At 34.7% G+C, this 144179-nt stretch overlaps 1 protein-coding gene across 1 annotated transcript; it reads right to left on the bottom strand.

The window, feature by feature from the left end:
* Positions 1–33389: 33389 nt before the first annotated feature.
* Positions 33390–143615, bottom strand: LOC149067647 (rho GTPase-activating protein 44-like). The gene is made up of 17 exons (XM_089252478.1): positions 143410–143615; positions 131826–131973; positions 129543–129619; positions 118274–118385; positions 102026–102102; positions 87122–87254; positions 81188–81338; positions 78874–79001; positions 77048–77095; positions 76886–76952; positions 76722–76803; positions 61145–61225; positions 51141–51266; positions 43914–43990; positions 42808–42895; positions 36953–38001; positions 33390–33509 (listed from the first exon to the last, which is right to left on the bottom strand). Exons 1-16 carry the CDS (start codon positions 143460–143462, stop codon positions 36954–36956), a joined length of 2496 nt encoding a protein of 831 aa, XP_089108604.1. The 5' UTR covers positions 143463–143615; the 3' UTR covers positions 33390–33509; position 36953.
* Positions 143616–144179: the final 564 nt, after the last annotated feature.

Raw genomic sequence — 144179 nt, 5'->3', positions numbered from 1 at the left:
AATTAAGATTATGTAGTAATGCCACAACCAGATGGCTTAATATAATGGAACATTAAGATTCAAATTGTTCTATGTATCATGTTATCTGGTAGCTATGGTATTGCGATTTTTGTAGAAATGTGAATGCATCATGATATTTCTATTCATTATTGTGCGCGCAATCGATAACAATAGCTTTTCATTCAAGTACGTCGGGATCTAATTACATTTTTTATAAAGGATTTCAATTAAACATTTCGAAATTTTGTTCCAGTGTAAACATGTTCTGATTAGGAACAATACTTATTAACAATGTGCTTTCCAATCACTTTGTATTTGGCATGTAAATGAATTCGATAACGGTACTTATGATGCCGTGAGATGTTTTAGATATAAAAGTATTTTTTAAATAATGATTAGGAGGTGAAACTTTTTGTTTCATGAAGTGATGGGAAATAAATTAAAATAGTTGATTAAGAATTTTATTTGAAATTATATTAAGCATATTCTTGATCCCCTTTTGATTAAATATTTCAAAAACTAAAATTCTCGCAAAGATTCGCGCAGTTCTTGTAATTTCATACTTAAGAGGCCTACTGATTCGTTATTTTTTTAAGTCAATTTTATAAACTTATTTATAAATTTTCTTTATGAAGCTCGATATCGAGTTGACAAAAAAAAAATCACATCATTATCGCGCTATCTGGCTCATATTTATGTGTGTCTCTGAACATCATGTAAATTGATGTTTTTTTTGAATGAACTGACTTTTCATTCGAAGAAGACATGTGTGAGCAACATATCTTTTATCTTAGGGATCCGTGATGGGGTGTAAAAAATTATGCCAATTGTTTGGGCCCCTGATGTTAGTTTGCTAAGGCTGTTTAAGTGTTGACATGTGTTTATATATACAGGGTGTTGCCTTGAAATGGCGAAAAACTCATAGGGGTGATATTAGACCTCAAGAGCTTCAACCTTTTTCTAGTCGCGAGCACTCCCTGTATCCATCATCAAAAGAAGAGAGCCCTTTTCGGCGAGTTCGACATACAAATGCATGAAATATGGATGATTTCAATCCTATAGAACGCTATTCGTACAAGGAATTTAATTGAAACGTTGATCAAGTGCTCGCGAGCATGAAATCTGACACGAGCGTCGAGCACTCTGGGTGCTTCAGGGAGTACCGTGGTGCTCGCGAGCAACGATTTGAAGATGCCTGATCAAGAGGAACAAAAATTGTCATAGAACATAGTATCCCAAACCAGGTTTATCGGTGAAAATCTCTCGCAAAAATACTTATGAAGGGTGTGACGTCGAGTGGGACAAAAACGCCAATAATAAGTGAAAAACTTTTATTTGACAGCATGATTACAACACAACCTGTAGTGCACAAAATAAAGTACAATAATAAGTACAAAAAAGGTAAAATTAAATAAGTACAAAAACCATTTACTTGACTGCCTAATTACAGGGCAGCCTGTGCAGCATAGTTCAATGTTAGAAAGTGCACGAAGAGAACTTAAAACGTATTACAGGAGTTGTTCGAAGTTATTGTTGTACTTTATTTTGTATACCACAGACACTGTGTTGTAATAATGCTGTCAAATAAAATTAATGTTTTTCTACCTATTTTTTAATGGCCTTTTTGTCCGACTCGACATCGCACCCTTCATAAGTATTTTTGCGATTTTCACAGATTTAATGTGGTTTGCGATACTATGTTCTATGACAATTTTTGTTCCTTTTGATGCCTAATATCACCCCTCTGAGTTTGTCACCACTTCAAGGCAACACTCTGTATAATACTAGATACATAAAAAAAATGGCAACAGAGGAGTGCAATTCAAAAACTGTTTTGCACTCTGCATCAAAAACATTTTCTAATACATTTTGTATGTTACAAAGAAAGAAAAAAAAAACAAGATGCAGCATATAAATGACAACTATTATGTAAATTCAACTATCATGTGATTTAAAAATTAAATGACCAACAGAAAAACATTAAAACAAATTTTCTATACCATCAAGTGAGAATATGTATTGCTTGATACACTTTGTAAAGGATGTTAAATTAGTATTGTGAGTGATTCGTGGTGGTAATGTATTGTAGAATTCTGGGATAATTTTAATGTTTCTTCAAAAGTTTCATATAATATTAACAGATGCTATAAAAATATATTTTATTAATTTCACGCACCTATTCGGTAGATGTAAACACAGACGTAGGAATACATTAAGAAATTAAGGCTGCCGCTTGAAGCAATTTAATATGCTGAACATAAATTTGTCAAAACCTGTAATTTCTCACTTGTATCTTGTTTTTATTTAAAAAAATCGGTTATTTTATGTTAGTCACTGATGTCGATACTACTTTTGATCGCACTGTTGCTTGTTTTTCCTAGAAACTCCTCCCACATGGTACTTGTGAGAAGAGCTTCTAAGAATACGAAAAACTACTGTCCATTACGGAATTTTTGGAGACTTTGGTCTTATCTTCTAAAACTTCCATCAAACTCAATATAAAATTGAAATCACCAGTTTTCGATGAATCGACTAGGGGAAAAATTTGATGAAAATATATTTATTCAAATATTTTCAAATATGATCACTTTTCCAAAATGTTAAGTATAGGATCATAATTTGTAAGACGTAAAATTTGGATCGAAATTCACCGAGATGTTACAATTTTTCTCATCTGACGGTATTTGGAGGAGAAACTGAGATGCTGGCTTCTAGTCCGCAAGTTATCAAACCCATCTGCTCACCAATAAGGTGTTAAGCGAGATAACTCGCTCCGATGGATATATATATATATACACACACACACACAAAACAATATTGTATATGTATTGTATTGTCTTATTGTGAAATAAAATATACAATATACAATATTTTGTATATTTTATTTCACAATAAAATTCTCATTTCTTTTTCTTTTTGTATCCTGTGTATATAATATGGCAAGTGTAAGATAACAGATGAGATGGCATGGGGGGGGGGGGCCCTCAATTGCTTTTAAAACATACCTCCATCCTAATATGTGTACATTCATCTTAACTAAACCCCGTAACCCCCAACTCCCAACCCCATCTCGTCTGTAATCACCACAAAATTTGTAAATCGCGACAGTACCCAATTTTTTTTTTGTTTTTTTTTTTTCTTTTACACAAAATGAAGTGTTCCAGACTCTGCCACAAAGCTGGGCTGGAAGAGATCTCGGCAACGGGATAAGTCCAGTGGCAAAGTTCTGGCGTTCATTCATTCGGTATTTGGAGGACCAGTACATGAAAAAGGGAAAGAAAAAAAATGAAATGAAAAATTACTGAAAAAAAATTAATTTTTCTGAATAAACAGGATAAATTATGAAAATTATTTAAATGATTATTTCTTTACTGTCTGCAATTATAAGATAGATATTTACGAAGAAGGATTTTCCGTATACTGAAAAGAAACGCACACATTGCTCATGAATTATTCTAAATTAAATGCAACGAAATCTGTATCAAGAAGTAAAACTATTCAGATTCAACATTTTCAACGATTTATGCGAATTTTCAACACGTCATATCCCATGTATAATACCATGCTTTATTATTCTGTGCTTTCATTTATATAAATGAATAATAATAAAAATATTCACACACAATATTCTTTTAATCATAAACTCCATCTCGTATTATGGCTGAAAAGACGAAATTTACCCTTTTTTTAATTTTTTGTATGGAATGCAAGTCCAGCATGTTCCCCGTTTAGCTCCTCGAAGGTCAAATCGATTTGGAAAATTTTTCCTTGAAAAGTGCCAAAAATCACGAGTTTTGACTATCGATATCTCGATGAATCTTGATCCAAATTTTACGGAGTAAATTTCTTTGAGTTTCATAGAGAAAAAGAATCAAAATTTACGAATTGACACTTTTTAGATTGGGGGCCGTATACAAATTTTACTTTTGTATTTCATCCAAAAATGATTTTTTTTGGGAGTTCAACTGATAAATTCCGTTCTCTTTGCTGATAATTTTTCAAATTTTTGATGAATTTTAAAATGAACTATATAGAATTTATATTCCTTTCGGTCAATTATGCTGAAACAGCCTTTATATTTTTTGAAAGTAGCTGAACCAGAGAGACAAAGTAAGTGAGTTTGAACACACGCGAAGAAAACATATTTCGTTGCTCACAGGAAGAAATAACCCCGAAGTTGCTATTTTTAAGTATTTCCCCCCACTTTAGGATACAAACGAATAACTTTATGTGTGTCTCATCGTTTACTTCTCTCTACGTCATGCGACGCTCAACGCAAAAGGGCGTGGTACATCTAAAATACAAATCACACACGTTACTTATTTTTCATTCAGGGCCGTAACTAGGCTGGGGCAACCGAACTGAATGGAGCCCCAGAAAAATATACACTTATTTTGCATAATAATAAGCCTTTCAAAAGCCCCCCCCCGCAGGAAAAAATCTGCCCCGGGGCCCCTAGAAGCCACGCTACACCCCTTGTTTTCATTAATGTTTTTTTTAATAAAAACTCCAGTAGGCTAAATGTACAGTAAAATCTCTCTTTCGCGGACACTGGTAGGATAAAAAAATTCGTCCTTATAAGAGAAGTAGAGCCAAATTTATGGTTTTGCCGCCCTTCTCCCATTCTGGTCTAATTTTTTTGACTGCTCTTTCTCGAATTCGCCACCCTGCGCTATAACCCGTTTGGCTTCTTTCCACTTCTGCAAGTACACCTGTGTCTCTAAGTTACTCTCTTTTGGTCACTCCTATGCTCACATACTCTTTAAGTCACTCTTTTGGTCACTTCCATGCCCACATACTCTCTAAGTCACTCTTTTAGTCATTCAATATGCTTGCACACTGTTTTGGTCTCACACGTGCTTGCACACTGTTTTGGTCACACACGTGCTTGCACGCTGTTGTGGTGAATTACATACTTGCACACGCTCTAGGTTACTCTTTTGGTCACTCCCATGCTCTCATACTCTCTACATCATTCTTTTAGTCATTCAGTGTGCTTGCACACTGTTTTGATTACACTGTTTGATTGACACTGTCTTTTTATCACTCAATCACAAGGTTCCTTGCTTTATAGGTCACTCTTTTGTACCATTTACATGCTTACGCGTGATCTAGGTCATAGTCTCCCAAACTTTTTGTTCCATCGCCCCCTTCTTCAAAATTTTTTTTCTCTCATCGCACCCCAACTCAAATAAACCCATAGGATCCTATGTTAAATCAGTTGGTTCTATCGCTCCCTTGGTCCATTCCATCGCCCACTTTGGGAAACACTGATCTAGGTCATTCTTTTCGTCATTCACATGCTTTCACACGCTCTAGGGCAGCGGTTCTCAACCGGTGCTCCGCGGAGCGCTTGGGGCTCCTTGTGCACTCTACAGGGGCTCCGCGGCCACTCGAGGAAAATAAAAAGAAACAGCAAAAATAAAAATAATAAACAATATTTTTAAATACTAAAAATAAATCAGTAACTTTGATGAATAATTAAAAAATTGGCCTACGGGGCTCCGCCATAGAAGTTTTTACTTAAAGGGGCTCCACGAGTCAAAAAAGGTTGAGAACCGCTGCTCTAGGGCAATGTTTCCTCAACCGCCTGGCCGCGGCCCGGTACCGGACCCTGGCAGGAGTCAAACCGGGCCGTCAGTGATTCATCATTTCATATATATCCCCGTTCGTTTTCCATTACTCGTGTTTATTACCGGGCCTTCCACTCAGAAAAAGAATCCTACCGGGCCGCGGTCTTCCAAATGTTGAGAACCACTGCTCTAGGGAGTCACTCTTTTGTCCACTTACGTACTTGCAACTTCTCTAGGTCACCCTTTTGGTCAATCACTGACCTAATACCTTAAATGTCTCGGCAGCAGGACCGTTAAGAGCATCAAGGGCACTTGGATAAAGTGATATTTTCGAAGCTTTACCTGGATAGAAGTGCTTGTCCCTAACCAATTTACACGCTTTACTCTCGAAAATTTTAACCGGATCTCATTTCTACGAGACCCCTCTACTCTTGAGAGCCCGGGTGGCGTAATTACAATCCCTCCCTACTTTCTTGGTAGCACACGAAGCATTAGGCACGCTGATGATTGGTTACTGCGAGCAAAAAAGCTAGCAAGAAGTCATGAGAGGCGGAGTTTTGGGCGAAACTGAATTTCAAAGTTCTGAAAAATGAAAGGATTTTTCATTGAATCAGTAAATGTGTCATAGCTGGGCGCTCGCTTCGCGAACCGTTATTATTGTCTTTTCGATGCACGTGAACCGCATTTGATTAAATCAGAAACAAAAATGGGAACATTTTTTTAGTAAATCAGTAAATGACACCCTTTTTTTTTTTTTTTTTTTTTGGCTTGTACCGCTGTGGTGGTCGAGTGGTCATAGTGACGGACTCGCATCGCGAGGATCCGGGTTCAAACCCCACACCGTCGCCGCAGTGGTGGTCGGCTGAAGTTGGTTCTCAACTTCGAGGTGCAGAGGCGATCCGATCTCCCCATTGAAAAGTCTCGCCACAGAGAGCACAACAGCCCTACAACGAAACAATTATTCAATCATTACACTTCACTCATAGTTAGAAAAACTGGTGGCAGGCTACACATAAGAAGCATTACACAGAGACAAACTTCACGTCAGGTTTCACTACGCGTACATTCCAACATGTACCAATTCGTTCCGCAGGGGAATAAGGACGAGGTACATGTATGGTTTAGTAGTAAATGACAGGAAGGATGGGGGAAAAGTTTGGATGAGTTTCAGACCGAATCGCACGCACAACCTTCGATACATGAGTCTCGTACTATAACCATTACTCCAACGGTGGATGTCGGATTCGAGCACAATTAAATGTATCTATTGTTAAACGTCGCCAGCAAAAATTTCACCATGAGTTACGTAATGGCTCATCACTCATTTCGACCAATCACGATGCGGTAAATTTCTATAATGTTGTAGCTAGAAATGTTGGGATTATTAATAATAACCGCCCGGGTAGGCCCATGCTTTAAAAGAGCGCACTGCTCGGCAGACGCGAATTTATTTAGGTTCATACAAATTTTTACGACCTTCTCCCATTCTACTAGTTTTCTCGGCCACTCATTTCACAAATTTGCCGTTCCTCCGAACTTACCGCCCTAAACCTCTCCTCCCCCAGTAAATACGCCACTGAAGAGGAGTCACCGTTAATCAGGGGTTTGAAAAGCATACGTTTATTATACACAGGGAAATATTATTTGACCGTAAAAGAGGAAGATGATCGCATCTGAGGGGGGTGTCCGTTAGGAGGGCTTTTACTGCATGTATACTTATACTGGGTGTTTCACGAAAGTGTGTCCGAAAGGAATGAAAATTCTACGGTTGATTCTAAAATCGGAGTAAAATATGAAAAATCATCGGTAAAAATAGGGAAATTCAGCTCTGTTAGTGGAATTCCCGTAAAATAATGATTCGAGGAATATAAAAATTTTGATTTGTTTTAGATCATTGTGATTTAAAAGGAAAAAAAATAAAGTGATTTTAAATCTTGATTTTAATCACGATTTGAATCAGCGTACTTTGGTCAGTATCATGTTTAATACATTGCGATGTACAAAAGTAATCTATGAATGCGTATACACTGGGTGGAAACTTTATTATGATCACCTCGTCAATATGTCGTTGAGACACCTTGTGGCTCTAATACAGGACTCTACTAGATGTTGATAGGTCGTTTGTGAAATCTGAGGCCATGCTTGATGAATAGCACTTTTTAATAGTGTGAGATTTGATGGTTGTGGATCTAAATGTCTGCTAGCTCTTCCAACCTCATCCCGGAAATGCTCAATGAGATTGAGATCTGGGGATTGTGGGGGTGACCTTAGCAAAGCACGGGCGGAGATACGGGGAGGGGGCAGCGTCAAAGGTTAAGCCGACCGATCTAATGTATTTGCGTACATATGAATTGGCATCATCATCATGCCCCCCAGACTTCGCCTATGTAGCAAAGTAAACTATTATTCATGTTTCTTAAACAATCCTGTAAAATACCAGCACTACAGCGGGACGCATTTTATCTTGTTGAAAGTAGCTATCGAGATAAACCATCAATATAGCAAGATATACAGTACTTGGTCAGCAACGATGTTTAGATATGATGTCGTATTCAGACGTTCACGAACGCGAATGAAAGGGCCCAAAGCATGCCAGGAAAACATTCTCCAAACCATCACATTGGTCTCCATCAGCTTGAAGTGTTGTAACAATGCACTTGGCATCAGTGCTTCAATGCTATTTCCACCAAATTCTCACTCATCCATATGCATGGTGTAATTGAGAGAACGTGATTCATTCAAACACATAACTTGTTTCCAATTACCCACTGTCCAATCCTTGCGCTCCTGAGCGAATTCGAGATGTTTTTCTTGTTAGTTGCAGACAGCAACAGTGTTCTAACTGGCCTTGGGCTTCCATATCCCGTACGATGCATTGCACGGCAAACAGTGCGTTCAGAGATACTTTGAGGCGATCCTTGATTAAGCTTTGCTGCAATTTTCTGCACTGTTTACTGTTCTGTTGCCTTTCACAAGTCTGGAGACTCTCCGTTACTCCCAAGCATTTACCAGTCGGTGACGACCACAAGTTGCACGTTGAGACCCAGTTTTTTGAGAGACACAGTCCCCGTCTTTAAACTCTTCAACTACAGCTTCTCTCAAACATTTTACAAATGCGGCGGTTTCGCTGACACTTACTCCATGGCTCCGAGCTCCTACAATCACCCAACGTTCGAAGTCCGTCAAATCACGTTTCCCCCCCCCCATATCACAAACAATTCACCTATACGAGCATTCCTATGGTCCATGGACCACCTCTGATCCACGACGATAGAATAGGTTAGTCAAAATATGCAATTTACGACTAGTTGGCAAAAATGGGTGAAGGGTGTGAAAATAAAGGGCTGCTGCAAATCGCGATAAACGCAAATTTCTTATTTATGGTTATTAATTCAAATGACTAAATGGCCCTATTTCATTGAGGAAAATAAGAGGAACTGACATCTCAAAACGGTAAAATACAGAACGTCATCACTTGTCATCAAAAACATTGCGTTAAATCGACAAAATCCCCTATTATAGTTGAAATCGCTGAAAAATTGAGAAAAAAACGTTGAACTTGACAAATATGTGTAAGATGAATATTTTTACTTACAGCTATAATTATCATAATAAGTTATGAAAACACCGTTTATTCACGATTTTAGTAAACATTACAAATTCAACGGGAAAAATGTATAAAACAATTCGGAACAACTACAAATACAGGAATCTCCCGTAGTACGAGACACGAGTGGTCCGTCGAATTGTTTCAGACATTTTGCTCGTCCTTGGGTTCAGAAAGTTTGAGAAACGCTGACCTATACTATTGTCTCAGGAACTACGCTTTCCTTTTTTGTATTACCCCTCAAACGGCAACAGTGCAACGCCGTAGCTCATTTCCTTTGCTTAACCCCTTGAACAGCACTGCTCAGGCATGCAATTTCATGGCGAGCTGGACTCGTTTCAGTTATAAAGGAGTTAAAACTGTCAGATGGTCATAACAAAGTGGCCCCTCAGTGTATAAAAAAGCATGTGCTTCTTACTTGATGTTTTATTCCTTCCTTTCATTCGCTATTCAAACTAAACTTGAAACTAGGCGAAATGTTCTGAATATAGTTTCAATTTTTCTGTTTGTTATTTCAAAATAATGTTAATTAGTGAGCCCTAGTAATCAAAAATAAAATATGGGCGAAATATTAGAGACAAAAATTGCATGAGAACAGTTTTTGTTCTTCGATCAAGAAAACTTCAAGCCCGCGTGTTTGATTTGAGGAGCTTATATAGCGGTGCCAAAGAAGTTGGACAAGAGAGACACTTCGTGCAAGTGCACGCAACAATAAAAATCCCATCAATTCAAAAGTACGAACAGACTTTGTAAATAAAAAGAAGGGGGAATCCCCTCAGCAAGTCAACAATCTCTTCTCTGGAGAAGCGGTGATGTGATAGAAACGATGTTGAAAGCGTCAAATGAATTTTCTCTTTTGCTAACACGTAAAAAAGAACAGTATTTCAACGGAGAGGAGGTTATTAAAAAAGTCTCTCTATATTTGCCGATGGTTGGTGATATAGAACTGTCTCGAAATATCATGATGCGTGGCATAGATGACTTAGCCAAGGATGTTGGTACCCAAATAATTTCTGGACTGAGTCGTGTAAATATTTTTCTTTTGCTCTGGATGACAGCGGCTATATTACTGACATCCTCAACTGAGTGCTAGTCTTTTTGCGGAGTTATTTAGTTGGAAAGCCGGTCATTTGGTTCCAAACTGAAAATCTGGTCTTTTTCTTCTTTTTTTTAAGAATTTTCCTGTGTAGCTGTAGTCTAGTTTTGTTTTTCCAACAGCGTGGATCCTTTTCAAACACCGTAAACACGAGTTTTATTGTATCTCACTTTTAGAAAACAGTTTGTGGTACAGTTTCACCTTGCGCCACAAAAACCAAAATCCACTCACTTTTTGTTTAATCTTAGGCCGGGATTATACACAATAAAAGTTTGATAAAAAAATCTTTTAAAATACTTGGAAAAAACTACCAGTAGGCGCTGGGTATTATGCATAATCTCCGGTAAAAGTTACAAGTTTTCTAGTATTTATCAAATTTACCAACAACGCTTGGATATTATGCATATTCATCAGTAAAAAAAAAATTTATCAAACTTACCAAGACGATTGGTAAGTATACATAATAACAAGGTAATTATTTATAACAACCGATATATCACATTCAATAATAATCCCTTCTTCGCCGCTGTTCTTATTACATCACCGTTGGAGGTCGTTCTTTTGAGCAATTATTGTAAATTATTCATTAAAATTGCTTTTTAAAGTATACGTTATTCCAGGGCCGTCTTGAGAGCATCGTGGGCCCCCGGGCCAACTAATTTTTCTGAGGCTCTACCTAGAAATTTCTCGAAAATTTTAACCAGTTATCATTTTTGTGAGGGCCCCTCTTCTGTTGAGGCCTCCGGGCCGTGCCCGGGTGGGCCCATGCCTTAAGACGGCACTGCGTTATTCTTGTATTTTCTCCTCGTATCCTCGGTTTTATTATGTTGCGCCCTGTAGCACGTTTGCATTTAATTTTAGACCATGCATTCTTTGATGAAAATTGTTTTTGTGTGTACTACCACCTCTTACAGTTTTTCCCCATCTTTTCTTAATCGCCCTGTAATCATTGATATGCAGGGCCGAATCAACCATTAAGCAAAATAAGCACGTGCTTAGGACACCACAAAAAATGATCAACTAGTACATATTTTTGAATGTACAATTTTTACCCATCATCAACCACCTGGTAGAACATCCTAAAAGTTTAAGAGCATCTGACTCTGTGCAGTAGAAAATTTGTATAAAAAGGTTGACCAGGACCGCAACTAAGGGAAAGCAGGTGAGGTGCTGCTTATTGCGGCCCTGAAGGTGACACAAAAACAGAGAAACTAATAATATTGCAAATAAGAACTCGTGCTGATGCCCAGTTTTTGGATTGAGATTTCGTTTTCCATATACTAGTAAGTCTACAGCCATCTCAACAGCATAGGCGCCAGGGCTTATGCGGAGTTTTCTGAGGCCCCCTCTATCTAGCTAAAAATATCTGCCTACCAATTTGCACATTCGTGCTCTCCCCAAAATTTTAACGAGATAAAATTGTCATGAGGTCTTCCCGGTACTTGAGAGAGTCTATGATGTTTCTAATGATTTTTCTCTCTAAAGCCCCCACCCCCCCCCCCCCGCTTCTCCCATAAAAGTACTTGCCTACCGATTTGAATACTTACTCTCGGAAATTTTAAACAGATATACTTGTCATGAGGGTTCTGGATCATGCGTTATGGGGTTAAGAGGTGTTAAGGTTAAGTGGGACGGGGGGGGGGGGCACCAAAATTATTTGAGTGCTTCATATGTCTTAATCTGGCACTGTTGATATTAAATGGTGGGTGTTCAAAAAGTCCCCCAAGCTTGATAGAAAAATAATTCTCAAATTGGATTCTCAATTGGCACTTACGAATCAAATTGCATCCCTGTGGGACGTTGACCCCATGTTGAGAATCACTGGTGCAAACATGTAAAACACTTCACACTATACTGGGTAGATACATATACTATCTACCGCCAATAAATTACACACATAATTTTAATTCCTTATCAAAACCAATATGGGAAAATGTTTTCAGTTTTCTGATTTGACCCATAAATTAAGGAGTCAACGCTTTAAAAATTGATTACGACACTTTCAAACCCTGCCAAGTTCACCGAACGCACACCAAACGTACAACTTGATGCTTTTAAAGCTGAAAACAGTGCTATAACCCTCAAAGAAATCGAAAAATTTAAAAGACGTGTGAACAGTTTTTTTCCCCTGCTTTCAAATTTTTACGCGATCGTTATGAACAAAAATAAAAATGTTTTTGTTTTGATCAAGTTTCTCAACGTCTGTTGTTCATTTGATTTATCTCGTGCAAAAATGAATAAAGTACATCGCTAACAATTCTGAAATATATTTTTTCCAGTTCAAAAGTTAACGAAGATTCACGTGTTGCATCACGGCTTTTGATGGCAATTCTGCAACACAATCAACTTGATGAGCTTGTTGAATGAAGTCGATCACAATTACAAATTGTCATGATGAAGTCTAACAAACACAGTTTAAAATTTTGCGGCATCTCTAATTTATGTTATTAAGGTATCTGATTACGTTTGATAGCACTTTTCTTTAAAATAGTGCTGGAGTGAACTTTAATAGCATTTTTTGATAGAAAATGTCTCGAAATGGTGAAAACAATAACAAATTTTGGTCTACCTATGTCATTTTCTATGAAAAAGTCATTTTTATGTCAAATTTTAGGCAAAATTCACGTAATATTCGAAACACGATTGCAAATATTTTGTTAATAAAATGTTTTGTTATTTTCACAGTATACATTTAGCTAGTGATGCTGCAGATTATGAATAAAAATTTAAAGGATTGCACGATATGCTCATAAGTCACCTAAATACGTTAATTACGTGTGGATTTTTTGAAATTTCTTTTTTTCTTTTCTTTTTTTTTTTTTTCTCAAACCGAGCACAACTCAGGTCTATTGCCATAGGCAATTTACTACCTAGTGAGTTGTGCCGGAAGTGTAAGTGCGTGTACCTAACAGTCTGAGTGCGTATCTAGTGTTGTGTATGATTTTTCAGTGCTGTCATCTATATCTCAGAAGTGAGATATAGATGACCCCTCAAAATCATGGCCCCTCATCCTGAAGCGGGCCCCCAACCAGACTTTCACGGGCCACTTTGATAAATTCATAGCGTGAAAAACAAAAAAAATTATGAAAATTAGGGCTGGAGCCTTGTCAGCCCACCCCTTGTGGGGGCCATGAGTAAAATATCATATTGAAACTTCGTAATGATACAATGAATCGATTTTTAGAAATCATGTCACAAACTCAAGTAAAATGTCAAAAATACTGTATAATTTTTCGTAAAACACGTTTCAAGTTTTTATGCACGGATTACTTGTATGTACAAACGCAACACTAGTGGACGTAATTTCGGTTCTGAGCGTCATATAAACAAAACAAGGCCTGTTTTGAAATCGCAACGAATAGGGCTTTCACAAAAAATAAAAAAATAAAAATCGATATTTTCGACCAAAATGACGTTATAAACGTAGTCAGATATCTTATAAAAATGTGTGTAAAACAACATTCAAAACCATTTTTAGAAGAACAAGAAGAGATTTTTTTTTTTTTTTTTTTTCGAAAACTGACATCTGGGGGCGGTGGAACGATTTTTCGGGAAAAAGCATTGAAATATAAAAGCATCTCAAAAGGGTGGCAAAATTAGTAGTGCCTAGGGCGGCGAGAGCCTGAAGTCCGTCTCTGCAAAGAAGGCCCCGGGAAATTGCCCCTTATAAATACATCCCCCAAATCAAAAAATGAGCCATGCGCAATTCATAAAGGCTACTATACTTCACCAAACCTGTCCATATGCAATGGTTGGAAATGAAGGAGATGTCGCCTCAAGATCGTTAGGGAAAATGTGTTACCTATATCCTCCCTCGGGTTTGAACCCGAGACAGCTACCTTCAAGGTGATGGGCGAGCATCTTACCACTACGCCCCTCGGGCTAAAGCAAGGAAGCTGGAATGAATTTCGAAGTCGTCAAAATATTTCTTGTAAAAGGAAAATTCAAGAAAGTACGGGTTCATAAAATACAAAATTTCAGCGTGATAAAAATTAAATTGTAGTCACAAGGAAATGAAGAAACTTTGTTGCAACATGTATATAATTCGATATGAAAATGTGACTGGATGAATAATCAACAGAAAAAGTCCGAAACCACTAATTATTTTGAATATGTCAATTCATAAAATAATTAGTTTGATTTAAATTTTCTGATTGAATCATTGTTATTGTTTTACTGTTTCCCCCAGTCAGGGCCGGAACTAGATAGGATGGGGGGGGGGCAACTGCCCCGGGCGGCGAAATTTAGGAGGCGGCAGTTTTAGGTGGGAACAAAGAACACCGTGTTACAAAATTATCCAATTTCAGATTTGTGGGGGCGACAAAAGTCCTAGTTACGGCTCTGCCACCAGTCATCTTCGGTAAAAGATACCTTTTTTACTTTCTTCATTGAAGCTTTTTACGCGTCACAGTTTTGATGGCATTTTAAAATTACTCAAAAAAAATATTGGTCTGTTTTATTGATGACATGTGGGTTAATTGAAACAACAGGGTGAAAAAAAACGATCGCGCAGTAAACACTTTGCACTGTATGCAACTTCCCTCAAAAAATTTGACTTGACAGTGAAGGAGAGAAAATTTCCACATTTTGGCAAAAAATTTTGATTTTGGAAAAACAGTTTTTCAAATCAAGGGCGTAGCCAGAAATTTCGTTCGGGGGGGACCAAAGTGATAGAACAATAGATTTGGCCATCTTTTCCCTTTTTTCGGTCATTTTCTCACACATTTCGGGGGGGGGGGGATTTTGATTCTAATTGTGTATTCTCATTTTTGCTGTTGGACTTCCAAAGCTTGTTTATCGCAAAAATGTCGGGGGAACTGATGGTAATTTTATGCCTATTAGGCTTACCATCATTAGAAACATTTTTGCAGTTTGGAGCAATGTGGGGAGTTCCCCCTCGAGAACGACCTCCTCATTGATCCATATTTTTCCTTTTTCAATAACTTCTCATCTTTCGCCTTTTCATAATATACAATCAATGAATGGAATATTGTGATCAAATAAGATTAAACTTAGAGAAGAGAGAAAGAGAGATGATGATGAATTAAGATTTAAACTCCCCTCTGGAGTTTCAGGGTTGGCAGATCCTGAAACGCACAGTTCTACCACTCCGTGTAACGTAACTTGGACTGTCCAGTTCTGACAATAGACTTTGGCTCAAATGAGCTTTATGTAGTAAGAACCTGGGTTGAATCGTTAAAAGAGTCACTTTGCAAAAACGCAGGTTTGAGCCGGTCCAATGACACCCATTTCTGCTTCGTTGAAATCTGCAGCAAGAACACCTTCGGGCGCCGTTTAAGCACCTGGTAGGGGCCATCGTATGTAGGTTGTAAGCTTTTATGCACACCATAATTCCGGACGAACACATGGGTACACCACCTGCTTGGCATGTCATTTAGATGGCTGTGGGCGGATTTCACTGAACGCATTGCGTAGATGACCAAGAAGTGCTGGCTGACTAATGTCATGAGAAGCGGCAAAGAATTCGCTGGGCAGTCTTATCGTCTGGCCATACAGAAGCTCTGCCGAAGTATGATTCCATTCTTCTCTCACGACAGTCCTGAGACCTAAGAGTACTAAACGCAAAGCATCAACCCATGATTCATTTTCATAACACATCAATGAAGTCTCTTCAATGTTCTACTAAATCTTTCAATAAAGCTATTAGCTTTAGGGTTATATGCGGCTGTACGGCAGATTTCAATACCTAATATTAACAATTTCGCGAATGTGAATGATATAAATTGAGTTCCTTGATCACAAGAAATACAAATAGGAGCACCAAACCTAGCTACCCAGTGATAGAGGAAAGCCCTGGAAACAGTTTTGACTGTGGCATCCATCTTTGGTACTGCTTCGACCCATCTTGTGTATCTATCAAGTAATGTCAAACAATATCGAAAATTTGATGAGAGTTAACACCTGTTGCCACATATCTAAGACTTTATTGTTGATTTGGTGGTTTCCAAACAGTGATTTTTCATATTTTTCCAGTCGATTCCCAGGGGTTCCAGTCTCAAGAGACAGGGGAATGGATATTGAAGAATATTTCTAGGATTGTTTCGAGTTGGACAATCAAGTGAAAATCTGAATCCGGAGGTAGATAGAAAATAAGGCCAGTGGGAGACAGTTTGGCGCCATTCGGCTTCAACGATTTCAGTAAGGGCAGTGGAATTATTGAAGATTAGTACAACTCTCCCCCCCACCCCGAGAGTTCTTTTCGGTAAGCATTAAAATTAGATGGTAAAATTTCGGAATTAAAAATCGTTTTGTCTAACCATGATTATGTAACTGCACGAAAGTGGGGATTGTACTTAAGCAAGATTGATTCGAAAAAATCAATTTTATTTTTTAAACTTCAAGTGTTAATGGTTCCCAACTTGAAGACTATTTTTCAATCTGGAGGTTGAGTGGGCGATGTGAGTGCTCTGGGGAGGGGGTGGCCTAAAGGGATGGTCATTGATGTTTGACAGGAGTGGGAAGGAGAAGGGTTAGTACTAGGGATGCGCGAGATCGGAATAATATCGTTGATAAAGGGATCCCAAACGTATTTAGTTATTTATAAGAGCAAAATTATGAAAAAGTTTTACTTTCTGGCCACTATCACTGAATGTTTGAGAAGCGCTCCAGATTTATACAAATACAACGCCACAACAGGCAAAATGCCCAACGAGGTGGCTGAGAAAAAGATGTCTATAAAAATATGGATGTCATACATACAAATTACAATATTTCTCCACGTAGCTTGCGTGGTTCGGATGAGAAGTCCTCTGAGAGGTATATGTTACTGTTGTTTGATTTGAAGGCATTTTTAGGATATCAATTTTAATTTTGAATTTGATAATGGTGTCTGCATCCGTGGATCTTTATAGGGCCTATTCTATGACAGCAGTCTATACCACTCCTAGACACAAACATTTTACCCAGTGAGATCCGTAGTATTCATTCAACATCTTCAAGCATGTGTCGGAAAATCAGGTTGTCACAACGGGAACGGTCCTCTAAATCGATAACTTTGTTGGTAAGGGAAGCTTGGAGTTCAGATAGATTTGAAGAGAGGTCATACACAGGGCCGTCTTAAGAGCACCATGGGATTTTTTTGAGGCCCTACTAGGAAAATTTACATGTATGCTCCACGAAAATTTTAACTATATCTCATTTTTGTGAGGTCCCTCTTTATTTGAGGCCTGTATGGGCAAATGCGTTAAGACGGCACTGAGGTCATAAACTTCATTTTGGAGTTCCAGTATGGGAAAAACTTGCTCCTCAACTGCACTAAGACACTAGGCTAATCCATTTAACTGAAGACTAAATGAATGTTGTTTTTGGGTGAGGAGGGTGAGTTTGTTTAAAATAAGCTACTTGGGTATCTTAAATATGCGAAGAATGGATGAATTTGATGGTGGAGTGGTTTCAGACAGAAGAGATCTGGTTTTAAGAGCATGTTAGGGAGTGGTTGACTGACTGTTTACAAACTTTTTGACTTGGATCTAAAAGATAAGAGAGGAGAAATTGCGTTTTGGGCCATATTACATTAATAATATTAAAATCTTACACAAAAGACACCACTGAAGAAACCACTGAATTGAAAAGACACCTTATTCTCAAAATTTCAGATTTTTAATGTAAAAAAATATGTATCACAACAATTGCACTTCACATATATGAACTGAAATTTAATATATAATATCAGAAACTAACAAGTGTACACACAGACAAAAATTTGTAAAATAATTTTATCATCAATTTCAACATTCATGATATCATGATGGCGATCGTTGCCACCCAAAAATAAAAATATCTCAATCTGTGAATCATAGTTAATATTACTGAATAGAGATCACAATGCATAACAACTACAAAAAGTTATAATTTGATGTAACAGCTTTATATATTCATGTGCACACTTAAGCATAATATAGCCTATATTTGCTTAGACAATATATTTTGTCCCTATGGATTAAAACTTTGCATACAGTCATTTACGTTGAAGTTCATCTCGCCATAAAAAAAGCATATTGCCATCTGTCAAATAAAAAATAATAGCAATATCTTATATTGTTTTTTAGGAACACAGAAGTAGTAGCGTGAAATATAAAATCATATTTTTAATCAACTAGATTTCCACTCATTGATACATAATATATTCACAAAATTTTCTTTATTAAAGTAGTAGTTTAATTTATAAATTGTATTAAACAGTACTGTGTGCAAATGTTATGTTATGGATGAAAATAGAATATATAGAAGTGGCCCATATCACAAAACCCTTACTCTGGAGTAAAACCATAAAGTATATCATGAAAAGATAGTTTCTTGTCCAAGTTTTACAGTTTGAGTTTGTCCTCAAATTTTCCATCATTAGAAGATATTTTCTGAGAGCACCAAACATTTTCTGGATACCAACCACTAGAGTTGATGGAAATGTTGAAGACAATCTTTAAATAAATTACCCTTTAACGCAAGAAACTCACTTTTAAGTTATGATGGCCACAAAAACCTGATTAGTTAGATGAAACATTGTTTGCAACATAATTCTACTTAGATTACAACAAAGCATTAGAATATAATTAATTTTTACATCACTTTAATATCATTGATTGAGATAAAATGAATTAAGATTTACCAGAATATATTCTCACACATCTCACAGAAAAAATAACTTTCCTGTTAGCTTTCAACTTCGCAACTTGGAAAAATTAGTAAAAATAGCAGCATTGTGCTTCTACTTTAACTTTTTTTCTGTACAACGTTTTCGTCTATTTGAAACTTAAACTATTCATCTGCTACAGTCTGAATTTATCATGACAGAAAACAAAATTGATCACTTTAGTTACACAAAGGTGTTAAGTATTAAAACTATAAAAAGACAAAAACAACTGTAAAAACAAAAATTTTGAAATAATAACTATCATTCCATTTGTATTTTATAAGTTCAAGGACATACAAATCTTGTTAAAAATCTGCATGTTTAATATATTTTTTGCTGGCATTGTACAATAATATTCTAATACACTTGCAATTGTTTATAAAAGCTCATCACACAGGGGCGGCTCGTAATGAAGGCACGAGGGCACACATCCCCCCTCCCCCAAGAAAAATTTCTAGGCATGAGTTTGATGCCCTAAGTTATCTGAATGTTAAATTGATTTCTCAAAACTGATATATCTCCCATAGGTTTCATTCCTGTTTGATTGAGAAAATATTCTGAAGCAAAATGTGGTTTCCATTTGCAGGAGAATTATTCAGAACTTGTAGCAAGAGATTCAATTAAACAACAAGTTTAGTTCATACTTTCGGTGCTTGAGGAGTAGCGCTTTTGTGCTCAGAGCTCTATAAGTAAGGATGTGGTAGTAAAGAGAGAAAGAAAAGTTTCAAGCAGTTTGTTATGCCTTCCCCAGCACATTAGTTCTGTTCCCGCACCCCATCAATGGTAACTAGTGATAAATTTCCCATATCCATGGAAAAAATTGGCTAAAATTGATATACTTGGGAATTTTCTTGACATTTGTGGAAATACTGATTTCAGCAAACGAAAAACAAAAATATATATTTTTTTTTTTAATTATACATGCAGTTCAATATTTTACTAGGATATGGGACTACATAGTTTCACTAATAAATGGCAGCACATTTTTCAAAATGTATGTGAAAAAGGTTACTCAAAAGGGAAATTTTTCTTCACTTAATATCCATGAAGTGATAAAAAAGTAACAGAAAAAGTAAAAATTCAATAATTCGAAAAACATGAATGATTTAATTTGCACAAAAAGACAGGATTTTATTACATAACAAAATTTTGTTTTCAGAAAGTTACGTTTATTGCCAACAGATGATGATAAAATTAAATATTTTCTTGGCGTCATCTGTTGATAATAACTATTTTGTCATTGAAAAAAATTCATACTTTTTTGTGGGAAAACGTTGCACGCATATAATGAATGCTATAACAAATATGTCGGTTTTAGACTAATATTTTCCTGTGTTTTTCTTTTTCAGTTAAGCTAGTGATGGGCTAAAATTACCACCCGCAGGACAGATGTAGCCACATAAAGGTTCTATCTGGCCTGAAACAGATTTCAAAATAATAGTACAGAAATTTTCAATTTGTTTTCGAAAAATTCATTCAAGGAGTTGTTTCATTTTTTTTCATATAGAAAATATAGTTGTGAGAATTCAAATAGAAACTGATTTAAAATCTTTTCCATACGCAAAAAAAAAAAAATCTAACATATTATGCAATTTTTTTATTAGAATTTTTTTTATTTTACAGAAATTATCAAATTAGTTAGAATAAAGAATCACAAAAATCCTATTTGTGAAAATTCACTACTGGTACCTTGGAATGAAATTTTATTTTGAAGCTTCCCAGAACATTCGACCACGAGCCGCCACTGCCATTACAAATAAAATAAACATGAAATTTCAAAATGAGAGAATTCTCTATTGTTTCTATGATATGGTGTTATGGCTGAGAGTTAACAAGCATATAAATGTTAAGCCAGAGTCATACAACTGAAAGTTCACAAATATAGTTTGAATTAATAAAGCTTTGATAAAAAAAAATTAACATAAATGCTTTCTTTACCAATAAGCTTTAATAATTAACAATAAAAAATTCAAAATAGATTTAGAAGCTAAGAAAATTTGTGTGTGTGTGTGAACTACGTATTCATCCTTTCATAATTTTTACATACATATATATTTTTCAAATTTCATGTTTTGTAAGAAAAAAACTGTTTGAATTAAATTAGTAGTCAACTAAAAATTCTCAGTTCATTTCACATAGTCTGAAGTATGGAAATGTTTCTCCCCCCCCCCCCTAAAAATAAGTGTGCTGGTGAGCATAGATGGATTGGTGTTATTTAGAAAAAAATCAGAAATGGATAAAATAAATAGTTATATAGAAAGTAAGAATAGTTACAAGAATCAGTCTGCATTGCTAGATTCATATCATTTTTTTAATTAAAAATAAATATGTGATGCCTGAATTATATTTGTATTTAATTGTATTTATGTCCCTTGGCCACAAATTACTTGTGAACCGTTGATTACTAGAAGCATACTTTCAACTAGTAAAAGTATCCAAATAACATATAGACCTCAGATACATCATTCATATTGCAAGGGTTTGTGTAGCTATTAAAATTTAAAAATTAATTTTATGTACAGAAAGCTAATCCTGAAAATCCCAATTAGAAAGTTGTTGCCCTGTCTCTCCTAGGGCCAACAAAAAAAAATCCACATTTCCGAGTACAATGTTCGCTGAGATATTTGAATTCAAAAATCACTGAAAATGAGGGAAAGACCCTTATAAACTTATTAATAAGCAAGCTTATTATGTGCTTGAAAATTGTACTCAAATTTTTAAATTCAAATATTTCAATAAATATTGCACTTATGAACATGGATTTTTTTTTCCTCTGGAGAGACAAAAACTTCCTAATTGGGATTTTGAGCACAGGGTGTCCAAAAGTTAATTTTTTTTTTTTTAAATAATTACACAACCCTTGCGATATGAATGAGGTATCTGAAGTCTGCATTTTATTTTGATACTTTTTCTAATTGGAAGTAGGGCGCAGTAGTTCAGGCTAATAAGATACTCGCCTAAAGTACCAAAGGATGTTTAGAGGTGTTGCGAGTTAGATACCCGGTTCATCCTCATTAGAAAGTTTCATGACACACAGGTGAAACAGAAACATGACTACAGAAAAAGATTGCTACCGCAGGGAGTTCCACACTGAGGGGTTAGCGTACCAGCCCCTCTGAGTATAAAAAAGGCTGGCTCAAATGGTTCATTGAAAAATTATTTTTCTGGGAAAGTCATGAGATTTTAAATTTTTTCTACAATCTCTGGTTCTTACAGGTTTTATTTATTTAAAGATTTTCACACAATAAACATGTAACAAAAAAAAAATTCTTCACAACCTAAACTAATTAAGTTACAGCTAATAAAAGTTAAAGCACTTTTTTGTTGAAAAATAGAAAGGGGTGGAGATAGCTTACACAAAATTATTTCAGAGACAAATAATTTTTAAAAATTCATCAGGAGCACCATAATAACACCTTATGTCATGTCATTCAATGCAGAAAATTATATTGGTTATTAAGTATAAACTTTTATTTGACTCCTAAGAGCTGTGTCAGAATTTTCAGATGAGAAAAATACCTAAAACTAGTAAAATTATGATTATTAAGCATAGAGATAAAGAAAACATTTTGGTGGCTAAAAGCTGCCAGTTGTGATAGGGGTGCGTTGCATTGTATTTTCATCAATTATTGGTGGGGTTGCTCAAATAGGTTGGTTTCCCAGGTTCTGGCACCTCTGATTGAGCATGTTGAATACAAGAGCACCATCTTATGCTTGATATTTAAATACATAAATTTCATGCTTTTTATAAGTACAGCAAACTCTCTATAATCTGACCATGTGATAGTTCAGCCTATCCAGTAATCCGGCTTCTTTAGGCTGTTTTTTTCGAGCATAGAGGAAAACATGTACTGTACATAGAAGTTTATATTGCAGGCTTTTTCAATCACCTTTCAGTAATCTGGCAATTTTGGTAATCCGGTACATCCTGGTCTGATATGTGCTGAATTAGCAACAGTTTACTGCAGATGGTACTCATGTAAGAAGTTTGACATGCCAAAAGAATAGCCCAAATACATTGAATTAAAAAAATGTTCTTCCATTTAGCACATAATAATGTTACATACTACTACCACTAAATCACACATGCACCTCTTGTCCACATTCCTCTGCAAAACTTCTAATGAGTTGGTACATGTTGGAATGTGCATGTCTGCATTGTGAACCTGGCGTGAAGTTTATTTCTGTGGAATGTTTGTTATGCGATGTTCTGCCATCAATTTTTCGCAAGTGTAATGATTGAAGATTTTACCATTGTAGGCCTGTTGCTCTCTATGGTGAGAGATTTTAACTTGGAGATTGGCTCGCATTCATGCCTCGAAATTGGGAGCCATGGAAAACCAACTTCAGCTTACCACCACTGCTGTGGCAATGGTAGGGTTGGAACCCGAGTCCTCGCGATGTGAGTCTGTCATTATGTCCACTCGACCACCACAGCAGCTATGTTATATACTGTATTTCTTGGTCTATTCACTGCTATGCTTAGATTTATAAAAACACAATTTTGGAGAATTGAGGTGCCTTCCACGATGCAATTAGCATGTCCATTTTTGTTTCAAAAACACAATTTTCAAGAAATCAGCAATAAATATTGTTTTACAATATACAAATATCAATTAATTATATTGTATTTCAACTATTGAGAAATGGTTCTGAGCATTTGGCAACAATTTCTCTACAAAAAAATTTATAATTTAAAATTACAATAATTCTACAAAATCTATTAAGTGAAGAAAAAATAGAGGTACTGTGCTTTTACTAATTCAAATTTAAAACATGTCTGGGTGAAGGGAGGGCTAGTATAGTATTGCTCTTACACTCAACATGTTTAGATCTACATTTATCGAACCTGGATCTATAAAACCATTAAAAATTTCAACTTGATCATCACTATATTCATATAGGATAATAATTATAAATTATTAAAATTTTATCAGTTACAAAACCATTCCCAAAATTTTAATAATTTATAATTATAGTAATTTATCTTAGTTGCTGCATCATTCCATTGTTCTAAAATCAGTATCTGCAGAATTTCTTGACCATGCTCAAAGCCTGACTTACAGAAACAGTTCATGATCATCCGTTACAAAACTGTTTTTTAAATTTTGCATAACATTCTAATGCTATCAAGGAAATCTACTTTCATTAATGTATCACAAGTTTTACTTCCACATAATTTCCGTACTCTTAATGACGATAAAAATATTCAGATTTTGAATGGTACACCTTGGTCCATAGGTTGAAAAACAATCTGTATTAAGTGGTGCACATTCTCGATGTATTCCAGCTGAACAAAGTTAAAATGGGCATTAACTTATCAAAGAAAAAGTATACAAGAAAAACTGAATTATCAAACTTTTGCCTTTAAGGATTTGTTTTTTAACAACTTGGTCAAGAAAAGCAAAGTCTGACTTGTAGAATTTTTTTAACTAAATTTGCTCACACATACAAAAATCATAACTTTTTCCCTCCAACTTTGAATTATCCAAAACATTCGGAAAAAAAAAATTCAAATTAAACAAGAAATTTTAACATTTAATTACATAGAAAACTCAAATAACTCAAAGAAAAGTTCGAATAAACTGAGTTGCACTGTACATCTTTATATAACGTTAAAGTTTGTCTGGACTAAAATAACTTAAGGAATTAACATTTTTCTTAGAGTGAGAAACAGTTCTATTCACAAATGGCAACCCTATTCCAATAAGAAATATCTTCTGGTAAAACACAGAGCTGGGCTCCTTGACTCACTCTGCCCATAACCACATTAAACAAAAAATATAATGGACCAGCAATATAATTTCATACACAATTGATAGATGATATAATTGCAATAAAACCTGTCTTTAACAGAACCTGCATTAAGCAAAAACCTGTCTTTAACAGAAAAAATCATGGTCCAGTGATTTCAATACCAAAATATGCAAAAAACCTGGATTAAATGAAACCTGTCTAACGTGGAAACGGAAAGGTAAATTGCGCCCTCTTAATGGAAAGTTTCACTCAATTACTATGAGTGTTTTGCGACCAATAGATCAGAAAATAACACAAAATGTTAAAGAATCTACTGAATCCAATCTCTACTTGCAAATGTGAGTTCTACATCATCCTCCCTTAGATTAGCAAAAACCATTTCTGTACTTGATGCTGTGGTTTTGATAAGCCATATGTAGTAAAGCAGTTGCTTTCTGAAATAGTAAAAATTTTTTGGAAAAGTAGGATTTTCTATGGGAGAACTCAGTGTATGGGTTGAATTTCCAAACGAAATGCAAGACCTACAAAATGGCATGCAAGCTGTGTGCATTCTGTGATCGCAAGGCCAGAATTAATTAGAGAGAGGCAAAGGGGACAACTGTGTCTTGGCGGAAAAAATTTAGGGGTGGCAAATTTTAGGTGGAAACAAAAACATTGTCATAAAGTCATCAAATTTTACAGTGGTAGGGGCAACAAAATCATGTTGCTCTTTTCCTCACAAAATTCTCATTTACGGCCCTGATGCGCTGAGGATTACATAAACATAGACGATGATGTACAAACTGAACCTGACTTGACAGATACTGACACACTAATTGAAAAATTTTCAGGAAGTTAAAAAGAACATAAATTTCATTATTTTAGAAGAAAAACAGTGTAGGTCAGAATTTTATATAGATGCTCTCAACACCTATATACAGTATTTAGTAATTATAGACTAATTACTTATTTTATCTATTTTTTAATTATTTACTTTCTCTTCAATTAATTTTTTTCTATTTTATTTCAATCACATATGAGATAGTTACATAATTTTACACATTATATGAATTTAATCTTTATCAAGCCGAAACCTGTGTTCAACGGAAAAAAATATCTCGGTCCCATGCGATTCCGTTGAAGATAGGTTTTACTGTATGTTTTGTGGCGTGTTTCCAATTTGCACTAATGTTAGTGAATAGAGCAAGCTGAAGAATTCTGAGGACAAGAAACAAATCCAGTATCATTAAGGATAATTTTCTTTCATTATGCAATTCTGATTGCATTGCCAATTTGTTACCAAAAGATGTTTATTAGTGAGCTATGGTGAGTTGAGTTTGAGTGTTTCATACAGATTTGTCATACCTACATCTTCAAATCCAACAGCTTTTGTTGTTTTAACTATGTCTTCAATTTTTAAGCTCATTCCCAGGATTGAAATAAAACTCCAGGCCAAATTTCCAGTTACAATTTTTTTTAACTTCTTAACCCACGATCTCTGATTTCTTGTCAAATGTTACAAAACATCCATGTGTAAATCCACCATGCCATCTTGTATAGACCTTTGAAAGGCCAACAATATATATTGCATACATAAATAAGTAATAAATGTAAAATTTTTTGTAGGTCATTTTAGTTCTAAGACCTAAAAACACAAACAAAAAATTATTTAATACACAACAAATTAATTAACTTGGTACTTGAAAGTTTCATCAGTACTATAAGCTTTAAATAAAAATGAAAAATACCAATTCAAATTATGTTGAATAATACATAATAATAAATATTTATTTTACTGCAAAGAAAGCCATAATTTTTTTTATACATTTGCCTTAGGGAACATTTTGTAAAACCAGTTTTTTGCTATACACAAAAGTGTAATGCAGTAAAACATTGCTTTTACAAAATGTTCCCTAAGGGAAATGTATAAAACAAATTATGTATTATGCATTCAAAATTTTTACAGGCGAAACATCTAACTGAATTTTAACTAACATATTTAAAAAAACTAGTTGTCCCACACTTGTGCTATTATCCGCTAATCTTGAAGTAGTTATACAGCTTCGAAACACCAACAACATATGTAAGAGATTTTACGGGGTAAAAAGTTCATGGTATTTTAAAATACTGTCAGTAGATAAAGGGTTAATAAATAAAAATAATTAAATGTTGAAAATCACACAAGAAAGAATCATTCTGAAATTATTTGTCTTCCATTTGTTCCTTAGTTTTAGAATGATTAAATATAACCTTGCTTTAGACAGAGTAAACTGTTTTATTGAAGGTTTCTAAAATTTAATTTCACAATCATTAGCCATAGTATTTACGTTACATACAGAACAACATAAATGATTGAACTACATTTTTAAGAACTATAGGGGAAAATGTGTTGAACTTGGGACTGGTCTTTTTCAAATTAGCAATTGAGATCAACTCTAAATTAGTAATTCGGGTAGTAGTTCTTAATAACTATCAAACTACATTTTATTAAATGGTAAAAAACTTAAAAGGGTGGTTTGCTGTGCCACACCTTTCCCCTAAAGTTTGGGACGCTACATCTTACTAGGGTTATTTGATAATTAACTGCAGAACCTGAGAGATGGTGCCACTAGTTTATATCAGGTTTATTTTCTATATCTGGCAATTCTTGTAGGTTACGACCCTAAATTTCAGTTTTATAAACAGGTTTACCACTCTGTATTTTTTAACCATTTGAAATTAATCAAGTATCACAATTTTAGAAAATGTTATAAGAAAGAGTTTTTGTTATGATTATACTTCACTTTTTAAAAGGGGAAGGAAACTCAGGAATTAAAATTTAAGCTGTATAAATATTATGACATGACTGCACCTTCAATTAGAATGGCATGACATTAATTAGAATATAACACACTCCCAGCATTCTAGACTCTCAGATGATGCTCATAAGAACTTATTACCAATCAAGGCAAAGCAGCACCTACCAAGCTGCAAACCATGAATACGTGTTGCAATCATTAAAAACTAAATCAGCATTTGAAAAATGCAAAACTTTTAGCTAGCAAAAAATCTTCCAAATAAGTATTCACTAATGCAATTTAAACACCTCCTCCCCAAAGAAGAATTTTTTGCATTGTTCTGCAACAAGTCCTCGGCTGACTGAAAAAATTTCCATAATAGTGTTCTCCACACTTTTCTTAAAATTCTTCCAGATTGTTCTGTGATGTACACCACAGATTTCGGCATATTCTGCTTTAGGGCATCTCCTGATGATGACCACCACTGGTGTTGGTGGAAAAAGAGCACCAAGAAGAAAATGAGCTTGTACCAATGATGGTCCTTTGCCCAAAGAAACTCTCTCACAATGAGACAATTACTAAAATAAATGAATATTTTTAAGAGTTTGACGAATCAACTACTCATACAGGATTGAAAAACATTTACCCCAAAAAATGTGTCTTTAATTTTGCACGAACTTATCATACAACCCTCATAACATAGAGATTGATTATGATGAGGGATAGCAGAGTGAAGTTTGCTTTTTGCAATGAGAAATTTGGATTTACTTGGAGGCTCAAAGCTTCAAAAATGTATTCACGAGAGCTTTTAGAACAGAGAGGTATGATTGGAGTTCAGAAAATTTTAAAGGGCTTCAATAAACTGATACTTGAGAATTTACAGTATTATCCATGTTATATTGTGATGATATAACATGGATAAGATAATTTAAAGATGAGTCTAATAGTATTGTCACTCAGAAGCACTGACATAAAAAAGCATTGGAGTTGGGGCTGAAACTTAACAATTGTCCCATATGTACAGGACTCGAACGCACATGCAGGAGGAGGAAAGCCTTGCATTGTATATTTTCATTAGTTATTGGAGGCTCTATCCCCCCCTCACAAAATTTACTGGGGGGGGAGGGGTCTCACGTGGTGAATATACCATGTATTTAACATAATCAGTTATGCATATTTATTGCTTAAATTTATCAGACAGAGCCTTATGCAGTAATATATTGTATTAAATACAGTGTCCATGCAGTACTCTATATCCCCCTTTACTATGCATATCTTGTAAGTAAGGATGATTATTTTTCCCTTATCTTTATCAATGGACCACTGTTTAATGTACAAATTGTTAATGTGTACATCTAATTGGATTATGTGAATAAAAGAAAATCAAAAGAAAAGATTTTGTAAGGGGAAAATACTGATTTTTCTTGTAGTGAAAAATGGCTTAATTATTCACTGCAATATTATATCATTCTAAATTAAAAGAATATGTATTGTATGCCCATACTAAGTTGGCCTCTGACCTTGACATACGAAGGGAGGGTTTATTTTCCAAGGAGGTGAAAAAGGGAAAAAAACGCACTAAAATAGTGCAAAAGACGCCAATGGAAAATACCAACCTGCTACTTTTTCCTATAAAATGGTAAAGAGAAGATAGATAAATGGAATCGCCCATCGTGACATAGCCAAAGGTCAACTCAGCATGGGTATACAATACTGCATGAATTTTATAATGTTACTATGAATATTTATAATGTATTGTTTTCCATACCATCAGTGGTAAATCTGGTTCTATTCTGGACGAATTCAGAGAGAGAAAAAATTTCCTTGAATTATTGATGGATTTTTGCATTTCAGTTACAGTATTTCCCATTATCAACATATGAACTTTGTTTTGTGCAGACAATAATCTGTGTCCTTAAGAGTTTCACAGTAATGAGTACTCACTGTATTTATGTTTCTTCGAACTGAAAGATTTAATGAATTTTCCCATGATTGGTGATACACATAATAAGCGCTGGATATATGCCAACCCCAGAAATTCATTACATCTGTCAATTTAAGGAAATATAAGTACTATATCCAAATATATTGGCAACTAAAAATTCTTATGGATCATATGTGTGAGAGTTGATTTTAAAATTCATGATATTTCAAAAGCAAAAAATATCCATTGCATATTAACTGCACTTACAATGGTAATACTAATAGAAATATGTGACACCGTATCACTACTTTTCTAGCAACGTCACCTTGAAAATAATATCGTCTATGCAGGGATGCAACTAGGGGGAAGGAAGTGGGTCTGGTGACCCTGGCGCTGGACCAGGAGTGCCAAATTCACCTTTTAACTGCTTCTTCTACATGGCACGAGACGCTAGAATGCTTTGCATGGTTTGAAGCGAGTGACAAAGTATCTAGTTGTGGCCCTCCACCTATCACTTAATTCAATCCAAATTTACAATACTGAAATCAAGGGCAGAAAATGATAAAGCAGCAGATTATCATACTTTAAAACAGTGAATCTCATTTAAAAGTCATATGATTTCCTTGGGGATCCTGGGATATTTTAAGGGGGCTGTAGGTGAAAATCAAGTAAAAGAGAACAAAACATTGTAAGTGTTTTGAGAAGATTATTAAAAGGAGCAACAGAGACCTCTGCAAAAAATGTATTTAAGTGTATACAGTGGGGGATAAAGGTTATCTACTCTTAGAATCCAGTAGTACTATCTATAGAACACCCACAAGAGGGAAAGTGATGGGTATCTAGCCCAGGACTCTAGCGATCCACCTTATTTATAAAATTTTTGTATACTTTAAATTTACTTAGATAACAATTTATCAAGTACAAAGGATCTTGTGTGCTCTTGAATCTAGGGACCAATTAAGACTGGGATCCACAAAAGAAAAAAATGGTCCAAAGTCAGAGCATGGGAAAGAAAAAGTCAAGAAACATTGGTCTAAGATATACATTTTCTCCTATTAGAACCTATTTCTCTTAAACTTGGATTTTGAATGTTCACGATAAAGTACAAGGCGCTTAATTTGTGATCTCACCATTTTTGAAATACAAAAATTAAAATTAAAAAAAAATTTATTTGAAAGTATGTAAAAATTAATTAATTATAACAAAAGTAATTATTATTATAAAATATCAAACCAACTGAATTTCAATCATATTACCATATGCTGACGGGGATGCCAGAACCTATCAGCTGGTGATATTGCTCAAGCAACACCATTCAAAATTTACGAAGAAAGATACTCTAAGATCTCTTTTTGCACAATATGACTATAGAAACTGAAATTTTAAATTGTTACTAATTTTTTAAGTTTCTTTTGCACCTGATTAACCATGCTTTTTCTCAAACTGTTCACATCTAAAGGTTAACTTGCACAAAAAACAGCTAGTGTCTATCTTTCTTCAGTTTCAAGGGGTTAAACAAAACCAAGATTGTGCATGGCAATACCTCAAGTATTAACAAAGTATGAAAATTCAATCATTTTGTTAGACTAACGCAGTCAGAAAAAAAATTATGTAGCTTCAACATATTTGTATGTTGTAAAAATGAAGGTAATAAAGGTGAAAAAAATTATAATTTTTTTTTCTGTTATAAAATTATATAAATACTTTTTAGGACATAAAATGATATGAATAATTTTGGAGCTATGAATACATGAATATAATGAATGTCAGCATTTAGAGTCCACAAAAGAAATTACAAACATTAATATATATATATATATATATATACATAAAAGTGTATATAAGTAATAATGCATATAAGTTTGTTTTTTTTAAACAGAAGTGCAGTTTCGTTTGAATGAAAATGTGAAACTTTTTACAAGAGTTCTTTTGTTTTAATAAGATAAAGTTTTCTGGTTATTAAAACTGTATTTGACATCTGTCACTATGCATTCTTATCAAAAACAGCAAAGATCAGCGGATCCCATGCAAGGCCTGAATTTTGCAAGGAAAGTGGAACATTTGCACAAGGCTTAAAAATTTGAAAAGATACGATAGGATTTACTGGAACAGTGGTTCTCAACCTTTGGAAGCCTGCAGCCCTGTTGATTTCTTTTTTGTGAGTGGAAGACACCATTCATACACACGACTAATGAGGAAGAAATGGAGAAAAATGACTTTCAAATCACTCACAGCCCAGTTTGACTGATGTCAGGGCCGGCAGTTGAGAAAACTGTACTACAATGTTTTGGAATAAAAAAATTGATTTTATTACAGTATTTTTAATTTCTTTCTTAAACTAATACCAAAACTAAATAAATTTATTAAAAAAATGAAACTTCTCTCTATAAAAACAAGGGGAGTCAGCATTATTACTAAGTAGCAATCATATAAAAAAATAACAAAAATAATACAACATATTTATGAACTCATTCAATTATGAAGACTAAATAACACTATCACCAATATTGTAACAGCATAATGGGTTAAAGCATGAGACTGTTGCCATTAGAGGTGTAGATTTCTTGATGGGTTTGAATTCCAATTCCTCATTATTGTACTCTTTTTCTCAAAAAGCAAATATTTCTATTTTTCAAGATAGATGTCACCAGTATATGCATATTTAATTTATTGAATAAAAGGAATAAAATGTTGAATGAATCATAATGATGAATGAATCATAAACTATAGCCAATATGTAGTCCTCTAAATGGATATTGATTCCACTGGTGTTTCGACATAATATTATGCCCGTGATTGTAAAGAGGTTAAGGGAGCTACTATTTAGATACTCTGTGTGTAATAAGGAAAGAGAAGTCCATGTCTTTCATAGTATATTGGTTAGTGGACTTGGCCGATTGCAAGAAGACCATGATTTGATCCTGGTGAGATCCAGCAAAATTTTCTTTCAAAGTTCATTTTGGCATTAATATCCAAAAAGTATCTTTTCTTAAAATGTCATACTTGACGTGATGTGACTTTTTGGGGACTTGTGACATGTTTTTCAAATTGTAAAGGATGGTCCACACTAGCATGCTCAAGCTTGTACTCAAGTGATATGCTCAGCTTGACCAAAATTTCAATGGGATGGGAAATTCTGAGATAAACAACACATCTGTAGCTTGCAAAGATCCACTTGCTGATGATACATCAAAAAGGTTCGTCCCAAGCTTCCAGAGATAAAAGAAAAACATAAAAATCAAACATGTTCCCTGAGGAGCAATAACCCAGAATACACTATATGCTCTTATAAGTAGAAAAACCTGCAAATTCAGAACTAAAAGTAGGATATATTCATTTTGTGACATGCTTCAAGCAACACAAATTCTTTTTTACTTCTGTTCTCCCCCCCCCCCCCCGTATGATGATAAACATAAATCATAAGATTTATTTTCCAATGTCTCTACGCTGAAAAGTTTTGACCTACTCAATTTTTTTTCTTGTAATACAATTTTTATGATAAAATGAATAAAGCTAAAAAAATCATACATTTTTCTTTATATTGTCATAGAAGATACACAGTAAATTACAATGTCTGTAAAGCTGCCAAAGTGTAAGACAAAACTTACAGTGTGGACAGAGTTAATTTTCAATGCCAATGGACAGTCATTTCAATAACTGTCAGAAGTTATTGAACAACTAAAAATAAGTGATGTAGTTTTTAAGCTGAAACATGAGGAAAGGGTACAAAAAAACCATAGCAAGAGCCATACTGTTTGAATAATTGTTTTTGAAAAAAATAAAAATGCATGTTCTACCTAGAGGACTAATATGTTTCAATAGCATGATAGTTTTAAGAAAATTCAGCGCAATAACTACAACTATTTAAGACAATGCAAATGTATTGTAGTAGCAGTTCAGAAAATTTGTCCAAATAGAATAAAAATATGAATTTTTAAAATCAATTTCTCATGTTTATAAACATTAAAAAATACAGAATCTCCACTAAATTGAAAAAAAAATTAAGAAAACATTTCAAAATGAATGTAAAAGAGAAATAGTAAATTTATTTAATAACACAATGTACGTATATATGCAGCAAAACTAGCAGACATTCATCACATCACAATGACTAGCAGATTGACACATTTCCACTTATGCTTCTGCCTGGGGGAAGAAAAAAACCATAAGAATTCTGAAGAATCTAAAAATTAGCTAAAAAAATTACTAGAAAATATATCTAGTAATCTAGTACGTAGTAAGATCCAAAAGTTTGAGGACTTGGCACAAAGTTAATTACCTTGAATAGTTTAATGTGACACGCATAACCACCTTTGAAACAACCTCCTTAAGCAATGGTATACTATTTCCAATGCTCATATAGCTTCTGAAAGCAATCTTTTGCAGCCAACCATAATTTTTCATATGATGCTGCTTTTACGTCATGTGATCACACACAATGGTGTTACTATACATTCTTTTTAATCAGCGTAAACAAGCAAACTATGAAAAAAATTGCATTGAGAGGCAGTTGTATCACACAATGTGAAAGACATTGTCTACATTTGCCACATCTCAGGTTGTTTATGAGAAATGTACTCCTATAAGCGATATGAGATGTCTAGGTTATGTTTATTGTTCATTATTCTACTCTTGTTAACACTAGAACCACGTAGTGGGTTTTGATTTGGGTCAATCTGGCCTAAATCAAAATGTGTTTTCATTTATCTTGAAAACTTGAGAGCAGATGATAAAAAAAAAATTGTGACTTTCCATGATATCATATGAATACTATTTCACAAAAATTATATTCTCTTCGCATTTTGTGTTTCAGAACTATAAGCACTTATACCTAGAACTGCTGTTTGGGCCATTTTGACCCAACATACTATTATACAACATACTATGGGGAAAAATGGGTGTAGAATTTTCTTGGAAGTGGTTAGCCTTTCCAAAAAAAGTATTTCTTAATGAAGATAGTGAAGAATAAAGGTCTTTCAAGGTCAAAACCAACTTATTTTCTGAGGATATTATCTTTTTTTTCTATAAAGGAATGACAAGTATGGCTAAATATTTTTCCTTTTGTAAATTTGAATACCTGGTATTCTGATGGGATGCACAAAAGGTTTTGGGAAGGTAAAAGCTTAACTTTAGAAAAAACATTTATCTGAAATTTCTGTAGGCAAACGATGCCACCAAAAAATGATAAAATTCTGACTTGCAACAAATACGTTTTGAACGGATTTCCAAACCTTGGAAAGGATCAGCCTCTAATGAATCTCTCTTTTTCAGAACACATAGTGACGCAACTGATCAAGATATTTGAGAACAAGGGCAAAAATATCTCAACCGACACCTTTTTTCACTACATTGAAGCAGGCTAAAATGCTAAAAGAAAAAAATACTAGCTTAGTAGGGAAGGTAAGATGAAATTGAAAAGTACCTGATGCAATAAAGATAGTGAAACTACAACTGCATGAAACATCGCTACTGGAAAACAATGATGCCAGAATGAAAATTTGTGACAGAAAAAAGATAAAAAAAATTTATTACTCAGCACATTTCATCTGACAGTTGAAATCAGCAGTAGTGACCCCAAAAAAGCTTCTACCAACTATTTCACACTACAATTCAAAAATTTTGCTGGTAGGTGTAGCCGATCAAATGGCCAGAAAATATTCGGTGAAGGCAGCATTACGGAGGTGGCCTGTCCACGTTTTCTACAACATCCTCGATCTCACTATAAAAAAAATTCCTGTTTTTTTTTGTTTTTTTTTTGTATAGAAGGGCAAAACTATTTTTTGAATGCAGTTTCTCTAAGATTTTACTGAAGAGCTATGTTCATCATATGTGTTGCCCTTGTGCAAGAGGAAACATCTGTACGCATCCATGATCATGTAACTGTTTGTGAGCCATCAATAAATAAATAAATGAGTCTGATGTCGAGTAGCATCAAAATGTGGAAACAAAACTGTTAATTTTGCATGGGTTGTGCAACTTCAACATGCGGTGAATGTGCAAGATAATGAAAAAAAAATTGCTCCTAACTGATCATCATGAATTCCACTTATCAGTAAGAAATCAATACTTATTTGACAGAATCATTATAGACTTCCTCATACTTAATTTGAGGTGCTTATTTTATATCTTTGTCATATTATGATATTACTGAAAAAAGTTTTTGTACTGAACACTGTAAATAATGTAATTGAGTAAAAATAAGATTTAATATACATCATTTTTTAGTTAATTTTGAAGACCATTTTATATTCAAAAACAAATATGGTTTTCTGCTATGAATACACAATTAAACATTGAATGAAAATAGGGAAAAATCCAGGAACCAAAAATAAATTCCTGTTTTTGATATGATACTTCGTTTCTTCACGGTCTGGGTCAATTTGAACCAGTCCGCGGTTCTAGATATAACGAAAGTGCCATGATTCCAGTGTTAATAAAGTTAATTTGTGGGAGCCCATTCATTGTAAATCACCTGAGATGTGGCAATGATACCTTCTAAAATGGTAGTACATCAGTATCTAATTTCACTTACTTCTTATTTAATTTGTACCCACTGAACAAAATCTGCAGAGATGTCATTTTGTGTCATCAGATGAGGTAAAAGTAGCATTCCAGGAGGCATTACAAATAGCTTCCACAAGCCGTATGAAGGGCTGGCAAATATGTATCATTTCCAAAGAAAATTATTTTAACTATGGTTGTGTGTGTCAGTATTTTGAATTATCCAAGATAAGGAATTCTGTGCCAAGTTCTTAAACCTTTGGATCCTTGCATGTATATCAGTTCTAACAAATATAACCTACATGGGGACGAGTGAAAAATTTGTAAAAACCTTAAAAATATAATAAATAATGATAATTAAAATATGTTGGTTGCACAAATGGGATCAAAAGAAGATCAGATGTTTTTTAAACAAAAAGAATTGGTTCACAAACTCACCACTAGATGGCACTGAAATTAAATATTTGAATCAGCTATAAAAAAATTGGGCAGTCAATAAAATGGATGCATGCATGTGGATTCTTCGTGGATGCCTGCAGCCTGATTCGCTTAATCTGCTTCATGCATCCCTTAGGAACTGATTATTGCTCCTTATTGAAAATATAAATCTGATATCTCTAAAACCACACATTCATGAAAACAGCAATTTTTACATCATTTGTAATTTTTTTAAATTGATTTTCAAAGTTCTAACAAACTTTTGACATACCCTGTATACATGCGCTATGTATATTGTTCGAGGTAATTTTTCTAAGCATTCAATTTGGTACCTGTTGTCAACAACAAAAGCAAAATGGGAGCATAATTTAAAAAATCCTTGCAAAAGATATGACAGTTTTAATGACCAAGTATAACTGAATGAATGAACGCCAGAACTTTGCCACTGGACTTATCCCGTTGCCGAGATCTCTTCCAGCCCAGCTTCGTGGCAGAGTCTGGAACAGACCAAGTATAACTAAAAACGTCAAAATTAACATAAAATATACTAATTACTATTAGAATATTTAATAGCTCTTTAGTTTATGCATATGTACAGCCAAAGCAATGATTTGAAAATTGGAAAAGAAAAAGTTTATAACTGTGCTTACCTCATAGATTAGTGTTATCACTGGAACTTGTTTTTGGCTTTGCATATGGAATGGGTGGCTGTGGACGAGGAGGTTTAGGCCTCTCTGCTTCTGGAGATTTACTTACAGCTGCAACTGAGTATATGACATCTAATTGGGAAGGCATTTCCCTTTTTGGTGAGCATGGACTTTCAAACTCCTTAACACCGAAGAGACTTGTCCCTTCTGCTAACAAGTTTGTTCCTTCTTCGTGATCTTGCGCAATTGGAAAAGATCTTGGAGGACGTTCTGGAGGTTTTTCAATAGTTTGTGCAACAAGAAAGTCAAATCTGTTTTGCTTAACAGATGATTTTACACTGGATTGTTCAGAAAAGTCTTCATCAAAATGCTGCTTTAACGAAACCATATCAGATAGTTCCGACTCATTTAGTTCAATGTTATCTTTTATTCGCTGAGAATCACCGCTATGTAGTTGTACCTCACTTTCATGTTGATCACTTGATGCATCAAACTTTGATATTGGCTTTTGCATTTCACCTACAACCAAATTTTCAATAACTGAGAAACGAGATGGCTTTGCAGGTCTCTCTGGTGGAGGTACTGTAGGCCTTTGTGTTCTAGGAATATACTCTAGCATTTTATCTTGAGTTGAATTCTTTGATGCAAATGATGTCCTTTGAATTTTTCTATCCAAGGAAAAGGAAGAATATGAAAGTGGTTTTTCTGGAACACTTGGCTTTTCAGTTTTAGCTGTACCAGCTATGCTAAGACTAGCAATGTTTTCATTTGATCTTTGACAAATAACTGCTTTTGAAAGTATTACATCTTCAGTACTAGCTGTTGAATGACTTTCAAATATAATATTTTGCTTTGTTGCTGAAGAATTTGAATTTGTGTTAGAAGATGTGGCACTATTATCATTTTGAATTAGTCTATCAGAACAAATACCAGAATCAATATTGTTCTCTAATTTTTCATGAAAAAAAATCTTCTTTGGTGGTAGTGGTGGTGCTGCAAGCTTTTTTACTGACTTGGATGATGCTCTTAAATTTGACCCAAAAGGATCAGACCTATTCAGCAAAGACAGAAATTAGATCAAATATACGTGAAATTAAGTTTAAAAAAATTAAATAGTTTTGAGACATTAAATTGCAAAGAACACATACAGTGGTGGAAAAAATGATAGGGCCAGGTGAAAAATGACAATTACAAAAATATCAGAATTTTTCAAAAAAAAATTTTCAATGAGAAAAATTATATCTTGAAAACTCATTTGAAAATTCTCAATACTTCTTCAGTAAAACATTTCTCTCTCTTACATTACCATAAAAATGGAAAAAAATATAAGGCAACTTTCCTTCACTCGCAACACTTACTTTATTTGCATATCCTTTTGGCTAGGCACAATTTCTGGGAGCCTCTTGAATACCACAAAGAGCTACCGTTTTTTTCCCCCGATTCAGCATTATTAACTTTCACTCAATTTGTCTATGAAAACGTTGATAAATCCCACAAAGTAATAGCAATATTCTTGGATATAAGAAAAGCTTTTGATTCAATAAATCATGATATTCTCTTTTTGAAAATGTATTCAATAGGCATCAGGGGTGGCACACACAATTTGATGAAATCATACTTGAAAAATAGAATCCAAAGAGTCAGATGTTCAAGTTTCTACAGTTCTCCTTTAATAATTAAAAGGGGAGTCCCTCAGGGCTCAGTTTTAGGTCCCTTATTGTTTCAAGTATTCATAAATGACTTTTGCGACATTGATATTTTTGGTATAATTATCTGTTTCGCTGATGATACGGTGGTCATGTATGCAAGTAATGATCCACTAGAGGTATTGAACCAAAAAATAAATGAAGATCTTTTAAAAATTCGGAATTGGTTTCTTATTAATGATCTGGAAATTAATATTGAAAAGAGCAAATACATGAAATTTTCCCTACGAGATAATTCTCCTGACCCTATTCAATTGATATACCATACTAACCAATGTAATCTCACTTCATGTTCATATAACTGTCTTAAAGCTGTCAAGAGTATTAAATATCTCGGCCTCTATTTCGATAATAATTTAAAATGGAAATCACACGTAAACTTTCTACATAATAAACTGAGGTACATGATTTTCAAGTTTTTTCATTTCAGAAGTCAGGTTAATAAAGTGTTCATCAGAAATTTGTATTTTTCGTGGTTTCAATCACACATATATTACGGTCTTTGTATATATGGTGGAAATTACAATAGATAATTACATCCTATAATTAATCTACAAAAAAAAGTAATTCGACTAATATATAATGACTATAACACCCAGTCTAATATTCTTTTCCGTAATGCTGACGTCTTAACTGTTCGTCAGCTGTACTTGCTAAAAGTTGCAATTACTCTGTACAAAAAACAATACCATTTGCCCATGCGCACTACAGTAAATCCGCGTAGACCAAATTGTATTTTTTCTATTCCACATGCACACAAAGATATTTTGTAAAAACACTTCATTTTCATAGCGCCAAGGTTCTTCAATTCAATACCTTATGAAATACAAACAATTACAAATCTGCCTCATTTCAAAAGAAAGCTTAAAGAATATCTTCACTCAATAAATGATATTGAAATTTATTTTCACATAGTTCCATAACTGCAATCTTATTAATCCCTTTTAATGTCTAATTGAAGTAGCACTCCGAAAGCCAGCCACAATATGTACATGTATATACACACACACATTTCTTCCCCCCCCTCCTCCTTTTTCTTTTTTACTTCAACAAAATGAACACATTACAAATATTTACTATTTAATTTCAAAATACTTGTACTACTAATTAACTTGATTTTGTATTTATGATTATTTGTGTGTTTGAATTTATGTATATATATTTTTTTCCCATGAAAAGTTTGTATCAGTTTTTAATTTTTTTTTTTTCATGGTCATAACCCCAGTATTGGCAGCCATTTGCCTCTTGGGTAGTGTTATTTTTGCAAATGTAACTGTTATTTAATGAAATAAATTGAAATTGATTCAGGGTGATGATCAGACAGGATAAGGCAAAAGGCTAATCCTCATAGAAGAAAAATAAGATCCTTGTTTTAAAAAAGTCTATTAATTTCTCAAGGAATTGAATAGAATATTAATACGTCTAAGACTCTGCTTAATGATTTCCTGCAAATTTCATTCTGGGTATAAAAGAATGGTTAAGCCGTTTTCTTTAACAGACTGGCAGACATTGCGAACATTTTAGAACTCGAACCAGAAATGTCCACAATAGAAAATTAGAACACTGTATACTGTGTTAAAAAGGGCTTCCCTGAGCACACACAGTAATAAGATTGGAGTTCACTAAAAAATATTTAATTTCAGTGAAATGAACTGCAAAAAAAAACTTCGAATCATCAGAATTGTACTTGAGAGGCTCCCAGAAATGATGCCTGGCCAAAAAGATATGCAAATAAGGTAAGTGATGCAAGTAAAGGGCCTTATAGTTTTTCTATTTGCATGGCATTGATAAGAGAAAAAAAATTTACTGAAAAATTATTGCAAATTTTCAAATGAGTGTTTTCAAGATATCATTTCTCATTATATTCATCATCTCTGAAAAAGATTTCGAAAAATTCTAACCAATAACTTTTTTGCCATTTTTCACTTAGCCTATCATTTCTTCCACCACTGCAATTGGGCCATCCTATAACATAAAATACATCCTAAGTCAAGGAGACACAAAAAAGAAAAGCCATTACATGTGAACTTTGCTATATCTACACTGGCTTAAAAAGGAACACCATTTGGCCAGAATTTAATTTGTGTACAAGATACAGAATTTTTATTGACATATGAACAGTCTTTAACCCTTTCAGTTAACCTTTTTTAAGTGGCAAAGAAATTACATGGGTGCAATTTGGAAACAAAAGCGTCATAAGTAGAGCCGTGATTATATACACTAGAAAGGGGGCAAAATATGCTCTAAAATTATGAAAATATGTCTTTAAAAATGCCAAAATATGCCCTTAAAATGCTGAAATATGCAATAACCCCCCCCCCCCCAGAACATGCATTAAAAATCCTGAAAAGTTAAAAATTTCAAAATATGCACAAAAAATGAGAAAATAGGCACTATGCATAAAAAAAGCAGACATGTTTTTAAAATGCATCTTTTCTATGTCTTAGTGCATATGCACTCATTCACAGAAAATATATATATCCCAACGTATGTATACAGCGCATATGCAAATAACTTTTACATATTTTTTTATTCTGGCATTCTCAATTTCCAGTTTGTTGTAGCTGCTCAGTAACGAAAATACCTCCTAACCACATCATGGGTCATCCTGGAAGCTGTACATGTATGTGCTGTAGATTTAACATGAAGTCTGTTTCTGTAATGATTTTTATGTGTAGTGCTGCCATGTGCCACCAATTTTTCTAACTATGAGGGAATTGTATTGCTTGAATAATTGTATTGTTGTAGGCCTGTTGCTCTCCTTGTCATGATTTTTAATGGGGAGCTCGCGGCTCCCATTCGCGCTTCAAAGTTGGGAACTACAGAAAACCAACTTCAGCTGACCAACTCTGTGGCAACGCAATAAAAATACCAGTAAAAAGGAATTCTGACACTATTTCTAAAAAAAATTAACGTTTTGCCATAGCTCTAGAAATAGCCTTTCATTAAAACGATTAATATTTGTAAAATATTTTACAAATATCTTAATTCACTAAATCCCAACTTTGGAAAAAAAAATGTTATGAAATATTATGAACAATATTTATTTGATAAATTATAAAGAAAAATAGAGTGAGCTCAAATAAACCTTCAAAAATATGCACTAATTCTAAAAATTCTTTGATTTTATGCATAATACCATATAATATTATTATATGCATTAATGCTAAAAAAAGGCCAAAATATGCAAATGCAAATGCACATGTGCATTTGCATATAATCTGGGCTCTAGTCATAAGCTTATTGTTTGAGTTATAACTTCCTGAAGAGGGATTCCAATTACATCTCCAAGCTACACAATGAGATTTCATATGTGTGTAAGCACAAGAAGATCATGGTACTAAGAAATCTCAATTACCCAGGTATAAATTGGAAGAACTTCTTGGCTGGGGATCAATGAAAGATTTTCTTAAGATAGTTCTTGAAAATTTTTTGTATCAACAGATTTCAGAATCCCATCAGGGGTATCTTCATTTCGTATTTGATTCTTACTAGTTCAGACGATCTTGTTGAACATGTTTCGGCCGAAGACTAATTTTCTTCTAGTGATCATCATGTGGTTAGATTTATTTTTGTAACTTTTCTCTGGATAAAGCTGATAACGTAACATGTGTTCCTCGCTTTGTAGAACCAGTGAAAGGCAGGGCTGAACAAATCCCAGGTGCCAGGTCGCCATGGCGACTAAAAAATTGGTATTTGGTGCCTAAAATTTTATTTTTATAGTTGCTAAATTGCAGGTTCAGAAATGTTCACAATGTTTTAGAATTTATAGCAGCCAACATGAAAGAGAGTCATTATGCCCAGAAAAAGTCAAAAGAAACATTATTTTGGACCTGTTCTTAAGGTAAACATTTTTTGGGCACCTAAACATTTGTTCTGGCATCTAGATTGTTTGTGATTTGTCCAGCCGTAGTGAAACATTAGCAGATACTCTTAAAGACCAGTTAGAATCAGTTGGAGTGGTAAACCAATTGATGAAATTTTTTAGAGAAACTTTCCTCTGTTTTACATGACATCATTCTGACAGCAATTTCCATGGATTAATTTAAGAGCATGCTGCAGATAAATTTTAATTTATTCTTCTATTACTTCTTTTCTATTGGAAAAAATAATAAAAAAATAACTAAAAGTATTCAAACAAATAACACTAACCCGATTGGTGATACATTTTCTTCTTGTTCCTCTTCAGAATGAAATGGTTTAGAAGAACCAAATTTATTAGCAACTGGCAACTCAGTATCTAACAATGTGAATGCAAATATAAATTTTAAAGTTACTTTATAGGCAATGCAACATATGATTTTTACATTACATCATTGCATTTTACAGATGAACTAACACTTAAGACAATATTCTCAAAAAAAAAGTTTAAATAAATTTTTAATTTCCCAAAACACACTATGAAGCAAAAGCAAACAAAAAAGGGTTCCTCACAACTAGGAAAATTGTTTCATTATGAAGAAATCTATCATGAGCAATGAGAAAAATAATTGGTTAGTCCTAGAAACTGGACTCTGTATTTAAACAGAATGGTTTGAGACATCACTTATTCCACCATTCTAAGTTAGAACTTTCACTTTGCTATTTCTAAGTAACAGTATTTAACAGTTAGGATTTGGATTCTTTTATTGAGGTCTATTCTTGTTATAAAACTTTCACTGTGTAAGTATCAAGAGAAAAAGAAAAGATGCCTGGGGAACAATGGAATGGTGAGATCAAATTTATTGTGATTCAATAAACTCAATGAAATCAGAGTTCTGTGTTGGTTCTAACCTTGAGCAATGTACGATGGCTATTTCTGGCAAAAAATAGTTTTTTTTAATACCTTAAGAAAGCCACATAACTAATTAACTTCATTTTGAAGTTTTGAATTGAAGAAGAAACCTGTGTATCAATACAAAAAGCGAGGTTTTAGTTTTAATTCTAAATCTTGTCACATAAATCTTTGCAGTTATCCTAAATGCTGTGAAATGACATCTTTCTCCATTCATGCCACTTTACATTGACTTACTCTTGCCTGGTCTCTATATCTTTAGTGGTATTTCAACAACTCACTTTCTAACGGGTGAATGTGGTCTGCATCGGGTGGCAATGCATGGCTGACACTTACCAATGAGGATTTCCTCTCTTTGATCAACCCTTCAACTGTCAAACAATTAGTTCTTTCCCCACCTGCTTTGTCTGAGAGAGATATCATAGTTTTCTATAAAAAACCATAAAGAAAGAGATTTAAATTTATTATTAAGGAAATATCTTACCTGGAAAAAACCAATCTGCATATGTTACCAACATATCTACAATGTTGCTATGGAGATTCGCAATCTGCATATTTATTCTGGAAGAAAAAAAAAAGCATTTGATGAAATAAAAAATATGTAAATCAAATGAGTTTAGAACTGAAATGGAAAATGCAAATTCCAAGATTGGCTTCACTGCAAAACACTCCTGCTTCAGTTCTGCATAACTTGATTAAAATATAAATCACACATCATAAAAACACAAAAATTTAACATATTCGTGTCTATTTTGAATTCTAAATAAATACACAACAGGTGAAGAAATGTATTAGAAATAATCTTAGCGAAATCAATTTTTTCCCAGATCCTGCAAACCACCCTTCAACAGTGCAAAAAAAAAAATTTTAGCTTTGTTTTTTAACCATCAGTGAATCTATATTATTTCTCTATTTATGAAAAAAATTGTATAAAACATATTAATTGAGAAATCATTATCTTAGTGACAAAAGAGCTGCATTACATAACATTTTTTAGAAAGTCACCTTGTTTTTTTTTTTTTTTTTAATTTATGTTAGGGAAGCAGTACTAATATTACAACTGAATAAATAATAATAATTATTGTTAATTAATAAAGGTGTAAATGGGAAAATTTGAAGGCAGCAAGGATAAAGGATTGCTCTGGCAAACTGTCACATTTTCATCCAAATTTTTTGTAAGGCAGATTATAGGGTGTTAAACTATTTGTTGGGGTATGACAAACAGAAGAGTGAAAAGGTGAAAATTTTAGAAAATTTGTTCATTTAATCATTTTTGTCACACCATGGTCATTTTCTGCACAAGAGAGCAAATTAGACTAGGACCCACAGTTTAATGCCAGTTCTGAATAGCAGCGTTTGATTTTTTCTTCATATGTTTCACCAAGTGGATGGTACATCAATCCCTGAATGGGAGAACTTCTCGTAATAGCTGGTGGTGGTTTCTCTGATAATCTTGTCACAGTTTCTGTTGTACTTCCATGTCAAAAAAGACTCTGAAAAGAACTAATCAGGTATCAAACTTGTGTCATCTCTGAACATAATTTGGTACAGTACGGATCTTAACCACCGGGCTGCAGTGCCCATTAAGCAACCTGTCATTGTCTATCCTCGTGAGTCTGTGTCAGGGTATGAAAAAAAAATTGTTTCTTTTTAAATTAAAAAAAATCAGATTTTTTTTTCATTTTAAATCAACTGACTGCTTATCTGGGTTGATGAAATTTTGTTTTAAAACTAAAAACCTGGTTTTTTTTTTTGTTTAAATAGCATTTACATTTACAACAATACAATTTATGAAAATCCAAATTTCTAAGAATTAAAATGACGTATTTATTAGTGTAATTAACACTATTCCCATATTAATTAATCAATAATATTTCTCACATTTTAACAAGAACCAACTTTAGCAATTCAATTATTTTACAGCTTCACTCAAGGAATTATTTTGTGTTTCGAAATTCTTAATGTAATTAACCATATAAAAAAGATGTTTTCTCTAGTTACCTTCAATATACTTAATTAGGTAAGTTATTTTGCAAAAATTGAGATAAAAACTAAGTAAATACAATATGTTTAAAAGCATAATTAATGCAGATTAATTAGCAATGATTTGTGATATACAGGGTGGTTCTAACTAAAGTTCTAACTAACAGTTTGAAAACACTGTAAAATAAGAACCACTGGTCAGAATGACTCAAAAATTTACATAAATATTCCTAAAGGCAATAGAATTTTGTATGGCGAAGCGGAAAAAATAAGACAACGTTGTACTCGTCCAATTCATGGAAAATTTGCTCACAGAATGGAAACAATAGCCAGTCAGGACAAAATGATAACTTAATTAACATTGTATGATTTTAGGATTCATGAAAACTTCACAAGAATGAAATCATTGAACAAACAACTGCAACTTACACAAGAAATGTTAAATATGTTGATCACTGTGTCATGACTATGAGGCTGAAGTGCAGAAATGCTTCTTCAACAACAGATCAGAGTATGTGATGGTAACATGGAGTTCATATATACGCATATAAATTAGATCAGTTGGCTCCACCTTTGATACTGGGGGGGGGGGGGGGGGCATGGTAATGATGTGGATATGCTTTCAATTCACCTAAGTTTTCAATTTGACCACTGTCATCCTGTTATTGTCAAAATGGTTCCTCAGCAGCTGCTTTGCTCGTGTTGCAATGTGCATTGTGATGAAAGTTATGCTATCCACACATTGATGCTGTTGTAGTACCGAAATGATGTGGTTGTACAAAATGGATTATATCGCTGGCCAAGTACAGCATCATCTATTTGTGCATTTTTAAGGTTTTTCTTTTGCCAAAAAAAATTCCATTGCTTCAGTAGTATCCATGCAAATTTTAAAGTCATTTTGACCATTTGTTCTTAATGTTTAATTTGTTCTTAGTGTTTTGGAATCAGAACCTTATAATCACACTATATATAGCTGATTATTTTTCATAAATCACTTACTACTGTACATTAGAGCCTTGATTAACTGGGGGGGGGGAGTAATGGTGAAAGTATATAAAAAAAAAAGAAACCATTGAATATTAAGCATGGTGGTTTGATATTTTGATATACAGCATGGGATGTGCTGCTTTTCATGGAAAGAAAATGAAAATGTCTGAGGTAAAAAGAACCACCATACACTGGTCTTTGTCCTTTAGGGGCAGCTGGTGTGTGGTTATTGGATTATAAGACCACCTGCCCTAGCATAATGGTGAAGTCACTACTGTTGCTGCTTCTTTGGGAAGGAAAAAAACCTAAAAAAACGTAAGCCTGTGAGATAATACACCATTACATTTAGATGTGTGATGCAATCCTCATAGGTTAATTTGATAAAGATATACCATCAGAATGTATCCCAAGGTTAGAAAATGTAGTGAGAATGAGAAATTTTTTGGCTAATAATAAATTAATATGATATTTTTCAAGGGAAAAAATTATATTTAGACCACCTTTATGTGAATTCTTGAAAAAAACCACTAGGTTAAAACCTACATGGTTTAAACCAAACAACCATGCTGCTTATTAATTAAAACAAATCTTATTAATCCTTACGAATGCATATTTTCTTACCACATCTCAAATTTAATTCAGCAAATTGATGAATAAGCTAACAAATGAACTACAAGAAAGAAATATGAACAATAAAAATCTATGTTTATGTAACATGAAAGGTCGTTGAATCTGAATTAACTTCACGGATCAATATTTTTTCTTGCAGAGTGCTTTTATTTACGAGGCCCCTCCCATGTTAAAGTAAATACCTCATTGTGACCCTTCATCACATATGGGTGCAGGTTTCTTGATTCACTCGATGTAAAACTAAAAGATAATTCAGCATAAACTAAATGAAAAACATTCTATTGACAAGATTGTTTTTGCACCATTGAAGGATGTATTTATTGTGATGTGTTTCCAGCGTGCATGATGTTGCTTAATAATTTAAAGTTTTGTTCTTTTACATATTTAATGAAAAAAAAAGAGCAAACTCTAGACTTTTTCACTTTTTGTATTACAATTTCAAGTCCAAAGGTATTGATACAACATCTATTATTATTTTAGACCAACAATTAGGGCATAGAATTCAATTTCTCTGTTTTTTTTATCAGGGGAACTCTAGTGCTCCATTGTAAATACTTAGAGCAATTATATCAAAGTATTTAACTCCTTATATTTTTCTTCAATATTTTTCCATGCATAAAATCTTGAGATAGAACAACTATCTTTCTACACTGAATAAAGGGATTAGGTTTAAGTCTATATTTACCAGATCTATATTTCTTTAAATCAAGAACTTAAACACACTTCAATAACATGCATACCATACTAAGATACTTTTACTTCAATATCATTGAAGTTAAAAAAAGCAAAAATGGAATTTAATTTTGTGATGTAAATCAATAATTTTTAAAAATGGAATTGAGAGTATTTAGAATATGGTCAATGTCTTCCCCTGCATTCAATTCACTATAGAGGAAGAAAACAATAAACAAATTGCCTTCCTGGACGTATTGGTCACTCCGCACGAACAAACTTTCTCTACCACTGTCTTTTGCAAACCGTTTGCTGTTTCTCCACCTCCTCACAACCTCTCTGCGCATCCTCCGGCACAAAAGTATGCCTCGTTCTACACATACGTGAAGCGAGCCATTAATATTTGCTCTTCAACGACATTACTCGATGCTGAACTGAATATCCTTAGAGCAATAGCAGTTGATCGTGGCTACCGTAGCTCTCTCATTGATAATCTACACAGCAAACTGATTAAAAACACTTCCAAAACCAAGCCTAAACCTGAACACAAAAACTTGATTATTTTGCCTTTCTTCCCAAAAACCAGCCAACGCATCGCTAAAATCCTTCGAAAATACAATTTTTCTGTGGTTATCACCCCCATCAATAAACTTCGCTTCTCTAAACTAAAAGATCCCATTGACACACTTAACAACTGGGGCATCTACAGCATTTCATGCCAATGTGGATTATCATATATAGGCCAAACTAAACGTGCCCTAAAATACAGTTTAAATGAGCATAGAAGATACGTAAGCAACCAAGACTTTAACCGCTCATCCATAGCCCAACACTGCTGGTCCTTTGACCATAAATTTTACTTCTCTTCTTCCAAAATCATCCAAAAATGCCCCTCACCGTCTGACTTGGATTTCTTCGAATCATTCCAACATTCACAAAAACACAAACCAGTTTGTCAACAACCTATCTAGCACACCACCCTTCTCAAAAATCTGACAACAGTTTCTACAATAATTATTCTTCTCCATCAGCATCACTATCACGTTCTCGGTTGCGATTGGCTCTGCCATTTTTCTTTTTCCGTCCTCCTCCTCTACTCTTTTGTTGCCGGTTCATTTTGAATTTGACTCTTGTCTAGAACAGCGAGTAACTCCCGCTATAAGGAGTTTTTTCAATATTTTCTTTCTTCTTTGTTTCTGCTACCGATAAAGGAACTTCATATAGTTCCAAAATGTGTATAGCCATATTATTTTTTTGGAATTTTGGGTAAATCTAACGTCGATTATTCAATTGTATTAAGTCTAATCCAGACCAAAGTAACAAAGTAGCGCCCAAGTGACATGGTAGTAAGATACTTGTCTACCACTGTGAAGGTTGCCGCCATCACGGTCGCAGGTTCAAACCTGAGAGAAGATACTTTCCCAAACAAATTCAAGGTGAGCACCAATAGATACCGTCTTCATTTCCAACACATCTCATTAATGGCAGTAAATTGCAATACAGCAATATGGCCAGAGTTGGTGTTTGGTGAAGTACAGTAACAAAGTATTCTTCAAACCACAGTCCAAAAAAGCCTGAAGGTTATATGGAATGGTCATTCTCAATTCTATAAAGATCATTGTCACTAATGCCAGAGATCATCATAGAAGATAAGATGCATTACTAACAGAGTTTGAAGAAGCTCCTACATAGAAAAACTATCCTATATTGAAATTTTTTATTGATAAAATAAAAAAACTTTCAATAAAAGCAATAAAACTTTCTGCCAATTTTTTCAAGCATTAAGTACAGGAGGTGTCCCTTGGTTTACACAATTAATTGGTTTTACAAAACAATTATGTAAAGTGAGTTGAGCTTAGGATGGATAAGATAGGGAGAGTAGTTTTATCAAAAAAGTTTTTTAAAAGAATGTTTAGTAACTCAAACATAATACATTATAGGACAGATGAATGAATTTAATTAATACATTTTTATAACCAATATGTACTTCTGGCAGTTTTCAATTCATTGATGAATGGACTGATTCTGATGAATGACAAATCTCTGCTCTCCTGAAGTTCTTTGGAAAAAGATTTATAACTTTTTGAATAAAACAGTCACATTCAACTCAAGGGCAGCATTAGTAGTCTAAAGTCTTGTAGTAAGCCAGAGAGGAAGAACTCTCAATATCTCCTGCATGTATAACTTTAATCTTTTCAAGATGATTTTCTTTAACCAGAATTTTGATGGCATTGTCAATGTGTTAACAAAAATCAATCACTTTTGTTTTGGTAAAAACTATTTGATGTGGTCAAAAACAAAAGGGTCTTGACTTTCATCATTCAGGGTGTTTTCCCATTTCAAAAGATATTGATTTGTGAGGTCTCATGAGTGGGATTTGAGCATTTCATCTATACAGGGGCATATCTAACTGCATGCACCACAAATTACTGGTGAACCATTGATTCTAGAGACATACTTCCGATTAGAAAAAGTATCTAAACAACATGTGACCCTCAGATAAGTCATTCATATTACAAGGGATTGTATTGTTAGTAAAATAAAAATATTTTTTTTATATGGACACAACACACTCCATGCTCAAAAATTTAATTAGGAAGTTGTTGTCCTGTCTCTCCTAAGGCCAACAAAAAAACTCCATGTTTTAATTGCAATATTTGCTGAGATATTTAAATTTAAAAAAATGAAGAAAAGTTGGGAAAACAGCATAAATATGTGAGAAACGTGTTTTACCCCCATTATAAATAGTGTGGTGCAAGTATAAAATGTTAATCTTTTTAATTCAATAACTATACAACCCCTTGCAATATGAATGATGTATCTGAGGTCTACAAGTTATTTGGATACTCTTTCTAATTGGTAGTATGCCTCTAGAATCAACAGTTTGCCAGTAACTTGTGGTGCATGCTGTTAATTATGCACCCTGTATATGTCTAATCTTATTTGACTATCCAACATCCTTGTGCTTGCTGCATTTTTTTCCCCATCTTTGGGACTTTGGATTCGGCTACATGTGGGAGATGAATTTAATTATAATGATTAATTATAATTAATCATTAAATTAATCATAATTAAATTTTATTTAAGATAATTATCTTAAATAAAATTTAATTACTGTAAGGCTTTATTTATGTAATGAATCTGCTAATGTATGCATGTCTGAAATGATGAAAAACACATGATTCAGTTCTGGAAATTTATTTCTGCAACATCCTATTTTCAATTCCATGGGCTATAACCAGAACAAATTAAAATGCTACATTGAAACTTTAATCATTTTGCGGCATATACATTTATAGTACTAATAGTTTAGTGATGTTATACAGCATGAAAAATTACAATAGAAAGAAGCACTAAAGAATGAAATTCTTCAATAAAAACAATATATATTTTTCAACATAATAGGATAAAACAGAAAAAATTTTAGAGATTCACTAACCCAAAGTTTGAATCTTCAAAAGTAGCCCATATAAGATTTGGTGCCATCACAATAGCAATATTTTGAGAAGACATCTTGTTGATGTCTGAGTTTTCACAGAGCTTCGACAAAAATTTCACTATATACCTAAATAATGAAAATCTGATTAATTTTTCTCATTGATGAATTACCATACACACATGAGAAAAGAGATGCTTCATTTAAGTGAAATAAAAAAAATTAATTAATCGCCTCTAGTAAATAATGTTTACATATTCATATTTTTTTAAACTAAACTTTTCTATGAAATAGAAACCTCAATTTAGCAATGTTCTATTAAACAATACATACTCAAAAAGTCAAACCTGATGTGAATATTGAATTATAAAAATTGTGCATATATCAACTAGTGAAACATGGCAGACAAATTATTCCAGATTCTCTGAAACTCAAATTTAAGAGGCATTGGTTCCATGAATAATTATGATACGTGTGTAATGTGATAAGTGTTTAATATTTTCATTATGACACTGTATTCCAATTCAGAGATATGTAATTACATTGTTGCTTGAGAACAGCAAAAAAATAATTCAAGCGGTGCACAACCCTCACAGAATTGCTTGACTGTAACCAGGATGTTTGTGGAGAGGGGGGGAAAACTTCATTTGATGTTCCTTCTTTCTTTAAAAGTTGGTAGTTTTTATAAAAAAAGTGTTTTTGCATTGTCTTGAATTTCTAAACAAAAATTCCCTTTTTGTTTCTGAAATTTGCAGCTCCCTCAGGTGTTCATATTCTGTTTGCTCCTCTCCGGTTATCAATGACCTGCATTCATAAAAACAGTGCCTTCTTGCTATAGCTAACAACCCCTTCATCAGTGTGACATCCTTATCGATCTAATAGACAATCCCTCAACCATTAGATGCAGGGAAGAAACTTCTAATTACAAAATACGTTTCAAGTGTTGTCTGATATTATCCGAGAAGGCATTAAAATCAGAAAAAAATTATTGACTTGAATACATCCTATATATCAAAATGCTAGATCAAAAAGTTATCTAACAATAATGGGTCAGACTTTAAATCACAGTAACTTCTAGATAAAACATGCAAAGCCAAAAAGAAAATAACAACTTGAAAAAAATTTACAACAAGAGTTTGGTCTCAGTATAACTTCATTAAATGGCACAATAGTACACTCGCTTCCAAAAGTTAAGCATGCAATGGCTTATATAACATTATGACACCATTTTAATCTGGCCCCTCTAGATTGCATGGCTAGTGAAACACAAACACATGGTACTTGCGCATACAGTCCCTTCACGTGGAGCCATCAGCACTCGGTACCAGCAGATAGTGTCTTACCAAGTGATATTGTAACCTTGGAAGTAACAGCTGTGGATGTCGCTCATCAATTCTGCTTAGCTACTATAGCAATATACCAATTATGAAAACAATTCCCCCGCAAGTTAAACAGCTGACCGGAGACATGGATCCAGTCAACCACAATTACCACCCCATCTGATGATTAGTATATTGCTGTAGTACCCAAGTGGAATCCACGAGTGACTTCCACCACTGTTACATCCATTGTTGCAGTATCACTTGGTAAGACAATATTTGCCAGTACTGTGTGCTGAAAGCTCCACATGAAGGGACTATGCGCCCGAGTACCATAAATTTGTGTTCCATTAATCATCCAATCCAGAAGGACACTGTTAAAAAGGTGTCATTGTTATATAAGCCGTCGCATGCTTAACTTTTGGAAGCATTACAAACATGTAGTACTAAAATTTTCTTGTCAAATGGTGAAAATTATTATAGCTTAAGATCCCGATATGCTATCACATTATGTGCGATGCTGTTCAATTCATATTAGCAAGTTCTACAGTAGGAGTTTTCAGCCCATGGCTTGCTGATGACATTTTAGTTGCCAGCCAAAACAATGATTAGTGCAAAATGAAATCAGTATTTCACTATCTCAAACTGATTCGTAATTCTCATTCGTTTTGGACATTCTTTCTAGTCATGCGAACAGTTGGTATATCCACAGAAAAATCAAATCTTACTGATCAGTTTATACTTTAAATCAATACGAGAAAAATAAAAATTTTCTGTATTTCACCAGAAAATGTTTTATCAATAGTGGTCAAAGGTTAAAACCTGGGAATAAATTTGCTGAGGAATTTGCTATTTCAAGATAAAGGCTTTTTTTGTCCCACCAGTGTCAGCAAAAGAAAGGTTTTACTGACGATGTAAAGTAGAAAGATATATGTGGGGAGGGGAATGAATAAACAAGGGTATAAAAAGAACAGGGAAAGAAAAAACAACTTTCATTCATAGGAATACAATGAAACTTCAGGATGAGAAAAACTGGGCGAACTAGCCCAGGTCACTAAGATACTCCATAAAGTACCAAAGAATGTTTAAAGGTGTCCCGAGTTTGCTACCCGGTTTGTCCTTGTCAGAAACTTTCCTGATAGGGGCACAACAGGAACGGCAACATGACCACAGAAAAAGATTGCTACTGCAGAGAGTCCCACACCGAGGGGTCAGCACACCAACCTCTTGGTGAGTATAAATAAGGCTGCCATTTAGAATCTGCAATAAATTGTAAGTCCTGGTCTAATTAGCCCTTGTGTGCATAAAATGACGGTGGTGCGACAAAAACATCAAATGATGAGGAAAACCAGGATGAGAGCTGGAATGAATTTATTTCATTTGCGTTGGAATAAGATATCTTGTCTTTGATCATCAAAGGGTTAAGAAATGACAAAATGATAATGATATAACTAAAACCCATGTAAAAATTTTTATTACATGCATACTTTTCCAAAATTAGTTATTTATTATAAGTAATTAAATTTGCATGGGCAAACAATATAAAATTCAAGGGGTATACATAGAAAGTTAAAGGCAAACTTTATAATATCCATGTTCATTCTAATATGATTAATAAGGTTTGACTGCAATTCAAAATAATGAAAATTTGTAAAATATTCACTGAGTTGCTTAACAAAATTTGATACAAAATGTTATTAGTTATTTCATCTCAATATGTATTTTTTTAACATTGAAATCATTTAATAAAATTCTGTGTTATTAAAAATACTTACTACAGTACTGAGAAAAGAAAGGGTATAAAAAAATTCATATTAGAATGAATTTGCACTGTTCTGGGTGAATGATGGTGGGGGTGTTACTTTATCAAAAAAACATTTAACAATGCAAAATAGGGCAGAATGGCAGTTATATTTAAAAAAAACCATGCTGATAATACAGTAGGGCGACCATTGGAGTAGATGTTGATTTGTGGATCCTGACAAGTACAACAGGATTTAAAAGGACTTTATGCCAGCAAGACTAGCGTATTATGTGTTTCAAGATGAAAATATAAAAAAAGAGAAATAGGAATAATTTAAACTATTTCGAAGAACTCCTTCATTAGTGTTTTCTGAGATAATTGTTTCCCACACCTAAATAAATGGGTAAATAACTGCAGCAAGCAAGGGATATTTTTCAAGCAAGGACCGTTCACCAGTTTAATGAACCTATATTCATACATGCCCACCGTAGGGCCAAGCCTCTCAATAGTGGCAATATTCCCCGATGGAAGAGAGAGAGAGAGGAGGGACCCCCAAATTTTTTCCCATGACTATTTTAAAAATTCAAATCAATTTTCTTATTTTCTTCAACTTGACCAAATTGGGGATTTACCTGGATGTGACGAACATTTAAAAGTAGCTTTTTGTTCAAGTTTAGGCCTGTTTGCAGTGAATGTGAATATTCCTCCTGAAATCAATGAAAGTTGTTTGATTTTTGAAACAGGATGCTATCACTGTCTTGTCGTCAGACATTCCTCAGCACTTCCTTTGTAGATACTTATCCATGAAAAATGTTATGGAGAAACTTGATAAATTATTAACTTCTGCTCATTTGTTTTGTTTCTCTTTCAATTCAGAAATTAAAACATTTTTGGTATAAGAGCCTACCTGTGGATTCAACTTGCAGATATGTGGACAGATAAACAAAGCAAACCTTTACAGCGATGATCAATAACAAGGTTGCTTCACTTCATTTCGAATTCAGGTCAATATTCATTCTTTGGAGATGCAGCCTTTGTGTGACATCATTTTGTACACAATAGGATGATAGAATGCTGAGAAATATTCAATCAAAAACAAATACTTTTGAAAAAAAAAACCAGACTTTTGTAGTTTTTTTCAATTTACCATAATTCCATATTTCATGGTAGAAATCTGTAGTAGCTGGCAAGTAAGTATATTGTGACTATTGACCTTCTCCTGTATGAGAAAGTTTGCTTCATCACTGAATATAATTTTTAACTGCAGTTTAACACCATTTTCCATTACTCTGGTGGTGGGAGTGCACAGAGATTTTGTCAGAGGAAAAGAACTTTTTGAGTTGGTGTATTTGGTTGTATTTATAAATATATCCTAATAAGTAGAACTAGGATTTTTAATAACCTGAAAACATGTCATTATGAATTGGTCAGAAAACCTGAATTTCATGTTTTTAACCAATCTGTAATGAGATTGTGCTTTTAGGTTGTAAAAATCCTAGCCCTACTAATAAGTTTTAGTTTTGTAACTACCTGAAATCAAACATGTTTTGGTGATCATCCTGTATAATCTAGGATCATATATAAACCTTTCAGAATATATATAAATATATATAAACTATCAGAACTAAACAGTCAATCTCAGTTCAGCATTATTCCCCACAATCACAACACAGAAGTACACGTCTAAATGGGCACAATTCATACAAATCCATCCTTGATAGTGTATGACTTTATCACAGACTGTTGAATAAATTGCAAACACTTTTAATATAAAGGTGTTTTTCCATTACTACTCTAGTTCAGCTACTTCATTAAGCTTTATGTCTGTTGTGACTTTTATATTTATAAATTGTGCAAACACTGCCTTATGCAGTAAAAATATTGTAAGAGTAATCATATACATACTAATATAAACTAAAAATTATACAAATACAAATACAAATACAAATACAACGCCACAACAGGCAAAATGCCCAACGAGGTGGCTGATAAAAAGATGCCCATAAAAATATGGTTGTCATATGTTTCAAAAATACAGCAACCCAATTAAAAATGCAATTAACACAAATTACAAACAATATATACACATGATAAAATATTATACGATGCCCATAAAGATTACTTATGGTTGTCTTATTCTAAGAATGGATAGCTTCTCGATTTACCCCAACATGTTTATCGTATTTCTTTTTAAACGTGTCAATTGTGTTACAATTTACTACCTCCGGGGGTAAGCTATTCCATTTATTAACAACCCTATTGGAGAAAAATTCCCTGCGACACCATAACCTTGCATTGTCCCTCACCAATCGATACTGGTGTCCCCTTGTAAAAGCAGTCGATTGGCGGTGTACTAAAAGTTCATGGTCCATCCTATCCATCCCATTGAAAATTTTGAACACTTCGATCATATCTCCTCGACACCTGCGTTCATCCAATGTAAACATATTCAAAAAATGAAGTCTTTCTTCATAACTCAAGCCCTGTGTGCCAATAAGGACACGCGTAGCTCTTCTCTGCACCCCTTCAACCAAGTCTATGTCCCTCTGTAGGTATGGTCTCCAAAACCTTACAGCATACTCCAGTCCAGGACGAACTAAGCCTCGAAAAAGAGGAAGAATGACTTTAGGAGAACGCGAAGAGACCTTTTTGAAAATGAGACCAAGCATTCTATTCGATTTTTTGACAACCGCTGAACAATGTTCAGAAAACTTAAGTCGCTCGTCAATGAGAATTCCCAAATCGGTGACTCTAGTTGCATCCGGGATAGTGACACCATTCAACTCGTAAGAGAACCGTGGGTTGTTCGAACCAAAATGAGCGACCATGCACTTATCTACGCTAAACGTCATGCTCCATTCATTTGCCCATGCTGCAATCTTGTTTAAGTTGGTCTGGAGCAACTCCCTATCGCTTTCATTCCCGATTACCCCCATTAGCTTCACATCATCTGCGAATTTGCTAGTAATTCCATCGATACCCTGATCGAGTTTATCGATAAAAAGTGAAAAAAGTATGGGGCCAAGGACACTTCCCTGAGGAACTCCACTTGTGACGTCTGTCCAACCAGAGAATTCCCCGTTCACCATAACTCGTTGCGACCTATCTCTTAACCACGATTCTATCCAATTCAGCAAGTTGCCCCCTATTCCAATCTCGTGTAAACGCTTCAAGAGTTTGCCATGTTGGACCCGATCGAATGCCTTCTGGAAATCAAGGTAAACAACGTCTACATTTTTGCTCTTACCCAAAGCCTTAGTCACGTAATCATAGAAGCAAAGGAGGTTAGTTACACATGACTTCCCCTTCCTGAACCCATGCTGATTATCCGACAATACATTATTCTCGTCTATCCACTTCACAAACTGCCTTTTGATGATAATTTCCAAAATTTTCGAGAGGGAGCTCGTCAAACTCACTGGACGATAATTAGACACCACTTCTCTACTACCCTTCTTAAATATCGGAACAACGTTAGCCAGTTTCCAATCTCTCGGGACGATACCCTCAGCAACACTACTCCTGTATATCTGTGCGACTGGCCCCAACAATTCATTAGCACCTTCCCTGAGAACCCTGGGATAGATATCATCTGGTCCTGGTGCTTTGCTTGCACATACATTTCTTAGAAGATTTAGGACCTCCACGTCTTCCACTTGAATATCGTTGAGCGTTTTATTACCCCATGCAACACCCGTATATCGAATATCATTATCTCCATTAAAAACCGACGCGAAAAAGTCATTGAAAGCACTACACATGCCTACATTGCTCTCTACTTTTGAGCCTCCTATCGAGAGGGGGCCAACTGTCCCCTTACATCCATTATTGACGTATCGAAAAAATGATTTTGGGTCAGAGCCAATGTTATCTGCCAACCTAGATTCAACTTGCTTTTTACTATCCCTTATCGCTTTCTTCAACAGTCTTCTTTTATCAGTAAACAATGATAGGTCACCTCGTCCACTTTTATACTCTCTGAATGCTCTTTTCTTTTCAAGATAAAGGTTCCGCACGCTATCCGTGAACCATAGAGGGTGTGATGTACAAACACGCTTTTTTCGAACAAAGGGTATGACGTCGTGCAAAACAGAGGACAGCTTCGTACTAAATTCTTCCCATTGACTTACCACCCCTACTGATTCCAACCGGTCTTTGAAAACTTCCGCTAACCTTCTTCGCAAAACATCAAAGTTAGTTCTCCGAAAACAAGGAACCAATCTTTTGTTATCAACCTTACCCGAGGAAAAGTTACAGTGAAATCTGACGATACGATGATCACTGGAAGAAAACTCTTCCCCCACCGAAACATGTTCAACTAGATCCTCAGGACTAGTAAGAACTAAATCCAAAATAGCAGTACCCCTAGTGGCTTCTGATACATGCTGATACAAAAAATTTTCGAGCACCAACTTAAGAAAGTCTCTTTCATACTGATTTCCAGATGAAAGGTTCTCCCAATCAATACCCGGGTAATTGAAATCCCCTAGTATGAGAACCCTCTTTCGCTTACACATGTAGGAAATTTCATCGTGCATTTTGGCGATGTAGTTTTGATCCCTATTCGGTGGATTGTAACAAACCCCAACAATAAGCTTATGACGTCTTTTGTTCTCAAGTTCAACCCATATGGTTTCAATATCACTTCTCTGTACGTTACACTCTCTAGCCTTCAAACATGATTTCACGTATATCAACACTCCACCCCCTTTCCTATCAGATCTATTTCTCAAAAAAGTATCGTATCCGGAGATGTGTAAGAAAGATTCATCCCCATCGTTTGCCCAAGATTCTGTAATGGCTATAAGATCCAAGTCCTCCACAACTATCATAGTTTCTAAAAAATCTTTCTTGTTACCCAAGCTCCTGGCATTTATTAACACACATTTTAATTTGCCCGGTGGTTTGTTGTCAATCGAGAAGCCATCCAAGTCAGAGGTGGGTAATTCCCCGTCAGTACTGTTGTGATTTATGAAGCATCATTTTATTATGTGTTTCATCACTTCACTTTAACTAGCCTCAATTAAATATAATTTATATTCTAGATGTGCCATTTTAAACAAACAAATATAAAAATAAAAATATTTTAAGAAACAGGTTCCTTTAATCTAGATGGTATCAATATGTTGTCAAAAATGCACCTCAATGTGTTATTTATTTTTATTATAATTATTAGAGTAATTTCATTTACTTACTTATTTTTTGGTTTTATAATTCATATTAAATATTTTACCATTTGTCCAATGATGGAATAATTATATCTTAGAACTGAAGTAATTTCCAAAAGGTTAGAGGGAATAACCAATAACAAGTTCCAGTCTCATCTCAGTTTTATATGTGTCACCAGGTTTTTAGACACAAAAATAAGTTGCTTCTCTTCGTTTTCAACCAAAGCTACAAATGAATTTATATGCAATGTTCTGGTGTCAATCTTTAAAATGCTGCAAACATCCATTATTTACACTGAAATATATTCTACCTAACATACATGCTAGACGGGAAATCTGTTTCCTAAGTAAGGGCTCAGTCGCTGGATCATTCACTCTTCTCCAAACATTCACAGCATAGCTCTAGATCCTTTACTAAATCCCTTCTTTCTGATGTTCAATTCACCATTCGAAAATGTTCTCTCCCAATCTTTTTACTTTACAAAATTGTGGATAGTGTACTCTGCAGTGTATTCTCTCTCATAAAATACCTTTGACAATTCATATTTTTATAGCTGCTATCTAAATGTACAGCTCAAATTTTAGAGGAATTTCATAATGTTACGCACACTTTTAAGTTTTCAAAATTGACTTCACTGTGAAAACAACACCACACATGATGTCTGAGTCTGGCTAGCAGCTAGATTTACTCAAAGCTACAAATTTGCGTTAAGATGTTTCAGTAGAATCAAAGAAAAAAGTCTTTATGTATTCCCTGGACCAGAGCATAAAAAAAAGGTTCCAAAACAATTTTGCAGATGTGTTCTACAAAGTAAAATAACATTTTTGATTTTCAGTGGCTATCCCAGATTTTAGTCATAATGTATTTGCATATAAGAAGATTAGTAGATGATATTGAAAAGAACCTGATGACCATGTATGTATGACTGGAACCGGTAGAGAATTTCATATGTAAATGTCCCAAAATCATATACAGGGTGTTCTGTTAATGGACCAACAAACTCAGAGGGTTCTTAGTAGATATCAAGAGGAACAAAAATTGCAATGGAACATGGTATCCCAAACCCTGTTGAGAGGATGAAAATTGCAAAAAATGCATGCAGGTTTTTACATCATGCTGAAATGACAAAAAGTACAATAATAACTACAAAAAGATTTATTTGATTAATTAATTATTACAAGAGTTGTTGGAAGTGGCGGCCGCTAACGTCATTGTACAGTCTACAGAGGTAAAAATTATTCCCGGACGTGCTCGAAGATACCAGGTATGCTTTTGATGTCTGCCGCAGTGACAACAATCTGCGCTATGAGATCCTCCAGTGACATAAGCAATGCTGCTTACATCAGATACGGTGAGCGAAACCACAAACGCATTCAGCAATCAACTGACATCCACCTTTCGTCTCCTCTGGACTCAGAGCCTGCATGTGTTTTTCTCGATTTTCTCCCTCTCAACATGGTTTGCGACACCTTGTTCCATTGCAATTTTTTGTTCCTCTTGATGCCTACTAACAACCCTCCGAGTTTGTCGGTCCATTAAGAGAACACCCTGTGTATATATAACACAGGTAAACAATACTATGTTCAAGAAACCTGGAAAAACTTTGATGTGAGAGAAAATTTGTTTTTTATAAGCGGATCTGAATGTATGTTTCTTTTTGTATGTAATTTTTTGTACTTTCGTAAACTTTAGATAATGAAAGTCAAGTATTTTAAATTTCATTCAAATTTAGAATAAAGACATGAAAGCTTCTGAATATATTTTCTTATACTCACCTTAAGTTGACCAAATTTGAAGAGGGAAGCTTATAAAGAACTTGCCATAAAGCTTGTAAACGTTGATCAAAATCTGAAATTCTGTAAATCAAATTGGTTAAAATATGCTTTAGAAATTTTCATCTCAATATCCACTGAAAATTACTTTTAAAAGCAGAAACAATCATATTTCTTGAAAGAAATGCAGATTTATCAGAAGTGCTAAACTTGTGAAAAATTGCTTGATGAAATCTGAAACTAATCAGAAATTTTCATCACAAGTAATTGCAGCACTTGTGGAAGATTTCTTGATAAAATTTGAAATTGAACAGAAATGCAAAATTTTTTTATTACAGAATTTGATGAATTTTTCATGGTGAAGAGTGCACATTTTTTGACAAAGGTTTTCTAAAATAAAAAATCTCATGTTGGTGCAATTTAAAACACCATATGAATGATTTATACAAGTAAACTTAAACTTAGTTGATTCTCTAAGATGTTTTTGCATAGAATTTTTTTATTTTAAAAATCATTTAGTCAACTATTCAAACAGCTAAATTTTCATTGCTCAATTCCACAGCTTTATGGATTTTGGTAACTCCTTCCCACTAAATGGAAGGATTTTTTTTAGCATGGTCTGTCCAGCTGCTTGGAAGCAACTTAAAATAGTAAGTTCCTGCCAAATAAGCTATGGCAGTGAAAGATAATCATAGTATGTCGGTCACTGTAAATGAAAATAGTCCAATGAAGTTGTTATACGTTTCAAATGTATGTTGGGAAAGCCTAAGAATCAAAAGGAAGGGGTTTAAAATGTGACTTTACTATGTTCATCCAATGTTGAAAATACCTCCATGGTAACGGGCCATGCTGCTACAGAGCGCACGCACGCAAAACAGTCTCTTATTTTTAAGTTATATATATATATATCAGAAAAATAATATAAGTTTAAATCTGTTCATGAATACATAGGAGCTCAAATTTTTGTCGTTGAAAATATGCAATAGTGTGGCATTATCCGCTTTGAATTTCTGGTGTCTACAAGAAAGAAAGCTATTGGAGCAATTTTTGAGCCGGACAAAATGGATGGAGGTGATTTTTGCAAATCTTGTAAAGGACAAGTATTCGATCTTGCTGAGGTTTTCAAATGTATCCAGTGTGGTGATATTTACCATCCAAAATGTAAAGATGTTTTTGAAGCGAAATTCAGGAAATGAAGAAGGATAAAGCCAGCTGGAAATGTGCTGGTGAAAGTTGCGACAACTCTGTTGATAATCATGACCAGAGAATTATTGATATGATAAGATCAGATATGAAAAAAAATTATGTAAGAAATCACAATGAAATTGACTGCAGAATGCCAAGAACTAAAAACTGAAATTTCTGAACTAAAAAAAGCTTTGGACTTCCATGACAACATTACAAAAGATAGAGGTAAATGAGATTAATCTGCTTAGGTGATTTCAATATTGATGTATTGAAGTTAAACTATGAAACCAAAGAATTAACTGGCATGCTAGCGAAAAAAATGGGTATGAATTATATATAAATTCACCTACTCGATCATGATCATGTTTATATTAGAAATAGCAAATTAAAATAGAAATATCGAACAACAATAGCTAAACTTCAGATACAGATCACTGGCCACTAATTTTAAATGGTTGTGATGGTGGAAAGGAGCGTGAAAAATAAATTCAGAACAAAATTTCAAAATAGATTATTAGAAATTTGTGCAAAAACTACCAGATCGATGAAAGTATTTTTGATGAAAAAGATGTTAATGTTTTATATGAAATATTCTTAGACATAGTATTAAAATATTAATGCTTCTGGATGAAATCTATTAATTTAAAAATAAATAGAAAAAGAAAAAAATTAATGGATTACAGATGAATTTAAAAAAATAATTGGCATCAAAGAAGGCCTGTACAAAAGATTTAAATTAAATAATGAAAATAAGGAGTTAAAGATGGAATATAAAAGTTATGTCAAAATATTGAAAAAAAAAAATCAATATAACCAAAGAAAAACACTTTTAAAATAAATTCTGTAACTGCGATAATAAAAAAAAACAATGGAAAATTATACCTTAATAAATAAAAACACAGGATCTGCAAAAAAACCTGTCAATAAAACTATTGAAATAATAACTTAAGAGATGAATGAATATTTCATTAATGTAACTAGAATTGAACAAAATAAAACAAATATGATAATGACTGTATTCCTCAACAATCCGTAAACCAACAAATGAACTCTATATTAATTACTTCTTTTCGAAGATCAATACATAAAAAACATAGTTATGAAATTGAATAACAATAAAACTACTGGATACGATGGCATAAATGAAAAAATGTTAAAAATTATCAGTAAATATTATCTAAAAACTTTTATCTCACATAATAAAAACTTCATTTAATGAGGGTGTGTTTATTGATAAATTGAAATATGCTATTGTTAAGCCTATACATAAATCTAGAGATATAAATGATTATAACTATTGTCCAATATCAATTCTACCGATCATGTCTAAAACAATAGAACAAGCAGTTAAATTTAAAATAATGAACTTCCTCAACTCTAAAGCATACTTTGCTGAAGATCAATTTGGCTTCCTTGAAAACAGAAATGGCAATTTTGAAACTTTCCGAGTATATATATATAAATATTAATAACAATAAAAACTATTGCAATTTTTCTAGATTTACGCAAAGCATTTCAGAGTGTTGATCATAATATACGCTTAGAAAAAATATATAAATCTGGAATTAGGGCAATCGCTTATAATTGGTTTAAAAGTTATTTCACTCACAGAAAACAAGCAATCAAAATTGATAATCACATTGGTTCATTTAAGGAAATTATTTGCAGGATCTCTCAAGGATCTATACTCTGTCCTATTTTAGTTCTGATCTCTATGTAAACAATATTCAATATTTGCAATTAAATGGGAACATAATAAGTTATGCCAATGATACAGCACTAGCTATTCTGATCAATACCAATCAACTCTCAAAAATAAAGCTGAATGTGATATCTTGATGATTTCAAATTGGTTAAAATGTAATAAGCCAACCCTGAATCTTAAAAAGACTGAATTAATTTATTTTCAATTATACACTAATAAAAACAGAGCCTATCACAATCCAGTATCATATAAAAGATCGCCTGAGAGAATGTTGTAACTATAAACAGATATCGAAACCAATAAATTTAATAATTTGGGTATTACAATTAATAAAAACCTAAAATTGAAATCCCAAACAATGGCAATGTACTAAACTGAAATTCATCAATATTAGAATCTACTCATTGAAAAATATCACTTCCCCAATCTTTCTTCGAACAGTATATTTTGATTGGGTTCTGCCAATTATACAATATGCTATTATACAGGGTGTTTCAAAAAGAATCGCCCAATCTGAATGAGTATATTATGAAAAATATTGAACATAGACATTTAAGATTAATTTCATATTACATGGCTAATCAAAGTTTTTTTACAAACCAAATTAAAGGTGCTCAATATGTCCACCTTAGGATGCACGGCATATGTCTATACCAGTGATTCCCAATGTGGGCATTAACGCCCCCTTGGGGGCGATAGAAAGTTCCAGGGGGGCGGTAGAAGCTATAGGTATAACATAGGATCCTATGGGTTAGATTACGTTAGGGGGCGATGGGAGAAAAAAATTTCTGAAGAAGGGGGCAATGGGACAGAAAAGGTTGGAAAACTATGGTCTATACGGTAGTCAAATTCGTCCCAAACTTTTGCAAGCATGTTTGCATCTACTGCGAGTGGATTTCTGTGGACTACGTGCAAAACTCTGTCGGATGCACTCCACACTTTCATCTGACATGTGGGGATGGCCAGGGGATTTCCGTTTACACAGACAACCCATGTCTCAGAATTGTTTATACCATTGCCTAAATGCTCTGAGGGGTAATGTAACATGAGGGGGGCCTGCCAGTTGCCGATATTATGATAGGAAGTCCTGCGGATCAACACGGAAGATCGTCATCAAACTTAGTGAGATATACATATAAAATTAAATTTTAAATGTTTTTGCAAATATTATTATACATAGAAATATGTTTTGCTTTCATGCCATCTGTGGGCCCTGGACCACTTTGTGGTCAATATACCTCATGAGATTTTCAATGTGCAATAGGCCTAGTATTGTAGGCTCTGGTCAGGTCTCCAATGTTTACGATTTGTATGTGTTTCCAATTTCCACATGTCAAAGTTACGTACAAATACAAATACAACGCCACAACAGGCAAATTGCCCAACGAGGTGGCTGACTTAAGAACATCATGGATCCCTGAGCCATTTTTTGGAGGCCCTACCTACTACTGCTACACCACACATGCACCCCCCCCCCTCGTGGAACCCCCAACGAATCGGTACATGCGGGAATGTGCGTGTACGTGTAGTGAAACCTGACGTGAAGTTTTCTGTTTCTCTGTAATGCTTGTTATGTGTAGTGCTGCCATCTGCCACCAGTTTTTCCAGTTTAAAATGGTATTTTATTCCATATAAATATGTAAATGAGATATTCTTTGTTAAAAGGTTTATGTTAATTTTTTTCAGTACCGTCAATGCTATTTGAAGGCTATAAACTCAATTTATCTTTAATAAATTCATTCCCTCTAAGCCATATATGGTAAATCGCATAAAAGCCCTTGACCCGCAGACAAAATATGGCCCTGGGGGTTATCTGATTCGACCTGCCCTTAAGAATGTCTCATATTTTCATAAAGAGTGGTTGATGACGTAAGCATTACCCAAACCCCCCCCCCCCCATCAAAAATTCAGCAAATCGGAAACCCCCATCGATGCTGACGTAATACTTGAATAACCCCTATACATTATTCGATCAAAACGGATTAAAAGCTGAATAGTTTTGATTTTTTTAAATCAGATGATTCTTTTTGAAACACCCTGTAGTTCGGGGTGGGGACTATGACTCTAATATTGACATGGTGAAAAATGTTTTGCAAAAAGTGATCAATAATATATCGCAGAAAATCTCCATGATCCAGGACTGCAATGATTATAGATTCAATATTCAAAAACTTTACTTTTACAAAATGTCATTATTTATTTAGAAAAACCCTGCCTTGGTTCAAAACAAACAGTCAGACAAACTGGAATCCAATATGAAGTTATAAAACTGAATAAAACTAACTCAAAAACAATTTTTATACATTGCACCTAAAGAATATAAAAATTTAAATCATGAAATAAAATCAGAGAAATGTAGTAAACAATTTTCACGACTATTAATTAATTACATGAATCAGATCTGTTGAGTAGAAAAAATAGAAACCAATGTGTGTATTATAACTTGAAAAATGTCAAATAAAAAAAAATGGTCTGTTTTACCAAGTCTATACAAATGATGGAACCCAGGACGGATCATGTGATTCCTTGGGTGTAATATTTAGAATGTAATACATTTTTTCTATCTGTGTTAACTGTGATGTGTTTGTGTTTAATAAATGTCAAATTTGAAAATTTAAAATAATGTTTACAAGAGCATGTACGAAAGTAAATGGTGTTATTCCATCCTCATTTTAATTCTTGAAGAGATAAAAAAAAGGGGAAAAAAAAGGGAGTTTTTGAAAATTTCGTTGACACTAGCAACTGCTCTTTAATTTTCCACTCACTAAAACGTATGTTTTTGTGCACTTAACATTATGTAAGGGCTGGACAGGGATGATTTGGGACAGTGTAGTGGGATTGTAGCAGATAGTTTGAAGTGTACAGGTTGTTTAGAGAGGGCAGGCTGGAGCTTGAAGCATTACAAATGGTATTAGGATTTTGTAGAACCAAAGGATAATGGAGCTACTTGTCAATGAAGTAGTAATCTCCACAAACAACATTTCAGACGGGAAATGGGAGGTTGTTAATAAGGTAGAGGGGAAAGAGGATAGTGGTGTAATTATTGGGGATTTTCTATGGTTAGGGATCTAGGCAACAGGGTGTGTAGGGATTTCAAGTGCTGTTGTCTTTCTGGGGGGGGGGGGGAAGATTAGCAATGTTAGGAACGTTTTTTGTAAGCATAGTTTCCAAGAGAGGGTAGTCACATGATTGGGAATAAACCATGTAGGAGCAGATATTGGTGAGCGTCTGTCAGAGTATCAATAGTTTTTATTATCTGCTCAAGATGGGGGTTCAGAGGTGGCAGTGATTCCAGTGCTGCCAAGGAGCGAGTAGAGGGTATAACAGTAGGATCCACCTAGGGTTACCAGATTTGAAAACTTAGAAAACAGAATGCCTGAGCACGCACCTTTACATCACTCTTCCCAATTTTCACAACAGATGGTGCTACTATTATGACCAATAAAACCAGCCACAACAATAATTTTTCCCAACTAAAACAGAACCCCCCTAAAGAAAAGCAAAAACGGAAAAAATTATGGGAATTTTGACTATTATTGGTAGATGGGAAAAACACACAAAAACACTCATGTCAAGAAAGAGATACATGTTTTTTTTTTAAAAAAACGACAAATAATTCGAGAAACCTGAAAAGGAAGACAAAAGGGCAAATTTTTCAAAACGTAGGAGGGCACTTGAAATGAGACAAAAAGGAAGACACTAAAGGAGGGCCTCTAGTAACCCTAGATCCACCATTCTAACTCAGGCCTGAAGAACATTTGCTCCACTCTTTGGGTCCCTTTCTTGGAGCTTCCTGCATTCCCTGATAGGTGGCTTCAATGGGATGGGATTCACCTAATAGGTGGAGGGTCTGGGAGGTTTGCAACTGGCTTTGGTTAGGATGTTTACTGTCAGATCAGGTAGATGAGAATGTGGGTTAGTAAATGTTTATCAACACAGTATAAGAGGGGAATTATTCAAACCTAACAGGGATAGCTTCTTGATCGACACTAAATCACCAGGAAAATTGAAATGTATTCTAATGAACGTCAGAAGCTGGGATAATGAGAATGCTTATTGGAAACTATGATCGCTGTGGAAAAGAGGACTTGATCTTATAACAAAATCTTGGACAAACAATGTGGATGAATCCTTCTTACACATCTCTGGATATGATAAATTTTTCAGAAATAGATCTGGTAGGAAAGAGGGTAGACTCTTCATTTATGTGAAATCATGTTTGCAGGCTAGAGAGTGTAACGTACAGAGAAGTGATATTGAAAGTACATGGGTTGAGCTTGAAAACCAAGAGAGTCAAGGAGTGCTATAACCTACCAACTATGGATCCAAACTACATCTCCAAGCTTCATAATGAAATTTCCTACATGTTTAAATATAAGAGAGTAGTTATATTGAAGAATTTCAATTATCCTGGTATTGATTGGGAGAACTTATCGGCCAGAGATCAATATATGAGAGACTTTCTGAAGTATGTGCTCAATTTTTTTGTATCAGAAACTACTAAGGGTATTTCTATTTCAGGTTTGATTCTTACTAAATCTGGGGATATTATTGAACATTTTTTGGTTGGAGATATTTCTATTAGTGATAATAAGGTGGTTAGTTTTGTTTGTAGCTTTTTCGCAAGTAAACCTAATAACAAAAGATTGGTTCCCTGTTTTACAAGAACCAACTTTGAACTCTTGAGTGAAGGGTTAGAAGTAAATTTAAAAGACCAGTTGGAATGAGTGGGTGTGGTAAGTCAATGGAAGGAATTTAGGACAAAACTATCTGATGTTTTGAATGAGGTCATCTTTGTTCATAAAAAGTATGTTCGTTTGTCGTATCCCCTCTGGTTCACAGAAAAAGTGAGTAATCTTATATCTTGAAAGAAAAGGGCTTTTAGAGAGCATAAAAGTGGAATAGGTGGTCTGTGAACATTTAAAGAAAAAAGAGGGGGGCATTAAAGAGAGTGATTAGGGAAAGTAAAAAGGAAACTGAATCTCTATACTGGTAAATAACAGAGAAACTGACCCAGAATCATTTTTCACGTATGTCAATCATCAATGTAAGAGGACGATTGCCCCCCCCCCCACTTCAATAGAAAGGCCTATGGTAGAGAGCAATGTAAGCATGTGTAGTGTATTCAATGACTTTTTTGCATCAGCTTTTCATAGAGAAGTCAATATCCAAAGTATGGACATACCATAGGGTGACAAAGCTATCAATGACATTCAAGTGGATGATATAGAAGTCTTAAAAATGTTGCTGAATTGGATAGAATTGTGGTTGAGGGATAGATCACAACAGGGTATGGTGAACGGGGAATTCTCTGATTGGACAGGTGTAACTAGTGGAGTTCCTCAAGCTCAAGGAAGTATCCTGGGCCCCATACTTTTTCCACTTTTTATCGATAAACTAGATCAGGGTATCAATGTGATTGCTAGCAACTTCGCAGATGACGTGAAACTGATGGGGTAATCGGGAATCAAAGCGACAGGGAGTTGCTCCCTCCAGACCAACTTAAACAGGATTGCAGCATGGGCAAATGAATCGAGCATGACGTTTGGCGTTGACAAGTGCATGGTCGCTCATTTTGGTTCGAACAACCCACGTTTCTCTTACGAGTTGAATGGTGTCACTATCCCGGATGCAACTAGGGTCACCAATTTGAGAATTCTCATTGACAAGCAGCTTAGGTTTTCTGAACATTGTTCAGCGGTGGTCAAAAAAGCGAATAGAATGCTTGCTTTCATTTTCTCTTCACGTTCTCCTAAAGTCATTCTTCCGCTTTTCCGAGGCTTAGTTTGTCCTGGACTGGAGTACGCTGTGAGGTTTTGAAGACCATACCTACAGAGGGACATAGACTTGGTTGAAGGGGTGCAGAGAAGAGCTACGCGTGTCCTTATTGGCACGCAGGACTTGAGTTATGAAGAGAGACTTCATTTTCTGAATATGTTTACATTGGATGAATGCAGGTGTCGAGGAGATATGATCGAAGTGTTCAAAATTTTCAACGGGATGGATAGGATGGACCATGAATTATTAGTACACCATCAATCGACTGCTTTTACAAGGGGACACCAGTATCGATTGGTAAAAGACAATGCGAAGTTATTGTGTCGCAGGGAATTTTTCTCTAATAGGGTTGTTAATAAATGGAATAGCTTACCCATGGAGGTGGTAAATTCTAACACAATTGACACGTTTAAAAAGAAATATGATAAACATGTTGGGGTAAATCGAGAAGCTATCCATACTTAGAATAAGACAACCATAAGTATTCCTTATGGCATTGTATAATATCTTATCATGTATATATTTATTGTTTTTAATTGCATTTTTAATTGGGTTGCTGCATTTTTGAAATTTCTGACATCCATATCTGTTATGGGCATCTTTTTCTCAGCCACCTTATTGGGCATTTTGCCTGTTGTGGCATTGTATTTGTATACCGTTGTGTTCTTATTTGTATACCGTTGTGTTCTTACTTGTAGCACTTTGTATTTTACTGTTCGCTGAGTCTTTGTACTTTTGTCTGATTGTGTGTGAATTTATAATAAATAAAAAATATTTTTTTATTCGGCTATAATTATGTTGTCTGCTCCATGTGGTAAAGCTCAAAATTCGTTGCTACTAAGAGGTTTGATGCCAATATTGAGGTATGTCTGAATAATGATTTTTTTTTGAGTGTGAGTAAAAACATTCTATCTGCATATAGATGTGTTACTGCCCAGAAATCTTGACGCGTAAATTCTCTATAGTTAAAGGAAAGTTCAAGGTAGTCAGCATGCAATGCTATATACACTGGTGTAAGAAATTAAGAGAATTTGCAGACTTGGTCGATTATCTCTAGAACTACTGTACCAATTTTAATGAAATTTGATATGTACATACATTGATACAATAAAAAACAAATAACCATTCAATAATTGTAATACACACGCATGATCGTGCATAATACTCGTTGGAGTCGGAAGGTATGAAACAGCGGTTGCAGAATAAACAAAAAAATGTGTTAATAGGGGGTATGGTCCCCTCTTACAGATATACAGGTCTCGCAGCGTGATTTCATACTTGAAATAAGGCAGTTTATCATTTCCTGTGGCAATTGGTCCCACTTGTTCAGCAATGTTGTTTTCATTCCCTGGATGGTTCCCGGAGGGGGGTTACGAGTTTCAATTGCCCTCCCCAGAGCGTCCCAGACATGCTCTATAGGGTTAAGGTCTGGAGATCTGGCTGGCCAATCCATCCGGCGAATATCCTCACTCTCTAGAAAATCGTCAAGCAGAAGAGCTCTATGTGGCCTTGCGTTATCATCCATTAAAATGAACTCAGGGCCAACTGCACCCCTGAAAAGGGGAACATAGGGCTCCAAGACCTCGTCCCTATACCTCACACCAGTCACAGTGCCTCTTTCAAAGACATGGAGAGGTGTGCGGCCATCCAACATGATGCCTGCCCAGACCATTAAACCTCCTCCACCATAATTGCCGATTTCGCAGACATTGGAGGGTAGGTAGCGGGTCCCTCGTTCTCTCCATATGAACGTACGGCGAGAATCGGTGCTTAGGCTGAACCGGGACTCATCAGTGAAGAGAACGGTCGCCCATTGATCCATACTCCAATCTCTATGCTCTCTGCACCATGATAAACGGATTCTCCTGTCTGTAGAAGTGAGCGGGACGCAAACAGCAGGTCTTCTTGCAAACAACCCTCTCTCATGAAGTGTTTTGGAAACAGTCACCCTTGATACACGGGTTCCTGTGGCTGCATGCAAGTCACGAGAGAGCTGAGAAGCTGTAGCACTCCTGTTACGCCTCGCTATAATCGACAAATGGCGATCTTCTCTGGCCGTAGTGGCTCTTGGACGACCTTGCCCAGGCTTTCTTTCGATGGATCTGGTATCCTGGAACTGTTTCCATAAGTTACACACGACGCTGGGCGTTAAATTGAACTCTCTACAAATCTGGACTTGAGATTGGCCTGCTTCTAGCCTCCCCACAATTCGCCACCTCATTCCATCATCTAAACATTGGTGGTTACTCATTTTTACAGTTACAATTTGAAATTAACCGATTGCTGCAAAATAACACCAAGAAATTCGCAGAGGTGTGCTAGCGAACGAAATGCGTCTTAACTTATGTGCGCTTATAAAGCCTGTTTCTCTACTGGCTCCGCCTACACACACGTGTACGCTTACGTATTTGACGTACAAGACTTGCATTTTTGTCTAGAAGCAGTGGTTTTACGTTCAGCTCAGTTCTTTTCATGAAGTTCGATAAAATATGCAAATTCTCTTGATTTATTTCACCAGTGCAGCTACACCCAGTCTGCAGACAGTGTTTTTATCTTATTTCATTCCTGGTTCAGGGGTGCAAGCGCTCCTCACCCATTTTTGAGCAGCAAACTTTCATTTTTGGAGCAGAACTAAAAATTAACTATATTTGCAATATAAGGAGTAATTTTTCTGTGAAATGCCAGAAGTTTTGCCAAAAAGCATTATTTGGACAGATTTTTCACTGTTCAAACAGACTTTTACTAACACTGAACTCTCTTTCACTGTCTGCATTACCACGTGCAAAAATAAAAAAGCCTTCACCAAAACTGGCAAAATTTTGAACTTTGGGCTGCTTTCAAGGTTACAAAGTTTGAATATGTCTGCCCAATACCTATCTATTCTCTGAACCAATTTCACTCCTTGTAATTCTTTGCATTGTAGTGCAAAGCTTTTTCCACCTTTTCAACTCCATTTGACAACCCTCCTATAGCAGCGCCCAATATGGTCACACAGTCTGCCCCTGCATTGGTGGGGGAAGGTCATGCTCTTAACAATAGTCAAAGGAAGGAATTTATACTAGGAGCATGTCACCATTCATCACCCATAATTGATAGTTCTGTTGGTGATACAATGTTAAGCAACATCCCAGCACTAAGTGAACGAGTAATGTACGAACGATCCCAGCAATGCACAAGAGGGAGTGCGAAAAACAAGAAGAGGGTGCAAACATTTCATTCTCTCTAACATGTTTTGGAAAGGTAGGACATTTATATATAATAGGTATCTCACAGAAGGTATGTAAAATGAGCATGCTCCTAGTACAAATTCCTTCCTTTGACTATTGTTAAGAGCATGCCCCCCCCCCCCACACCAACGCAGGGGCGGACAGTGCGGCCATATTGGATGCCGCTCTAGGAGGGTTGCCAAATGGAGTTCAAAGGGTGAAAAAAGCTTTGTCAACCAAAAAAAAAACTTGATCAGTAGTGCATGGGTAAAATTTTTTTCCCTCGAGCCAGCCCTGTTTGCCAAATCCGGATTTTCGCGATGTAAAATTGTCACGATCGGCAACCGCCGACGATAACCACATGACCGCATAGTGGCTAAAAGACAAAACTATGGATACTTTAGCTGGAGTTTTTACAGATCCCGTTTTTTCCCAACGATCTTCGAAAAATTTTGTTAATTTAAATGAGTACACCAATTACCTTTTCGATTCTTCAAAGGTGTGTGTGCAATCTTGTGGGAAATTTATGGCATAGATACGCTGTCTTTGAACGCAGGTTGGTAGCGGCGAAATTACAGTTATTTTCAGTATATAACCCCGCAGAAGAAAAAACTATCTCCGAAATTGGAAAATTCGGCATATTCATTCAGGGACTTTGATAGACCGCAGATTATACCAATAACGGTACAGGAACGTTATTGGACTACTTCAAAGAAGTACAACTACTTTCCAAGGACACGAGATAACGCGATTGTAGTAGATAGTGGAAAGGGGAAAAAACTGAAGTTTCCCCCTCCCTATCTTTTTCCTTGTCTTGGAAAGAACTGTCCCTTGAACAAAATTTTCATGCTTCTTTTTCCTAAATTCCAGATATTTGACGCACTACAGAGCATTAGCTGTACCTCCGCGAACCACAAACAAGAACTGGTGCAAATGAGCAGGGATTTGGCACCTTGGCGCACCATGTAGCAACAGCACCATTTCGGCACAATTGGCGCAGCTCTTGCACCCCTGTTAGTTGATTATATGAGACTATTGACTCTAACCTTGGTCACTTGCTTGCAGATTTCAGATAAAGTCATATGATGCAAAATTCAGATGAAATCATATAAAATAATGATGCAATCAATAGTCTCTAATTTTTTTCCTGTATTGCATAGCATGAGAAAATTTTCAGCAAGCCATTTTTTCATCTAAAAGGTTCTTTGTAAGGCTGAAGAGACCTTTTTGTTGCAGTACCATGTCACACAAACATGTGTACAAAATTTGAGCTCAGCTGATTCATGACCTTTTTATGCATTTTCATGCAGAGGGGTATACAGAAGCTTATGGTTATGAATACTGGTGTTGTATTGAATACTTGTCAAAACACTTGATGGCAGTATATCAATAACTCATGGTCCATCTTATCCATTCTGTTGAAAATTTTAAGCACTTTGATTATATCCCCTCGACACCTGCATTCATCCAATGTAAACATATTCAGAAAATCATGTCTTTTTTCATAGCTCAAGCCCAGTGCACCAACAAAAGCTCATGTGGCTGTTCTTTGCACCTTTTCAACCAAGTCTGTCCCTTTGTAAGTATACAAAGAGTATACAACACCCCCCAGAATCTTACGGCAGAACAAACAGACAAACTAAGTCTTGGAAAAGTGGAAAGATCACTTTAAGAGAATGTGATGACACCTTTTTAAGAATGAAACCGAGAGGTCTATATTTGTTTTTTGGACCACCGAGAAAGTGTTCAGAAAACCTAAGCTATTTGTTTAAATCAGTGATCTTATTTGCAACCAGGATAATATTACCATTTAACATGTAAGTGAAATGTAAGTTGTTCAAACCAAAATAAGCGACCATGCACTTGTCATAGATGAAACTCATACTCCACTCACTTGCCCATGCTGCGATCATATTCAAGTTTGCTTGGAATAACTCCCTATCACTTGGAATCCTGACCAATTTTATTCACATGAAGGAAAGATGCTTACAAAACCATCGTAAGGTTTCAAATTACCTTTTTGTCATTTACCTTCAATGGAGTAATAAGCTTTCTGTGCTTTTGTGGTAATACATAAGGCAGATAAACACTGTAAAAACGTGGAACTAAAAATTTTCCCTCACTTATCTTAATTCTCTGATGGTCGGTTTGCGAAACCAGTCATTATTGATTTTGTGGATCCAGAACCGCCTTCACCAGATGTGGGACCAGTGCTAAAATAACCATGGGTTCTTTTGAAGCCCAATTTCACATGTTCCTTATACTTTTTAAAGTCCCGATATAAGATGGTTATTATTTATCCTATCACCATGCTCTATGTCTTATCTGGATTGTGAATGATATGTCAATTGGGTCACTGACCCTTTTCTAGTCAGATTTTGTCTTCTCTCCTTCTGTCACAAGCATATATGACTTTGTCATTACACTATAGCTAGTCAGCAAGTCTTGTCGATTGACAAGATTTCAAAATAATAATGTTAGTTAGTAAAATACATTTACAATATAACGCTCAAATCATCATCATCAACAACTATTTTCAACCCACTGCTGGATGAAGGTCTCCTCTAAATTTTTCCATTTTGCTCTGTCTGATGCTTTAGCCATCCAGCTGACTCCAGCCACTTTCCTGATCTCGCCAATCCATCTTGCGTGGGGATGCCTTCTTGGATGTTTAACACCACGGGGGTACCAATCTAGAATACTTGTAGTTCATCTGTTGTCCTGTCTTGAAATATGTCCACCCTATTTCCATTTTAAATGTTTAATTTTTTCCATGATATCAAATACCTTTGTTTGGTTCCTTATTCAAGTGATTCGTTTTCTGTCTCTTCTTGTGATGCCTAGCATCCATCTTTCCATGCTCCTTTGTGTTGTCTGTAGCCTTTGTATCGTCTTGCTTGTAAGGAGTGTCCATGTTTCAGCTCCATAAGTCAGTGCTGGTAGCACACACTGGTGAAACACTTTTCTTTTCAGGCATGTAGCTCTGCAGAATTGCACAGTTTTTGCTAAAAGTGCTCCATCCCTTTTCAATGCAAAGGAGTTGAACATAACTTTAGTCTTTTGCAGATTCATATTCAAGCCCACCAGAATACTTGCCTTCGCCAGTTCTTCTAGTTTGTCTGGATTACTGTTGATAACAACAATGTCATCTGCAAAACGCAAATGGTCGAGAAATTCTCCATTTATTTTAATTCCTTTCTCATCACAATCCAGTTTTCTGAATACTTCTTCTAAAACAGCAGTAAAGCGTTTTGGTGAGATAGTATCACCCTGTCTGACTCCTTTTCCAAGTTAACACTCAAATACTTGAATTTTTTGAAAAAAATATGTGAAGAAAGCATGATATTTATAGTATTGAGAATATCTCCTGTAGCGCCATATTTGAGTGTGATCATCCATAGAAATTAAGGACAATCTGCAGCAGTTGGCAACTCTGCATTTTTACAAATTTTTATCTACTATAGTTTTCATTAGATTTCTACAGCCTATATAACTATCTACGAATAAGGAGTTGTACTGGAGAGTTTTTCAGAGGTATAGGTGGCAAAATTCCTACTCTCAAACAACTTCCCACAGCTTCATGCTTAGTTCAGTTATTGTGGCTGTATCTCAGTTCTTTCATCCAGAACTTTATTTTTATGATTTTTTACATGGGCCTTGACCCAGTGATTAGAATGATGAAAAATAATTATGAATATATTACCTCACAGCATTCACCCATTCTTCATACAAACTGAAAGTAAGTAGTGGCTCTGGAAGCTCACGTAAGTAGGACTTTAAGGCACCTGTAAAATCATAAAATTATTTTTGACTTAGAACATTAATTAGAATATTTAAACATTGATGTGAACATGACTAAATACTCACCAGAAACAGCATGAGGATCTCGAATGTATTCAGTCATATCTATATCAATACCAGCATCAAAGGCACTCTATATGACGAAGATAAATCACATGGGATTTAGTTTAAAATAGAAAATAATAAACAACTTTTTATGCACAATTAACTAAATCCAAAGTGACTTACCTTCAACTTTTTCAATTTTGAAGCACTCCCAGTAATACGCAACAAGCCCTATGTGAATTAGTATAAAAACAGTCAATCACTTATAATTCATACCAAATTTAAATATTCAGAAAGAATTTCTGGCATAAAACCATATATGTTGATATATTATGTAAACTCATCATAATTTCACCAAGTAAGATCTAAGAACATATGATCGAAGGGCTGGATATCTAGCAGAGATGAAGATGAAGTTCGGAAAGAAAATTCACATGCATATGGCAGGGAATCAAACCACCAATCTCTCACAGTCCAGGTGAGTGCTCTACCATCAAGCTACAGAGGATCAACAGAGGTTTTTATGATGGCTTCCAGGAGAAAGTGCCTCCAGAAAAGAAAAGTGAAATTTATTACATAAAATTTAGCAATGAAATTCTGGAAAAAATTGCAGGTAAAGAAAAATATACCCTGCATCATCTTGGCTGAAAAAAAAACCAACGAAGTGTGAATTATTTCTTCACAAAAAAAAAATATATATATATATATATATATAGTGAAAAATAAATATTTGCTGACATTTATATTTTTAATTCATTTTTTTAAAATATAGTATCAGAAGTGCACAAAAACATTTTGAAAATTCCCAAAAATGAATGCTCAGGCCTGAAAGGATTAGAGCATATCGTTCGCATACGTCAAAACCATGAAAGTGAAAAAAATTACTTTTGAGAATAGCACATTTTTTTGAAGGTTCACTTATGTCTAAAAAATCAGGATTTCAACGTCGGGGAAAAATAGTCCAAAGATTAGGGAAAGCCTCAACCCTTAAAAATGTGCTATTCTCAAAAGTAACTTTTTGCACTTTACGTGGTTTTGGCATGGTGCCAACAATATGTGAACGATGCATGGAACTGCAAAAAGCAGCATCCATAAGTACATCAGTTGTAATAGTTGTAATCAGTTGTATGTAAATGGTAAAGCACTCACCTAGAATGCGAGAGGTTAGTGGTTCGATTCCAAGTAGAGGCATGTGAATTTTTTCTTTCATCTTCATTTGGTATCCAGTCTTTCATACTGTATATGAACAGCCGAGAGTGACATCACGTTTTTCTCTATATCTTCCCATCTGGTGGCTATTGTCCTTAAGAACTATTAGCTAAGGAGGCTGCCAATGCAGAGACCCATTCAGCGTCCATATATATGCTAAATGCTGAAAATCTCTTTTTTAACTTTGCTCATGACACATCAAATGATCTATTTCTGATGTGTGATCACTCAAAATTACATGCTGTAACATTCATTCATCTTGCTTTTCAAACATTTCCATTTTGGTGTTTTCATCACAGAATTTTCTACTTAGGATGTCATGAGTAAAATAGTAAATAATTTGATTTTTCTAGAAGAACAAACACTATCAAGGAGTTTAAAAGCAGATTGAAGGCAACTTCCAGCAAAAGATTGAAACCACTACAATGATAATTTTCTCTCTTAAAAAATATCTTTACAAGAGGAATTTACTATAGTAAAGAAATATTGTTGAATCAACAGGAATTCAACATTAGATATAAATCAATTCCCAACAACTTTGGGGAAAAAAAATATTATAGAAAGATTTATTTTATCAAGTATCAATGTATATAGCAAGGTTTCACTTTATATTACGCACATACATTCGCACAGAGTTGCCAACTCAAATTGGTAGATACAATATGCATTACCTTGTATGTAACTATCACATAATATTGATTTTTTTTTTACATATTTAATCATGAGATTTTTAGTTATATGTCAAAAAAATTCCTAATCCATACATAAGATAGAATGCAAAATAATGCATCCATACTGACCTCTTCTGAAAGGCCATACTCAAGAAGGAAATACACACAAGTCTCGATAACAAGGGCTATTTCTCTATCAGTCACTCGTAAATGCTCAAGCAATGGACAGCCATAAACTGGTTTTTGAGGGAAATCACCTACAAGTAAAGACAAAATATAATCAGAAACATAAATTGAGGGAAAAAGTTTCCTGAAAAGTTTAATTAAATTTCTATATATATATTTTGCTAAAATCTTTGTAAATACAGTATATTGCATGTTTCCATTGAAAAAAAAAACTTAACCTAAGATAAATCAAAGGCAAAGGGGAATGCATGCACGTATGAGGATGTGCTGGACAATAGTATGCTTCCCACATTGTGCAACAGTTCCAGGTAGGCCCTTTCTTCTACTAGCAGGGTAATGTGCCTGCTCATGCCACACAGACTCTTGATATATAATTTGAAGATAATCAAGTAATTCAATGGCTTGCTTAAAGCCTGAACTGGATCGCATCGAACATCTTTGGGATGAACTGGAGCTTTGGTTGCATTCAAGACCCATTCGATCAAAAAACAAGAAAGAGCAATTTGTAGCATTGCAAGAATAACGGTAAACAATTTAGCTAACAGTACATCAAAAATTGTTTGAAAGCATAAGAATAATGTCATCACCAATAGAAGTCATACTCTGTATTAGTAGCTATACTTGACTGAAATATTACAGTCGAACCCTGATGTAGTACCATATATATAGGCAAACAACATGAAAAGAAACTTGGAATTTGTAAAAGAATCAATTGTATGTGAATATGCAGGTTATTTTAATAAAAATGGAAAAACATTGCACATAGCACAAGTAAAGTTACAGATCATATCCATCTTCTTATAATACAAGGTTAATTTAAAATATCTTTTTCTAATCAATTTGTTTTTGGTCCTCTAAAGGTACTTGTGACTGAAACTTAACTGGAAAGTGCTCCAGTTCAAGTATTTTGTTTACACACCTAAACTTGTGAAATGATTCATAATGAAAGCGCAGCTTACATTGTTGGTTAAATTTTTTTTCATTAACACTTTCTGCGTTTTTATAAATTTCAGTGATCCACATCATAACTGGCACTATGGAGAAAACCAACCCCTATGTAAAATGCCACACCCTTTTTCAAGAAGTAGACTTTTTTCCGATTTTGTGCAGGTGATAGTGCTCCCTTTCCAACTCTGAGAGCAATGAACCAAGGAAGAGAGAAATACTCTATCTTTTTCTTTTTTTATACTGTACATGTGTAAAAACTAAACAACTAAACTACCTACACTACCCCAAATGGAAAGAGAAGATACATTTTAAACACAGTCTCTCTCCTTCTTTTATCAAAATTTAAACAAAAGCTGATTCTATCCACTGGCAGTTGATGTGACAGGTTGGGAGGTAGAAAACATGTTCTTGGGAGAAACAAAGTTTCAAACTATCCGGGCACATCATTGTAGTTTTTATATTCATTTTAAGAAGGGCAGATATCTCATAATTGCCAAAATACAAGGCATCAAGTTAGGCAACATATCTCGTAAATGTCGTTAAGGTGGTTAAAAAAATTTAATCAGCAATATTATAAAAATCTCAGAAACTGAAATAGCAAGTTTTATATACAAAATTAAGATTTATTCAAATGTGTCTTTTTAGTTGATTTATGAAAATAACATGCTCATATGAAGCTGCTGCATGTGTAAGAAGTCACAAAGTTTCTACAGAACTTTTTTTCCTTCTGTCCTTTTTCTTGATGCAGCTGCTTATAAGAAACTACTATGCTTAAGCAATAGATAAATTACATTAGATAGAAAAAAATCAAGACTCCTTTTCCTGATAATTTACATAAAAATATAATGATCAAATGGATTTTTGAACACTTATTTTGATTTCTTGGCAATTCATTTTGATAGTTAAGTTTTTTTAATTTGAAATTTTTTTTTGTATTCAACCAATGAAATTTAATTACAGTTTCATGATATAAATACCTGTACAAATATATACTGATATAAATACAATGTACAAAGCTCGAAAAACACAGTGCTTAAGCTTTTTAAATAATTTTCAGCTGAATAGAAAAAAATAATTTTTAAGCTTTTTTTCAACTATTGTTTTTACATAAATTCAGTTTAAAATGTCACTTAGTCATATAATTAAGGCAAAGTTTACATCCAGGGGGAAAAAAACCCTATTTTTTCAAGCATTTTGGGATTACTTTCAAATTATTGGAATAAACCAAGCAAAGTAAGCTTCTTAGCAAACAATAGAGGTTAATGTCAACAAGGGTCAGGATAAAACAAAGGCTGGGAGAAACTATTACCTAATTCTTTCTCTAATATGGGAAGAGATGCTTCTAAAGATGCTAATGCATTTCTGTGATAAGTGGCTTGCAGTTTATGGAGATGTACAAATATTTCTGATAAATGTGGTTCTTTACTGATGAGTGAAAACATTTCACAAGCAAGAGCATCCTAGAATTCAATAATATAAAAAACATAATCAAACTTTCTACAGAAAAAAGTCAAGTTATAGTTACCAAATCATTATAATAAAAATTTATTGACCAAATTAACTACAACTCATATGAAAAAATAAAAACCAAAAAAAAATTAATACAACTTCAGATATTGCAATACAATAAATGATGCGAGATACGTAATGCCCTAAAGTTATATAATAGTTGGTTGCTTGTTACAATTGTGTAGCTTTGATGCTCAGATATTTCATTAACTAAAAACTGTAAAGTTTGTTATTTGGTTATATTATATGATATAAATAGCTTTCCGAAACAAGCCTGCAACAGTAAATTCAACATTATTGAAAATGTTCCTTCTCTCTCTCCCTCAGTTCACTCCAAATTTCAGAAGAATATAATATATATAAAGCTGTTCATTTATGAATGATAAAAAATAAATAAAAAGAAATACGAGTATGTATTCAAGCAGGTTTACATTTTTTGAGCTATCACTTCTTATTTAGGGTGAGGCTGATGAGAGCTCTAGCACTAGGGTTGGTGAAAAAAACCAAAAGACCGGGTTTTTTTGGTTTAAACCAGGTTTTTTTGTTTTAAATAGTATTAATGTTAAAAACAATAAAATTTCTCAAAAATCATTCAAACTGCTAACAAGCAATTAAAATAAAATGTTTATTAATGTAATTAACACCATTCCCATATTAATTAATCAATAAATATTTCTTACATTTTAACAAAAACCAACTTTTGCAATTTAATTATTTTTTGCTTAATGTTATTCGTCTTTGTTTCTTTTAATGTTATTATTAATCATATAATATAAAGATGTTTTCTCCAGTTACATTCACTATGCTTAATTAGAAAGCTATTTTGCAAAAACTATAATAAAAATTAGGTGAATATAATGTATTTAATGAAGCATAAATAATGCAGATTAATTAATGATGATTTATGATATACAGGGTGATTATAACTAAGGTTCTGATTTCAAAACACTGTGAAAAAAAGAAAGATTGTCAGAATGACTTGAAAATTAATATGAAATATTCTTGGAGAAATATAATTTTATTAAGTAAAGGGGGGAAAAAAACTTTAAAATGTAAAATTAATGATATCATCCAACACATGGGAAATTTTCTTGCAGAATGGAAACAATAGCCAGTCATGGCAAAATGATAACTTAATTATAGCATTTCACGATTTCATAGTTCATGGAAACATCACAAAAATAGAGTGAAGTAATTGAACAAATAACTACAACTTACTCAAGAAATGTTAAATATGTTATCCACACCGTGTTCTGGCTATGATGTGAAAGCACAAAAATTCTTGTTTAACAACAGATCAGAGTATGTTATGGTCATGATGTGGATGCACTTGCAATTCACCTTTATTAAACCAAACATGCCCCCACGTTAATATTCCTGAGAAACTTCTAACATATAGGGGATGCGCTGAAGCTTGCAATTCACCGTTTGCAATCTGACCACTGTTCATAACATTTTGAGGTACCCCCACAGCCAGAAGTTGCAAGGGTTAAGGTCAAATGAACTGATGGCCGGCCAGGTGTTGTGCAATCCTGTTATTGTCAAAATGGGTCTTCAACAGCTGCTTTGCTGGTATTGCAATGTGCATCTTGATACAAGTTGTTCTATCCACACACTGATGCTGTGGAAGTGCCGAAATGATGTGGCTACACACAATAGATTATACTGCTGGCCAAGTACAGCATCATCTACTTGCACATTTTGCACTACTTGCACTTTTATCTTTCGCCAAAGAAAATTCTATTGCTTCAGCAGTATCTATGCAAATTTCCAAGTCATTCTGACCAGTACTTATTGTATAGTTTTTGAATCAAAACTTTAATTATAATCACCCTGTATCACTAGCTGTGATTATTTTTCATAAATCTGTTACTACTACTATATAGTAGAAGTCTGATTAACTGGGCCTAACAGTGAAAGTATAAAAAACAACTATTGAATATTAAGACAGAGATATACAGTAGGAGATGTGCTACTTCTTATGGGAAAGAAAATGAAAATGTCTGTGAGGTAATGTAACTACTAGTACACTAGTCTTTGTCCTTTAGGGACAGCTGGTGTCTTTATTGGATTATACGACCACCTGTGTGTGTGTGTGCCCCTAGCATGATGGTATCGTATCACTACTGTTGCTGCTTCTTTGTGAAGGGAAAAAGAAACCTCGTGAGATAATACACCACTACATTTAGATGTATGATACAATCCTTATTCATGAATTTGGTAAAAATAGACCATCAGAATGTAGCCAAAGGTTAGAAAATGTGTTAAGAATGAGAAAAATTTTGGCTTCTGTATATAACTTTAAATAACTGAGATGTTTCATATGAAAAAAATATATATATTCAGGCCACTTTTATGAGACTTTTTGAAAAAAAAACCACTTACACCATCTTATGCCATTTAAAGATATACCATCAAAATATACCCCAAGAATATAAAATGTGATAAAAATGAAAATCTTTGGCTAATAATGAACCAATATGATATTTTTCAAGGAAAAAATTATATTTAGGCCACTTTTATTTGACTTTTTGAAAAAAAACCACTTGGTTAAAACCAAGGTCTAAACCAAACAACCCTGACTAGGACCCGGGCGATTCTCATCACTGATGTCATCAGTTTTTGATTTTTCCACACTAAAAATTCACTAAAATAGGGAGCCCCCTACTCTTAGAGTCCTGCAGCAGGATGTGAGTGGGGGCCATGATTGTAGCATCACTGCTCATTCAACTATGTCTACAGCCTTGTATGTTTGATTTTATACATAATGCCTGTCCTCGTCATCATCGTAATAGAATTTTGTAACAAATTTTTGCAAGTTTGTAAATTACTTAACCCGTCATCTGGCTAATTAAGTCATCTACAATCAACAACAGGACGTATTTTGAAAACTATGCTGCTGATTTAATGATATTATTTGAAGATTGCATGTCATTGGCAACTCAACAATGTGTGATTCCAGAGAATGGATTTAACTTTGATGGTGAGCAGATAAACTTGTTCAAAAATATAGAAGTTAAACTCGATAACATGACTGAAATTGTGATCTTGGTAAATGCTAGATATAATGAAAACTGCTCTTCAATGAAAAGGTTTAAAATTATTGATAAAATGGTTCCAAGCAATATTGATTTTAAGTTGAATAGCATGGGGAAGCAATAAACTTGATCTGTAGTAAAGTAAATTCCAATTTTGAATGGGCACTGGAAAAAGATAGGAAAATATTTAAAAAATCTTATCAATTCAAGTCCACTTAAAAATGCGAATAGAGAAATCATGATGCTTACTTACTTCTTCATCTTTGGTCAAAAATGTTAGCAAGGATTAAAACTCTAATATCTCAAAAACTTTTGTTGATGTCGTTTCAAAAAATTTAACAATGTCAGTACCATTGAGTAGCGATACATCGTGTTTGATAGTTTGATACAGATGTCAAATGCAATATGACATCTGTATCAAAATTTCCATCTGTAATTACTACATCAAAAAATCTGTTTGTTTTTTTTTTTCAGATTCCTCTTGATCTGGGAATTATGTTGCACATGCTAACTTGAATCCCTCACCTGTGTCACAAATTCCTGCATCTGTTAATAGTTCATCAAAATCTGCTTTTTATTCTAATTTTGTTGGATTCTGCAAACAACTCACAAAAAAGGATTTTTAGTGGTAGAAATAATCAATTGTTCTTGAAATCTGCAAGTGTTGTAAGAAAAAGGGGAAGTGTTTATTTTAAGATTGAGTCCAGAGACTTCCATTGATGATGTCAACAAGTTCATAAATAACTGGAATTTAACTTACTTTTTTTATGCCAAAATGAAAATGAAATACCAATCGTATTTCTCATTTCACATTGAGGTGCAATTTTGCATGCCCAGTGCTACTTTATGGATGTTTGGTATGGCGTCAGGCATTAGTAAAAACCTTCTATGAATCTGTACTACAGAAAGGATTCTAAGTTTAAAAGTTCTATAGGCAAAGATTAGACTGCATTCTAATCATGGAAGATTTACTTAGCTTCCCCCTTCTATTGCTGGTCTCAAGTTGCCACCTCTAAGATAGTGATGGTATCTACAAGAAGAAGTCTTTAATATCATGTATAGGCCTGAGAGAAACCGCACTTGGTACAACCGACCTTTTTGTGATACTCTTTCAAAAACCATGTCGACAGGTATCTACTGGGAAAAGTAGAAATTCCCCTCTCTACTACTGCCAAAAACTCCTGTTTCAAAATAACAAATTTTATTAAAAATTACACTATCCACATACTTAGGAGAAACAAAATTGCTGATATTAAATGATACACTGATGGCTCTAGGATTGCTGAAACTGGTGCTGGAGCAATCTTCTGCATCTCTGGAGTTGACCATGACTACCATAACACCACTACCATTGTGACTATCATAACATCACTACCACCACTACAATGACTCTAGTCTTCCAAGCTGAAGTACTCGTTAATCGCTAAAGGGGGTATCATAATAAACAAATCGTTATCTTCTCTGATAGCCAAGCGGCATTAATGGCTCTTAACAACTTCAAATTTCAACTACTGCACAGATATGTTGAATAACAGCAGCACTTGACAACCTCGTCAATATTTTCTGGATCTCTGGACATGTAAATTTCCATGGAAATGAACATGCAGATCAAATAGTCAAAGAAGCAGCGAATCTGAAGTTATATGGACCTGAACGTTTCCATGTCAACTACAAAAGGAGATGCCAAACAATGGATAGAAAATAAGCATTATCGGTAACAGAACTCAGGGTAGGACTGCAGACATGCCAAACTGGCCTTGGGAACCAAACCGAATATTGCCAAAAACATATTTCACTGAATAGAAAACAGATTCGACAGGTTATACAGATCATCACTGGTCATGCTAACCTAACAAAATATCTATACAACTGACAGATTCGTCTATCTGTCCTGTGTGCGGAGAAGATGGAACTCCACTTCACTATGTAGGATGTTGCCCTGCATTCTCTCTATCCCAAGAAGTAACTACTTTGATGATGATCAGGTGATGCTCATAGTGAAGTAGTAAATGCAGTCAGCACATTTACAACTTGGCAAATTTTCCTAATTATACTAAATACCTGAACTCATGGTGAGTACCAATTCTCTGCTCCGATCCAAACTTTCATCTGATATTCTTCAATAACTTCATGTTGAGTTTTTGGCAATATCGCTAGGAGACCTCCTCTGCTCCTTTTTCCCTTAAAAGGGTATCACAGATAGTAGCTGCCTCCTCATTTACTTATATATGGCCTATATCATTTTTTCAGGTATTTTATTCTATTCCATTCACAGGGGTTTTAATATTTAATAAAATGGTAACAGTTACCATGCCTTTTGTTCCCAACAATGTTACAAAACTCCTGGAAAATCTGATTGGAACAATATTTCCTCACATACACATGGCCCACAACTTCTGTTACACTACTTGGTGTCAGAGTAATGGGCAAATTTGCCTAAGCTCTTCCCTCTTGGGACACCAACGAATGATGATGAGGTGCAGTTGAAAGATGTAGGAGTGTTGTGGAATGAAGATATTTGGCCTGAAGGTTCTTTGATCTTTGAGTTTTGGATAAGTTATATCAGTCCCAGATTGCAAAAAGTGACTGATTATTCAAGATCAGTTAGTGACAAACAAATCATGCTCTATAAGTAACTTGGTTGAATTGGGTGCTGTTAATAACTTGGTCATACAAAACATGCATATAAAACATACCCTGCATTGTTCAACTTTCAAAGACGCCTCCTCAAGCTCATCTTTTAAGGTATCTACTTTTTCAACTTTAGCTGCCGAAGAACTCACGCCTGTAGTTGATGATGATGCTTGTTGTTTTTCTGCAGATAGAAATCTACAATCACAGATTTAGCTGCTCTTAGCACAAATACTTACAACAGAAATAAAAAATGCATAAACATGTATCATTACAGTAATAAACTATTCCCTATATAAAGAATATATTCCTGATATATATTCACTATATAAAGTATTTCTCATTAAAAAGAAACAATTTTTAAATTTACATCAATAAAAATGTGCTTATTCTGGAAAAAAAATCGAAAGTTTATAAATGGGAAATATGTTTAAAGACATAACATTGTTTTTGACCAGAGTACTAGTTCATAACAAAACTTTTTGGTTCGTAAATTAGAGGTTTATAAAATTGAGTGGCAACTGCATTAAGACTATACTGTATGTATTTCTATAAATTCAATGCAGCTTAAAAAAATATTTCCATAAATAATCATATTTTCTAAACTAGTCTGAAAATATATTTTATATTCTGCTGCAACTACTGAAAGTATTTTGAAAATGATTGAATAGAATAAAAGGTCTCTTCGCGTTCTTCTAAAGTCATTCTTCCGCTTTTTCGAGGCTTAGTTCGTCCTGGACTGGAGTATGCTGTAAGGTTTTGGAGACCATACCTACAGAGGGACATAGACTTGGTTGAAGGGGTGCAGAGAAGAGCTACGCGTGTCGTTATTGGCACACAGGGTTTGAGTTATGAAGAGAGACTTTATTTTTTGAATATGTTTACATTGGATGAACGCAGGTGTCGAGGAGATATGATCGAAGTGTTCAAAATTTTCAATGGGATGGATAGGATGGACCATGAACTTTTAGTACACCGCCAATCGACTGCTTTTACAAGGGGACACCAGTATCGATTGGTGAGGGACAATGCAAGGTTATGGTGTCGCAGGGAATTTTTCTCCAATAGGGTTGTTAATAAATGGAATAGCTTACCCCCGGAGGTAGTAAATTGTAACACAATTGACACGTTTAAAAAGAAATACGATAAACATGTTGGGGTAAATCGAGAAGCTATCCATTCTTAGAATAAGACAACCATAAGTATTCTTTATGGGCATTGTATAATATTTTATCATGTGTATATATTGTTTGTAATTTGTGTTAATTGCATTTTTAATTGGGTTGCTGTATTTTTGAAACATATGACATCCATATTTTTATGGGCATCTTTTTATCAGCCACCTCGTTGGGCATTTTGCCTGTTGTGGCGTTGTATTTGTATTTGTATAAACTGCTAGCATCTAATATCCAGTTAACTTCATGGATTCCAGTTAACTCATGAACTTTAAGAAAGTGAGTTGAGATTGTGATAGAGAAACATTGGGTTTTTAGACACTAAAACCACTTAATTCAAATGTAAATTAACCTAAACAGTTGTTTCAACAAAAATAGAACAACTGATTTTTTCACAAACTATGTTTGTAAAATGATCAAATTAAAGTTTGAAGTTGGGGAAACGTTGAGAACTAACTCAAATAGACGACGGTCTTCGAATCCGAACAAACAATTTTCACCAAATGATGGCCGCAAAAACCTTAACAACTATTTAGATCAAATCAAAGTCGATAATTTCCCCTTCTATCTTCTTCAAGGTTTCTCTTAAACATATCCACAGTGGGAGAGTCGTTTTGTTCACATTTTGATAAGAATGTTTGAACTCTATCTTTTATGCTTTTCTTTTTCAAGGAAGTGAAGGAATGTCACATGGAATATATAAATAGAAAAGGATAGATTATTTTTCTAATGAATTTATTGTTCTCTCAGTTTGGGAGGAAAGCTCTTGCATGTGCACATAGTTAAGGAAAAATTTTTCTTGAATAAAGATGCTCCACTTTTCAATGCATATCAGTGAAAAATTGAACTGGTTAAGGAATTTAAAAAATTAGAATATCCTGAATATTGTTCAAAAAAATTAGACCTCAGAACACACACACACAGAAATGCATAAATACATTAAGATTTTTATGCAAATAGACAGCAAGTAGTTTTAGTGAGAGATTACTCCTCCACTGGTTACATAGTTAAACCAAAGATCCATTAATCCTAAAATTACTGTCAAACCTGCCTAAGACGGGCACTATATATTCTGGTCATTAATGATTAGTGCTTTGATGTGCACCTTTATAAAACAAAAATCTGTCTAAAACAGAATATTATTTCAGTCTCTTGACGTTCTGCTTAGTACAGGTTTCACTGTACAAGCACTTTAGCTGGCACAAAGCTAGATATACAGGTACTTTGATAGCATTTTGAGTAAACACGTACAGGGTAATTCAGAATTCATCGAACAAACTTTGAGGGATGATACAGCATGCCTAAACAAGCATTTTTCATCATGGAATGTGCAGTAGGGTGGGTCAAAAAAATAAAATTCACATTTTTTAAGGAGCACAGCAGTAAAAAGGTGCTAAATGGTCTCAAAATAACACATGATTTTTTTAACATTCTGATTAGTGTAACTGCCCCCAGATTGATATCCATTTTTTGATTTCTTCGATATTTTCGATTTTTTTTTTCAAGGTAGGTTTCAGTTAAGGTTTCAACCAATTACATTACTTCCTACAAACACAGACAATTCATCACGTTTTAGGTGTGAGGGGTGGGTAGAGTCAGGTGCGGATCCAGAGTGATGTGTTGGGGGGGGGGAGGAGGGCGATTTTTTAAGGTGAAGGTTTCGTTAAGTGAGGAACAACATAGTGCCCGCAAACTCCAGACATGCTTAAAATGTAAAAATTGATTAAAAATTCAAATTAACTCAAAATTAAAATTATTTATAACTTTGAATTTAAAAATTAAATTAATTAAAAATTAAAACTGAATTAAAATTTATATTAATACAAATTATATATTTTTTCAATAAGCAACATATTTAGGAAATTGCTCATAGTAACTAATGTTACAACTAATGAATTAGCTTTTTTTGACAATAAATTTGGACATTTGATCCGACTATCCTCACAAAAAATACCGTAAGTAGTAAAAAGTTTGTTGGGCAGACTGAATAATCTGTTGTATTTATAAACATTGTAAGGCCTCTTTAGCCGCCTGGCAGTCGAGTGTTTAGGGAGCCAGCTTCTGAAAGTAGATCTGGGTTCGAATTTACCCGTAACGGGTCACACTGCGCTTGTGAAAAATGCAAAAAAAAATAATTTTGAATCTACGTGGCACAGCTTTTGCCTCTCGCGAGCAGGTTCCATGATAAAGCAGTTTTTATGGGCAGTGCGAATGTGTCCTCGGTGGTTCCTGGAGGCCTCCGGGTGGCTCAGAGGGTACGGTTGCTGCTGTCCTGGGATGAGAAGACCTGTGTGTTGGTGCGTGGGTGCCGAGAGTGTTCTCCCACCATGACCCAACCGTTTGGTAATCTGCTTATATCTCGAAGGAGGTCATGTCTGGTGTTGGTAGTGATAAAGCAATTTCGGTTTCAGTGCAGCACAGGATAGTTTTATTATCTATTCAGATTTTGTGTGCCACCGCTGGGACCGGCCAAATGAGCTTCATTTACATCAGTGAGGGAATCCAGGTGGGCCTTCTGTGGTCTCGGCTTGTCTCGTTCAGTATCCCATTTATTTGCTGGCCGATTCATGAGGGGCCCTCAGTTGGCTCTGTTTAGCTTGTACTTTATTTATATCAGCTCTGTACTTGTCACCTAACACTGGACCTGACCAAAGGGACCGTCAGGTGAGCTTTCTGTGGTCTCTGCTCGTTTCGCTCCTTGTTTAATCTTTACCCTTGATCTTCTTGGCATATGCACTGAAAAGTTTGGGAACCACTGCTGGAAACTCAAGCGTCCACAGCTAAGCTCTGCCCACTTTAGCAACTTTTGGTGTTCACGAATACGCTTTTAAGACTTAGCGATTTGTTTAGGGAACATTAAACAATCTTCTTTCAATTACTCACGTTTCTGACAATTTTAATTTGTGTTTCTATGAACGATTTTAGAAATTCAAAGAAAATTTTATTTATATTATATGTTTATTTATGTTATCACACCAAATTTATATCCTCTCTTCAAATGGAAAGAGACTCTACTGTAAAAATAAACTTTTGCCCACTGATGATTCATAAATAACACCTTTTAACTTCCTCATTTACGGCTTATAATTTTCAAACAAGACGATCAAATCAAGAAAATTCATTAAAAATTTCCAGCTTTGTACACCCGATTTATGAAAATTTTTGCGTCAGAAACCCATATATTAAAATAATTCATATCTCTATTATAGTTCCATAAATATTCATGTCCTTCAGCGTTTTTTTTTTTTTTTTTTTTGCTGCTGCTGCTATATTCCTTTAGTTTTCTCCTAGATATTTTTTCTACAACGCTCAGATTTTGAACTTGCATGTCCCGCCACTGAAGGCAGTGTGGTATTTACGGGGTGGGGAGGCTTAGAGCACTATAGCCCAGGGCAGCAAGTTCAGAGGGATCAAGAAAATTAGTAGAATGGGTGGGTAGGGTAGTAGAATGAGAAGGGTGGTGAAATTTGTATAACTCTCAATGAAATCCACCTTTGCCCCAGACAGCAAGTGACTAGGTAAGTGAATGACCAAAAGAGTAACCTAGAGAATTTGTAAGCACGTAAGTGAGCGAAACAGTTTCTTAGAGTGGGAGTAAGCAGGGGTGAATGACCAAACGAGTGACCCATGAAGCGAAAGGCCAGTTCAGTGAGTGGCCTAGAGACAACCGTCTTAATCACGTCATGGGTCCTCTGGCAAAGTGATTTTTCTGAGGCCTCTTTACCTGGTTTAATTTTAAACAGATATCATTTTAACGAGGCCTCCCTCCTGCCTGCACTCGAGGTCCCTACCCGTGTTGGGGGGGCATGCGTTAAGACAGCATTGCCTAGAGCGTGTGCAAGTAACCAAACAGTGACCAAAACAGTGTCAACACTTGAGTGACCAAAACAGTGTCAACACTTGAGTGACCAAAACAGTGTGCAAGCATGCGAATGACTAAAAGAGTAACTTTAATGCATGTGTACTTTCAGGAGTATAGGGAGAGGAGGCAAGTGGACTATAGCACAGGGTGGTAAATTCGAGGAAGAAGTAGTCAAGAAAATTAGACTAGAATAGAAAAAGGGCCAAAAAATTTGTGTAACCCACGGACAGAAAAACTGTAAATGCGTTTCTGACTGAAGAACAAAATTCTCTCAATCTTCAGACATAAATATCTCATTTGTGAAAATAAAAAACTCACGAAAGATGAAAACTTTAATTTGGAATCACCTTAGCTCGAGTTTTGATTATAAAAATCAAACACAAATACACAATACATTGAATGATAAATCGGGCTTATGCGAGTAGGAAGTCGAGGTAAAATATGAAAATATATTACAATTTTTTTAAATATAACATTGAAAATTTAAGTGCACAATATTAATTTTAAATTTTTTATCTGAAAAGATTCCTCTCGTGGTTAAATTTAATTCCGGCAGTACATCCGACATCACACAATCAATTTTATATAGTGGATTCCGCTCATAATGTTCCTCAGGGCCAAAACTTGTAGGGGGAGGTGAGGTTGGTGCCCCGAGCGCTGGACCGGGGGGAGGTATATTTCACCCTTTTACTTTCCTTCTGTCTCTCAACATTACAGGGGGGGGGAGGAACAAAATACTGACCAAGCATCTGATCGCGGCACTGCTCGCGTGACAGAAACTCTTCCCGCTCAATACAATTCATTTTCGTGATCCCATCTTTCACTAATATCGATTGATATTTCCCATATAAAGCGTTTTTCCGCTTAGAACGATTTTTACGATGGTTTCTAAAAAAGTTTTATGACCAGAATCCACTTGTAACGTTTAATGAAGGTACTTATTTATTCGCGCCTGAAAGATTTCAAATCATTGGATGGGGCCAAGGCCTATTTTTCCACCTTGTGAAGGAGGGCTTTTGAGCTAGGTTTTTTTTTTGGGGGGGGGGAGGCTCTTTGCTCAGATTATTCATATTTTTAGGCCCCACTACGATGAATTTGTAGACTTAAACATAAAAAAATTACGAGAAGCCCTGTTAGCCTCACCCTGAAGTGGTGTATTTATGAGGCGCTTAGCAGGCCATAGCCCAGGGCGGCAAGTTCAGAAGGGGGTCAGATTTGAAGAATGATTGTCCAAGAAAATTGGGGGAAGGATAGTAAAATTTGTATAACCCTCAATTAATCCACCTCTGCCTAGATAGCCAGAGGCTAGGTCAGTGAGTGACCAAAAAGTGATCTAGAGAATTTACAAGCATGTAAATGACCAAAAGAGTGATCTTCACCATGAGCAAACTCGTGAATAGGGCTGAAACTAGGGGGGCCCCGGGCATTGAATCAGAAGGGGCACTGAATTCCTCCTTCAACTGCTTCTTCTACATGCAAGGGGCGCGAAAGTTCTAGCTTGCGCCGTGTGGCAAAGTATGTAGTACCGGCCCTGCTTGTGAATGGGAAATAGTGACCTAGAGCGTGTGCACACTTTTGAATGACCCTAAGAATAATCTATTATAAGTATTAATAAATAACCTGTTTAAATGATCAAAAGAGTAACCCAGCAAGAAACCATGTCAGCGAGCAATGAAAAAAGTGACCTACAGCATGTGCAAGCATGTGAGTAACCAAAATAGCTGTGCAACCATGCAGTTGACCAGAACAGTGTGCAGGAATGTGAATGACTAAATTAGTGACTTAAAGAGTGTGTGAGCATGGGAGTGACCAAAAGAGTGACTTAGATCTTACTGACAATCACAGGTGTACTTGTAGGAGTGGGGAGACCAAGAGGGTTATTGCACAGGGTGGCAAATTCGTAGAAAGAGTAGTCAAGAAAATTGGAAAAGGTAGCGAAATTCATGTTGTCCTCAAGCAGCAAAATCATAAATGCACATCTGGGCCCCTGTTAACATCATTATCAGTGAATCCGCTAGTGAATGCAGCTTCATTCCTTGGGAAAACTCCAGATATGCTACAAAAGTTGTAGAATATATCTTGTTCACACACACAACACCCATCTATTTTAAAACTTTAAAATTTTCACATACTGAAACAACCTTTTTTTTCAGAAAATCTGGCCATTTTTCGGTCCACATCAAGCTTATAGTTTAAGAACTAAAGGGAAAAAAAAGACCGGGCTGGAAACGGATGATTATCTTACTCGATGACTTGTGCTTTATTGTGCGTTACCAAGAAAACTGAAGGGTGTACGTTTGCCCCTCACCCTCACAAAAATGACACTTGTGCCCTTAGGCGTTACGGATATGTATCGGTGAGTTGCACTGGAAAGGCAATGTGATGGTCAAATCACATGGAATCCCTACAGAACTTAGGCTATTTTTTGGCAGTAATACAACTGAATTGACCTTTCTCCGGCCATGACTTCTTTATTCTTTTGACCTTACCAGCAGAAGAACAAGAAAACTCAAGGTCGAAATTCTTCAAATGCAAAAATTTCAGCGAAAGGGAATTTGAGAAGAAAAAAATAAATTAATTTAAAAAAAATTAAGGATCAATAAAGAAAAAAGTGAGGAGTTATGTTCGCTTGAAGGCTCTTGGAGGGAGCGGGGATCGCCCCCATCGCTCCTGCCAGGATCCGCCACTGGGTAGAATGGGGGAAGAGTCTAGGAAGACCCAATGCCTGTGCATGCGACGCCTATGTTTCCCAGTATAACTCCGGCTGAAATAAGACGAGGTTGTGTCGTGCTCGTTTGTGCCATCTTCATCATGAATCGTACTCGTTCAAAGTGGAAATGTCCGTTATTTCGTGATTCAAGTGACATTAAATGCAATAAGTTACCAACCTATGTTATGAAGTTCTATGAATGAAACCGTCATAAGATAAAACGTGATAATGAAACTAATAAACAGCCCACGTATAAAGAACTAGAGGACATTGTCATGGCAAAAATTGAAGAAATATGGTCAAAAGCTTCCATTAATTCTGTCCAACATAAACGAGTGAAAGCGATGTTAAAGGCGTATCATGTATGAAATGCAAAAATATTTTAAAATCGCACCCTAAAATACAGAAGAAGCAATTAGAAGACTTTTGCTGTAAATTGTTTGACATCCTGCAAGTGTAAGAACATCAAAGAGTGTATTTGCCCCAAATACAAAAAAAAAATACCTGTCAGAGAAAAAAGCTTCCTAATCGAACAACGAGCAACCAAAGTCCAACAAATAACTGCTTTATACTTTGACGGACGGAAGGATAACACTTTAATTATATCAGAAAAGGACGAAAAAAATGTATAGACAGAGTTCTTAAAGAGCATATTCCATTGATAATGGAACCAGCGTCGAAGCACCAGCTTCTGGCACATCTGAATGCATAGAACAAGCAATCTTCGATTTCTTCTAGGAATCAGAAATATCTGTGCAGTCTTTAGTGGCAGTGGGTGTGGCAGTGTGACATGGAACTAATGTGAATGTTGGTAAATATGGAGGTGTCATACTTCTGCTTAAAAATAGGTTAGCTAAGCTGTTGCGGTGGATTATCTGTTTACTGCATATGAAGGAATCACCATTCCGACACTTGTTTCTACATATTGACGGTAGCACATTGGAACTCAAAACATTTTCAGGGCGAATCAGCAAAAAAATAGAAATATGTGAAAAATAAAACCAGTGTTTCGTTTCAAGTTATTTTAACAGAGTTGCCCAAGTTTTCTATTTAAGATGTTAGCACAGACCAAACACATTTGTACAGAATAGTCTCAGCAGTTTCAAAAAGGCCTAAGGATTTAGCAAACAAATCGTCAGGCAAAATGTCGCAGGCCCAATGGCTAACTCGTGTTAACTGAATTCTACGTTTGTACATTTCGATGGAATCTCCTTCTGAAAATTTAATAATTCTAGCAAAGTACGTCAAGTTCTACGCTCCAACCAGGGCAGCAACTAGATACTTTTTCAGCAGGGACAAGAATGCATTTTGGCACCCAAGTGTAATATAGAATCAGTTAAAGGGTGCATCTGGCGCCCCCTTCTGTCCAGCACCCGGGGCACAAGACCCGCCTGCTCCCCCCAGTTGTGGCCCTGATCAAAACTCACCCTTCCTGTAAAGATGGAACACGCTCATCGCTACAACTAGGTATTTGCCCGCAGAATTGAAAGGCAAAATATAACCCGTAATTCCCAAAGAAACACTTACTTCGTACACCCTGAAAATTCATTGATTACAATGCTGACCGACACTGAACCGCACATCCGTGAACTAGAAGCCTGTCACATTCAGAAAAATAGACTCAGACTGTTTCAACTTCCTATTGTAAAATTTGATGTATCATCTTACATCGATCTCATTGACTGGCAGAAGTAGAATATATCTGATCCATCAATATTGAAATCTATATATCTGATGAAGACATCCAACTGTTTGTCATCCAAAAATGAGGAGAACTGCCTTTACGTCAAACACAAACTGCTGAAAACGTGGTAAAGACAGTTACAGAAACTTCAGCCACATTGTGCAAAAAATCTGAGAGAGAAAGCTTCATAAAAAAAAAAAAATTAAACAGAGTCTTGAAATGCTGTGCCAAAATTCAATAGTAAGAAGGATTTTTGCGCTATTTGAAATATGATGATAATAATATAAATGAAATTTTTTGTAAACTTTTTCTTGTAATAAATAAATGTTACTCATGCAATTTTTATTTGTTTTATAGACACACACATTAAAACTTTTTTTAAACCTTGCTGTGACAACTTATCAAAAAATGTTTTTTTTTTTCAAAATATATATTCTTTAAAGTCAATCTGGAGCCAGAAGATGATAACCCATTCTTAAAAAAATTTATATGTGAGCTAAAGGCATCATTTGGCACCTTTTCGTGCTGTGCCGGATAGAAATTTGAAAAAAAATGTTTTTACATAGAACAGTGACCCACCCTAATGTGCAGTCAAATATGAAAAGTTTAGGTGAAAACTCTGTAATAAAACACATTGGTGACACATTAATGACAACAATTTTGGTGATGACGTCGCTAAAGGTTTCAATAGCAATCAGATATTCAGAAGATGGGCCAACAATAAGAAATCGAGAGTGAAGAGAGATAGATGGCATAACATGGGCTCGCCGTACCCAATGCATTAAAGTAGGAATGTAGTGTTTGAGTAATTTCAAGTTTGCCTGCAAAAATGGGAGTGTTTCACCATGTTGGAACTACATCTACCTTCAGATATGATTAGATTTTGTTTTTTATTGGTGCAAGGACCATCAAGTTTATGCTTTTCCAAACAATGACAAGTGGTGTAATGACTTTCCGTTGATTTGGCGTTACCCAGGACAATTACAAGGATGCCTACTACATTGTAGCCTCTGCACCCTCAGGTAGTTGATAGCACATATTGCAGTAAATTTATTGGAAAAATATATCACATACTGCAAATTCCACATATTGCATAGGAATACTAAAGTTATATCGATACCAGAAGACTGTATTCTCCTTACACAAGGATATTGGCATTGAGATCATTTATGCGACAGGGTCGCTGGCACCTGGGCATGCTAGTCACACATTACATTAGTGTAGCATGACACTAAAACATTCCTTCATGTTTTCGTCCGACGAGGTTGAAGGATGAGGGACCAGGTGTTGTGTGTGAATTTAACTTGTATATTCCATAGAAATGTTCCCTGATGCAACATGGGCAAAAATAAGGGAGCATGGTGGGAGGGGGCAATGCCCTCCCTCCCAGAGTCAAAGGCAGAGCAGACTGATTGCATATATATGAACGGATATCATCATACCCCCAGCAATCACCATCGTGCCACCCCCAGACTTCTTCACTTCAGACCATCTCTGCCTATACGAATGGACGAAGCCCAACCGAAAGAGCAAGCAGGATTTTGAAGTGGATTCAGTACAATGGATCACATCCAAACAATCAGGGAACTTATAGAGTGCCACTAGGAATACGAATTACCATTGTGTGAGGCCTTCATTGATTTTGAGAAAGTGTTTGACTCTGCCGTCACATCTGCTGTTGTTAAAACTTAGATGTAATTGGGGTAGAGAGGACTTACATCAATATCAAGAAAATATATGTCAAAGCAAATGCAACGATTCGTTTGGATAAAGGAACAGCAAAAATTAAACTTGGAAAAGGAGTCAGACAGGGTGATACTATCTCACCAAAACTCTTTATGGCGGTTTTAGAAGAAGTAGTCAGGAAACTGGATTGGGATAAGAAAGGAATTAAAATAAATGGAGAATTTCTCAACCATTTGCGTTTTGCAGAAGATATTGTTGTTATACAAGGATTACGTCACTCTTGTATAAGTCGCTATCTGGTGGCAGCGTCAGCAGTTGTGAGCTTGGCCTGAGTCTGGTCCGGCCGTCCATGTACGGTCCCTTTCAGTGTACACGAGCTCCAAGGAAAGATTGAGAGATTCGGTGCCTCTGTAGTGTAGTGCATTCACCCGGAAAGTGAAAGGACGTGGGTTCGATTCCCCGCAGGGGCAGTTGAATCTTCTCTCTTTCCAAAATATATCTTCGCAACAGCCAGTTGTTAAAAACCTTCGACATTGTTGTTATCAGTAATGCAGTAATCCAGACAAACTAGAAGAAATGATACAAGAACTACTACTACTAAACCACACATGTACCTTGTCCATATTCCTCTGAGGAACCTCTAACGAATTGGTACATGCGGGCATGTGTGTATACGTGTAGTGAAACCTGACGTGAAGTTTGTTTCTGTGTAATGCTTGTTATGTGTAGTGCTGCCATCTGCCACCAGTTTTTCTAACTATGAGTGAAGTGTAATGATTGAATAATCATTGCCGCTGTGGTGGTCGAGTGGTTATAGTGCCGGACTCGTGATGCGAGGATCCGGGTTCGAACCCCACAGTGGTGGTCGGCTGAAGTTGGTTTTCTGTGGTTCCCAACTTCAAGGCGCAAATGCGAGCCGACCTCCCCGTTAAAAAGTCTCGCCACAGAGAGCAACAGTCCTACAACGATAAATCATTCAACCATAACACTTCACTCATAGTTTGTAAAACTGGGGGCAGATGACAGCACTACACATAACAAGCATTACACAGAAACAAAACTTTACGTCAGGTAGCACTACACGTACACGCACATTCCCGCATGTACCGATTCGTTGGGGGCGTTCCGCGGGGGGGGGGGTACATGTGTGGGTAGCAGTAGTAGGTAGGGGCTCGGGATCCATGATGTTCTTAACTCAGCCACCTCGTTGGGCAATTTGCCTGTTGTGGCGTTGTATTTGTATTTGTATTTGTATTTGTATAATCGTTGTAGGCCTGTTGCTCTCTGTGGCGAGACTTTTCAATGTGGAGATTGGCTCGCATTTGCGCCTCGAAGTTGGGAACCACAGGAAACCAACTTCAGCCAACCACCACTATGGCGACGGTGGGGTTCGAACCATAGGCGGAGATAGACTTGGAAGTCTGGGGGGGGCAAGATGATGATGATGACAATTTATATATACATTCGATCAGTTGACTCCACCTTTGACGCCCCCCGTATCTCCGCCCATGGTTCGAACCCGGATCCTCGCGATGCGAGTCTGTCATTATGACCACTCGACCACCACAGCAGCTGATACAAGAACTGGCGAAGGCAAGTATTCAGGTATACTTGAAAAAGAATCTACAAAAGAATAAAGTTATGTTCAACCCTTTTGCATTGAAGAGAACAATGTTGCTCAACAACACAGAGATAGGAGTAGAAAGCTATATATTTGTATGTATATTTGGCATGTATTTATAGCATGTATAATTGGGACAAGAAATTACCATGGACAACAGAAACATTAATGAAATAAAAAGAAGGACCAGGATTGGATGGATCACTTTTGGCAAAAACTGTGTAATTCTGAAGAATCACATGTCACTGTGCCTGAAAAGGAAAGTGTTCAACCAGTGTGTGTGTGCTACCAGCACTGACTTATCGAACTGAAACATGGACACTCCTCACAAGCAAGCCAATACAAAGACAGCACAAAGGAGCATGGGAAGATGTATGCTAAGCATCACAAGGAGAGACAGCAAATGAATTGAGACAGAAATAAGGAACCACACAAAGGTATATGATATCATGGAAAGAATTAAATGTTTAAAATGGAAATGGGCTGGACATATTGCAAGAAGACAGGACAACAGATGGACCACACGTATTCTAGATTGGTACCCTGTGGTGTTAAACGCCCGAGAAGGCAACCTCACGCAAAATGGATTGACAAGATCAGGAAAGTGGCTGGAGTGAACTGGATGGCTAAAGCATCAGACAGAGCAAAATGGAAAAATTTAGAGGAGAACTTCATCCAGCAGTGGATTGAAAATGGTTGTTGATGATGATACAGGGTGATTTCAGATTCATAGGACAAACTTTAAGCTGTAATATAAGACACCTAAATAAGCATTTTTGGTCATAGAATGTGTGGTTGAATCACAATAGTAAAGGCGTTAGAGATGCTTTTAGAGAGTTAACAATAACACTTCACCCCACACACACACACACACACAGTAGATATGTTCATTATACTTTATGATAATCCTTCACTATTTATACATTTAAAAAGAGCCTAGAAGAAGAGAAAAAAAGGCATGTTACTGACAAATTCTAAAATTGGCTTTGTAATTTGAGCATTATGTGAAAAAAATGTTTCGATTTTCTAATTTTTTGAAATAAAGGTGCCTTTAAAGTTGAAACATATATTTCACATTCAAAAATAGAATAACAGGAAAGAACAAAATACATTATAATTCTAATTAATGTACCCCAACTGAGAGGTGTCCGAGCAAAACCGCATTGGGTGATATGATTTTCAGACCATGAGAAAATGGTTTTTAGGGAAAAAAAAGAATCTAGTTTAAAAAAAGATAAATAGAGGGCAGATATGATGCTGTGTATGCTAAAAATGTGTTAGATATAATCATAAAATTTCCATATTATGTTGAAAGTTCAAGTCAAAAAAACTATCAGAAAATGGAAAGAGATTATATTTTTGGCAATGGGAATAGAACAGAATATAACAAAAGATAAGTGATGCCGGTAAGCCTAAAATATAGATTGATAAGTAGGCATGTTTCAGAACTTTATCAAGTTCCTTCTTGAGTAGAAAGGGTAGATAACCAAAAAAAAAAATGCTTTTAGCAAAGGGTTGATTGGTTGTCGAGAAACAAAATCATCAGAAAATGGTTGGGTAACATTGGTCAATGATTGTGATGATTTGGTTGTTTTGCCTGAGCATACTTCACAGCTAAAGTTGTTTTACAAGGAAGATGCAAATGTGTAACATATAATATTTTGAGATAAAAAAAATTGATATTTAGTAGTTTATATGCACACTATTTCATAACTATTTTCCTGTATCATTTCATCACTGGTCACTTTTTGAGGCACTATATTTTCTTCTTTCTGTCATTTTCTTATACCAAATTTTTCGGCAGAAGATTATTTATGAAAGGATGATGTCTCTCTGCTATCCATACAAAGGTTTTTAACAGCTGGATGATGCGAAGATATATTTAGGAAAGAGCAAAAATTCAATGGCCTTGTGGGGAATCGAACCCACATCCTTTCACTTTCAGGGCGAATGCCCTAGACCACTAGACTACTAAGGCAAAAAATATCTCAATGTTTCTTTGATGCTCATGTGCACTGAACGTCCCCCCAAGGGATGTTGAATTTTCTCTTTTTTCTAAATATATCTTCGCATCAACCAGCTGTTAAAAACCTTCGGATAGAAGATTATTTTTCTGTAGTTTGAAATGAATAACACTCAAGTTAGTATTGCTGGTCTCCTCGACAGAGGACGATAGAGATGCTTCAATTAAAACCACCTAGTGCATAAATTAAGCAAGCAAATTGATGCACCTGTTTCGAGCAGAATCCATGTCAAGTGTAAGCTTCCCAAGTTGCTTTCTCAGTTTACTGATAGTATGTATTTCATTCTAAGAGAAAACAAAAGAAATATATATATATATATATTTTAAATTTAATTAACACATCAAGACAAATACAGAACCCACAAATACACAAACACATATTATACTCCAATATTAAGCCAAGGGATCGTACAATCCATTCAGGGTTCATTAATTGATAATACTTGGCAACAGACCAACCAGGTAAAAAACAGCACTCGTATCTGAACTTGAGTAGATAAACATTAGTATTCGCTATGCTTGCACTTTGAGAAATTGATGTCATTAATTTGCAACCATAAATTTATCATGCTCACTGAAATTTAAAATTGATCAGATTACAAAAAAGAAACAACAAAAAAAAACATAAATACAGTCAAATATAAGGTATCCAAAAAATAAGAGTGAGAAAGACAGATTGCATTCTACTTGTTACTCAAGAAATTTGATTGATATCATTAATTAGTAATCTTTTAAATTTTCTAATACATTTTTCAGATTTTATATCATTATTTAGATTATTATACTCTTTAGGTGTGATATATAAAAACTGTTTCTGTATTATGGTTTTATTTGGTTTTATCACTTCATATTGGATTCCAGTTCTCCTTGTTTGTCTTACTGTTTGCTTTAATTTGAACCATGCAGGGTTTTTCTAGATAAATAAAATTGTTTTATAAAGATAAAGTTTCTGAGTATTGAATCTACAGTCATTATTGCAGTCCTGGATCATGAAAATTTTTTGAGATACATTGTTGATTACTTTTTGCAAAGAGCTTCTAACCATGTTAACATTAGTCCCGTAGTCACCACCCCAAACTGTGATAGCATATTGCATAACTGGCAGTACCCAAGTGAAATAGATTGATCGAAGAAAGACTGGGCAGACAATATTTTTTAATGTATGGATTCTGATGTTGATAAACTTTAATTTATTACTTATAGCAACAACTTGGGATTTCCATTTAAGGTTTTTATTGAAGATAATAGCCAGATAATTAAATTCATCTGTTTCCGAAATTTACAACTACAATGTTCCCGTGGGCACAAGGGCGTAGCGAGGGGGGGGGACTTGGGGGTCTGGTCCCCCCCCCCCCCGAAATGTGAGAAAATGACCGAAAAAAGGGAAAAAGATGGCCAAATCTATTGTTCTGTCACTTTGGTCCCCCCCCCCCGAACGAAATTTCTGGCTACGCCCCTGCGTGGGCAGTCATTTGTATGACATCGGATTATGATAGGTTCTCTGTTTTTAGTTGAGTATAATTGAAAATAAATTAATTCGGTTTTCTTTAGATTAAGAGTTAATTTATTGCAATTTAGCCAGTTTGAGATTATTGAAATATCCGATTCCGCTTTAATTTTGAGAGTTGTTTGATTTTTATCAGAGATAACTATTGCTGTATAATCCGCGTAACTTATGATATTGCCATTTAATTGTAAATGTTGGATATTATTAACATAAATCAAAAATAATAAAGAGCCAAGTACAGATCCTTGGAGGACCCCACTAAAAATTTCCTTAAATGAGCCGGTATGATTATCGATCTTGACTGCTTGTTTCCTGTTATAAAGATAGCTTTTAAACCAGTTATAGGCAATTCTCCTAATTCCAGATTTATATATTTTTTCTAAGAGAATATTGTGGTTTACACTGTCAAATGCTTTGCGTAAATCTAGAAAAATTGCAATAGTTTTTTTTATTGTTATTAACATTTTTATAAATATACTCGGAAAGTTTCAAAATTGCAGTTTCTGTATTTTTATTCACAAGGAAGCCAAATTGATTTTCAGCAAAATACGAATAAGGAAGTTCATTATCTTTGATTTAACAGCTTGTTCTATTATTTTTGACATAATCGGAAGAATTGAAATCGGACGGTAATTGTTATATTCATTTATATCACCAGATTTATGTATGGGTTTTACAATAGCATATTTCAATTTATCAATAAATATACCCTCTGAAAATGAGATGTTTATCATATGAGTTAAAAATTTTAGATGATATTTACAGATAATTTTTAACATTTTAGCACTTATGCCGTCATATCCAGTGGCTTTATTATATTTTAATTTCTTGATTAAGTTTTTCATATAAGTTTCATCTCATTATGTACAAATTTTTGAGGAAGACCGTTATCATCACCGTTACTTTCATTTATTTCATTTTTAGCAACATTGATGAAGTAATCATTAATTTCTTTGGTTATTACTTCAATAGTTTTATCAACAGGTTTTTTTGCAGATCCAGTATTTTTATTTGCACTCATGTCCATAAATTAAGGATAATGCCAGCTCCAGCAAATAAAGGTTCAGAAACAAAACAAACGTTACTTATTCATAAAGCCCATTTATTAAACAAAAGATAAAGAACAAAAACGATGATGTATGTATGATATCATTCATAAAAACTACGATTTTTGCTCCCTGGAGCAATTGTAAAAAATATCTCCTTTACAAAAACTTACTATTACATGGTTGGTATGATGGTTAATACATTGTATGTCTCCCATGCGATGAAATACAGTCCGTACAACGCCTAGGCATGCTGAGTATCAAATTATCGATCTGATCTTGGGGAAGATCACTCCACTCAGCAAGCAATGCTCTCCGAAGTTCCGGTACACATGTAGGAGGTGGTTGACAGGCTGCAACTCGTCGGCCAAGCATGTCCCACACATGCTCTATCGGATTCAAGTCAGGTGAGAATGCTGGCCATTCCATACGGGTTATATCCTCAGATTCAAGGCATTCGTTTACGATGTTTGCTCAGTGAGGACGGGCGTTGTCATCCATAAACACGAATTCGCCAAACCCATGGCACCCCTAAACAAACTTACATGTTGTTTCAGAATGATGTCCCGATAAATTTGGGCTTTCATGGTTCCGGTTTGAACATGCAGATCTGTTCTGGAACCCAGTATAATTCCACCCCAAACGAGCAATGCTGCACCACCGTAACGGTGTCGTTCAATGATGTTGTCTTGGTGGTAACGGGTACCTGGCGTTCTCCATATGAAAGTCCGATGTGAATCAGACTGCAAGCTAAACCTGGACTCGTCGGAAAACATCACACAAGCCCACTGTGACGATGTCCACATTGCATGTTCTCTACTCCAGGCTAATCGCTGCCGACAGTGAGTTGCCGTGAGCGGAACACATCTGACAGGCCTGCGAGCATATAGACCAGTGTTTCCCAAAGTGGGCAATATCACCCCCTGGTGGGCGATAGAACCTACTGATTTAACATAGGATCCTATGGGTTTACTTGAGTTGGGGGGGGCGATGAGAGGAAAAAATTTCTGATGAAGGGGGCAATGGAACAAAAAGTTTGGGAGACTATGATATATAAACGTCTGTACACGGTTTGCCTTGAAACTGTGGTACCCGTGGCTGCAGATAGCTGACGAGACAGGTCGGATGCTGTGCTCTGTCTGCTTCTTTTGGCAGTTACTGCCAAATACCGGTCTTCATTCGGCGTTGTAACTCGGGGGCGACCTGCACTGTAACGTCTACTGACATTTCCGTTATCTAGGAATCGTTGCCAAAGCCTAGAGATGACACTTTGGGCAATTCCAAGTTCCTCGGATACTTCCATCTGAGTACGCCCACATTCCAGGCGGCCGATAATTCTACCACGTAAAAAATCATCCACATGCGTCCTCTGTGTCATAACTATTCGCTTATGGCACTGAGCTCCTTACAGAACTCTTGTGAACAATTTTACTTCTTTGCCACCATTCCTTATATACCCCCCTTACACTCTCGTCATTGTGATGTACTATCGGCATCATCTGGTGGCTTCCTGAAATTTGAATATCATTCTTGCAGATGTGTGTGATAATTCTACAGGTGAAATTTTTACTTTAGATTTCGATTTCCGTGTGATTTTGAATTATCCTTAATTTATGGACATAAGTATATTAGGTTATTTATAACTTTCCGTTGTTTTTTTTATCGTTGTCGCAGTTACAGAATTTATTGTAAAAATATTTTTCCTTAGTTCTCATGATTTTGTTTTTCAGTAATTTAACATAATTTTTATACTCTATCTCAAATTTTTTATTATCATTATTTAATTTAAATCTTTTGTAGTGTCTTTCCTTGATGTTAATCATTTTCTTTAATTCATCCGTAATCCATTCGTTTTTTTTAACCATTTTTTCTAAATTTGTAGTATTTCATCCAAAAACAATGATATTTAAATATTATATCCAAAAATATATCATACAAAGCATTTACATCTTTTTGATCAAATATATCATCATCGAGCTGATAATGTTTTACACAAATTTCAAATTTTGATAATCTATTTTAAGATTTTGTTCAAAATTTATTTTTTCACTTTCTGGTTTTTCGACATCATAACCCTTAATAATCAATGGCCAGTGATCGGTTATCTGAAGTTTAGCTATTGCTGTTTCATATTTCCATTTTAATTCGCAGTTTCTTATATAGACATGATCAATACATGATGATAACCGAGTAGGCGAATTAATATATAACTCATAACCATATTCCGTTAACATGCCAGTTAATTCCTCAGTTTCATAATTGATCTTCAATACATCAATATTAAAATCACCTAGACAAATAACATTATTACGTTTTATTTTAGTTATAATTTGTTTTAATTCATTAATAAATTCAATCTGTGAATAGTCATGTGCTCGATACATCAATAAAATACCAAGATCTAAATGGACATTATGAAAATAAATTATTTCAGCAGTAATCATGTTTATATTGATTTTTTGTACAGTATAATTATTTTTAATGAAAGCTATTACTCCTCCAGATTTATTTCTAGTTCGGATCTGATAAATTGAGTAATAACCCGGAATTTGATATAAATCAATTTTGCAATCTTTTATCCATATCTCAGTCAACAAAACAAAATCAAATGAATAATTAAATTTTGTCATATATACCATCAATTGATCAAAGTTTTCTCTTACGCTTCTAATATTTACATGTATAATATTAATCCCACTTTTTGTTAAAAATTTATTTATATTGTCTATAGATTCAATATAAGGTGGCCTCGAACTTACTAAACACTTGTTCAGAGGATCATTCACTGCACTTGATTTTTTTATTCTGTCCAGTTCTTTGTGATTTTAATATTAATTATTTTTTCACCGTCACCTTTTCTCAATAGGATTTTACCATTTTTAATCCAAGCGTATTTGTGATCGTTTGATTTTTTTGAATTGTCACACTTCATAAAATAGATTTTTTAGATTTCTTGTGAGATGTCCATTCACAAACAGCTTCGACTGAGGATATCGAGGATCTAATTCTATTTCTATTTGTTGATATACCATTTCAGGCTTTAACCGCTTGTAACCATTTATCACGGATAGTGGACTCTCGAAATTTTACAATGATGGAACGAGGTTTATTCTTGTTAATAGAGTTTACACTATGCATGGTTATGATTTCTTCAGAATGGTAAACGCCAAGCAGGGACCCGATTTTTGACAATATATTTGGCAGTACCTCTCCCCTGTCTTCCGGCATTCCTTGGTCGATGTTTGAAGCTTTTGACCTTAATTCAATGTCATCCAGAGTCAAGTGGTCATTTTCAATTTTTTGATTCAATTGATCATTTTCCAGTTTTAGCATATCGTTCATATCTTTAATTTCTTTAAGTTCATGTTTCATCTCGTTAATTTCATTTCTAATATCCCTTATTGCGTTGTCAATGAATTCCAGGGCTTTTTTCAGATCTGCAATTTTGGTTTTAAGTTCTTGACATTCTAGGGTCAGTTTCAATGAGATTTCTGATGTCATTTTTTTGCATTTCCAATCTAATCATTTCGATAATTTTCTGATCATGATTCTCGAATGAGATCTTGCACATTTCACATTTCCAGCCATCTTTATCCTTAGTATTCATCTTTCTGAAGTTTGATTCAGGAACACCCATACACTTTGGATAATAAAGATCTATACATTGTGTACACTTGAAAACTTCCGCAAGTTCAAATATACTTTTCCTTTACAAGTTTTGCAAAAACCACCTGCATCCATTTTGTCTGGCTCACAAACAGCAGCTTCGCTCCCACTTATAACACCAAGTTCACAGCCGATAAAAACAAAATATATGCACCCTTGTTATTCACTATGTTTCATTTACATACTTTTAGTGCAGTTTTTATGAAATAGCCTAGACATTCATGACCTAATCTATATATATAGAAGCGTTTTACCTTCTTTTTTTTTAAACCAAAATTATTAGTGTAGTAATCTAAAAATTTCAAATCTCGCAGTTAAAAGACAGTTTAACGTGCGTGCGTTCTCTATAGTGTCCTGTTGCCAACTTTTCATACTGAACATAAAACTTTGCAGAACTATTAAGTGGAGAGCAAAGTTCTTGCCAGAAATTTATTGTTTGGAAAAAGGATACAGAAAAAAATAGAAATATCTTAGATATTTATATCACTAGAAATATCTTTTCTGAAGAAAGTCATAGAAGATTATTCCATGGTGATCTCACCAGACAGACAATATGACCTCCTTGTGTGTCAGTGTGCATCTGGCGACCTTTTTGCCTTTGCACCAGGCAATTTTCAGCTGGACTGTCGAGGGGAATGTCCATAGTAGAAAGAGTATCCTAATGTTTTGGCACTTGCAGTGAACTCCCCTAAGAAAGAATTTATCACGGTTGCAGCGCTGAAAGTACTGAGTTTGGATTTTCAGTGGAACAAAATGATGTGACAAATTTTAAATTTTTCAACAGACATTTTACATGTCCCATATTACACCTAAAAGTTACAAACAATGATCAAAATTTTGCGTACTACTAGAACACACTTTAACATTTTCAAAACGATCATGGTTATGCAAATTAGACTGTAAACACGACTACTGCAGGTCGTCTGGCCTATCATTTCTGGCATGAACTGCATTCCATGCCTAATATATGAGGAACATTTCAAAAGTAAATGTTTATTTGCTATAAAAAACAACAAATTTTATTAAATATTTTATTAAAGTGTTTTATTTTTTCTTTGGTTATATAAATATGATATTTTTAACAGTGTATGTACAGAATGAATATATCCAGCAATTGAGAAGTCAGGTGCTCATTAATCAGATATCTCGACACAAACAGATAAAATTCAAGAAAATCTACCTGATTTCAAATAAAAACCACAGAAACCTTGTTTTGAAGTAGAGAGGGTTTGATTTAGGTGGAAAATTACTGTGCAATTCAGAAACACTAGTGAAGTAGCAGGAGATTTTAAATAAAGGTTTTGAAAATGAAGCTTACTCTATAGCAGGGGTGCACAACTTCCAGCCTGTAAAAAGTATTCATGAAAAAAACTCTCAATCTTTGCAACAGAATAAGTATGATAGTAATAGGCACTAAGCATGCATCTTTAAGAGAAATCATAACATGGAGATATTTGTCACATTGTGTAGGCCCAGCCACAAAAAAGCACCAAGAATGTCTGAAGAAATTCTACCTTGAAATTCATCAATGAGGAGTATCATCTCCAGATTTCCTGATTCCACAGAATGACTGAACGACGTTACTTTTATTTCCACGGGATGTCTCCGATGCACAGAAAGGAAAATTCTATGCTTTTTTTACTTTGGCCACATTGACGATTCAACACTTATTATGAAATTAAGCATTTTGTCAAGATTTGATGAAATTACAATGATAGCAACTCGGGTTGCTCCTCACTGTGATGACTTTTTTAAAAAGAAACCATCTTGCATTTGCACTTTAAAGTAAAAAACCAGAAGAAACAGTCTTCAGCTGACCACCACTACATTATTACAGGTATCAATCAGGCTTTCGCAATGGGAAGTCTGATAATGGGACATGATTTTTGGTGATACAATTGAGCACAGAAGTTGCTAGGAACAAACTGGAAATCAATTTGTAAAAAAATCGGTCTCTTATTTCTTGATTTTTGTGGTCTTTTTCTTATTTTGTGACTTTGCCCTGTTCCATGACCAACATACACTCTTTTGTAAAAACAACGAAGCACCATGGAGAAATTGACTGATTTTTAATTTTTAATTAATATTTAATAATGTTTTTATTATAATAATTTTATTGAAATTAAACATGTGTAAAGCTCATACACAGATAATGAAATGATTAAAAATTCAAAGCCGTAGTACCCATCAATGGCTAGCAATTACACATTGAATGTTCAAATCAGTAATTGGTGACCCCCACCCCCGGGCAGCGATGCATGCTTGTATACGTCGATGTAAGGAGTAATAAAGATTCCTAATCTCATCTTGCAATACATTCTGTCAGGCATTCATCAATTGTTGCTCCAGATCTACAACATTTTGGGGTACCTAAATCCGGTGGCCTACCATGTCCCATACATGTTCGATTGGCAAAAAGTCTGGTGACCTTAATGGCCAAGGAAGAGTATCAACAGCACGGAGGCAGTCCAGAGATATGGGGCCTGGCATTATCTTATTGGAAAATGGTCCCCCAGGATGACGTGCCATGAAGGGTAATGCAACTGGCCGCAGGATGTCATCAACATATCGTTGAGCTGTTAAAGTTGTACGCAGGACGACTAGAGGCGACCTGCTGTCGTAAGAGATAGCACCCCATACCAGGGGTAATGGCTGTATGCCTCTCTAAAACAAAAACTGATTGGGACTGATGGCCCCGGCCCCTCCATACACGGGTCAGATGGTCATCTGCTCCAAGACTGAAGTGGGATTCATCACTGAACACTATGTGATGATCGGCTGCAACACCATTCTAGACGACTGCCGATGTTGTGGGGTTAACGGCAGATATCTTAGGCCGCTGTGAAAGTAACTCAGTCTAAGCCAAGCACCGTAAGATGGTGGAAGGTACCACGGGTGGTATGGAAGAGTCTGTAGCACGTTGGATAGCAGACAATAATGCTGTTGGGGCAGTTCAGGCATGTTGCACAATCATCTGGTCTTGCCTTGCATTAGTGCACCTTCGCCTTCCAGGGCCTTCATTTTGCTAATGAGTTCCTTGCAGCGACCATTGCTATTGCTGCCAGTACCTTTGCACAGCTGTGTCCGTATGGTGCAGGTGGCAGCCTATTGCTCGGTATGGCAAGCCAGCTCCATGCATCCTGAATATGCGACCACGTTCGAAGCTGTCCAATTGGCTATAAGGTCTTCAACAATGTAGTAGCGGCATTATTGGTTGTGTCTCCACGGAACAGCAACACTGACAACGAGAAAAGATAAACCATCTGCGATTGTTACCTGTTTTATACAATGCTAATTGCGCAGTAGAAACGTGCTATGACCAAAGTTAACATTCATTGGCCTTGAAAATTTAATCATTTGTATACTTCACAAAGGAATTTGCATGCGAAATTTCGAGATGATTGAATTATTTTTTAAAGGTGCTTTGTTTTTTTTGCAAAAGGGTGTATTAACAAATTTTGCAAAAACTTGGATTTTTACCTTAAAAAAAAAAATTTCAATGAATTTTGTTTTTGGAAAAGTTTAATCAACCATGATGAAATGTTACATGATAATGGGAAAACAAATTTGTCAAGAGACCATTGTGGATCTGTATTGATGAACATGGAGTATTTCAGTTTATAGTTAACAATAAAATTCAAGGACAGAAACAATAGAAATAGGGTAAATGGACATAAACAAAAAAAATTAAAATTAAAATTTTTCATCTATGTCACACTATGTTTTACTATGCTATCACATATACATAATGGATGAGGAATGGGAGAATTGGTTAGTGACTTGGATAATAGGAGGCAATTGGCAGGAAGTGTACTCATTTATAAATTTTGACTGATAGAGCTCTGATTTTTTTAGAAATAATTGGTGTTAACTATTAAGAAAAGATAATTTTTTTAACAATTTTTCAATATTGGTATAGGAGGAGAACAAATAATATATAAGGTAGTTTGCTATAAAACTTTGGAATAAGGTATGCAAAATGGTTTTTCTTTACTGTGTTATGTATTAAGGGAATATATATATAGAACGTTGTATCTATTTGATGTAGCCTACATGAAAAAATTAAGTGGAAGATTTGAGTTTGTTTCTAGTAAGTAGGAGAATCAATTTATAAAAATATAAATATTACAATGAGAGAATGTTTAGTTGATAAAAATCAAATGATAGAGTTGAGTAATTTCCTGTTAGTGATCATATAATTTTTTTCAGTGTCTGGATGATCACAATATACTGATATAATCATTGCCTCAAACCAGGGTATGTAAAAAATTGTTATATTTTTAAATAAAAAATCTGATTTTTACTTAAATCAGATTTTTTTCATTTAAATTAACTGTTTATTAATTAAAACAAATCTTGTTAATCATTAAGAATGCATATGTTTTCACCTCATCTCTCTCAAATTTAATTCAGCATTAATGAATAAACTAACAAATAAACAATAAGAAATGAAAAATAAACAAATGAACTACAAGCAAGACATATTAAACACCAAAAATCTGTATTTATGTTACATGAAAGGTCATTTGACTTCACTTCATTAACGTTTTTCCTGCAGAGCGCTTTTATTCATGAGGGCCCTCCCCTTAAAATAAATGCCTGGTGGCAACTCAGAATAATATATAGCGCAAGTTTTTTGATGTACAACCAGAGGGTCATTCAGCATCAACCAAATGAAAAACACATTCTATTGACAAGATTGTTTCTTGCGCAATAGATGGACGTATTTATAATGATGTGTTTTGAACTTGCATGATGTTGCTTAGTGATTTACACATTTTTATCCTTTCACAGATTTAATGAGTTTTGGTAAAAAACAAATATTGCAAACTCTAGACTTTCTTTTTTTGTATTATAATTTCAAGTTCAATGTTATTTATGTTTTGGTACAACATCTACTATTTTAAATCAGCAACAGGGCATGGAATTCAAGGCTTTATAAAAAACTGAATTTATCTGTTTTTGGTTTTTTATCAGGTTTTTTTTTTATATCTAGTGCCCCATTGTAATGCATAGCAAATACTTAGTGCAGATACATCTAAGTTTAACCCCTATATTTTTCTTCAGTTCTTTCCATGAAGAAAATATAGAAATAGAACAGTTATCTTACTGCACTGTATCTAGGTACTATATAGGTTCAAGCCTATATTTACCAGATCTTCTATATTTCTTTTAATAAAGAATTTTACCCCATTTCAATAACATGTATACCATACTAAGTTACTTTTACTTCAATATTATTGAAGTTAATGTACAGGAAAAATAAAATTTAAATTTCATGATTTCATTGATTTAAATGAATGATGTAAAAAAATCAAGTAATTAAATCATGATTAAAATCACCTGGGCTGCCGCGCCCCCACGTTGATTACTTTAAAAATATTTTTTGCTGTAATTGACAACTTCACTTGCATTTGACAATTTTTTTGGGATAATTGGTGATAATCCCTATGGATTGCGATTTCACTTATTTCCATTAAGGAAATATGGTCAGCCTAAGCATTTATTTTATTGTGTATTGACACTTTTCTATCTGAACATCTACCACCCGCGGGTAGGATGGAATCTGGCTGCATTTTACTCATGGACCAGAGGTTGTTTACCCGTGGTCCATATAATAGGTGGCAATGAAAAATGAAATAGCATTTAAAGCAACAAAAAAATTGGTATTTAGATGATATTTGGAGGCAACAAAATTTATTAACAAAAAAACCAAGTTTGGATTGGACATGTTTTACATGGGATTTCCATTTAAAATTTCTATCAATATCAATACCAAGATATTTAATGGAGGATATTTAATTTAAACTTGTTCTAATGCAGTACAGGTACATGACAGAACATGAAGACAGCTTTTTCAATGAAAAATTATATTATAATAGGTATCCATATTAGTGTGATATGAGAAACTAATGTATGTTTTTTCAATATATTTATTTCAAGATCATTTGAACAAAACAAATTTTGAAATTTGATTAAATTGTTGTTAATAACATTACAATTCAATGATTGATTATTGGGGCAAGCATTTTTATGCTCTAAAAGCTTATAAAATATGCTCTATAAAAAATACATTTATGCTCTTAAAAAACTGTAAATATACTCTAAAAGACGAAAACTATGTCTTAAAACATTTTTTACTCCTATCTCAAATAACATTAGTTTTAGCAAAATAATATGATAATAAGAAGTGTTGACGCAGTCTAAATTAATTTTGAACTCATAACTTATTGTTTGAACAAAATTCTTTGTTTTACTAACTAATCTCATCCAGTCAAAATTTCCCTTTTGAGTAAGCTTTTCCCAATAAATTCAGAATTCAGTGCTGCCATCTATAGGTGAAAATACATAGCCAAGTACATTATTTAGCATTAGAAAAGCATAGCAAAAAATTAAAATAAATGAATAAATAATTCTTTTTATTTGATAAAAATTCTCAAAATTTCCCACAAACGCTAAAAAATTCCCCCATTTACCAATTTTAGCCAATTTTCCCCCACGAGTTACCGACACCGATTCAGATGATTAATCTATTTATATCCACACACCAGTGTCGTTGAAGGGCTGGTGCTCCAAAAATTCAATGTCATTGCTGATTGGTTGAAACGGCTGCATTTCAGGATTTTTTACCAACGACGTTACATTTTTAGTGCATCAAAATCCTAGCTCTAGGCACTCTTTTCAGAGGCAGGAACCGCAAAAGCCAATCTGAAGAGGCATTGATATAGCAAGGAAAAAATTTACTTTTTATCGAAAATTACGAAATATGCTATAAAATTGTGAAAATATACTCTATCACATAAAAATAGTGAAATATGCAAAAAAATAAAAAACATATGCATAGAAATCTGAGCCCTATTGATTATCATAAATAATATTCAATGATTTTCATTTATTAGAAAAAGTTTAATTCTTTAGTTTAAGTAAAACTGTTTTGGGTTAATGTATGTGAAATTATCCTGGCCATATTGCTCCGTAATTTTGTTTCTTGATAGTCAATTTACAAACACACTGAGTGTTTAAAACAAAGGTTAGAAATTTTTTGGAAATTATTTAAACCCTCTAGGGATTTTTTTTTTGGTGGCCATTTCTAAATGATGTTAGTAGCATTTTTTGATAAAAATTTTGTTTTACTGAAATAATTTTAATTTTGAAGATACAAAGAATGATTTTAAAAAAACATGACGTTTAGCAAGAAATAGAGCTGCTGTGGTGATCGAGTGATCATAGTGATGGGCTCACATCGCAAGAACCTGGGTTTGAACCACAGTGGTGGTTGGCTGAAGTTGGTTTTCTGTGGTCCCCAACTGTGAACCGATCTCCCTATCAAAAAGTCTCACCACAGCGAGCAACATGCCTACAATGGTACAAATATTCAATCATTACACTTCACTCACAATTTAAAATATACATTGCAGCACTGAAAAATCAGACACTGGATACAACTTTTAGGAACACACACTTCCAGCACAACTCATTCGATAGTAAATTGCCCATGGCAATACACCAGAGTTGTGTTCATTTGAAAAAACGCAAAAAATGAAATGAATTTAGGAAGTAGGTATACTGTTTTATTTACCTGCTAAAAATTTTGCTAAATGGATTCCAAAAAAAATCAATTTTACAGTGTATAAAACTGCATTTCTGGCACAAAAATCAAGTTGAAGAAACAAAAACTCTACTTCAAAAAAAAACATTTCCTGAATAGAGATATTTTATAGTACTGTTCTCAAATGAAGTGCGATATCTCTCAGAGGAATTCCCTTTTTTTAAATATAAATTGTCAACCATGGCACCTTGTCATAAAAATAAAAAATTTAAAGTGAAATATTTGAAAAAGAACTGACAAGGAAAGAGTCCCAAGGTGTTGTCCCCAACAAAATAAAGGACATTCATCTCACCCAGAAACATTTAAAAAAAAATTGTAGCGAAGTGCAATTATTAAAGCTGCAAAAAATGATTAGAAATGACAACAGCTGGCTACTCATCACCTCTCACGCTTCTTGGCAATGTATAGGGTGCATAGATAGCAGGATGTATGGCATTTTACTGGCAAATCATTGATCCTAGAGGCATACTTCCAATTAGAAAAAGTGTCCAAATAGTGTGTAGTACTCAGATATATCATTCATGTTGCAAGGGGTTGTATAGGTACTAAAATAAAAATGTTAACTCTTTATACGGACATCCTGTGCTCAAGAACCCATTCACAAAGTTGTTGCCCTGTCTCTCTTGATGCCAACAAAAAAATAATCCATGTTTCTAAGTGCAATATTCGTTGAGATGCTTGTATTCGAAAAACAGAAGTTGGAAAAAAACGGTGTTAAATGCAGATAAAATGGTTTACCCATATTTAATGCTGTTTTTTTCAACTTTCCTCTATTTTTGAATTCAAATATCTCAGTGAATACACTTATGTACACTTATGCCCATATTCACAGAGCAGCTGTCAAACGGCCAATAGAATAACATGCGGGTGAATGTTATACAACTACAAACCCTCAGCATCTTGACTGATACCGAAATCATTGCTGAAGGTATGGCCAATTCAGGTGACAAAAATACAGCAGATGCTCTTGAGGAATTAGAAAAAAGTAACAGCAAAAAATACTGTAAAACTGCTGTACCATTTTTTGAAGCAAACTGAGAAGATTGGGTCCAAAATATTTGTTGCTCTTCCTAAAATATAGTTGAAATTGTGGAGGCTCTCAAAGTGAAAAAAATATGCATCAATCTAAACTTATGGATTATTTTAAAAGAGTTATGTAAATAAATTGAATTGAACAAATAAAAAATTTGAACATATTTTAGTGTATTTGCATACACTGTGATTGAACATTGATTGTGTATGGTACCCAATAATTTCAATAGTATGTAGTAAAATATAGTACAGCCTTTTTTAGTTTTAATCAATGAAATTGTTCGCAATTTTTGGTGTGTTTTTCTTTCTTACTAAAAAAACTCTATTTTTCGAAAACTCTGTCTTGAAATTTTCTTCTGTGCCATCAGTTTTGAGATAGAGGGGTTTGACTAACTATATATATATATATATATATATATATATATATGTATGTATATATATATATATATATATGTGTATATATATATATATATATTAGAAGAAATATATTAATTATATTAATTATATTAATTATATTAATTTCTTCTATTATTTAATTAGAAGAAAATGACAAAATACAATAAGATATAAATGGAACAATGAGGAGGGCATTCTCAAGGATGAAACCCCCACATTGTCTGAAGAAGCAAAAATGTTTCTGATGATGGTAAGCCAAAGAAAGGCATAGAATTACCATCAGTATATATATTGGTAATTCAACGATTCAACATCTAAGAAATTAACTTTGAATTGCCCATAAACAATATGCACATTTCAGAGTTTATGAAACTATGAAGTATCTAAGAAAGAAACTGAGAAAAATAATTCTCTTTTTTTCACTCTCTATACACACGTATTTTCCATTCCTTTTGTCTTTCTTTGTGCTGTACCTGATCATGCATCGTTTGAATAATATTACTCTGAGGGTGAAGAATTTTTAAATTCATTCTTGTCCTCTACTGGCATTTAAAATATTAATATTTACTTTTTTTTTAGTAACCCAAAATAATTTCACCAATTTTTTTTATATTTCTGTGCATATTTAAATGAATAGAATCAGCAGTAATTTTTTTCAAAACCTTTGGGACCCTTATTTTGTAAGTGAAAAATTATGAAATTTTATAGGATAATCCACTCATCAGTAGAATTTGTTAGTGTAAATTTGATGACTGATGCTTATCTAGTTTCAGAGATGCATTCACTGTTGAAATGGTGATATATTTGTGGTCTCAAAATTATATTATTTAAACAATGACATTTCTCTTGCCAATATATTGGATAACTGGACAATATATAGATAACTGGCCAAATATCAATAATTTGTTACCATTTGGTAAACATATAACTGGTGATTGCTAAATGTTAAAAGCTAATTTCACGACATTCTACCAGATCAGTCCTAAAATTTATGCTACAAGTTTCCACCTATATATATGAGAGAATTATCATGTGAAAACTTCATAATTTTTCGCTCAGTGCTTTTTCAGGTATTCTTTTCCAAACTCTGCACTTTTATGACAAGATGCCATATTTGACAATGTATACTTAAAAAAGAAGCTTCTGAAATTTCATTTTCAGTTTGGTCTTGTGCTAGTTCAAAAAAAGTAGAGTACTCACTTCTAAAACATTAGATATTGGCTTCAAAATGGACTTTTCAACTTCATTATAATACTCTAATAATTCGTTTCCAAGTTTAGCCTGGGTGGAAGCACATTCTTTCAAAGTAGCCCTGTTAAAATTTTATTTAATAAAAAATGTTTGCTAATATAACATCAAAAATCATGAAATACATTTTAAGTTGGGTTGGAAAAAAATCCTAGACATCTAATAACCATATGGCCAAACAAATAATACAGGGGCATAGCTGACACCTTGTACTGTAAATTACTGGTGAACCGTTGATCCTAAAAACATACTTCCAATTAGAAAAAGCACCCAAATAATGTTTGGACCTCAGATAAGTCATTCACATTGCTAGGGTATAGTCATTGAAATTTTAAAAAAACTTTCGATACGGACACGCTGTGCTCAAAAACCCAATTACAAAGTTGTTGCCCAGTCATTCATGAGTCTAATAAAAAAATCTCACGTCTTCAAGTGCAATATTTGTTGAGATATTTGAATTCAAGATCTGAGAAAAGTTGGGGAAAAAGCATTTTCCGTTAGTTTATGCTGTTTTTCCCAACTTTTCGCTGACTTTTTAATTCAAATATTTCAGCGAATATTGCACCTAAAAACATGGAAATTGTTTTTGTTGGCTTCAGGAGGGACACAACAACTTTCTAATTGGGTTTTTGAGCACAAGATGTTTGTACAAAAAGTTAATTTTTTTATCTTAATAACTATAGAGCATAACTATAACACTTGCAATATGAATGAAGTCCAAACGTTATTTGAATACTTTTTCTAACTGAAAGTATGCCTCTAGGATTAACAGTTCGCCAGTAATTTTCGGTGTGAGGTGGTAACTATCCACCCTATATAGTCACTTATAATTCGGTCTAAGAACAACAAATTATTATACTGACAGTTGAAGATCAGGAGATCGATTTCATTACAGTAGAGTAAAGGTGAAAGCAAGAAGTTTCACTACTGGAAAGTGGCTACTGAACCAGCAAATTCCAGTGACCATATACACACCCCAGAGATGTCATTGACACCCTATAGTGCATCAAATACCCAACATTTTGGAAAAGGATGCATAAAAATTTGGTTTATGCATCCTCTCCTAGTTACAAGATGAAAAAAGAAGAGAAGAAACCCAACTTTTCTCCCTTTTTTTTCCTTCTTTTCACAGTCTCACAATCGCTGTTCCAGACTCTGCCACGAAGCTGGGCTGGAAGAGATCTCGGCAACGGGATAAGTCCAGTGGCAAAGTTCTGGTGTTCATTCATTCAGTCTCACAATCGCATGACCTTGAAAAAATGATTTTACTACTTTGTATACTGTATTGTAATGATATATGTACACACGGGTTGTTGAAGATATTTTTCTTAATGAGGGGCCGTGTACAGAATTTCAGAGAGAATTTCGGAGTTTCTATTCCCCAGCAGATTTTCTTCCCTCCAGTTACATATTGGAAATTATGGTACTTTCGTGGCTATCTGCCGGCATTATTATTATTACTATCTGACAGCAGTCTGTCAATATGGCATAAATTTGCTTTGTTCTTATAAGATTGTGAATGCACGTTTTTTTGAAAAATCGTAAAGGATTTGGAACGCTTGTTCAAAGTGGAAAACATTTTCCGAGATCGTTCAGAAAAAAAACATGCGAATCTGTAAAAACTCTACCTTGAATATCCAGTTTTGTCATCTAGTTGCTATGTGGTAGTAAAACCGTATCTTATTACAAAAATCACTGATGTGTACTCAGAATCGTTTTTGGAGGGGCACACAGAAGGATTTCTTCCACAAAAATTGTGCGTCACCAACGCTCAAACAGAATTTTGAATTAACATAGGTGATCATTCAAGTATTGTTAGCATCGATGGGGGGAAGATAAAAGTGTGTTTTGATAATTTTTTCCTTTTGGTTTACTTTGCATAAAATTTGTATATCCTATTACTCGAAAACGATCTGTTATTTGAGTTTTGTATATCAAAAATTTTTCTGCAGTGTTTGTTTTTGTTCTGTAAAAAAAAAGCTCTAGGCATGTTCTAAATTCATTAATTTCTCTTTTATTTGCTATTATGAAGTGGTATCTCATTCATCATCATTCTCATCTTGGCCGCGGTAGGGAGCAGACGTGTTCTTATTGCGCTCTGCTCGCCCACCAATAGTGGTAGTTATATCCAAAACCATTGCCGAAGGATTATCTGCGGCATCGGTGCACCATTACGTGTTTTTCTTCATTCTTGTGGGTTTTATTTAGCGTGTTTATTTTTTAGATCAAACACTGAGGTGTTTTCTTTATTTTTCTAGATTGCGAGTTTATTCTCTTTAGTTTGATTTTGTCACTGAATTTTTTGAACTTCCATTGCTGAATTTGCAAGATAAGTGTTTTTTCTTATTGCTCTCAACTTTTTAAATTTTCGTTGATATTTTCGGTCCATTTAAATTTTATTTTCTCTCTCTCTCTCTCATTTGATTTTCAGTGTACTTTCACCAGGTTTGTGACCGTTGCTTTTTTGTCGATAATCAATTTTTTTGCACCATTTTTAGTGTTTTTCCCATTTGTTTGATATAATTTTGTGAATTTTTTGGGCATTAGTGTTAACAAACTGTTTCCTGGGTATTCTCAGTAATTTTTGTTTGTTTTTTTTCATTCTGGGTCCTATTGTTTTAGGTTAGTGAATGGATAGTTAACTAATACTAATAAGTATAAATTTTACTTTATATCTAAATACTTTTTTTAGGGGTGTGTTCCATTCTTTATATGCATATATATTTTCTTCGTGATTTAATGTTGAGTATTTTATTTTACTTATTTTTTTGTACAATTTTTTACATATATTTTGCATTGTAATGTAATTTATTTTAATTTCTTGCTAATGTTTCTCATTTTCCTATTTTTAAATCATTATTATCTAGTTTTAGCAATAGTGTTAGTATGCCTCAACCTCGATTAGTGTTGTGTAGGAGTTGCGACGGGAGGTTTCCTTGATCTAGGGGGGATAGTAGCTGATAGTTTCAACTGTAAGGGGTGTTTGGATAGGGCAAGGTTGGAACTCAAGGTTGAAGAGTTACGAGAGCGAGTTAGGGTTTTAGAGGAGCCGGTTATTACGGAGCCACCTGTTCATGAAGAAGCAATCTCCACGAACAACGACAGTTTAGAGGGCGAATGGGTGGTCGTGGATGAGGTAGAGGGGGATAGTGATAGGGGTTTAATCATTGCCGATTTTATGGTTAGGGAACTCGGGAACAGAGTGTGTAGGGATTTTCGAGGTTTCGAGTGCTGTTGTCTTCCCGAGGGGAAGATTAGCAACGTTCAAGACTTTTTTCATTGCCGAAAGTTGTCCTTGCCGGTAATCCTGTGGGTGGGAACCAATCAGGTAGGAGCGAATATTAGTGAGTTTCTGTCAGAGTATCGGGATTTACTGTTATCTGCTAGGGAGGTGGGTTCAGATGTGGCAGTCATCCCAGTACTGCCAAGGGGTAGTAGGGAGTGGGATGCACCAATTCAATATAGGCCTGAAGGACATTTGCTCCTCACCTGGAGGTCACATTTTTGGAGGTTCCTGCATTTACTGATAGGTGGCTTCATTCGGATGGGATCGATCTGAATAGGAGGAGGGTCTGGGAAGTTTACAATAGGCTTAGGTCAGGTTTTTTACTCCCAGACCATGTAGTCAGGAATGCGGGTTAGTTAATGATAATCACAACAGTGGTGACGGGAAACTACCCCCCCCCCCCTAACTTGGATGGCTTCTCAATTGACACTAAATCACAGGGCAAATTAAAATGTGTGCTAATAAATGTCAGGAGCTTGGGTAATAAGAAAGATTTTTTTAGAAACTATGATAGTTGTGGAGGGTCTGGATATTATAGAAATTACAGAATCTTGGGCAAACGATGGGGATGAATCTTTCTTACACATCTCGGGATACAATACTTTTTTAAGAAATACATCTGATAGAGTCTTGATATATGTGAAATCATGTTTGAAGGCTAGAGAGTGTAACGTGAAGAGAAATGATATTGAAACTATATGGGTTGAGCTTGAAAACAAAAGACATCATAAACTTATTGTTGGGGTTTGTTACAATCCACCGAATAGGGAATCCAAACTACATCGCCAAACTTCATGATGAAATTTCCTACATGTGTAAGGGTAAGAGAGTTGCAATACTAGGGGATTTCAATTACTTGGGTATATATTGGGAGAATCTTTCAGCTAGAGATCAATATGAAAGGGACGTTCTTAAGTTGGTGCTTAGCATGTATCAGAAGCCACTAGGAGTACTGCTATTTTGGATTTAGTTCTCACTAGTTCTGAGGATCTTGCTGAACATGTTTTGGTGGAAGACGAGTTTTCTTCCAGTGATCATCGTGTCCTCAGTTTTCTCTGTAGGTTTTCTTTGGGTAAGGTTGATAAAACAACTGTTTCCTTGTTTTCGGAGAACTAACTTTGATGTTTTCAGAGGAAAGTTACTGAAAGTTTTCAAAGACTGGTTGGAATCAGTCTGGGTGGTAAGTCAATGGGAAGAATTCACACAAAGCTATCATTTGTTTTGCACGACATTATTCCCTTCATACAAAAATTGTCACGTTTTCAAGACAAATAAAATTCAATTGGTCGAATGGTTGACGCGTTTCGGCTCTTCAATGGAGAGCCGTCATCAGGACCTTATGGTCAGAATTCACACGAATGAGTCGTGGATGGGTGATTGTCCAACGTCTGGTTGTCCGAAGAGTTCGCCTTTGTATTTGCTACGTCCGAGTGGTCTTTGGATGCGAATTGGGGAGCCATCTGTTGCAAAGTGTTGAAAATTTTGTCTTGACTGAGGTTAATAACGCCTGTCCAAGCTGACAAAATAGGTGGTGTGTTTCTTTCATCATTAATGAGGAAATTCTGGCATGTTCTGATGAAGTACCTCCAGAAAATTCAGTTCGGAATTATGTCTTGCTTTTTTTAAAAACGAACACTTTATCAAAATCAAAATTATATGAAAGTTGCCAACAGTGTTGGGCAATAGCCAAACTATCTGTCTGTCCCTTCTCAACATGCTTTCGGTGTTCGAGAACTCGAATATTTAGATTTCTCCTAGTTTGGCCAATATACCCATTTTCACGGGATGAAGTAGATACCAGATTCTTTTGAGGGTGAGATAGGATCTTTCAGATGGGAAAAAGTGAGTATATTTGTTGGCTGGAATATTGTATGGAAGTCAAATTTCTTTAAGACAAAAGAGATCATGAAACTTGAAGAATCAAATGGAAGAACAACGGTATTAGAAAACTTTTTTGAGTCAGCTGGGAGTAAGTTCGTGGTACATGTCTGGGTCATTTTTTTGAGGATCTTGTCGATGATAAAAGGTGAAAAACCACGATTAGATTTCATCCCATGCAAGAATTGCGAAAATGGGTATATTGGCCAAAGTAGGAGAAATATAAATATTTGAGTTCTCGAACACCAAAAGCATGTTGAGAAGGGACAGACGGATAGTTTGGCTATTGCCCAACACTGTTGGCAACTTTCATATAATTTTGATTTTAAAAAAGTGCTTGTTTTTAAAAAAGCAACACATAATTCCCAACTGAATTTTCTCGAGGGATACATCATCAGAACATGCCAGAATTTCCTCGTTAATGATGGAAGAAACACGCCACCTATTTCGTCAGCTTGGACCGGCTTTATTAACCTCAGTCAAGACAAAATTTTCAACACTTTGCAACAGATGGCTCCCCAATTCGCATCCAAAGACCACTCGGACGCAGCAAATACAAAGGTGAACTGACCAGACGTAAATATCATCCCTCCACGACTCATTCATATGAATTCTGACCACGAGGTCCTGATGACGGCTCTCCATTGAAGAGCCGAAACGTGTTGACCATTCAAATTTTATTTGTCTTGAAAACGTGGCAATTTTTCTAATTTTTCACGTGGCAAGTTTCTAATTTTTGTGATAATTATTCCCTTTGTTCGAAAAAAGCGTGTTTGTACATCACGACCCATATGGTTCACGGATAGCATGCATAGCCTTTATCTTGAAAAGAAAAGAGCATTCAGAGTATGAAAGTGGATGAGCTGATCTGTTATTGTTTACCGATAAAAGAAAGGCATTGAAGAAAGCAATAAAGGATAATAAAAAGGCAGTTGAGTCTAGGTTGACAGACAACATTGGCTTTGACCCAAAATCATTTTTTAGATACGCCAATAATAGATATAAGGGGACAGTAGGTCCCCCCTCTCGATAGGAGGGTCTAGGGCAGAAAGCAATGTAGGTATGTGTAGTGCTTTCAATGACTTTTTTGCATGGGTTTTTAATAAAGAATATGATATTCAATGTATGGGTGTTGCATGGAGTAATAAAATCCTCAACGATATTCAAGTGGAAGATGTGGAGGTCCTAAATTTTCTACAAAATGTATGTGCAAGCAGATCACCAGGGCCAGATGATATCTATCCTAGGGTCCTCAGGGAATGTGCTAATGAATTATTGGGAGCCAATCGCGAAGATTTGCAGGAGTAGTGTTGCTGAGGGCAGTGGTGTAGCCGATGGGAGCAGAGGGAGCTATTGCTCCCCCAATCAAAATTTTGCCTACATTGGCGCCTATATTTCTAAATGACTTTAGATCTTTCAAAAAACTTGAAAAATATTGATTTTTTCATTTTCTACCTTAATTGACTAAAATGATGAGTAAGGAAAAAAATTTACATTTATATTTGTGCCTCTTGCTGTTTCACAGCGATTGAGTTTGTACTAATCCTTAAGAGAAGAAAAAAAAATGGAGGTTTTCATTACCATTTTTGACAATTGCTCTCAAGCTCTTCATCTGGAAGTATGTTCAGACCAGCCTCTGTTCCCCACCTTTATTAAAGGACAAAATCTTGCCCACTTCTTTTTTCTCTTGCTATTGGTCGTTCTCGGTAGAGCTCGTAGAAATATCTTTCATTGGTATGAGGATATGACGTTCAAAAAATGCTCATTCTGTTCTGAAGAGCCACCAAAAGCACTGACTAAGGCGCCTTTTGAAGAAATTAGGCACGGAAACCCATGGTCCCCTCATGGGGGGGGGGGGACTGACAGGGCTCTAGCCCTGGGGCCCGAGAGGGTTGTCATAATTTTTTTGCTTTTTCACGCTATAAATCAACTACAGAACGGGCCCGTTAAAAGTCGGACAGAGGGGCCCGCAAAAGATTCCAGCCTAGGGGCCCCGCTACAGGATGTGGTGGCCATGCGGGAACCTATATTGGACAGATCACTGAACCTATGAAGTAATGGCTAAGATTCAAGCTCCAAGAAGTATCGCCTTTTTTTTGGGCGCCTTAGGTAGAGCTTGAGTTCCTAGAATTTCTAGGCGAGAAATACCACTTTATGAATGGGGAACTTAGCTAGATTCATAACGCCTAGAAATGCCACGTTATCTGCCTTGGCAAGAGCTACTAGCTTGTGTATAGGGCAGTGTCAAAGACTGAGAAAAGGTGGAAAACAGCCATGAGCTTTTGAGCCCTAAAAAACCCAAGATTTTGGAGCACAAAATCTGGGTTCTGGAACAGTTTTTCTTAAAAAAAAATGGGTAAATAAAAAACCTATAATCTTGGGCCAATAGCGTTCTCATATGTAGAGAAAATTAATCTTCTATATTTGTACGACAATATATTGTACTATATTATACGGTGATAGTGCATAGTTTTATGCTAAAATGTGACTTTTTCAGAAGCATTGCCTTTTTTCATGGTGTAGTTTTTCATTTCCACGAATCACTGTTTGTTTCATCATTATGCATATACAGCAGTGTGCCGAATCTGCGAAATTATTCCCTGAAAAAAGTTATGGCTGGTGTGTTTGTTAACTCATGACATATATCTCCCCTCCAATTAATCCCAGTATTTCTTAAACTTTTGGCACCCGTGGCCCTCCCCCCGACTTCATCATCATTTATCCGTGACTGCCCAGAATAGCCTGACGAAGGGGTTCTCTGACTTTTTCCACCCGAGGTGCCCTTTTCTCCTATTCAATGCTTATCCGCGAGCTACGCCTGCTCCCTAGAGCTGTTTAACAAAAAATATTTTCGAAAAACCTTTGTCAGGGTCACCGCTCCGTGGTGCCCCTGACGAAGATTGGAGGCGCACAAGGGTGTCACGGTGCACAGTTTGGGAACCCCTTGTCCTAATGTAAAAAAACCCCACTACAAAGAACTGAATGAGCACGCATCAATACACCAACGCATTGAGATGTTCCTCAAAAAAGGGTGGCGATGAGCCACAAACAGATACACTTTGAGAATCCGTTGAATATTTTATAAATAAAATAATAAAAATGCACTATGTGTATACTCATCGCTTTTTAAAGCAGAATTCCGGGCGTTATTTGTTTCTTTATTTCCCACAACAACACATTGGTGGTCTACGCAGGGCTGTGTTACGACCATCAAAGGGACTTTTCTAAGGCTCTCTACCTGTTCAGAAATACCTGCCTAACAGTTCACTCTCGAAAATTTTAACTGGATCTCATCTTCATTCCCTTTTGCACTTGAAGCACCTGGACCGGGCCTTGACTGGTCTATGTATTATGAGGAAAGTTTAAAAGTAACTGAGGATACATACATATACTATTTCGGAAAAACAAAGTGTCCACGAAACGTTGAGTCTTAAAAGATTATCTAGTTTTTTAATTGGCACTTATCCGAGCACTTACGATACTTTCTAATATGAACTATGGCGTCATGAGGTTTGCCTCCTTACCCGAAGGCCCTCTGGTCAAATTACAAGTGGAAAAATCCAAGAACTTATTAGTCCAGAGGGTTCTCAAACTGTGCATCACCAACCTTTGTCGGGGGCACCGCAGAGAATCCTGAAGGTTTTTCAAAGAGAATCTTTGTTAAACTGCTCTGGGGAGCTGCGGACAAGCATTGATTAAAGTAACGGGGCACCGCAGATGGAAAAAGTTTGAGAACCCCTGCGCTAGTTTGTACCATTCATTACTAGACATATTTCCATTCTTCTGATTTGTTATAAAACACATGGCATGAATTTATTTCACTAGAAATAAATATACATGTCATCTCTCCGGAGAAAAATCTTTCCTTTTTTCATCCAGGCAAACTTGTATTAGAGCCTTGTTTTACATTGTCTTGTCAGGTAGAATAGTCTCTTGTTTTCAGTGGTTAGGTGTTCATTTACATAGATTCTGGTGTCTTGAAAAACTTCATTTATTTTGTCTGCTGTAAGATTTTCTTGACTCCTGGCTTTTTGCAACCAGATATTTTTTCAGTTTTCACGATAAAATCTGATGATTGGTTTTGGCATATTTTCAATACATGTTGGTACTCTATGTGCTTTTTCAATTTCTGTTGCTTCATCAATACCCAGCCTTTTTGAGAATAACTTTTTCGTAAACCACATTCAAATATACCAATTCCTTTAATTTATATGAATTTTTAAATTATTTAAAGATCCATGTGAAACTTTTTAACTCATTTTTCATTCCCTGAAACATTTAAAACAAAACAATTTTTGGCATAATCAACTTATAATGGTAATTTTTGATTCTCGCTCCTGCAAGGTTTCAGTTGGTTCATTAAAGGTTTTTTACTGAGGATTTTTGAAATCCTCACAGATTATAAAAATAAAATGAGCTACATTTTTAGAAATAAGTTCAAAGCCAAAAATAAACTTAAAATTGATGGACAAAAGCAGCTATTCTTATCACTTTCCTTCCCAAAAACGATACAGTATTTGCAAGTTCTTCAATTCAGCCATGTTGGTTTTATTTATTCATTCTTTTTGCCCTAAAAGTTTAATTATTATGGGCTACAAACTTCAATTTCCTTTTTTGTTCTTTTCTTTCTATTTGCAATAAATTCCTTTCTGCTTTATGTATGTGGCACTAAAACTTCTTTGTGGCAGAGCTCTCAAGTGCTTGCTCTTTCTCTCTCTTTCTCCTATAAAACCCCCTCATGGGAAATTGTTAACGCAGATTATTTTCAGTCAGCCGAGCACTCGTTGTAGAACAATGCAAAACATTCTACCCTGAGGTTTTCTGGAGGCCTCAAAATATAACATATAGCTTTCTGAAAAAGTCTTATTTTTCTTGATATTCGGTCACTTCTGAAAGAATTGCCTCTAATGGTGTACCTACTATAATTGCAAAGTGATGAATGAATTTAGATCTATGCTTATCTTTGCTGAAATTCATTAATAGCTTTTCTCTTTTTATACAGCTTCAAGTACATGATTTCCTTTTCATTTTTTAGGAGTGAAGCTGATAGTCATTTTCACAAAATTTTTCTTAATTTAATAAAAAAAAGCTTCAGTAAACATACCGATTACAAGTTTGGCAGATGAAATAAGTATTCTAATTCATTTCACTATAGGAATTGGTAAACTGCAAATTTTTTAGAAATGCTGCTAAAATTAATCTCAATCTAGAATGCAGGAATTAATTATTATTCATACTATCCTGAATATGATTTAAGTCCAAGTGCTCACTGGAAAAAAGTTCTGTGTTCTCTGAGAATGGAGATGTTTATGATTTTTTCTCACAATTATTGCCGAAAAATCCAACAAAATGTAGCTTTCTTTTAATAATGTAATAAACTTACTGTTAATTGTTTTTTTTTAAAACTTATTCGTAAACACATAGCATTTTATAAGCATATCTTTCGATATTTACTCACAAGTAAAATCTTTAAAGCAAAGTTATTTATTACCGTAGCCTTTTCCGAGAATATTCTCCAAAAGATTATTACTGGTTAAAGACCTATGAGCCCATGTGATCACAAGCATTGCCCAAACCTTCCTGTGCATTGTTACAGATTTTACTCAAGTTTACTCTTAATTTAAATTTGCATAAAAATGAAAAAATTTAGATACAAAAGTTATATTTCAAGTTTTAAACCAATGGTGGATACATGAGCAAGCCAGAAGCAGAACTCCAGATGTTTCAAACATTTAGGCTAAGAGACTGTGATGAGTTTGAGTATCAACTCTTATGTTGCTATAACATCAGCGATTGGTATCATCAGGAAATTTGATTCATTGAACCACAACCCAAACATCACAAAGCAGAGCTCCCAGTGTTAATATTTCATTTTACTTAAATTGTGGAGTTTTGTTTCTTTTTTGTTCTGGAATGAAAACTATGTGCAATTCATGTGGCTGTGGGGTGTGAAAAGTAGTAGCATTTCTGTAAAAACTTTTTCGTTATGCTTATTTACTGAAATAATTCAAAAATGCAATGAATTAAAACTTGCTAATGCAATGAATTAATACTTACCCCAAAACAGAGTTTTTACTAAAACTATAGCCATTTTCTAACATCGAAGCTGCTAAAGCTACCTGAGGAAGTTTTTTCTGAAAATGAAAAAATTCACATTTTCATCTACATTTCAATTGATTACTAACAATAATTGAATGATACAAGATTTTTCTTTACTAATAGGTAAAACCTAATAATCTCAATCACAATTGGAACTAAAAAAATAATTTTCATTTAAAAAAAAAATAAATAACATTTAAATACCAACAAAAGGCTTCCACATTGTCATATATTGAAAACATCATGATAGCATGACTAACACAACTTTGTTCCTAGTGGGGTAAAAAACATTAACAGCTGCTACGTATATGTCTCAGAATAAGTATAGCATCTTTCCAGTATAAATTTAATTTTCATGTAATTACTGTTCTACATAGAAATATTAGTTGCAAAATGTTCAGAGACCATTTTTCTGTTGTGGTCAAAAACAAAATAGAATGCTTGGTTTCGCACTTATAAAACTCCCTTTACATTCTTCCAAAATCATCCTTCTCTTTTTCTGTAGCTTGGTTCATCCTGACCTAGGGTATCATGTCGTACGTATGGTTTTGGAGGCCGTACTTATAGAAGTATGGTTGAGAAGGTGAAGGTGTTCTTGTTAGTACACTGGACTGGAAGAAATATATGGATAGAAAGAAAATCTTTTTTATTATGTTTTCTTTGGAAGAGCCGAGGTATCAGAAGAATATGATTGAAGTGTTCAAGATTTTCAAATGGATTGATAGGATAGATTATGAGATACAGCATCAATCTAGTGCTTTAACAATAGGACACCAGTATCAATAGATGCTAGGAAGTTACAAGTTGTAGTGTTGCAGGGTGTATTTTTTTTCTAACTGGTGTTTGTGCATACAAATATGCAGGATTTTCTCAGAGGGATGGCATCATTTTTTTCTTCTGGAGTTTTTTTCATGTTTCTTTTTCCTGCAAAATAACACTATAATCTCGGCTGGGGGTTTTAGAACACACACCCCGCGTACGCTGATGGGTTTGTGAATACATGTAATTAGTAGCTTACAATCTGTTGCTGTAACTTAAGACAATCAACACCAATTAAGACAATCTTTGAGAAAATATATAATATTCATGGAAAAATCATCAAAAGATATGATTGTCATCATTCATGACATATTTTTTTATAAAAGCAGTGGGTTTTTTTTATTTCTTTTCAAATTTTTCTTCTTTTTTTTTCATTACAATCTCTTCAATTTTGGGTTGGAACGTGGAAATAATTGGTATCCATATTTGTTATTTGCATTTTTTTCTTAGCATTCTTGCAGGGTAATTTGTCTAATTATGTGGCATTTATATTTGTATTCTCTCACATAATAATTTGTTTATGAAATACTGGAATGGAACGCATAGTCTCAGATTAATTTTTTTTTTTCATTAGTTGCTTTTCCCATCCGTATAAAAAAGTCATCTGGCTATGACAGAATAGCGCATCACATCAATTTTTGGCATAACTTAGAAAACTAATTATTAATTACTTCAATGATATATTTTTTGTTGTTGATGATTTTGAAAAAAAAGCAAAGAACATGATGAACTTAGTTACTATGTATTTGTGGCACCCTCCAACCTGTGATGGTCACTTACCACATTGCATAAAAGAAACTGATGAGACTCGTAGCGCACGCACACACTGATTATTACACTGATTTTTTAAAACCTCAGAAGGTTGTGTGTTTAAGTCATGTCCGGGTCTAAATTTTTATGCAGTTGAACTAAACACCCTGATAGGTAAAGATCTGACTCCACATAAATTGTTTTTAAATGCTAACATTAAGTTAACTATCTATCTATCGTTCCACCTGGAGGCCATTTGCTGAAGTTAAGAGAAGTGCTACTAATGCCTCTACTTTAGCACCTCACACCACAGTGCGTGCAATAAGGAAGGCAGGTTAAAATTTATTTTAAAATGATGTGAATAAAATTTCTAAGGAATTAAGAAAATTAATTATAACAATATTCAAGTGAAATTTTCAAACTCTGATTTTTCATAGATATTTTAGTGAAAATTTCACTTGAATATATTGAACCTCTTAAAAATGGTAACACCTAAATAACAACCACATTTTGACATTTCTGGTGGTGGACATTATTAGGAAAGCTCATTGTATACAATTTATTTTTTCATGAACTATTAAAAACATTTTTTTTACAATATATGTAGGCCTAATTATAAATCCAAAAATGTTTCTAAAAGCAGAAATTAAAAAATACATTCGTGGGGATTACCATGCGTTTTTCAGCAGAACCTTCCGAGCCAAAATCGATTTGACAAGAAGATATTTTTTTGTGAGCTGCTTGGAAAGACTGTTTAATGATGTCAACTCGTTTTTCTGCATTAACAAGATCTTCAGTCAGAACTTCTGTCTTTTCAGCCCTTTCAGATATAAAAAAAAATTAAAATTCATTAGTAACTTAATAAAATATGCATTAAACTACTGTTCAGTAGCTTTCAAATGAAATGTCTTTCACATGAAAGTTTCTTCTTTTGGGGAAGAGACCCTTCCCCTCATCTTCATTTTATCCATATAGAAATGCCAATGCCTCTCAGTAGTGATGAATGTTGAGCTTTTGCCCGCAGACAACATAATCATAGTCCAATTAAAAAAAACTTTTTTAAAACTTTTTTTATTAAAAAAGATATTTTAGTTTTTCTTTCATTAATTTGTTTAAATTTAAATTGAAAGTTCATTTAAACACAGCCCCATAGGCACTGGAACCTAGAGGCTCTGGTCACATGAGTCTCTTCAAAATGCTGCTAATACGCTGTAGCATATCAAATATCCAAAATTTTGGAAAAGGATGCATAAAAATTTTGCTCACACATCCTGTGGGACATATTCTTTCCAAGAGAAGAAAAAACTATGGAGGGGAAAACCTTTGAACAACTTTCTTCCTTCTTCTCCGTCTTCTCAGAGTCTACTGAATCACATTATCTCGTTACCTTAGAAAGTAGTACAGTTACTGTGTACATCAAAGTATTGCACTTAACTGATATAACCCAAAGGCTATCAAAGAATAGGTAAAAAAATATGCAGGTAAAAAAATTAAAGGGAACATAAGTGCTGAAAGCATCACAAAGCCACCATTTGCATTGCTTTTCTATCACTTCCTTTCAGCAGAGAAATACCTTTCCATGCTTTGTGGCACTACATAAGCAATAAATCCAATTTAAGCCAAGGTTTTGTTACTAGTTTTGGTGTACCTCTGGGATCTGTCCTAGACCCATTATTATTCATCATTATTATTAATGATCTTTCCACACTTTTCAAAAATTGTCTGCTCTTTGCTTATGGTTTGAAGATTTCTAGAAGTACTGATTGTACTGAGATGTATGTTATTGCCTATGCCTACAAAATGAGTTGTCTTTACTTCATGAATGGTGTTTAATTAATAGAGAATAGACTTAATCACAATATTATAAATGTTTTGTTCTTTCATTCACTCACAAAAGAATCTAATGTTTTATATGTATATCATTAATAATAGCCCATTGCTTAGAAGAACCTCTGCGACTGATTTGGGTGTTATTTACAGTACAATTTAAATTTTGCTGATCACATTAGAAATCTTTGCTCTGAATCATATAAAAAACTTGGTTTACTTAAGAGAATGTCGTGAGATTTCAGATATTATACTACTTTAATATCCCTTTTCAATACCCTTAAAAAATCTGAACTGGAATATGTTCTATTATCTGGAACCCATTTCACACTTGCCATACTGCGAGTCTTGAAATTATTCAAAACAATTTTCTAAGGTATTTATATTTCAAAAAACATATAACATATTTTATCTGCCGCTCATCTACGCAACAGTTTCACAGTTTCAATGCCATTTAATTTATAAAAACGCAGAAATTACTTGCTCAATATTTTTTTCAAGAAACTGTTGAATAACCACATTGATTGCGTATCAATTCTTAACCATGTGTGTTTTAATATTAAGTGCCACAATACAAGATCAAATTGTTAATTTGTCGTCAAGTCATTCAATACTAATATTGATAAATACTGTGATGTAAACAGATTTTCTGAATTTTAAAATGAGCTTCTTCAACATCTGGATATTTTTCATTCATCTGTTACCGACGTTAGAAGAATTTTGTGGTAATTGCATTGTATATATTGTTGTATTTTGTGTAATTTTTGTTGCTTTATTTGCATTTTGTGTATTTTATTATTTATTCATAATTCATATTCTGTGCTAATTTTCATTTTTACTGCAAGCTGTAATTGGATTTCATCCTGTGTTGCTTTGTGTTTTAAATAAATAAATACCGATTGACATATGGTAGATAAACATGACAAAAATGGGAAATCAAAATTTGTCCACACTCATCTAAATTCTCTGTTGATTGGCCCTGAAACCAGTCAATAGGTATGTCCTCACTGGTGCGTCTTCTTTCAACAGCTTTCAACTTTCAATCTCTTTTTTTTTTTCTTCACTGCTGAACTCTATCGCATGCCTCAAGTGGCGTGCCTTTTTTCTGTCTTCACCTATACGGCTAAACCTTTCAATTCAGATGCCGATGCAACTGTCGCAGTGGATGCAATTTCCCCATTTTAATGTGAAAATATGTGATGGAAAATTGCTCTATAAAAGATGGAATATATAGACTAAATCATTCTCAAAATTGCTCAACTTCGGAATAAATTAAAAATTAAATCAAGTCGTTCGTCAACTTTACCCTAATATAGTCGAGTCAAAGAAATTAAGAAAACTGTATACTTCTATTTTGCTAAGTCGTAATCTCATACGTATTTAAATAATTTTTTTCGTTCAAAATTATAGTCAGCGCAGCATTATTTTTCTCAAGTGTTTATTCATACACCAAAGCACTAAATCCGTGGTAATAGAAGTGAAAAACTTGAAATTTCCAAATTAAATCATTTTTCATAATAAAATGTAGCAGAATATGATAGCCCAAGATGATCAGATTTAAAATATTTTCGCACACAAATCCGAATATCAAAAGAAAATTATTTAATATGTTGTTCCAATCAATTTTTAAACTTGAAATACCGTACTTTCGACAGTCAGTAACAGAAAATTTCTCTAGAAGAGAATTTCTTGTGCGCTCATCCCTAAACTCGGCGTGCTACTCGAAAGGTTTGTCCTGCGTACGCTTCTGGTTGCAGCTCTAATAATATTAATGAAAATAAAATCTGCATAAAAGTGTACAGTTTTTAAGAAAATAGCGAAGATTATTATTGCGCTGAAGGGCACAGCCTGTTCCTCATAAATTCGGGCCCTGTGCAAACAATCTTTTCCCTTCTCTTCTCCCCCCCCCCCTTATATATAACATTCTTTTTGGCACGTTTTAACACGTGTCCTTATTGGCCATGAGCAGAGATACAGGAGGGGGGGGGGCCCAGCATCAAAAGTGGAGTGCGCAGATCTAATGTATATGTGTATGTATGGATTGACATCATCATCATCATGCCCCCCAGCAATAATGACCTTGCCCCCAGACTTCCAAGTCTATCTACGCGTATGTTATTAGCACACAGAGCTTGAGTTATGAAGAGTGCCTTCTGTTTTTCATATGTTCACATAGGATGAACGCACATGTCGAGGATATGTTCGAAGTGTTCAAAATTTTCAACAGGATGGACCATGAATTATTAGTACACTGTCAAACGACTGCTTTTACAAGGGGACACCAGTATCGATTGTTAAGGGACAATTCTAGGTTGTGGTATCGCAGGGAATTTTTCTCTAACAGGGTTGTTAATAAATAGAATAGTTTACCCCTGGAAGTAGTACATTCTAAGACAATCGACACGTTTAAAAACAAATGTTATCATAAAAATATAATAACATGTTGGGGTAAATCGAGAAGCCATTCCATACTTAGAATAAGACAACCATAAATACATGTTATAGGTATCATATAATATTTTACCATGTATATATATATATATATATATATATATTGTTCATAATTTTTGTGATTGCATTTTTAATATGGTTGCTGTATTTTAGTAATATATGATATCCATACTTGTTATGGGCATCTTTTTCTCACTCACCTCGTTGATCATTTTGCCTGTTATGGCCTTCTATTTATATTTTGCTCTATCGTCATGCAATGACATCAGATTGGATTGTGGGCCTGTCACCATATTGTATTCTTTTTAATTCGACCCAAATATATTGCCACAACACTCTTATTAATGTTGAACGATATATCAATTTGATCAACCACCCTTTTCTAGTTTGTTTTTTCTTCTCTTTGAACTCTCTTCTTCCGCTTCATACATATACAAATTTATCGTCACAGTAATGATCAATATCATTTTAAAATAAACAATATAAATAAGTTAATACCTTTCTTTCTTTTTTTTTCAAACCAAGCACAACTCAGGTCTATCAAAATTTATGGGCAATTTACTACCTAGTGAGTTGTGCCGGAAGTGTAACTGTGTGTGTACCTAACAGTCTGAGTGCATAGGCAGTGTTGTGTTTGATTTTTCAGTGCCGCCATCTATATTTCAGAAGTGAAGTGAGTGATGTGTTATGCTTGAATTACATTTATACTGTTTGTAGGTCTGTTGCTCTCTGTGGCGAGACTTTTTAAAGGGGAGATTGGCTCGCATTCGCGCCTTGAAGTTGGGAACCACAGAAAACCAACTTCAGCCGACCACCACTATGGCGATGGTGGGGTTTGAACCCGGGTCCTCGCGATGCGAGTCCGTCACTATGACCACTCAACCACCATAACGGCTAAGTGAAGTACCATAAGAAACTCCAAAACCTGAAATTTTTTTTAATTATCTGTAGGGTTGAGAGTTTCTCTCCTGTTGCTCTGTAGTTGAGTGCGGCTATCCATAAAAACTATGGACCAGGGCTGGCAAGTTCTTGCCGCAGTGGTAAAAATTCATAGAATTAAAAAAAAATTGGTTTATCTGTTTTCAATTTTATGAATTAATAATCATAAAGTATTTTACGTATGAATTTTTTATAACAAAGTGGACGATGCATATTTCATTTGGATGTTTTCATATTTTTGGTTGTTGAATATTCATTTTTATACCATGTAATTTTATAAGTTTCACATGTTTTTTAAGTTCAAAAGAATTTTTCGTAACTGAAAATCTAAGCATAGTATGTCTTGAGTAAAAAGAATAATTTTTACCAATTTTGCCAGGTTTTTTCCACTTTTTGCCAGAAAATAAAACGAAAACCCAATCCTGCTACTGACAATACGCAGCAGTTACTAACTCTGCCCATGCTGAAATAAATGCACTTCACATGATTTTGTCTCATGATTATTTTGCAAATCCAATTAATCGAGAATGAAGTGAGCAACACCTCTACATCATTTAATAACTGGGAATAAGGTTACATTACTGTCAATACAAACTGAAAATCTTTTCTGAATCAGACGTTATATCATCCCAGATGATTTACTAATATCATCAGCCTTGACAAACATGCAGTAAAACACAACTTTGATATTTTTAAATTAACAGCTTTCTACAATTGTTTCATTACAAGAGATCATTTTACAATTTTGATACTAGCCCATTACTACTGGTCGCATACACTTTGGGATTTTTCTTGGTGATTGCTTGAATTTTTTCAAAACAAAGAGAAAAATCAATGGCAATAATCTATTACATAGTTTCTCAAACTTTTTGTTCCATCAACCCCCCCTTCCCTCTTCAGAAATTTTTTCCCTCATCGCCTCCCGACTCAAGCGAACCCCTAGGATCCTATGTTATGTTCATAGATTCTGTCACCCCCTGGACCATTGCATCACCCACCGGGGGGGGGGGGGGGGGGGGGGGCGGGCGATATTACTCACGTTGGGAAACTGTGATCTATTAGCTTAAGCTGGAATTATCGCATGTGCTGTTGTTTTTACTTATTCTGTTTCAACGTTGTAATTTTTTGTACCATTTCACAGTTGAGCATTTCATGATGATGACAAATTTAATTCATATCTGAATGGCACAAAATTAGTATGACACAGGGTTGGCAAACTAGGCCCAGCCTAGAAAAACCCACCAGGGTTTTTGCTAAAAATCATTCGTTAGCCTATAAAATCCCACTTACATTTATCATTAGTAAAACAACTTTAGGCCTACCTTTTTAGCCTAAGTTTTTTTTTTAAATAAAAAAATTAATATTATATAGCTGAATGGAATTTCTTTGCATATGAGAATAAATTGTTATCCTAACATATAGGCCTACAAACCCACTGCTTTTTTTGGAATAGTTCGAAACACTTCACAATTTCTTGTCATAAGCCAAGCCAAATTTAACAGTTGGTGATAAGATAGTTGAGCACTTGGAAGGATGAAAATCCTCCTTTGAAAAATATTTTTTAGAGCCAGAAATAGGTGATCAGCAGGGTTTAAGCTATGGTCACATTTTTTGCAAAATACAAAAAAAAACCTTAGAATGGGAAAGAAGTAGTAGCTACTTTCGCAAAAATGCGTACAGGAGGTACGAAATGAGTAGACATCCAACCATCAATCATTAGCATTTTGCTAAAGCTTTCCCCCCTCTCCCATTTTCGCTTTTTTGCTAAAGGAATTTTTTATCTAGCTTAAACACTGGTGATCAGTGGATATCTAATCGTTTCAAAGACGACTATTTTGAACCAGCTTCATTGTCGATTCCAGAAAAGGAGAAATTGCTAGAGCTCTCAAGATCTTCATTGGCGGAATGGTAAACCTAGTCAGTTTTCGGGCTCGTCGTGGTGATGAATACAGTGAACTTTCTAGAAAAACCATAATGTTTTTCTTGCCGTTTGTTAGCACGGAGCTTATTGAATGGGCGTTCTTATATAAAAAATAAATATAGAAACAAATTGAACGCAGCTCTGGATTTGAGTTTGTATTCATCCTCGTTTGAGCCTACTTTTTCAAAACTTTGTAATTCAATACAGTCCCAAATATCACTTTTTTTTTTTCGAACATCACATTAATTTTTTTTAATGAAGTTTTCTGAATCTGTAATGGGTAAAACAGATTGGGGAAGAGATGCCTGGAGGATCCGGGGTCATGTGAAAAGGAACCAAGCAAGCTTGGGGTACCCGGACTGAAAACGGTTGGGAACCGCTGTCCTAATATATAGGATGTACAAGCCCGCCTACAAGTGGCAGCGCCAGAAAGTGGGTTTTGCTGAAAATCCCTTGTTAGCCCACAAATCCCACCACTTAAGTCCTTAGGACCTATAGTCCTTAGTCAAGTGACAAAACCTTTTTAGCATTAGTTTTTGTTATAACCTATATAGATATATGAGGCTATTTGCATAATAATCATCAGCATCACTTTGAAGGATAAACATAGGATGATTGCCTCAGAAATCAATGTTAAAAGTACCTATTTAAATGTGGAAATATAGAAATCTGGAGTTTTTAGCCATGTCAGTCATTTAACAAATTGAATTCTTTGTTTTCAAAATCTTGAATTTAGTTGTGAGATAAAAAGTAGAGATAATTATATAAAATTATATGCTGGACCCACTTATGAGTTGGTGAACCATGCAATAACACTGATAAACTTTTACTTTATAATTTACAAAGTAATAATTTTTTTTTAATATTTAACTATCAATTCATATAATTTAAGATTTTTAAAAATTAATAATGGCCCATAGATAACATTGATGAAATTTAGCGTCGTTGAAGCATTTCTTTACTCAAAAACAGGAGAGATAGAGAGATCCTACCCTTTGAATTTAAAAAAACCGTTTGTAATATCCACTGTGAAGGAAAATAATCTGTTAATTTCTACATTTCATACATCAGATTATTTTTTAATCAAATTAATGAAAGGAGCATCTGTGGAAGCCATGTCTGTTGCCTTCGATGCAGTTTTTATTTCCCTCAAACCTTTCACTTAATAAGGAACATGTCATATTACATAAAAAGCCTATGTGATATAACAAGTGATGTAACGATACTCTGTACAATGATAATCACCTACACAACATTACTCGCTGGTATTGGTGCAGTTTCCACAGTGTTAATATATTCTGTCTATAACAATAAGTTTCACGTCTCTAATATCATTGCAAAGTTGTACAGGAGTTTCACTGTATTTTATACCAGCTGAATACAATTTCTTTGCATGAGAGAAGATAATTATTTTAATATATACAGCTGAGCCCGCTTATAATGTTCCCAGTTATTAAAACTTATTTTTGTGGTTCAACTCTAACCAATTCTCATCAAAATTTCCTGTTTACAGTATTTTCCAGCCTATAATGGTTTACATGACACTCTTTTTGAAAAATGTTATAAGCGGTATTATGGGCCCACCAAAAAAAACACTTTGGGTTTTTGCTAAAAATAATTTGCTAGCCTGCAAGCCCCACTTATATAGTCTTTAGCACAAAACAACCTTTTTTATTTTTTTACATAAATTAATAAGTACCGTATATACTCGTGTATAAGCCGAGTTTTTTTGTGGAAAAGTTCGTTCCCAAAGTGGGGGGGGTCGGCTTATACTCGGGTCAGTTTTTTATGAGAAAAAATCGACCCCTGCAATCAGTAGCCATTTTTGTAACAGTGTTCGAGAAATCGGCATTATCGGTGTGAGATATGTTCAAACCCCACAGAACTGATAATGTCAAAGCCGAGGCAAAGAAATCGAAAACATCATTGGCTGCTGGTGGCTAACGTTGATTGTACAGCCTTAGATGTGAGCATTAACAAGCCTCTCAAAGATAGAGCAACTACAAAAAAGTGGTGCCTTGAAGAAACTTAACATTGGCCTGGTGTGCCAATGGATACATGAGGCGTGGAATTCTGTTTCCGCCGAAATTATCATCCGATCTTTCAAAAAGTGTTGCATCAGCAATGCGATGGACGGAACTGAAAATGATATCCTCTTTTAAAGTGACAATGGCGATGACAGCCCAGATGAGGGGTTTTTTTTTTGAAGATGCCGCACACCCTATGATGATCTGATGGATTACGATGAGCTTGGAGACGGATTAAAAAGTTTCAATCACATTTTCTATTGTAAATTTCCGTAAGCTATTCATTTTGCATGAAAATATAAGAATTTTTTTTCTCTGAAATGCACGGAGTTTTTAGGGTCGGCTTATACACGGGTTTTCAATTTATTGTGATTTTGGTGGTCCTGAAGTTGGGGGGTCGGCTTATATACGAGTCGGCTTATACACGAGTATATACGGTAATTTTTTTTACTGGCTTAATATAATTTTTTTGCATGGGAGAAGAGAATATTATCAAAACAAAAAGTGCAGAACAGATCAGAAACATTTTTAAGAAATTAAGATTTAACATTCGAAAAGCAGCTCAATCTCACTAATGTTAATTTGATATAAAATTTTAATAAGCATGATATTAGAACATTTATTAATACAAACTATTTTTATATTTATTACTTAATATGTATAATATGCAACACTACAAACAGCATGTTCACAAAAACCTTTAAAAACTTGGGCGGTTATCAAGCGATTACTTTTTTATATCAAACAGAATTTTACTGGATAAAAAATGAGGTTTTAGTAGTCTTTTTTTTGTCTCCAAAGAGGTCCTCTATTTTTTCACCAAGGGAATGTGACTGGAAATAACAAATAAGTTTTAAAAAAATCCTATTTGTTGACTAATCTTAAGTTGTTGAGTACTTTAAAATCTTGATATTAACTTTAATTCTTGAATATCAACCGTTTAAAGGACGAACTACAAACAAAGTTATAGTTAACTTATTATTTTGAAATTTGGAATTCGAGGTATTTTTGCATGCCCATATATAGATCAACTTTGAAATTTGAAGAAAAAAAGTTTTTCTTTGTTTTTCATGATGTCTCATGGTGTCACTTGGGGAGAGGTGAAAGCAAAAACTGGTATCGCCTATATTCCCATGACTATTTATTTCTAGAGTGCAGCTATCACATGAAATTTTCTATTTTCTACTACAAATTCAAATTTACAACACATACCTGTTTTTTTAACATCAAAATGTATGCAGAAAATTCAAATTTTTTTCTTATGTCCGTGATAACAGAAGGAAAACATATATGAAGGCTTTTTAACAACTGGCTGTTGCGAAGAGATATTTTCTCTCTTTCCAAAATATATCTTCGCAACAGCCAGTTGTTAAAAAGCCTTCGTATGGTAGCAGAGAGTGAAGTCATCCTTGTGGAAACATATATATTTGATGGACCTGTTTGTCACATTGGCAGCATTTATACATAGTGTTTTTTTAGCAAACAGCACACCGTCCTTGCATGGCAGACACAATATAATGGCCATCAGATGAATTGACATCTTTTTTCAGTTGACAACGTGGACCTGGATGAATAATGACCCCTCCTTTGTTCGTAGAAGGCTCATTGCCACCTCTCTTTGGAATTTCAAATGCGAAATATGATCCGCTTCTCGCCACTCTGAATGAATTATCCAACGTGCTATAATGGTCATATGGCAAATCTTTTCCAATGGAATCCAGAAGTGAGGTTTTGGTCGGATTCTAGAAAGATTTTTTTTTATCCCATGCAACAGTTTTTTTTTTCTCCAATTACTCGAAATCTTCTGGCCTTATCTTGAAACTTTCACATGAGTGTTGCACTTACGTTTTGCTACATCAGTTGGGACTGTTGTTACTAGATAATTTTCAACAATACCATATTCATCTGTGATGTTCCCATTTTCATTAGCAGGTAATTGGCACATATCTATGTCCTCTAATTCAGAATCTGAAAGAGTTTCTAAATACCCTACAGCTTCTTCTAATGTGAGATATCTTTTTGATATGGTTACACACGGCTGAACATAACAAGACTATCTATGATTACCGAACTCAGTTTGATTAGTCTGCAGTTCGCAAAAACATGCATCTTTAAGAATGCAAGAATAAAAAGTTACTGACCCAATATAAACAATCCATCCCAGAAAGCACATTCCTCTGTGTTATATTACCCAGAATTAACCCTTATACACATGTTGAATGACAACACCCTGGGATTTGAACGGGAAAATCGAAGCAGCGCACACACTGCACAATAGATATCCCTAGAATCTCGCTCTCCTGAAAAGCTGATGTTCCATAAATGGAATACACATTTTTGAACACAGGCAGCTCGTTAATGTGTAACAGTACAAAAAAATTAACTGATTTACTTTGATTAATATATTAAGTGGTAGAAACACAAAAAAAAGTAATTTTTAATTTACTTCAAAATTGAAATTTTAACAAATTTTTATCGAAATAGAGGAAAAATGAACAAAAATGTCAAATTTTAAAGTACTGTCAAAAATGTGTATATCAATCTGAAATTTGAACATTGACCTTTAAACAGTTGAGAAATTATACAGGTTTAGTTGTAAGTGATTAAGTGAGATAACGGATAGGATAAGTAGAATAGGACCAGGTCCATTTTTTCAAGCACTGTGTGCATGTAGCAGTGGGTGTGGCCACGTATTATCCAATGAAAAATCCCTACATGACTACTTGAATTGGGACAGATTTGAATGCACTTGACGACTTAAAAACTTAAGATGTATAAACGAGCCTCAAGTTACCAAATGTTTCATGAGAAACGGGCTGGCCATGATGTGCTCAATGCAATACTGCCTGAACAATCCATGATGAATGCTGGGATTTCTATGTGATATAACTTTCTGAGTGCTCTGTCCTTTATAACTTTTTGTGATCAACTTCAAATTCCAAATGAACATTTAAAAAAATATTTTTTATTAATAATAATTGACTTTTTTTATCAATCGATAGAAACTCGAAATGAACACTGAATTGTGAAAATCCAATCAAGTTCCAGAACTACATTAAGATTTCTTCATTGCTTAAAAATGACAACATACCTCAAAAATGTCTGATCAGCAATTTGCTTGACTCTCAAAAATTGTTTCTTCATTTTTTTATTAAGTATATGGGACCTTAAAAATCCAAAATTTTAAGAATCTGTACCATAAATTTTGTCAGAAAAACAAATCATTTTCGCATTACAAGGAATCCAACCTAAATAAAATTTTCCCTTTCGAGACGACCGAAACTACTCAAGTTTGATGTTGGGAAAGTAATTTTGATTGCGAAGGCCATAGGTGTGGTTCTCTTTTCGCTTACTCAACTTCAGGCATTGTTGACCATATTTTGTCAAAAAAATGAGGAAATGAAGGAACCTAAATACGAGAAATATTTTATTTTTTCAAATAAATGTTTTTCAACAGGGTCCATTTCGGCGCGGGGAAAAGATAAAAATTATCCCGGGTTGCTAGTATGCTGTCTTTCCAGCTGTTCCGTGAGTTTGGTTTTGTTTTCAAAACGTACTCTTTGAACCTCGAGTTCGCTGTATAAAATATTTATACTTTTTAAATTTATTGTTTTCGAAACATTTCAAGATGTTTTCGATAATTTGATACTCAGCATGCCTAGGGGTACGGACTGCATTTCATCCAGGGCCGGACTTAGGCAGGTGCGAAGAGTGCGTCCGCACCTGGCCGCTAAATTTTTAGGGTCGCAAAAGGGAATAAAAATGTTTTAATTACATTTTGACTTCAACTTCTTAACAAAGCAATAGCTTAAAATTCAGTCCAAGATATCACGTGATTCAGTATACACGTCATTACAGCCA

The sequence above is a fragment of the Pholcus phalangioides genome, unplaced genomic scaffold, assembly GCF_987345545.1.
Source record: "Pholcus phalangioides strain wild (caught in Gottingen) unplaced genomic scaffold, Ppha-v1.0 ptg000029l_1, whole genome shotgun sequence".
NCBI lineage: Eukaryota > Metazoa > Arthropoda > Arachnida > Araneae > Pholcidae > Pholcus > Pholcus phalangioides.
This window is presented reverse-complemented; position numbering and strand designations above follow the sequence as displayed.

Coding starts and splice junctions, on each gene's coding strand:
- LOC149067647 (XM_089252478.1), bottom strand. CDS start 143,462: ATGAAGAAACAATTTTTGAGAGTCAAGCAAATTGCTGATCAGACATTT. Junction 131,974..143,409: donor GCTGATCAGACATTTTTGAG/GTATGTTGTCAT, acceptor TATATCTGAAAG/GGCTGAAAAGACAGAAGTTC. Junction 42,896..43,913: donor TGCAGATTGGTTTTTTCCAG/GTAAGATATTTC, acceptor TCACATTGTTAG/ATACTGAGTTGCCAGTTGCT.